The 144179-nt window shown below is 41.2% G+C and overlaps 2 protein-coding genes across 3 annotated transcripts; one reads left to right on the plus strand and one right to left on the minus strand.

Annotated features, from left to right (window-relative positions):
* The first annotated feature begins 23935 nt into the window (after positions 1–23935).
* On the plus strand, positions 23936–51417 carry mns1 (meiosis-specific nuclear structural 1). Its single transcript, XM_078530338.1, has 10 exons — positions 23936–24089; positions 28374–28595; positions 35060–35187; positions 39787–39889; positions 40635–40864; positions 41915–42131; positions 42232–42339; positions 44837–45094; positions 46173–46298; positions 51158–51417. The coding sequence occupies exons 1-10, from the start codon at positions 24087–24089 to the stop codon at positions 51263–51265; spliced, it is 1503 nt and encodes a 500-aa protein (XP_078386464.1). The 5' UTR covers positions 23936–24086; the 3' UTR covers positions 51266–51417.
* A 2464-nt stretch (positions 51418–53881) lies between these two features.
* On the minus strand, positions 53882–103341 carry tex9 (testis expressed 9). 2 transcript variants are annotated; one of them, XM_078530339.1, is made up of 12 exons: positions 103266–103341; positions 101770–101870; positions 101086–101149; positions 99271–99347; positions 94649–94697; positions 86579–86643; positions 81375–81550; positions 71574–71656; positions 64451–64624; positions 59023–59157; positions 54307–54441; positions 53882–54124 (listed from the first exon to the last, which is right to left on the minus strand). In XM_078530339.1, the coding sequence occupies exons 1-12, from the start codon at positions 103290–103292 to the stop codon at positions 54050–54052; spliced, it is 1161 nt and encodes a 386-aa protein (XP_078386465.1). In that variant the 5' UTR covers positions 103293–103341; the 3' UTR covers positions 53882–54049. The 2 variants fall into 2 exon arrangements, with proteins under 2 accessions (XP_078386465.1, XP_078386466.1); XM_078530340.1 differs by lacking the exons at positions 81375–81550; positions 86579–86643; positions 94649–94697; ... (2 more) ...; positions 101770–101870; positions 103266–103341 and adding an exon at positions 74465–74653.
* Between the last annotated feature and the right edge of the window lie 40838 nt (positions 103342–144179).

Raw genomic sequence — 144179 nt, forward strand, 5'->3', positions numbered from 1 at the left:
CCACTACCATCTAGAAGGACAAGGGCAGCAGATAGACGGGATCACCACCATCTGGAAGTTCGCCTCCAAGCCACTCACCGTCCTGACTTGGAAACATATCACTGTTCCTTCATGGTCGCTGGGTCAAAATCCTGGAACTCCCTTCCTAACATCACTGTGGGTGTGCCTACACCACATGGACTGCAGTGGTTCAAGAAGACAGCCCACCAATTCCTTCTCAAGGGCAACTAGGGATGGGCAGTAAATGCTGGCCCAGCCCGAGAAGCCCTTATCCTGTGAATGATTCATTTATAAAAATACTAATCCAAACAGGAATGGTAATTTGAAAAGCCTGATGGCAGAATGATCACTTCATATTGGCTGGAGGTATTAGGCAGTCTCTTCTCAAGTTGAGTAGTTTACAGCTGTATAAAACATATATGAGCTTTCAGTACTTTTATTTAATGTTAAGATATTTTTAGGTCTTGGAAATTAGCACTAGTCCACAGACCAGGCTGAATGTTAAACTATGGATTGGTGATTTTGGGAATGTGACAGAACCCACCATTCGTAACAGCAGGGGAACTCTCCAACTCTCACATAAAGCTTCAGATCATCACATCAGCAGGAGCTGTGACTAAAGTTGGGAAGGGGAGTTACCATTTAAGTAATAGTGTGGGTATCTTACTTTCAGCTGTTACTTTCGACTGTTGGCCTGTTCTACTTCACTAGCACTGTGTACTTTGATATATTTAAATAGTAGTGACCTTCTCGCCCCACCATACACCCAACTTAAAGGGCTCCTCAACTTTTCCTCTGTTTTCTTTGAAAGTCCTGGAATCCCATACATGAAATTCTGAGCAATAGATTACAAGGCCGAAATTGGTCAGAACAGTGTTTGGCCTCAGTTTGGATTATCTGATTGAACTTGATTCATTGTTGAATATTCTGCAGTATGTTACACTAATCACATAACAGTCCGTATGTATATTGTAGAATAGGTTAACACAGACACCAAAACAGATAGAGGAATTTCGGAAAAATTCACCAAGTATTCACACTCCAGTGATTGCAGGGCCAATATGTTTCATTAAAAAGAATAGAAACAATTCAATATTGGAAAATAATTCCTTCTTATCAGAGATTCTAGTTATCATACTTGTGCATGGATAATTTGTTTCGTGAATCAGTATTAATTTCTACACTTTTTATTGACTACTCCATCCTGCTTAAAACCCCATGTGTTACTGAAACAGCATAAAGCTTGGTATGGTGTCATAATAATGAAGGAAAAACACCAAATTGCATCTGGAAATACTGGACTTTAAGAATAAGAACTGAGTTTTTAAAAATGCACACAAGCCACTGGCTGGAATGCTGCAGGGCGACTCCCTAAGAGGTAATGAAACCCCACCCTGTTGCCAGACAAGGTACTTCTAAAGACATCCAGAAACTAATTGCTCCCTCCGGTAGAGACAATGAAATATAATGGGAGATAAGCATCACCTCATCAAGAAATTCTGGGGGCAATACTCAGACAGATTTGTAAATTTGCATATATATATATATTCGCTTACTTCAAGCTAAATTCTTATTTTTAACCTGTATGACTGTATATGCATGTGTTTTATCCTTTCTTGCCTTTAGTAGTTAATAAAATTACTCTTACCTTTAACTCAAGAAAGTCTGATCAAATTGGCTCCTTCAACGCCAAAATGATTGGGTCTGGGAAAAAGGTATCTGCAAAAGGGATCCCTTTTTAGATTAAATCTTGTTGCGGCCAAAAGAAGGGGGCGTGCTGAATAAAGACAGGGAGCCAGTTCATCCCTCCTCACCCGGAGGATAACAGTTTGGGGATGTCCCAGCAAGACGGTGACAAATTGAGGCATCTCATCTGGATCAACAACTTTGGGGAACCTTACCTGGGGGTGGGTCGTAACAGTGGGATTCCACAGAGGAGCTACAATATTCATTTTCTATAAACTATCTGAACCAGTGATGTAGTTATGAAACGAGATTTAAGTTTAATTTATAAAGGCCTTTAATAACAATTTAATTCTTACTATTTTGTTGCCTCCCTTTTAGCAACTGTGCCACCTACAGCTCCTAACCAGAGGCACTGAATGTTTTACTGTGTCTCTGTGGAAATGCTAATGCTGCTCCTGGATTGGTTATTTGGAAATTCTGAAGCAAAGCAGGGTGCCTCCCGCCCTCTGAAATTTTATCTTTCCTTTCATTTCTTTCAAGCACCATTTAACATCCTAATTCAATCTGCAGGGGAAATGGGACCAAATGTTGGCAGAAGTGAAGTCTGAATCTGTACATACACTGCTTGTCGGAGCATGGTAGAAGGACCACCACTCTGATTCCATCTTGCATCTGGGAGTGTCTCTTGTTACACAAAATAAAAAAAAGCCAATTTTATATTTAACTGTTTTCAATATACCGCTTCCATAATATACCTGTTGTCTTATCTAACAACATTTCCCCTGTGGTTACATTATTAAACTGAGATCTCCTGTGGTTTTATGTCTTGGACAATATTTATCCCTCAACCAACGACAGACTATTCAGTCATTTAACTCATTACTTTTTGTGGGACCTTGCTTTGTGCAAATTGGCTACCAGATTTTCCAACATTACAACAGTAACTACATTTCAAGAGTACTTAATTGACAGTGAAACACATTGGGATGTTTTGAAATCCTGAAAGGCACTATATAAAGTCAAATTCTTCATTCTGTTTAAATGTTCTGTGTGCAGTGGTTTAGATGTGCTTAGACCAGGAATTCGCAGGTTAATTAATTTTCATACTGTATTACCTGCTTTCAGCAAAGCTAGTGTGGAGACATTAAAATTAGTTTCAGTGTCTCCAGCACTTGGGAGGAGAAAAATCAGCCAGTTCTGGTGTTTGCTCTGAAGACTAGTCAGCATTGTACTGACAGTTTAGCTTCCAAGTGTGGGTGGTCCTGACTAGTACCTGGTGACCATTAAGGACCAATGCATGACTGAACATTGGATAGGGAAAGGATGAGGCTGGACTGCATTACTCTCTCCTACCGACACTGCTGGGCAAAAGGCCTCCTTGAGTTTGATTCTAGTGGCCTACTGCTGCCAGTGGAGCTGAACATCTATCATGAGACCACCTTCTGAGAGGAGAAAAGGGAGAAAATTGTGGGTATTATTCTATGTGGAATTGTGGGAAGGATTCCAGTTACATTGTACCTGAAAATTCTGCAGGGTTCGTAGAAGGGAATTTGTGCTTGATAATCGTATCTTTAATTACACGCTCAGAGCAACTCAAAGAAAATAACTTCACCCTAGCTAGTTTATATTGCTGAACATACACCATTTCCTCTGTCAGACATATACCATAACACAGAAAGCTCATGTTCCAACTGGGAGCAGTCACGCGTGAAATATAAAGTGTTATCATACCTCCGACTGATCTTTAGGGTAAATAACAGAACAAGGTTAAAATAAAATCTATTAAAATACTCTCTTTCTGAATGACAAAAAAATAAATATTGATAGGCTTGCAGTGACAATCGACCCTTTCTTGGGTCAGTTATCTGCCTATCACTCATTCATTTGTTCATGCCATCTAGCTGCACAACAGAGCAGCCCAGTGTTATAACTTATTGATTCCTTGTCTGTGGAAAGGGACACAAAAACAACACTGAGCATTTACAAAACAATCATGAAGATGTTTAACAAGTATTTTGGTTCAACTCTAACAATCGGGTTTAGCACAATTTTTCGCGCACATTGAGAGGCTAAGATCTGACCTTTGGTATACATCATCTTCATATGCAGCAGAATTTAGGAAGAATTAAAATTACTCCACAATGCCTTTATTATTACTAACATAAATTTATTCAGATTAAGTTTCCTCTGAGAACTCTGTATTTCTCCAATTCTGGCCACTTCTGACCATCCAATTTTAATTGCCCCACCATTGGCAGCTATGCCTTCAGCTGCACATATCCTATAGCTCTGGTATTCCCTACTAAACCTCTCTACCTCCCTCTCCACCATTTAAGATACTCCTTAAAACCTATCTTTTTGACCAAGCTTTTGACCGCCTCTCCTAACTTTTTATGTGGCTTGATCTTATATTTTGTCTGATAACAATTTTGTGGGGTATCTTGGGAAGTGTTACTATGTTAATGGTGCAATAAAAATACAAGTTGCTGTGGTATTAATTCATATTTCTGCATACTGGGTTGTCCCTCTATGAACATTAATAGTTTTGCAGACAGGAAACTAGTCAGCATTCGACTTTGCCTTCAATGTCAGTTTTGCCTGTGAATCAGAAGGTTGTGGATTCAAGTCTCACTACAGAGTCTTTTGCACAAAATCTAGGCTGATGGTGCAATACTAAGGGAATGCTGCATTGTCAGAGGTGCTGCCTTTTGGATGAACTGTTAAACCAAGGCCCAGCCTGACCTCTCAGGTACATGTGAAAGGTCCCATGGCACTATTCTGATGAGGGGAGTTCTCCTGATGTCATGGTCAATGTCCTTAGGTAGTGAAAGGCACAACAGAAATGCAAGCTTTCTTTTTTTATTCTATACTGCAAGAAACTTGTAGTTTAGGAATATCTTTCCATTCTGCAGATCAGAAAATATTTATGCACAGTGGCCACAATCATTATGTTAATCATAAATCAAATAAATGTGGTGTAACGTGATACATCTGATCCTTCACACATTTTTATACATTATATATGTTTATGTATTTTTGGTGCATAAATCACAAACATTTTATCATCGTAAGAGGCCTTGGAGGTTTCTAAAGCTTGCACACTCTATAAATTACCTTACAATAGCAACCTATACTATTTGTAATTTGTTCATTTGATGCAGGACTGTCTGCAGTTTCTTTTTTATGTGTTCTACATATGCCATTGCAGGTTCCCAACAGCTGGGTGCTTTGCACCTGCATGTGTAAGTACATACATAAACAGAAAGAAATTAAATCTTATGCAGAGCAGTAGAAAAGCCAACCAGCCGTGAACCACAGGGGAACAGTATGACAAGTGCTTAGCTGTAAACAAGCTTTAAAGGGATTTAATTCTTTTGACAAGTGCCAGTGGTGGCATCTCACTTGGAGTCAGCATATGCAGAGATTGGAGTACAGGAATCACAGAGGAGTGTGTTTTCAAGGCTCCCAGTGAATCAATTTCAGCATTTCCCAAAATAACCAAACATGTGAGTGATATAATTACCCTCTTTTTCAAGATTTCTGACCCTGAATTCTAATGGTGCTGACACAAACGTTTTAAGCACAAGAATGATATGATGGATGTGGAAGTCATATTGTAGGATGAAAATTACACAGTCAAATACAGTTAAAATCGAACATAACTAGTCATGGGGATATAACGTTACAATCTCAAGTGGAGATTGAGAAAAAATGTCATTTAATACTGAAACTTTTTTTTCCACAAAGGCTTAGAGATTTTTTGGAGCATAGAGTGAAGGATATTATACTGCAAGATTTTAAATCTTTATATCAACAAATATTGGAGGAGTTAATCTTAATTAATCAGAACACTAATGCAGTAGCAAGCAGAAATAAATTGATGGGTCCTGGCCCCTCTCTATGAAGAGATTTGCCTTTACTTCTATTAAGACTGAAAGGAAGCAGAAACTAATCAAATTGGACACGCAATCATCAGAAGAAAAACTCATTAACTCTGAAACAATATTAGAGGAATTTAAATCTCACTCCATTAATTTTAATGCTTTGTGAAGCATTTGCCTTCTCTGCATCTTGTAACAGTAACCTGTGAGATTTGTCAAAATCTTTCCTTCACTCTTTCCCAAATGGACATTTAATGCTGACAGCTGGTGAAATTCTCAAGGTGCAGCTTCACATCCAAACAGCCTTCATTTCTCAGACACCTGTGATGCATTTCCTCCTCTTTTACCTACTGTTCCCTGGGCTTGTTTCAAAATGATTTGCATGTCTGTCTGTAAAAGGAACTGACCAGTAACTGCCGCTCAAGCTGTGTACAGTAGTCTGTTATCTTGTGAGTCCTCTAATGGGCACAAACATCAACAAAGTCTTTAACCATGGCCAACTATTACTTGTCTCTTCCATATGAGTGCTGCAAACACTATCAGCTATGCACCTAGAATCTCAATGTTGTCAGTTTCTTCTACTTGAATAACAAATAATGCATAACACAAATGGTTAAGAAATTATTTTTTTACTCTAATATTTGTCTTAATACTGAAGCCTTGTAATGAAGATCTTGGTATAAATGGAAGGCTTCCAGAATCTAAAATTTTGAGAAATGGGCACCGTCCCTAAATTAACATTATCTAGAAAATTAGAATGAGGGTTGCTCCAAACTCCTCTCTCGCTAATGAACTGCCCGCAAAATGATGTAGTGGAATCAGATTCAGAAATCTTCAAAGCTGTTACAGCAGAGCCAAAAAACATAAGCGCAGATTTTGCTCTCAGCAGCATTTCACTGTTTGCCTCACTGACAATTGCTCACAGAGTGTGCACAGGCTTGTTGTCGGAGAATTCCCTTAATCAATGCCTGTTTAACTGCAACATCCTCTACAGGGAATCTGTGGTATCTGTGAGCAGAGCAATAAACAGCGAGGTTCTTCAACCAATCAGACTGAAGAATCCTCACTGAGCCATGTAGAGTCCAAACCTGGGAGTATAAAGCAGGAAATATAATTAGATTTAAAAGTGATGTACAGAAAGCAAAATAAAGAACAAGAAATACAAGTACAAGGGAGAGAGATAAAGGAGACACAGAAACTATTATTTTAAAAATCTACAATAATTAATTTTCTTCTGAATAAATGAGGCTCCACACTTGTAAAATATATTTGTTCAGAGCCAGGGAGATTATTCAGCAGTAATTCTCACTTATTATCCTGTTAAAAACTACTTAATCCTGAATGCAACATTCCTAACATTTTCAACCATTTTTAATGACCATTTTCAAACAGAGTTTGAGGGCAGGTTCATATTGTTGCAGTAATTTTGATGCTAAGTCTAACAGTCTACCCTATTGGGGTTCAGGATATATCTGACAGTGATTTATGTGTTCAACTGCACATGTACTGATACCAGAAATTACTATCCAATTTATGCTATTGCAACAAAATTCAAACCATAATCATCAGGCATTCCTGGATATGGAGAAAGGACCAATTCACATACATACTAGGTACGAGTATTTTATCGAACCTGACTTGATCCTGTGAACACGTAGCCATAGCAACGTCATGTCTACATCTCATCAAATTAACATCAGTTAAGGATTAATACCAAATCTATTTCGTTGCAATTTTGGTTTAAATAGATGTTCAATCACATTCCCTTTCCTAATACTGAGGCACTGCAGGCCTTGGACCAGCAAACTGAGCTTTCTCATGCAGGACACTCTCAAACAATTTTATTTTTCTTCCAGCTGCATCTTCCTAAAGCACTGAATCATGCTGAGTCATGAGCACCAGGTGATCTCCAATGCCTTGTTACAATGGCCATTCTCCCTGTGTGAATATAGACAGTGGATATCAGCTGGGTATTCAACTGTGGTGGCACATGGGTGGGGCGTCACAGAGATGTTGGCTTGCTCTGATGGGTTCATTCCTTTTGCTTTAATCCCATTCAGATAATCATCTTCATTTCCATTTTATGTTTTCTCCTTCTATCCTATTTTTGGCATATAAACCATGCCAGAAATTTTTACCCAGCGTCAGGAAGAGCAAGTACTGCAAAAAATTACACGTCCATGGCTCATAACCTTGAAAGTATGGATTTTTTTCATCAACTTGATTCAATTGAAATGGAACAGACTTTTCTCTAGTGCACTGCTCTTTCACATCCTCACTGTGAAAACTTCTTCTATTATGAGTAATTTTCTGGTTACAATATATTTCACTGTTGCATCTTAAAAAATGTATTTTCATGCATTGTCCCCTTTTCTCACTTCCTATATGAAAGCACTGACCCATGCCTGTAACCCTCCAGCACATCAACCAGCTGGCCAGCCTTTAAGTGTAAGCCTGCTGAGTGGATGTCAGTAAGGGTATTCAGCTAAAAGAGGCATCATAATCAAACCTCATCTTGTCCAAATACACTCAAGTTTTAAACTGTGGGCACATAGAAGCCAGTAATAAACCTGTCTATTCTCTTCCTGTCCCCTGCACAGAGGCACTGTAGCCAACTGCAGTCCTCTATCTTTACATGGTTGAAATTAACTGGTGGATCTGGGATGTTCCGTTTACAGTGAGAATTGAGACGGTCCCCTTACCCACTGAATCAACAGGGTACTCCTTAAAGATTATGCTTATGTTTGACATGCAGAATTGAAAATAATGATAACGCAATGCCTGCTTGGTCTCACTCTGTAATTGCCTTTTTTGTAGCCAGTTGAAATTCATTGTTCCCAGGTTTCGGTACAAATGATGGGATTAACCAAGATGCTCCTGCCCAAAATGGTTATTCTTTTTATCTGAGATCCTGAAAGATTCCGTAAGCTATGAAACACAAACTTCTGAATACATTAACTTTACTTTTGTCGATTCTGTCCCTCAAGAATTAGCAATCGTTATGAATTATTCTTGAAAGGATAATTCCATCACTGAACTGACTAATGTATTTGTTTAGCAACTCATTGGGAGAAAGGCAATGGACCTGACACAGAGGACTGGATTTTCATGGAGTCGGAGAGATGCTGTGGAGGTGTGAAAACGGCGGCAGAGACCAGATTCTGGGATTATCACTGGTGTGGGATAAGGATACAGGCTGCTGGGGGTTGTGAGTCCACGCCTTGCACTCCCAATCTCGCCAGCTCCACAGTGGTATTGGCATTTCCTAGTCCTCTGCAATTTTCATAGCGTGTGGCCAGCTTTGAAAGGATTTGTAGCTCATGGCACCTCAGAGGTGTTGTGAACCATACTCTGCATGAGGGAACCTTTTGAAAGGTAAATTCAAAAGACCTTATCAACGCCCCCCCCCCCCCCCATGCCAAGCCATGCCCCTCCACCCCCACTCCACATGACCCCTTATACCCTTCATGCCATGCCCCTCCACTCAGCCCTCATGGTCTCTCATACCCTCCATGCCGAGCTATGCCCCTCCACCCACCTCCATGGCCTGTCATACACTCCGTACCAAGCTATGGCACTTCCAAGCACATTCACCCACCATACATTCTGCATAGAACCAAAGAACTCTATAGCAACAATTTGGTGTGTTAAAAAAGCTTTTTAAAAAAGTCATTCATTCTTGCTTTCCATTTTCTTAGAAATATCACTCTCACGATGGCTCAATAAAAATGTCAATCATCCAGACCTTTTAAAGTATCAAAGCAGAAATTGTTAAGCACTTGAAACCTCTTTATATTGTATAAATAAACATTTTGCAATTAACTGAATAGATCAGAGAACCAGAGCTGTCAATCAAGCAATGTTTTCCCTGGGGTACAATTGTTTCATCTGAGCAATGGATGTCTGGGCTCAGCCAAGAATACATAATGAAGCTTGGCTGAGAGCCCAGACATCCATTACTCTCTTGGAATGGCTGCACATCAGGGAAAACATTGCTTGATTGACAGCTCTGGCTCTCTGATCTATTCAGTTAATTGTACACTGTTCATTTACACAAGACAAAGAGGTTTGAAGTGCTTCTGCTAGTTTCTGCTATTGATATTTTAAATGATCTGGATGATTGGCACTTTTATTGGGCTGTTGTGAAAGGATTTTTTTCAAGATAATGGAAAATTATTGATGAATGACTGTTTTATTGAAAGTTTTTTTAACACATCATCCTATTGTCACTATAGGGTTCATTGGTTCTACACAGAGTGTCTAGTGGGTGAATGTGCAAGGAAGTGCCATAGCTTAGCATAGAGTGTATGAGGGGCCATGTGGGTGGGTGAGTGGAGGGGCAGAGTTTGGCATGGAGGGTACAAGGGGCCATGGGGGTGGGTGAAGGGACACAGGTTGGCATGGGAGGTGTAAGAGGCCATGGTAGGTGGGGGGCATGACGTGGCATGGATGAAGCATGGGGAGTGTGTGTGGGGGTGAGGGGGTGTAAGGAGTGATGGCTAGAGGCCCCTACTGTTTTTATTGTAACTAGGACACAGTCCCAGATCACCAAGGCGGGCCTTTTAAACGGACCACCTTGGCAACTAGAAGCCTCCGCAGTCTTTCTGTGGGAGCAGGCCTGACTCCTGTTAGCATCTGTCCCCTGGAATGAAAATTCCATCTTTGCTAGCACTTTCTCCTGAGGTGGGCTAGCCGGGTCATGAAATTTCCCAACTCCTGCTACCCACCTCGAAGGTGAAAACCTATCCCAGAATGTCTTTAGACTCTTTATTAACCTGGTGGGGCATGCCAAAGTTTAGTTTACATTTATGAAGTGCAATATTAACGGTAAATGGTGTTAAATACCAGTCACACTGCCCTTTGTCCTTCCTGAAATCTGGTTCAGCCACTGGATCATATCTGGAGGTTGTGGAGCTGGCATGTCAGCCGTCCTATGTGCACCACCTTGTGGTAAATTATACAAAGGAACTGCAATTGAGACTCACATATTTTTATGTGATCTGTCTCCTCCTGTTCAGGGCTGAAGGAAATTACATACAAAGAACATGTAAGGAGGCAAGAGTAAAACCAGCCCTTTTTTGACCGTTGTCTGTGGTTTAAATTCCTTCATAAAGTGGGACTCTGCCCAGGAACCACCTTGTTTAATAACAGTCAAGCAGGAGGAGTTTAGAGTCTGCAAGAGGTTTGCTTGGTAATAAAATGGAAAAATGAACCAAAGCAGTTAATTTGCACTTGCTGAAAAATGAATTATGCAATCTCGTGGTATTAATCTGGTTATGGAGACCATTTTGTTATAAAGAAGTTCATAAATCAGAAGAGCAGCAGGTTTATTTATTTCCCCCAAGGACTATGCAGAAATGTAGCCAATCACTGAAGAACGATAGCTAAATGCATTCATAAAGCAGAGACAGGCATCAGCTGCTCAGCCTGGCTCCAATTTTCTAGAGGAAGGTGAAGTAAAAACTTGTCAGCCCACTATGCAACCTCTTAATCTCACTGTTTATTCCAGGCTTCATTAAAATCAATCTCTACTGGTTGGGCTGTCACTCAGGCCGTGCTCAGTGTCCTGCTGTCTACTTTCCCCTGAGAGCATCCTTCATTCTGATAAATGGTCTGTTACTTGCACTGAGGCTGAGAGGAGAATGGTCTTACATCTGAGGAGATGGAAGGAGACAGCTTCCCTCAACAGTCCCTGAGTAGAATACAATAACAGTTTGTGAAAAAGACCTGTCAGGCAGAAAATAAGTTTGGTAGCAACAGGAAAATGAAATAATTGAGTCTTGTACTGCAGGACTAACGGTACAGTGAAGCGGAGCGAGAAGCAGGATGGCAAGTTCACTGGCTGGGTGCCAAGTTTGGTCTCATTAGCACGGGCCAACCAAAAGCAAAAGTCCAAGAGATTTGCCTCATTTACAGTTAAATAATAAATTAACTGAAACTCTAAAACTGAAGTTGTCATTCCCAGGGAGTTGCACACTACAATTTAAAAAGAGAACTTGATTCTATTTTAAGAATTATCCTTTTCAATATATCATTCCCAAACAAAAATGAATCCTTTCCTTCATCTCATGAACCTTGACTGTGCACAGCTGGATCTGCTCAGTTTATCCAATCTGTACCAAAAAGACTAAAATCTCAAAGAATGGCAGAGAAGTAGGATCAGAAAACACAGGTTTAAATGAGTGAAATGCTCATTTAAAATAGATATCAGGGAGAACTTGGTTACTTGGAAGTTTGTACTGGAGTGCTGCTATGGGCTGCATTAGAGTGCTTCAGTTGGAGTTTGGTGAGAGAGGGATTTTTAAGGGTTAATTTCTATCTAAAGTCTAATCTTTCTTTAATTTAGCAACTAACTAAAAGTTGATCTTTAGGTTGTGAGAAGGTGAGTTTTAGTCCAACTTTAAAACAGGGGTTATACAGGCTCTGCCTGCAGCTGCAGCTCGTAAATTAGTTAACTGGCTTAAATAGGTTTTCAGAAGTTAGATTCAAACAGCATAAAAGTAAGCATATGGCGCTGTTTTTGTCTGCACTGGGGTGCTGCTTTGGGCTGCATTAGAGTGCTTCAATTGGAGTTTGGTGAGAGAGGAATTTTGGTGAAGAGGGAAGGAGGTGATCCTTTCATTTTCTACCTCTTCTCAGTAAGAAGAGCGGCTGCCTTGGTAAGTAGGGCCTGGTAAGTATTTCCTCTGGCCTCAACATTCTCAAAACTAGAAGGAGCAAAAGTAAAGGAAGTAATTTAAGGATAAGTCATGGCAGGGCAGCTCAGCCAAGTGGTATGTTCCTCCTGTGCGATGTGGGAAGTCAGGGACACTTCCAGTGTCCAGGGCGACCATGAGTGCAGGAAATGTCTCCAGCTGCAGCTGTCTGTGTTTTAGAGCTGGAGCTGCGCCTGGAGTCACTGTGGAGCATCCGCAAAGATGCGTTATTTGTAAATACCACGTATAGTGAGGTAGTCACACTGTAGGTAAACAGTGCACAGGCAGAAAGGAATGGGTGACCGCCAGACAGAGTAAAAGCTCCATGCAGTTAGTGCAGGAGTCCCCTGGGTCCATCTCCCTCTTCAACAAATTTTCCATTTTGGATACTGCTGGGTGAGATGGTTTCTCAGGGAAATGTGGCAAGGGCCAAGTCTGTGGCACCACAAGTGGCTCAGCTGCATGGGGCATGGGGATGGGGGGAAGAGTGGGAGAACAATAATGATAAGAGATTCTATTGTAAGGGAAACAGAGAGACGTGATACCAGGATGGTATGTTGCCTCCCTGGTGCCAAGGTCAAGGATGTCACTGAATGGCTGCAGGACATTCTAAAGGGGGAGGATGAACAGCCAGGGGTTGTGGTCCATATCGGTACTGACAACATAGGTAAAAAGAGGGATGAGGTCCTGAAAGCAGAATATAGGGAGCTCGGACATAAATTAAAAAGCAGGACCTCAAAGGTAGTAATCTCAGGATTACTCCCAGTTCCACATGCTAGTGAGGTCAGGAATAGGCGAACCGACCAGAAGAATCTGTAGCTGGAGAGATGGTGTAGGAGGGAGGGATTTAGATTCCTGAGGCATTGGGACTGATTCTGGGGAAGATGGGGCCTGTACAAGCTGGACGGGTTGCACCCCAGCAGGACTGGGTCCAATACCTTCGCAGGGATATTCACTAGTACTGTATGGGAGGGTTTAAACTAGATTAACAGGGGAATGGGAACCTGAGTGGGAAGACACTCTCCTGAGAGAGGGAAATAAAGATAGGAATGAAAGACAGAAAAGTAGAAAGTAAAAGTGGAAGGCAGGGGAAACAAGGGATAGCAGCATATAGGGCCATACTACAAAAAAATGTGTAAAAATTTTTAAAAGACCAGTCTAAAGGCACTGTATCTGACTGCATGGAGCATTCGCAATAAGGTAGATGAATTAACAGTGCAAATAGATGTAAACGGGTACGATATGATTGCGATTATGGAGACATGGCTGCAGGGTGACCAAGGCTGAGAACTGAGTATCCAAGGGTACTCGATATTTAGGACAGATGTGCAAAAAGGAAAAGGAGGTGGCATGACGTTGTTAGTTGAGGATGAAATCAGTGCGATAGTGAGAGAAGATATTGGCTTAGAAAATCTAGATGTAGAATCAGTCTGGGTGGAGCTAAGAAGCAACAAGGGGCAGAAAACACTGGTGGGAGTTGTCTATAGGCCTCCAAACAGTAGTGATAAGGTGGGGAACGGCATTAAACAGGAAATTAGAGATGCATGTAATAAGGATGCTACAGTAATCATGGAAGACTTTAATTTACATATAGACTGGGCAAACCAAATTAGTAATAATACTGTGGCAGATGAATTCCTGGACTGTGTACGAGATGGTTTTTTGGGCCAGTATGTTGAGGAACCGACTAGGGAACAGGCTATCCTTGATTTGGTATTGTGCAATGAGAAGGGTTTAATTCATAATCTTGTTATGCGGGGTCCTTTAGGGAACAGTGACCATAACATGATAGAATTCTCCATTAGGATGGAAAGTGAAGTAGTCTGATCTGAAACTAGGATCCTAAATCTTAACAAAGGAAACTACGAAGGTATGAGGCATGAGTTACCTAAGATAGGTTGGGGAACTTCATTAAAAGACATGATGGTGGATAGACAAAAAAAGAGGTTAGTGTGTAAAATTAAATCACATGGGATTGGGGGTAATATATTGGCATGGGTTGAGAATTGGTTAGCAGACAATAAACAGGCAGGAGAAGTAAATGGGTCTTTTTCGGAGTGGCAGGCAGTGACTAGTGGGGTACCACAGGGATCAGTGCTTGGGCCCCAGCTATTCACAATATGTATCAATTATTTGGATGAGGGAGCCAAATGTATTATTTCCAAATTTGCTGACAACATGAAACTTGGTGGGAGTTTGAGCCATGAGGAGGGCGCTAAGAGGCTTCAAGGCGATTTAGACAGATACTTGGCAGATGCAGTATAATGTTAATAAGTGTGAAGTTATCTGCTTCACTAGGAAAAACAGAATGGCAGAGTATTATTTAAATGGCGATAGATTGGGAAATGTTGATGTACAAAGGGGCCTGGGTGTACTTGTATACCAATCACTGAAAGCAAGCATGCAGGTGCAGCAAGCAGTTAAGGTAAATGGTATGTTGGCCTTCATTGTGAGAGGACTTGAATTCAGGAGCAAGGATGTCTTACTGCAGCTGTACTCGGCCTTGGTGAGACCACATCTGGAGTATTTTGTGCAGTTTTGGTCTCCTTACCTAAGAAAGGATATACTTGCATAGACGGAGTGCAGCGAGGGTTCACCAGACTGATTCCTGGGATGGCAGGATTGTCGTATGAGGAGAGGTTGGACTGACTAGACCTGTATTCACTGGAGTTTAGAAGAATGAGAGGAGATAAAATTCTGACAGGGATGAACAGACTGGATGCAGGAATGATATTTCCTCTGGCTGGGGGGGTCTAGAACAAGGGGTCACAGTCTCAGGATATGGGGTAGACCATTTAGGACTGAGATGAGGAGAAACGTCTTCACTCAGAGGATTGTGAACTTATGGAATTCTTTATCACATAAGGCTATGGAGGCCAAGTCACCGAAAATATTTAAGAGGGAAATAAACAGATTTCTGGACTCTCAAAGCGTCAAGGGATATGGGGAGAGCACGGGAGTATGACATTGAGATAGAGGATCAGCCTATGATTGTATTGAATGGCGGAGCAAGCTTGAAGGGCTGAATGACTTACTTCTGCTCCTATTTTCTGTGTTTCCACTTGAACAGTAATAATGGCATAGGTCATTGACCTGAAACGTCAACTCTGTTCTTTCTCCACAGATGCTGCCAGACCTGCTGAGTATTTTCATCAGTTTCTGTTTTTATTTCAGACTTCCAGCATCCACAGTATTTTGCTCTTGAGCCTGTCCCTCTAAAATCTTGTTGGCTGTCACTTGCAAAATTGTTTTCACAAAGGTACTCCTTAAATTTGTTTCTAATCAATTTTATAATTTTGTCAGTCACTTATGTAAAATTGGGTTTTTTATCATCTTTTTTGAAAGATGTTGGATTTGTTTCAATGCAGTCAGATCTCAGTGTTCATTGGCTCCCACAGGGTGACTGCCAGCATTTTATTGATTTAGTTCTTATTTTCAGAAAAATCCTCAGAGTATCTTGAGATATATCTTCCTAAGTATCTGTAATTTCAGTGCTGGCTGATTTTCAAACCATTAGCCACAGTTATGATGATTTTTGTCATTAGTCTGCCAGGCTGCTTGATGATACACACCATAGCAATAATGCATTACCCTTCAGGAGGAAAATACGAACATGGGTCATCTTTATCTGCTGTGAGCACAGCTCCCCTTGAGCGAATGTGGAGTGCTATTCACATTAAAACCTTAGAGTTTCCAGTTTGCTTGCTGGAGCAGAAGTAGGATATAGGGAACGGGGAACTGGTAAAATGTCATCAGTTTTCATTGTGGAACATTTATGGGGAACACTTCAGCTTTAATTAAGTTAAATAAGAATCTCCAAATTCTGTAGATTGTGAATGCAGCATTTTTTATCCTAGCTGCTTCGAGTGATTGTAATTCCTTCCTGAATATTGTGCATCATTGTTTCATTGTTAGAACAGCACACAATTCCATAATGACATAAAAGTACTTAAGGATCAGTCCGGATTTAATAATGGTCTGTTTTTTGGCATATTGAACAATACCTAGAGCATTTCATAATTCTGTCCCTACTTGAAGGACAATGCAACAATCTTTAGCTTCCACTAATTGTTTAGTATCCGACTAATGCTTATTTTTTGTTTCCACTTGTGTGTTAATCAGCAAAAAACCCATCTTCAGCAACAAAAGGCAAAATTTTTGTACTGGAATGCATTAGGATGCATCCATTTATATTTTCAGTACAGATATAAGCCTGATTACAGTTTTTTTAAATGTTTATATATAAATAGGAAAAGCATATTATAAACTACATAGAATAAAGGTGGGACATTTTACAGCAACTTTCAAATTTTCCTCCAACAGATATTGGGCTGTAAGTAATTTTGACATAGTGGAACCTAGTTTAAACTGGCAAAGCATTTCCTAAAAGAAAAATGTTCCAAGAACTCACGTCTCTGAATCAAAATTTGTCATGTGACAACTGACTGCACAGTTATTTCTACTTTGTGTGATGACATATTACAAGTATATGCTTTACTTTGTATAAACATAGCAGTTTAGCACACAAAATACTTTGAATAAAAGTAAACAAGACCAGGAAGAACGGCACAGACATAATGGGCTGAATGGCCACTTTCTGTGCTGTGACCATTCTATGATTCTATGAAACTGTATACAAACTACAAAACTCCATTATATGTTGCCCCAAGATCTTAACCTAGAAAAGTATATTGGCTCAGATTTTGTGGTAATGGTTTCGGCATGGCTGTCAGTTCTCCGCAATATTATGGAGCAAAATGTACAGTAACTTCTGGCGTCTGTACATGCACAGCAAAAAGCAGAAGTCTGGAAGTTGCTATCCAATTTATCCTGCTCCCCTACAAGCTTTGCTACACTGGTACCTCGCTGATATACTGGGCATTGAAATACATGTAGGGCATGGAGTTGCTGTAAGTACACACTCACTAAACATGCCAGAAAAAGTTAGGACATGCAGGTTCACATGTAAGTAAATACTTAATGGCATGTTAAATCTTAATTATGCCAAACAACCTCAATGGCACTGAAAATTAACTTTTACAACTGCAGAGTCTCATTTCTTCAGATTTTAATTATTGTTGGAGATTTCAAAAAATAACTAATCTCTTTCCCTCTTAATCCTATCCATCTACCCCTCTCTTTGTTTCATTTTCTGTACATGATTTTATATTGAATTATTTATTCTAACTTACACTTCCTGATTTAGACTGTCTCACTGAAGGTTCTTCAATCTGTTTGATTGAGGAGACACACTGATACTTGCCTTAAATCCTCTGTAGAGGGCACTGTGGTGGATTGGAAACCCAGTGACAGTAAGTTGCCACTCCAAAGCCCATGAAAAGTCTGCTGGCAGCTGTAAGGATAATGAATGTTGAGTACCATTTATTTGCTGCTGACCATGATTTTCTTTGGCCCCTTCCTGGCAAAATAGTATAATTGTATAGTTAGGCATCCAGCCAACAATGATGGGATGCAGAGAGACAGTTCTGTGGTGAATGAATGACCATCCAAATCCTAGTGGTCAAGAAGGTGCCTGGCATGTACTTAGCACCTTCCTACATGTTTAAGGTTAGGAATTAAGTGACTGAAGGGATCAAGCATGGATCCCACCATATCATGGTACTGCACTTTGGAACTCCAATTTGCTTTGCAATTATGCAGGAAGAATATATGTTCTTATGCTGATAATGCAACTGTGGGATCCCATGTAGTATAGTTCCAAGATGCCATAATGATGATTGGAAGCCTGAAACTGCCTAGATTCATTTCAATTTTTTATGTAGAATTAACCCTATATCATAAAAGACATTAAAGAAAAACTATGATATAGTACTATTAGGTGAAAAAAAAATCATTTGACACTCCAACCTTGTTACTGTTACCAAAAGATCATTTTTAATGGTATAAGGTTGTGAACATACATACGAACAATCAAGTTAGGAACAGTAGGAGGTCACTCTGCCCTTTAAGTCTGTTCTGCCATTCTATAAGATTGTGGCTGATCTGACTGTAACCTCACACTTACCCCCGATAACCTTTCACCCCCTTATTCATCAAGAATCTATCTACCTTTGCCTTGAAAGCATTCAAAGACTCTGCTTCCACTGCCTTTTGAGGAAGGGAACTCCAAAGACTTGATACCCTCCGAGAGAAAAAAATTCTTCTCACCTCTGTCTTAAATGAGTGACCCCTTATTTTTAAACAGTGACCCCTCTTCTAGATTCTCCCACAAGAGGAAACATCCTCTCCACATGCACCCTGTCAAGACCCCTCAGGATCTTCTATGTTTCAATCAAGTCGCCCCCTTACTCTTCTAAATTCCAAGCCTAGTCTGTCCAATCTTTCCTCCTAAGACAACCCGACCAATCCAGGTATTAGTTTAGTAATTCTTTGAACTGCTTCCAAGGAATTACATCCTTCCTTAAATGAGGAGACCAAACTATACACAGTACTCCATATGTGGTATCACCAGTGTCCTGTACAACTGAAATATAACCTCCCTACTTTTGTATTCAATTCCCCTTGCAATAAACAATAACATTCTATTAGCTTTCTGAATTACTTGCTGTACCTGCATAATAACCTTTTGTGATTCATACACTAGGACACCCAGATCCCTCTGAATATCGGGGCTCTGCAATCTCTCATCATTTAGATAATATGCTTTTTTATTCTTCCTGCCAAAATGGACAATTTTACATTTTCCCACATTATATTCCATTTGCCAGACCTTTGCCCATTTGCTTAAACTACCTATGTCCTCTTGTAGCCTCCTTATATCCTCTTCACAACTTACTTTCCTACCTATCTTTATATCATCAACAAACTTAGCAACCATTCCTTCTGCCTCTTCATCCAAGTCATCTATATAAATTGTAAAAAGTTGAGGGCCCAGCACTGATCCCTGTGGCACACCACTCATTACATCCCACAAATCAGAAAAGGACCCATTTATGGCATCCCCCTGTTTTCTGTTAGCTAGCCAATCTTCTATCCATGCCAATATGCTACCCCCTGCACCATGAGCTTTTATGTTCTACAATAACCTTTGATGTGGTGCCTAATCAAATGCCTTCTGGAAATCTAAGTACAGTACATCCATTGGTTCCCCTTAATCCACAACGCATGTGACTCCTTCAAAGAACATGATTTCACTTTCACAAAACCATGTTGACTCTGCCTGATTGCCTTGAATTCTTCCAAGTGCTCTGCCATAACATCTTTTAATAATAGCTTCCAACATTTTCCCTATGACAGATGTTAAGCAACATGGCCTGTAGTTTCCTGCTTTCTGTCTCCTTCCCTTTTTGAATAAAGGAGTTACATTTGCTATTTTCGAATCTAATGGCACCTTCCCCGAATCCAGGGAATTTTGGAAAATTAAAACCAATGCATCAACTATCTCACTAGCCATTTTTTTTTAAGACCCTAGGATGAAATCCATCAGGATCTATGGATCTGTCAGCCCGCAGCTCCAACAATTTTCTCAGTACCACTTCCCTGGTGATTGTAATTTTCCTGAGTTCCTTCCTTCCAATTCCTGATTAACAGCTATTTCTAGGATGTTACTTGTAATCTTGTTACTTGTAGTGAATCTTGGAGTATTGCACAAAGTGTTTTATGAAACTCTAACATAAGCCACTGTCCATTTCACAAGTTACAATTCAGCACTATGGGCATAAACTAATAAGATTAATTGACTTTACTTTAATTTGTTGAGTGTTGTTTTGTGATAATAATGCTCCTTTAAGCATCAATTAGTTTAAATCAAAAGAATGATGTAGTGTGATCATTCATTCGCAAGAAACATTAAGACGTATTAGCATAACTGTGCCCCTTGGGACTCGATGTAACAGAAGTGAAAAATTGCCATTATTAATGTTAAAAAAGCAAAGTTTATTGTAATAACCCAACTTATTCTGCAAGCTTCATTGTACACTGGTCTCTTTTACTATCTCGAAAACAATGTGACTAACTGTAATTGCTTTGTGAGCATCACATGTTCTCTACATTGCGCACAGATATTTAAACAATACAGAAGAGAGATCAACCCACATTGCTTATCACTTTGTATATACTTAAACCAATAGTGTGTCACTGAGTCTCTTGGAGACTCAAAAGTAAATCTTTCTCAGATTATTATATGTAGATAATTCATCACTTCAATAGAATATATTTGCAGGTCCCAAAAGATGTAATAATACAAAAAATTAAGTAAATAAAATTAATGAATGTTATACAAGCATTAATGACGATTCATTTCCCAAATCCTCAAAGCATCAATTGAATTGGGGAGAGAGAGATAGATTGGAAAAAGAAACTGAAAGGTAAGAGTTGTTGAAGGCAAAATAAATTTTTGACATGAAAGAGAAAATCAAGATTCTTGAAAGCAGTGTTAAGAATGGAAGAGTTCCACTGACGCTAGATGACACAGTATTGATAGGAACGTTAATAGATGAAAAAAGACTAAGGATGAAGTCAGCAAGGGTAAACATGGCAGCTCTCAATTAAACTGAGAGCCCATGAAGAAACTGTACCTTTTAAGAATTGAAAGCAAAAAAATTTAATTATTAATTGAGAAAGGTCTGGTGGTTGTAAGCACTAAGGGTGTAGAATCTGAAGGAACTATTAGAAATTAATATATTGAAATTGAGCTGAAAATATTAGAGCTCAAAAATGGTGTGAAACAACTGATGCCAGGAAGTTTTACTGGAGTATTATGATTAAAATAAGAGCAAAACAACTGCTGTATCAGTAAGTTTAACTATTATTTAGCCTTCTTCCGTGGTGTTATTAAACTGTAAATTGGTTGATATACTCAAATTAATTCTGTACTTCTATGCTTCCAGCAAGGAAGCCTCATTCAGAGTGTTCCATTTCCTCCAGAAATGGAGCAACAATTCTGTGATCTGCACTCACAGGTTGTCATGAGCACAGATCCTATACCCGAATTACTTATGGACATATTGAAATTATAAGTAAGACATGTGTTTTTTTAAAAAGGACATGCAAACAAAAGCTGGCTGAGACTGTAAGGTAACCACTTACTGGAAAATTCCTATGTGGATTACTTGACCAACTAGTTCACAGAGAATGGAATGTCGCGCCTAAAAGGTCTGACACAGCCTACTTCAGACGGAGGCACTTCAAAGGAATGCAAACTGAACTGAACTGTAATCTCCTGTGGTTGCGGAGATAATGGAAAATGATTATCATCTCAGCTGAAACCACCCCCTGTCGAGTTATATCCCAGTTTGTGAACATGAACTGAGTTGAAAAGAAAACAGATCCGGGAGAAAGACATGTTTGTTTTTTTCCCTTCTAGGAATATACAAGGAAAGGGGTTTAAAAATGCCAACTGCAACCCTTGTTCTGTGTGCTAGGCTGGTGTTCTGTTCTGGTGTGTGTGTGCTGTGAAGGTCACAGCTGAAGAACACCAACTGGGCATCTCTGCGCTTGCAGGTAAAAAAAAACTCTCTCTGATTGCTAGAAGCAAGTCACAAGTCAGTAAAGCCACAGTCGAAAAGAAAACAGGACAATTCATTTCAGCTAACCTGCAGAATCAAGAATCTCCAACCCAATTGCTCAACTGCCAAAGTCAACGCGACCGGAATCACCCCAACTTAACAGCCGCAACGTTTCACCATGTGCTCCTCACAGACAAGCCAAAGGACTGATTCATATCTCTTTTATAACTTTTACTTTTGGACTCAATTTCTAATCTGTGTGTATGTGTGTTGCGTTTTTATTATTTTCCCTTGGGTTTAGTAACTAATAAACTCACTCTTTCTTTGACTCAAGACAGCCTGGTTAAATTGGCTCCTTTTAAAACAGAAATACATTTGGACTGCAAAAAGGTATCCACGAGGGAAGGGATCCTTCTTAAATTGAACTTATTGCAACCAACCAAGGGGGTTGAATTTAGAAAGGGAGCCAGTTCATTCCTCCTTACCGGGGTGCATAACAATTTGGGGTACCTCGCCCGGGATCATAACAAATTGGGGGACCTCGCCCAGGAACCAGTCGTAACACGATGAACAGGAGGGTTATGTCATGAAATGCATAAAGCTTTAAAAATGAAATTATATGCCTTTAAGGCCACAAAGTTTTCCCAGGCTATCAGACATGTCACAGTTGCCTCTGAATCACAAGACACGAGGTTCAAGTCCCATTCCAAGACTTGAGCACAAAAAGCAAGGTTGACGTTCCAGGGTAGTACTGAGGTCTGTCAGAGGTGCTGTCTTTCAGATGAGATGTTAATCTGAGGTCCTATCTGCTTCTTGTGGTGGCTGTAAAAGATCCCATGGCACTATTTTGAAGAAGACCAGAATTATCCCTGGTGTCCCTGCCAACATTTATCCCTCAATCAACATCAGAAAAACAGATGAGCTGGTCATAATCACAGTTCTGTTTGTAGGAGTTTGTTGTGCATTGGCTGCTGCATTTCCTACATGAATGAATACACATCAAAAATACTTCATTAGCTGTAAAGTGCTATGAGATGTCTGGTGGTCATAAAAAGTGCTACATAAATGCAAACCTTTCTCTTTTTGTGAAACTAGAAGTCCTGCCTGACTGCTCAAATGGACGTTGGAGATTCCATGAAGAGTAAGAGGGTTTCTCACCAAAGTTCTCTCTATGGTTATCCCCATCATCACCGTAGGTGATTAATGGTCAATTATCTCACTGCAGTTCTGGGGCCTTGTTCTTTCTAAACTGCTTGCTGCTTGGGCTACAAAACATATACTTCAAAGAAAGTAATACATAGTTGGAGGATGTGTTGGGTGTGTGTGTATATGCTGTAAAGGTAAGTCCTCTCCTTTAAACTTATTCTGCTTTACATTTACATGGGTTGCGCTAGCTAAACCAGGCATGACCTGCCGAGACGGTAGTCCTGATAATGAAAACTTATAAATGGAAATAATTTAAAGATGAGTCTTGAAGATTTCAAGTGATGGGGCTGTGACTATTTGCTTTGGCAGCGTGTTCCATTGTGAGATTATCCTTGGGAAGAAAGATTGTTGATCCACAGTCTTGGAAACAAATAGTCTTTATATTTTCTGTGTGAATGGCTACGTCGTGTTTTCTCATTGCCAGAGGGCACCAGATACTTGTTTCTGTCAATTCCCACCAGCCCGTTCCATATTTTACATAGAACATGGTCGGTCTATTTTTCTCCCTCCTTTACTGTAGTGATTCCCATTCCAAATCTTTGATCAAGGATGTGACACTGGTGTATTTCCCATGCTGATTTGTGCAGCACGTCTTTGGATCACTTCAATATCTCTCGTCGTATTGAGATCTCACACACAACGTGCATATCCCCCAGGATTAGACAAGCAAATGTTTGGGAAACTTATATTTTCGGCGTAATACCAAAATTCCTCCTCAGACATCCAAGAAGCCTGTTTGGATGTTAATTCAATGTGGAACCCCCATTGAAGATTGTTTTAAGATGACCCCCACCCCCCCCCCCCCAAGGCAAGGTTGTGCATCAGTATCTGTAAGGGAACGTGCGTTTTACTGAAATTTACCCATTTCAATGATACAATGTTATTTTGCTTTAAATTGCTTAGACTTTTGCCACCAAACTGATTATTGAGACTCACCAAAAGGCGTTGCGAAGGAAAACCTAACGACAGGCCATGTGGGTCTTAGCCAATCGGAGCGGCTGTTATTGAGCGGTGGGAAAAGGCGCCGGGCGGCGTTTCTAGGGCAACGGTCGTTGCTGGGCCGGGGGCGGGGGGGTGTGAAAATCGATCGGCTGTTTGTAGCTGTGGAAATTATAATTTATAAAACACAGTTCATATTATTGAAGTAAAAGATGGTAAGTGTTTTGGCGGGGGCGGGGGTAGAGAGAGAGAGAGAGAGAGGTGTGTCTCCCGAATGTGTCTGCTCTCAGTTCATGGTTGTTGGCTGGAGTCACTTTCTAGAGTATAGCCCCATAATGATTTCAAAATTTGGCTTATTAAACTTCGTGCTTTAACCCTTTGTGGGTATACTTTAAACATCTGCTCCGCCAGTCAGCCAATGCTGTCCGGGGCCACTCTGCAGAGTGAGAAGGTTTGGGTTGTTGCACCACAATCTTGACCCAACCAAACGTCAGTTGTATCCCCCTCTCCGCAGATGCTGTCAGACCTGCTGAGTTTTCCCAGGTATTTTTGTTTTTGTTCTAGATCTCCAGCATCTGCAGTATTTTGCTTTTATCTCTTCTGAATAGCTGTGAGGCCTAGGAATCCTGAGACTAATTGAAACACTTGCCCCAACCCCCTAGTCAAACCAGGGATTGAACCAGGGTCCTGTAAAGTTCAACTGCTCATTGGGTAATTGCACTTCAGTCCCACGCTCCTGATCTACGGACACCCGGTGCGGAAGGGGGTCGGGAAGGAGGAGGACCTCCTTGTGAACCTGCTCCTGGGCCTGGCCAGGTTGGCCATTTACAGGTCCAGGCAGTGGGCGATCGAGGGGGGAGTCCCACCCAATTGTTTGTCCCTCTTCCGCGGCTACGTTCGCGGCCGGGTGTCCCTGGAGAGGGAGCATGCGGTGTCTGCCGGCACCATCGAGGCCTTCCGTGCCCGGTGGGCACTGCGGGGACTGGGGTGGTTTGTTGACCCCTTTAATCACATTTTGGTTTGATGTTTGTAAGGTTCCTTTAAAGTTTTTCCTTGATTTTACAGCTGACCTGACTTAGGGGCTGTGCTTGATTTATCCCTTGTTTTTGTTAATTTAGTTAATTGTTTTGACTCGAAAAGAGTTACTCATTGGGTAAGCCTACATTTATCGAGGGGAGCAAGTGTTGAGGAATACTTGCGCCGCATCACAGTTAAATGCTGAGGGTGTACCCTGTTCTCAAAGTCATTTTTTTTTGTGTATGTATGTGTATTCGCCTTGACGTTTAATTTTTTAAAAGGGATGCTGTGAAGGAAAGATACATTTTAGGAGGGGTGACCAACAGGCTGATCACAGAGGTGGGTTTTAAGTAGGAGCAGATGCGAGGGTTTTGCGAAAAAATTCCAGAATGTAGCCTTGGGATGTATAAAATGTCAAAGTCAAGAACAAAGTTTGGAGGCAAGGGAGAGTTTAGAGATTGGGAGGGGTGAGAAAATGGAGGGATTTCAACCTGAGGATGAAAATATTAAATTTGAGATGTTTGTAGAGTGTCAGTCAATGTAGGTCAGTGATGTCTTGGTGACACAGGGCTGTCCAGTACCACCCTTTTCATTTCAATTGTAATCTCAATTCAGATGCTTTAGCAATTTACAACCCAAGTGCTTTGTTATCAAGTGATCTCTGTCCTGGAACCCTATAATAGGCACAAATAATTAATTTTGAACCATCAGCTTGAACTAACGAGATAGATTCAACTGTTGTTGATGCATTAACATCATCTCATTTTAAGGTATTTAAGTTTTCTTTAACAAATAGATTGTGGGCAAGTGAGATAGGATATAGGCAGCAGAGTTTTGGTTGAAATGAAGGTTGGGAGACCAGCCTGGAGAATGTTGGAATAGATCTGGAGGCGATAAAGGCATGGATGAAGATTTCAGCAGCAAATGGGACACGTGGATCCAATCACAATTTATACAAAAGGCAGGATTTTTCAGTTGGCATGCAGGCATAGGCCCGACACGCCGCCGCGCAATGACATCAGGCGTGCGTCTTGACGTCATTGCGCAGTCCCACGATATTTCGTTTGGCGGGTGCATTACGGAGTTGGCTGCGCGCCTGCCTAATGTAAAATGTCTATTAAGGCCAATAACAAGGCAATTATTGTAATTGTTAACACTGCCTGTCCAACCTTAAGGCCCAAGCGGGCCACGAGCCTCATCCCACGAGCGGGATGAGGTTTCCTAAAGCTTTTATTAAATAAATTTTTAAAATTCATAAATATAAAAACATGTCACATGAGAGGACATGTTTAAATAATTTAAAAAACTTTTTATTTAATAATTTTAATATCGATTCAATCTCCCTGAGGCAGCTCTGTGCCTCAGGGAGATTGAAGTGGTCTTTTGCGCTGGCCCCGACTCTCCCTCCTCCCCCCCACCCGCACATGTAGCGCCGAGCGCTACGGCTTGCATATTATGCTGGGCGGGCCTTAATTGGCTCGCCTGCATAAAATGGCGGCACCGTGACCACTCCCGCTGAGCCCGCCCGCCATATGAAAAATTCTACCCAAAGATCTTCCTTTAAGCTGTCCAATCAGATATCATGATTTCAAGCTCAATCACCCCACTATGTGAAGCTTTCCACATTGCAGTAGCAATGTAAGTAGATTTCTCTTCACTTGCCTCACTCTTTTTCCCTGCAAACATCAGGAGGTTTAATATGTGCTGGCACACAGGAAGCCACTCAAGCTCTGTTGGTCTCAATGTCCGAGAAATAATCTTCATGGCCTCCCACTGGTAGATATTTACTATGTGTGGTGGCTCCTGAGCCAGGTTAAGTAGCAGTACTCTGCTGTTAGGTAGACTAGGATGAGTGAAGCATTGTGTAGTGTGTTGGCTCTGCTGCCCTAGCAGTTTCCATTTGAGAATCATCTCATCTTGACCTGGGCTCCGGCGTTCTGGAGGTGTTGTCGATAGGTCAGTGAACATCAAGAGTGATGCCAAGATATTTTGGCATTGAGTCATTGGTGAGTGGTCAGTCACAGAACTGGACATGAAGTTTTTCTATGTTCCTTGATAGGAAGTTCTTCCCATCTTCCTCAAAGAACACGAATGGCTGACAGCTAATGAAGCACTCCTATTCACACAGAATCTCGAAAAAAAAACCATGCACTCATCTGAAATCCCATGTTCCCTACCGGGACACATTCCACATCCAGCAAACTAACAACAGTCCCACCTCTCGATGGCACACTTTATGGTTGACTGCAGACATCAACTGCAACCTGGTAACTGACCCGCATGGTAAAGTTCCAGGTTTCAACCTTCCACAGAAAATCTGAACAACCCTCAGTTGCTTGAGGACGGGTCAAGGAAGATGTGGCCATTTGCTCCCCAAGTAGAACGTGAGGAACAGCTCAAATCGTGACTGTGGCCATCCAAGTTAGACCATCATCCATATACAGTCAGACCATCATCCATATACTGAACCTTTGCCCTGGGAAATCCATTTCTGGTGCCATTTCAACCATTTGCATTGCATCAGCTAAAGTCATTGAATGGATTGTTAACATTGACATTGAACTATAACTGCTCCCCCAGCCATACAAATTAAAAAGAACCCTCACTCTTGGTGAAAGTTTCACATCGATGACTCCTTATCACTGATTTCCCCAACCAGTGGCAGGGTTTTGGGTCGGGACCTTGAAGCTGGGGTCAAATAGGAGTCGCCATCATGCACTGTGTGGGAAACAGGAGTACAAAGGGCATTCCCTGCAAACACATGGTGCAGCACCGTCCTTAACTTTAGCTATCAAACCACTTGGCTGCGGATTAAGCTTACTTCAAAGATTTCCTTTCCTTAAATTTTTAATCGCTCCTTAATCTGCTGCTTCAGCTTTGGCAAAGACTGCAAATAGACAAGATTTTTTTTGAGGCTTTGTAATACGTCTGGGGTATTTGTCCCCTAATTTTGAAACTTTATTTGGTCCATTTATGTTTCACTTCATGTGATTTTTCCATCGCCATCACTGATGTACTTCATGGATTCATGCAAGTCTGTTCTTTGACCTGTGATTGATTATGGAAATGGCCAAATTTCAGAAAATTATGTGCTTTTAGCACTTTTCCATTCTGGTGGGATTTGCACCAGTTCTTAGCTATTAAGAACCAGCCTATAGACAAAATAACAGGTCCAAGTGACTTGTAGGCTATTTCAACTTGAGCAATGTCTGCTTGGGGAAATCCAGAATTGTTTTTTTCTTATTTCTGCATGCAGCCAGGCTGATGTGGTTACAAAAGCATCTTTATGTCAAGAACTTTATATCCTGTTGTAAACAATTACATTCTCATTAGTTGGGAGAACTGTCGGCAGGTACCGTTCAAATTAATTTTGAAATCTGAAGTTTAGATGTCTCACAGGCTGCATTTTGGAAGAGGAAATTATTTTTGCTAAACGTGTGCCAATGTTTCAAAATGTCCACTTTCTTCTTTATTATCAACAGGCTACTTATTGTCCAACTAAATTAGTGAAAAAGCAACAGATACTAACGGCAGTAGATGAAGTAGACGAGGACACAGTGTTTGCAGATTTTCTTAAAAAATTGGAAAAGGAAAAGGCTATACTTGCCGGAATGAGATCTGACGAATTGGCACCAAGGAAACGCTTTCAAAGGATGTTACGGGATATGGAACACGAAAAATTGATGGAAGAAGCAATTATGAAGGTAAATTAATTACTAGAGTTCTTAGTTAAGTATTTCATTATGTATTGGTTATTGTTTAATTGGTTTTGATTTGTAGGGCCTGCATGCATTATCTCAAGTGGGATTTACTGATGTTTCCTAAGTTCTATGAATGTGGAATATTTCACTTTTTAAGTGAAATTCAGACACTTATCATTGTTGTTCTGGCTTTAACGTAGCGTTCAACTTCCTGACAGAAATGTGACTAGTACATTTAAATGCACTTTATTTAGTAACTTGCACTTCCCAAATGTACGTAAGCAAAAGGAATACTGAGGCCGAGAAGGATGAGATTAAGAAGGAGACTGAGATGGCTCTTGCTGTTTTAAGAGGTGGAGAGTAAAGAGATTTCAGAAATGAGTTTCAGACAGTGGGACCAAGCTTTGCCACCAAAGGGGCAAAAGGAGGGGGATGCATAGGAATAAAAGGAACAGGATGTTCTGGAGGGCATATTGTCGTGGAGGCTAGTTCAGAAATAGGTGGGTCAAGGCTATGGAGGGATTTATAAAAGCAACAAATGTGTCAGAGGACAGAGCCAGTGTAGGTCATCAAGAATGGGCCTGATGGGTAGGTGAGACTTGGTGCAGGACATGATACATGCGGCCACATTTTTTGAAATCTGGACTTCATAGATGATAGTGAATGGGAGGCTGAAATAAGTGGTTCTGGTGATGGATGAGCTCAGTTAGTGGTCAAACATGGGACAAATATTGCGTATCATTGCTTGCTGTAGATCCATCAATTTGATGCTGGAGCTTCTACTTCAGCCAGCAATGAGCAGCACCAGCTTGATGGCTGAAGTATTAAATTCTAGGACTTGAGGAAAATGTTTATTGTTGTTCACAAGAAATTACAATACATCAAGATTAAACACTTCCCTTGTCTCCATGTCTTAAAGCTATCCTCGTGTCCAAGGCCCAACCGTCTTCAGCTGATGAATGAAGATTCATATGGACTCGAAACGTTAACTGTATTCCTCTCTGCAGATGTTGTCAGACCTGCTGAGTTTTCCCAGCTATTTTTATTTTTGTTTCAGATTTCTGGCATCCGTGGTATTTTATGCTTTCATCTTCAGCTGCTTCATCAATGACTTTGCCTCCATCATAAGATTAGAAGTGGGGATGTCGCTGATGATTGCAGTATTCACTATTATTCACATCTCCTCGGATACTGAAGCAGTCCATGCCCATATGCAGCAAGATCTGGACAACATTCAGGCTTGGGCTGATGAGTGGCAAAGTAAATACATGCCACACAAGTGCCAGGCAATCACCATCTCTAACAAAACAGAATCTAACCATCGCCCCTTGACATTTGATAGCATTACCATCGCTGAATCCCCACCAGCAACATCCTGGGAATTATCATTGACCCAGAAACTTAACTGGACTAGTCATATAAATATTGTGGCTGTAAGAACAGGTCAAAGGCTGGGAATTCTGAGGCGAGTAACTCGCCTCCTGACTCCCCAAAGCCTGTCCACAAGGCATTAGTCATGAGTGTAATTGAATACTGTCCACTTGCCTGAATAAATGCAACTCCAACAACACTCAAGAAGCTTGATACAATCCAGGAGAAAGCAATCTGCTTGATTGGCACTCCATCCACCAGTGACGTACCCCTCCACCACTGACGCACAGCGGCAGCTGTGTGTACCGTCTACAATATGCACTGCAGCAACTTGCCCAAGGTCCCTTCATCAACACCTTCAAAACCCACAACCTCTATCACTGAGCAGGACAAAGGCAGCAGATGCATGGGAACACCATCACCTGCAATATGCCCTCCAAGCCCCACACATCATCTTGACTTGGAACTATATCGCCATTCCTTTCACAGTCACTGGGTCAAAATCCTGGAACTCTCTTCCTAACAGCACTGTGGGTATATCTATAACAGATGAACTGCCATGGTTCAAAAAGGTAACTCACCACCATTTTCAAGGGTAATTAGGGATGGACAACAAATGCTGATCTTGTATGCTGGCCTCACATCCCATGAAAGAATTTTTTAAAAAATTGACACAGATATTCACCTCTGGGTACAGGAAATAAGTTTCTTCAAAAGGCAGAGTCAGATTTTCTTTCACTGGACATTATTGGGGAAAATTTCCACTTGGGTTCTTGCAATCTCCTCCTATAACCTAGATGATGGATTGGCACGCCTCCTGGAGTAGCATGTCAACAGTTGTTTTTTATACATTTATGCTGTTCTGTTGATCTGCCAAAATTATGGTGGGAGATGGGGGAAACCAGCATAGAAAATCCTGTTGTGTTCTTTTTTAGAAGTAATAGTGAATGATTTCACTTCTAATTTGAATCCATTTTCTTCTAGGTTTATCATTGTTTTGAGTTCATTTGAGTTTCTGGCCTTCAGGAATTTTATTATTCAGTTGGTCATCATTTAAGGTAGTTGGTTTACTTACTCATTGTAGAGAGACTCCAACAGCACCTGGAATTTCAACATATTTTTCCAAAAATATACTTTATTCATATAATGTAATGTCAACTTTGAATGATCATGTAAAGTGTAAAAACAACTCAGTTTCTTCCAATACTAAAACAGAATTACCTGGAAAAACTTAGCAGGTCTGGCAGCATCGGCAGAGAAGAAAAGAGTTGACGTTTCGAGTCCTCATGACCCTTCAACAGAACTGAGTAATATTAGGAGAGGGGTACCCTCCTCCCCTTTCCTAATATTACTCAGTTCTGTTGAAAGGTCATGAGGACTCGAAACGTCAACTCTTTTCTTCTTCGCCGATGCTGCCAGACCTGCTGAGTTTTTCCAGGTAATTCTGTTTTTGTTTTGGATTTCCAGCATCCGCAGTAGTTTTTTTTGTTTCTTCTAATATGTTTATTGTAAAGGCAAAATACTGCGGATGCTGGAAATCTGAAATGAAAACAAAAAATGCTGGTAAAACTCAGCAGGTCTGACAGCATCTGTGGAGAGAGAGAGAGACAGAGATAACGTTTCGAGTCCGCATGACTCTTCTTCAGATCAAAAGGGAGGTAGAGATGTGGTGAAATATATACTGATTAAGGGGGGGTGGAACCGGTGAAGCTGGATAGAAGGCCAGCGATAGGTGGAGGCAAAGGACAGATGGCAAAAGATGTCATAAACAAAAGGTCGAAGAGTTGTTGATGGTGGTGGTACTGGCTAAATGAGGTGCTAATGGTGACATTAAGAAAGCAAAATGTGATAATGGCCAGACCAGGGTAAGCACCCTGGAAAATGACAGATGGCCCTTGTGGGGATGGGGTCGGGGGAGGGGACAGTGGTGGGAGGAAAGATCAAAAATAGGATTAAAGTTGGGGATAAAACAATGAATGAAAATGGAAATTAATTTTAAAAATGGTAATGAAAATAAGTGGATAAAAAATTAATAAAAATGAATATGGAAAAAGAGGGGATGAAAAAGGGGGTTGGGGATGGAGGAGAGAGTTCATGGTCTGGAAGTTGTTGAACTCAATGTTAAGTCTGGAAAGCTGTAAAATGCCTAATCGGAAGATGAGCTGCTGTTTCCCCCGGTTTGCGTTGAGCTTCACTGGAACATTGCAGCAGGCCAAGGACGGACATATGGGCATAAGACCAGGATGGTGTGTTGAAATGGCAAGCGACAGGAAGGTCTGGGTCATGCTTGCGGACAGACCGAAGGTGTTCTGCAAAGCGGTCACCCAGTCTGCATTTGGTCTCTCCAATGTAGAGGAGACTGCATTGGGAGCAGTGATTGCAGTAGACCAAACTGAGGGAAGTGCAAGTGAAACGCTGCTTCATTGTTTGGACCCTTGGACAGTGAGGAGGGGGGAAGTAAAGGGGCAGGTGTTGCACCTTCTGCGATTGCATGGGAAGGTGCCATGGGAGGGAGTTGAGGTGTTGGGGGTGATGGAGGAGTGGACCAGGGTGTCCTGGAGGGAACGGTTCCTACGGACTGCTGACAGGGGGGGTGAAGGGAAGATGTATTTGGTGGTGGCATCATGCTGGAGTTTGCGGAAATGGCAGAGGATGATCCTTTGAATGAGGAGGCTGGTGGGGTGAAAAGTGAGGACAAGGGGGGCCCTATCATGGTTCTGGGAGGGAGAGGAAGGTGTGAGGGAAGAAGGTGTGAGGGCAGAAGTGCGGGAGATGGATCGGACACGGTTGAGGGCCCTGTCAACCACCGTGGGTGGGAAACCTCGGCTAAGGAAGACACGTGAGAAGCACTATTTTGCAAAATGGCATCATCAGAACAGATGTGACGGAGGCGAAGGAACTGAGAGAATGGGATGGAGTCCTTACAGGAGTCAGGGTGTGAGGAGTTGTAGTCGAGGTAGCTGTGGGAGTTGGTGGGCTTGTAATGAATATTGGTGGACAGTCTATCACCAGAAATTGAGATAGAGAGGTCAAGGAAGGAAAGGGAAGAGTCGGAGATGGACCATGTGAAAGTGATGGGGGGTGGAAATTGGAAGCAAAATTTCCAACTTTTGCTTTCTTAATGTCACCATTAGCACCTCATTTAGCCAGTACCACCACCATTAACAACACTTTGACCTTTTGTTTATGACATCCTTTGCCATCTCTTCTTTTCCTCCACCTATCACTGGCCTTCTATCCAGCTTCACCGGTTCCACCTCCCTTAATCAGTATATATTTCACCACATCTCTACCTCCCTTTAGGTCTGAAAAAGAGTCATATGGACTTGAAATGTTATCTCTGTCTCTCTCCACAGATGCTGTCAGACCTGCTGAGTTTTTCCTGTATGTTTATTACTTCATTTACAATTACAGTCAATATTTACAGTGCTCTTTACATTTCAAACATATAGCCCAAGAGGTATTTCACAGTTTTCAGCCCCTCAGCGTACGATGGCAGTTATGCCTTTGACAATGGTCTTTCCCCGTTGCAGCTTTGTGGCAGCTGCCCCAAGCTTTAGTGTGTCCCTCAGTACATAGTCCTGGACTTTGCAATTGCTAGACTACAACACTTGGCAGTGGAAAACTCTTTGCACTGGAAGACTGACTGGTTTCGGGCAGACCAAAAAGCATCCTTCACCAAGCTGATGGTCCTCTCGCCGCAGTTGATGTTTATCTTGGTGTGCATCCCTGAGAACAACCCACAGAGCACTGAATTCTGTGCCAAGAGTTGCTTGGGATGAACCTTGAAGTAAAACCATTGCATGGTGGTGGACAATTAAACCATGAACTGGAGAAGGAGGCTCCACAAATATTCCCATCCTCAATGATGGGGGAGCCCAGCATATCAGTGTAAAAGACAAAGCTGAGATAGTTGCAACCACCTTCAGTCAGAAGTGCTGAGTGGATGATCCATCTTGGCCTCCTCCGGGGGTTCCCAGCATCACAGATGAATTTGATACACTCCACGTAATATCAAGAAACAACTGAAGGCACCAGATACTGCAAAAGGTTATGAGGCTATGTGGTTCTTCAAAGTTCATAAAGGAGATTGATTTTATGGTGCTCAGATGAAGAGAGAGCACCTGAGAGGTTTGGTTATGAACTTGACAATATCCTCTGAAATGGTTGTCACAACTTTTTAAGGTGTGGTTGCTAGAAAGGGCTCCTAAGATGGAGAAGCTGACGTAGCTACAACATTAGTTACCTTTGTAAAAAGGAAAAACTAATTTGTTTCATTTGCCATTTTGTAACTTATTGGTTGAATATTGAATCATTGCACTTCCACATAACTTTGAATTATCAAGGCTGGTATGAAAAATTCCCAGCAGCCTGTGAAGAGATAGGAAACTACTTTTGTGACTGTGTCTCCATTGTATTGATGGGTTACTTTACATCAAATATGCTGCTTCTTTCTCATACTCCTACAGTGATTTGCTAAACTCTCAGCATAGGGTGAGAGGAGGCTTGTGTGGAGCATAAACATTGGATCTAATGGCTGAACAGCCTGTTTCTGTGCTGTAAATAATTTATAATACTGGAAGGCAAAGGCTACATAACCTTGACGTTTTTAAAAAGCCAGTTGAAAAAAATATATAATGAAACCTTCAATATCCTCATAATGCTGGATTTTAGAAATCGGCAGATAATTGAAAATACCCAAATGTTGGTCATACAACAATCCCTAGGCATGGGAAAGAAGATAATTACAATATAAATAATACTAATTTGAATTTAGTTTTGAGGTTGATTTATTTCAGATATGTGGAGATTGATGCTATGCAATAAGGTGTTACCTGGCTCAAGGCTTTTTGCTGAGAAAATTCTAGCAAATAACTAGGAAGATGAATAATTGGAATGCTGATTAAAGGCTTCACTATATAAATGTTTCAATTTAACTTGTTAACATTCAATAAAGTAAAATGTAGTTCAAGTGCATACATGTATAAAATTAAATTGCATTGGTCATTAGGAATGTTCTTTTGAAGAGCCTATTTACATTGGTTAACATATGTGATTCCCATGCTTTATTGTGCTGGACTATTTCTCTGTAATAGGCAGAAAAAAGAAAATTACTGAAGGCAAAACAGCTAGAACAAGAGGAGAGAATTGCCAAGGAACTGGAAAGAATAAAATATGAACAACTAAAAGATGAAAAAATGAGACAGCAAGTCAGAGAAAACAGGTAAGATAAAGAAACATGTCAAATTTATATATATATTGCCTCATCACATTCTAGAAATACATCACAGCTAATTAATTATCTTTTGAAGGGTAGCTCATTGTAATGAAGACTGAGGTAATCCGAAAGGAGGGAAGGATTTTTTTTTTAAAAAATGAATGACCAGAAACATTTTGCAATTAATGATGTTGAAAAGAGATTGAGGCTCCAGTTTTTCTTTCCCAGATGATCCATGATCACAAATTGAGCAAACTAGGTTATAGATTGATGAATAAATATTAAATGTCAATTTTCTGACATCGATGGTTTCTCTCCCCACAGAGGCTGCCTGACCTTCTGAGTATTTCCATCATTTTCTGGTTTCATTTCAGATTTCCAGCATCTGCAGTATTTTGTTGTTAACAAACATTAACAGCAAAACTACTGTTGCCATTTTACAGCTTTATTTCTTCTACTACCACCTGCTTTGTGTTGCACCATCATCCCTTTTATCATTTAATCACTCCTGTTATCCACCCTTCTACTATCCAACCTACTTCAGACCTCTATTCTTTCCTCCTGACTTCTTTCTTTCTCTCTCATCCTCCTTTCTTTGCATCTATACTTGCTTAAAAACTGCTACAAAGTATTTATAGCATATGGGGGGAGGCGATGGGCATAGTGGTATTGTCGCTGGATTAGTGTAATGCTCTGGGGACCCAGGTTCGAATCCCGCCACAGCATAAAAATCTGGAATTAAAAGTCTGATGATGACCAATGTCGATTGTTGTAAAAAAACCCATCTGGTTCACCAATGTCCTTTTAGGGAAGGAAATCTGTCATCCTTACTTGGTCTGGTCTGCACGTGACTCCAATGTGGTTGAATCTTAAATGTCCTCTGAAATGGCCAAGCAATCCACTCAGTTGTATCAAACCGATGCTACAACAGTATCAAACTGTTGCTACAAAGTCACAAAAAGGAAAAATCGGGCAGACCACCTGGCATCGACCTAAGCATTGGAAACAACAACGGCAATCTCAGCTCTGTCGACCCTGAAAAGTCCTCTTTACTAACATCTGGGGGCTAGTGACAAAATTGGGAGAGCTGTCTCACAGACTAGTCATCCTCATGGAATCATATCTTACAGATAATGTCCCAGGCACCACCATCACCTGGGTATGTCCTGTCTCACCGGCAGGAGAGACAGCAGAGCTGGCGGCACAATAGTATAGAGTCAGGAGGGAATTGCCCTGGGAGTGTTCAACATCGACTCCAGACCCCATGAAGTCTCATGGCATCAGGTCAAACATGGGCTAGGAAACCTGCTGATTACCACGTACCGCCCTCCCTCAGCTGGTGAGTCAGTGCTTCTCCATGTTGAACACCATTTGGAGGAAGCACTGAGGGTGGCAAGGCCGCAGAATGTACTCTGGGTGGGGGACTACAATGTCCATCACCAAGAGTGACTCAGTAGCACCACTACTGACTGAACCTAAATGATATAGCTGCTAGACTGGGTCTGCGGCAGGTGATGAGGGAACCAACAAGAGGGGAAAAACAGACTTGACCTCATCCTCACCAGCCTGCCTGCCACAGATGCAGTGGTTGTAAATGATATACAGTATCGGTAGGATTGACCACCGCACAGTCATTGTGGAGACGAAGTTCCGCCTTCACATTAAGGATACCCTCCACCCTCCATACATTGAGGATAGCACTACCAATGTGTTAAATGGGATAGATTTCAAACAACCTAGCAACTCAAGGCTGGGCATCCATGAGGTGCTGTGGGCCATCAGCAGCAGCAGAATTGTATGCAACCACAATCTCATGACCCGGCATATCCCCCACTCTACCATTACCATCAAGCCAAGGGATCAACCCTGGTTCAATGAAGAGTGCAGGAGGGCATGCCAGGAGCAGCACCAGGCATACCTAAAAATGAGGTGTCAACCTGGTGAAGCTATAACACAGGAATACTTGCATGCCAAACAGCGTAGTGTACAATTAAACAACTCGCTGGAGGAGGAGGCTCCACAAATATCCCCATCCTCAATGATGGAGGAGCCTAGCACATCAGTGCAAAATATAAGGCTGAAGCATTTGCTACAATCTTCAGCCAGAAGTGCTGAGTGGATGATCCAGCTCAGCCTCCTCTGGAACCAGTCTTCAGCCAATTCGATTCACTCCATGTGATATCAAGAAATGGCTGAAGACACTGGATACTGCAAAGGCCCTAACAATATTCCGGCAATAGTACTGAAGACTTGTGCTCCAGAACTTGCCACACCCCTAGCCAAGCTGTTCCAGTATAGCTACAACACTGGTATCTACCTGGCTATGTGGAAAATTTCCCAGGCATGTCCTGTACACACAAAGCAGGAAAAATCCAACCTGGCCACTTACCACCCCATCAGTCTACTCTCCATCAGTAAAGTAATGGAAGGGGTCATCAAAAGTGTTATCAAGCGGCACTTGCTTAGCAATAACCTGCTCGCTGACACCCAGTTTGGGGTCCGCCAGGACCACTCAGCTCCTGACCTCATTACAGCCTTGGTTCAAACATGGACAAAAGAGCTGAACTCCCAAGGTGAGGTGAGAGTGACTGCCCTTGACATCAAGGCCGCATTTCACAGAATGTGGCATCAAGGAGCCCTAGCAGAACTGGGGTGGAAAAATCTCTGCTGGTTGGAGTCATGCCTAGTACAAAGGAAGATGGCTGTGGTTGTTGGAGGTCAGTCGTCTCAGCTCCAGGACATCGCTGCAGGATTTCCTCAGGATAGTGTCCTTAGCCCAACCATCTTCAGCTGCTTCATCAATGACCTTCCTTCCATTATAAGGTCAAAAGTGGGGATGTTTGCTGATGATTGCACCATGTTCAGCACCATTTGCGACTCCTCAGATACTGAAGCAGTCCATGTCCAAATGCAGCAAGACCTGGACAATATTCGGGCTTGGGTTGCAAGTGGCAAGTAACATTCGTGCCACACACTTGTCAGGCATTGACCATCTCCAACAAGAGAGAATCCAACCATCACCCCTTGATGTTCAGTGGCATCACCATCACTGAATCCCCCACGATCAACACCCTGGGGGTAACCATTGACCAGAAACTGAACTGGACTAGCCAGATAAATATTGTGGCTACAAGAGCAGGTCAGAGGCTAGGAATCGTGCGACAAGTAACTCACCTCCTGACTCCCCAAAGCCTGTCCACCATCTACAAGGCACAAGTCAGGAATGTGATGGAATACTCCCCACTTGCCTGGATGAGTGCAGCTCCCACAACACTCAAGAAGCTTGACACCATCCAGGACAAAGCAGCCCACTTGATTGGCACTAAATCCACAAACATTCACTCCTTCCACTACCGACACACAGTAGCGGCAGTGTGTACCATCTAAAAGGTGCACTGCAGGAATTCACCAAGACGCCTTCGACAGCACCTTCCAAACCCATGACCACTACCACCTAGTAGGACAAGGACAGCAGATAGATGGGAACGCCATCACCTGGAAGTTCCCCTCCAAGTCAATCACCATCCTGACTTGGAAATATATTGCCATTCCTTCTCTGTCACTGGGTCAAAATCCTGGAACTCCCTTAACAGCACTGTGGGTGTACCTACACCACATGGACTGCAGCGGTTCAAAGAAGGCAGTTCAACACCACCTTCTCAAGGGCAACTATGGATGGCAATAAATGCTGGCCCAGCCAGCGAAGCCCACATCCCGTGAATTAATTTTTAAAAATACACCTAGGTTAGTTCCTCATTTATCAAACTCCTTTCTTTCTATCTTTTTTGATCTCTTCCCATGTAATTAATATGTACCATGTTAGTTTCCCAGGTGAGTTTATCGTGTGTACCCTTTGTTGGCCCTATCCCAATTCTGATTTTATACTTTTGTAATTTCTGTTTGTGGAATACTTTGCTTTTTTATGTTCCTTGGTAATTTAGTGTGCATTTTCTTTTTGACTTTTTTGTATTCCTTTTGTCATGCATTCTAATGAAAGGTAATTGACTTGAAACATCATCACGGTTTCTCTCAATAGATGTTGCCAGTCCTGAGAATTTCCATCATTTTCTGTTTTTATTTCAGATTTCCAGCATCTGTGGTATTTTGCTTTTCAAAAAGTGGTAGTTTAATCATTTGGCAGTGTAATTTTACATCATTGTACCAAAATCCTGTGAGGTTGCTTCATCCTCTACATGCAAACAAGTGTTGCTGTATTCGACCCCAACCCCAGCCCTCCAAAAAGCAACAAATTTCTTCTACAACACCTAGCTTATTAGATCCAGTAATTATGATTACTCCCAATTTTCGGGATGTATTTGCTGCTGATATTCTGTTCCTCTTGTATAGCATTGGGTCATTGTATATACACCACCTTAACTCTACAGTCTGTAACTTCTCTCCCTTTTCCAGAGTATTCATTGTGGAGACTTGTTGGCCATGACCTATGTTGGTTTATATTGCTGTATGGGACCAAAACATTTTTTGTGAAAGACCAAGAAAATTCAGCTCATTGTACCATTTGTTATTATGCTACTTGGTCTACTTTTTCATGTGATTATTGATTATGTTGTTAGTTATTCTTGTGTTTCTGCATATCTAAATTAGTCTTGAGCTTCGTGAGTTGGAAGCCAAGTTGAAGGCTGCTTATGTGAACAGAGAAAGAGCTGCCCAGATAGCTGAAAAAGAAGCAAATCGTTTAGAGAAGATTGTAAGTACTGTGCTTAAAAGATGTGTGACTCAAAAATTGAGTAATAAAAACAGCTCAGAAAGGAGGTACCACATTTATAAGGTTTTGTGTTACAAGGTCAAAAATCACACTTTTGTTTCCCTTATAGACTGATTCCAGTTTAAGCATACATATTATGTTGCATGCTTTTATTTAGTCTTTCATTCTGCTGACAGGTCCAGAGAATTATTCTTGGTCAGCTGCTAGATATTTTTAAAAAAGGTTTTGTGTCACACATTGTGAAACAAAGTCAATATAAATCCTATACATTTTTAAAATAAATGCTAATTCTTAAATAATTCTACTCATCCTGACCTTTTTTTCCACCCTAATATCTTTTTACTTTAGCCTTCCTTGTCATTTATTTCTAACTAATGCTTCCCACTTCCAAACTACTTCAGGTTTAGAATATTTACCAGTTTTTTTCTGTCTTTCTATATCCACATTAGCCAGTGATTTGGTTGAAAACTGGTTCCAAAGGCAAAGTGAGACTAGAAACCTGTAAATTGTCATGCTTTGATTAAGTGCATGGGTACGATTCAAGTAAAACTGTTATTTTCTTTTTTGCAAAATATGTTTCTGTAATGCTTAAAATTTTGGATTATGCACAATCTATATTATAAGAAAAATAAGGCTTGATATTTTTCAAGAACTATATGCTCTTATATGGGGGTTGGGAAAAACTGTAGCCTCTGGAATAATAGACATGGTTATCTTTTTAAACTAGAAACGAGAGGCTGAGATTGCTAAATTGATGAAGAAAGAACATGAGAAAGCTACAGCGGGGGAGATTAAGGAGGAACAAAAACGTCATGAACAAGCCGTAAAATATCAGAAGGAGCTGGGGCAGCAACTTGATCAAAATGAGCAAAAGAGACAGGAAGCATATGATGAATTCCTAAAAGATAAACTAAGGATTGATGAAATTGTAAGGAAGATCTATGATGAAGATCAGAGGTAAACTTCCTTTGAATTAATTAGTATTTTTGAATTTTATCCAAAAGAAATGTTTTATTAAAACGAGGATGTATTTTTATGTTGGACAAATCTTTTTCCCATTTTGAATGTAATTTCCTATGAGTCTTTATTCATATAAAGCCTGTGGCACTGTTAAATTACCTCTGGATGTCACTTGTTTTTAAAGAGTGCAATAAATGCATTTAGTGGGAGCAACTGGATATGATTGCCCTTGGACAGGGTTATGAATTAATGTCAACACTTAGACATTTCTTTCCAACATCATCTCCCAAATATATTTATAGTGAGCTTCTCACTGACCAATGCATCATCTGTGCTAAGTAGCTGATATCAGTTTGGGCAGCAGTTGAATTGCCCCAGTTAAACTCAGCAATTATTAGCTAAGAAGGTGGAAAATATCACCCAAAGGTGCTGCCCCTGATTGTTATCCAAAGACTTGAAAATGTGTGTGTAGTCATTGGGTGAGAACAAGTTCAGGCTTGGCACATGAAGAATAGCTGAGTGGTTAGATTGGCTAGTACCTTCAGGGAAGAGAGAGAAAAGTGATTTGGGGAAGAAAGTATCCTTATGAATTACATTTTTACAATGTGTAATGAATAGTGTAAATCTCACAACCTCTCCCACCCCCTTTATTGACTTAGACTCTGGGAAAAGCATAAGATTCCTAAACTCATGCTTACCAAGTGAACAGTCATTTGGAATGTTATGGCACAGTAGTTGGTCAACAGAAAGCCAAGTCACAGTCCCCCTACCCCACCCCCAACACTGGCACTTTTTCAAAAGTAATTAAAAGATCAAAACAATCCCAACACAAAAAGGTACCTGGCAAGGTAGCTGATCACATTTTATCTCTTTACAAACAAATAAAAAGCTCAGGATTTTTCAAATCTATGCTGCAGTAATGACAGTGTTCTGAACTTTTAATAAATTAACATTTGTACTCCTTAATTCTTGCTTGTGATATTGGAAATATACCCCTTGAAAATATTATTCACTATCACCACTGTTGTTTTAACTCTTGCTACATAGGGACAGAGAATTGAAGATGGAGAAGATGAAGGAAACTCAGAGATACATTGAGGAGTTCCAGAAGCAACGAGCTGAATGGAAGCAGATGGAACGTGAAAAAATGGAAGCAGAGAACAGAAAAGTTATGGAATTTGCTAATGCGCAGCAAAGCAGAGAAGATGACCGGATGGCCAAAGTTCGAGAACGAGACGAACAGAAAAATACGTTGTACAAAAAGGTAGCATAAATTTGCTTAATCTATCATTACATGCACATTATAATACTCTAACTCTTAAAATCCAATTTCTAACAAATAATTGGCTTGTTTTTCACTATAGCTTGCTGAGGAAATTGAAAAGAAACGGCATGATCGTGAAGAGCTGGAGAATATCCGACAAGAACTGTATCTTGAAAAAGCAGAAGAGGCTCGCAGACAGCAAGAAATAGTTAGTATCAAAAAGACTTCTCATCGTCGGCTTGTTTTTAAATTAAAAGTTAACTTGTTCCTGGCAGTACATATATTGAAAAAGTGCATTGAAAACATGCAATTATTATTTTGAATTAAAAAATAGGTATCAAACTGAGCCTGATACATTTGTATCTAACTTTTGCTATCCTTGATATTTTCATCTCTGGGTAAGTAATTGTTTTGTTGAACTCATTTCAACTTGGTCAAGCTAAGAGTTTGAAAATATATTGATATATTGAAAATATATATATTTTTTTAGAAGCCCAATACTTGGATCTAAATACCATGTGTAATTTATTGGAAAACTGTGCGAAATCAGATAATCGTTGTCATAAATGTCCATTATTTAGCATAAGCAAGGATTCGGTTGGCATTACAAATGGAGTGAAGAGATTTCCTATTTTTTTAAAAAACTCTCCATTCTATAATATATGAATATTAATTGTAGTGTGAAGAATGCAAGCTGTCAATGGTGAAGGAATGGCACTTGCCATTCACCTCGCTGACACTTGCCCATAGATTCCACAGGCTTCTCAGCATGGAATTCTTCTAATCCAGTGTCATTTCCAATACAGATTCCTTTGTCGGGGATCTATGGCGGCTATGATCAGGGCATGAAATAGTAAAGCTCTTCAATCAGTTGGATTGAAGAATCCTCCTTGAGACACACTGTCTAAAGCAGAAAATAAATGTTTAATTTAAATAATGTATAGAAAATAAAATATAGATGGGATTAAGGGAAAGGGAGAAGAGGCAGATAGGAAAAAATTAAATCTCCAGCATGAATTATCTTCTGAGGGAATGAGTCTCCACACTTGTAAAAATAATTTTTCAGAGGCAGAGGTTATCCAGCAGATATGATCACTTGTCACTGTTTAAAAACTTACTCCTCAATGCACCAGCCCTACTTTTAAAGCCATTTTTATTGTGGAACTAGTGCGCAAGAACAGCAAATTCATGTTGTTGCAGTCAGTTTAATGCCAAGTCTATCAGCAAGGGCACAGTACACCCTGTGGAGGAGTAGGATATCTCTGACAACAATTTCTAGATTTCTAACATTACAGTGCTAATAGCTTTACCCATTGTAATTCTGCAAAAATCTGCATCAATGTTGTGTTACAAAACTATCATATTTTTCATAATAGTACCGTGGGATATTGTAAGGTAGATTTATGGTTGTGAGTGTGGATGGTTCTGTCTGTGTGACTGATTTAATTGAATTAGAGTCAGATAGACTGCACGGTTGAAATTATCAGAAGAGTCAGGTGTTAAAAGGGTTTTTGAAATGCTTATGAGTGAGCTAGAGTTTGAGTCAGTAGATAAAGTGTGAATGAAATTTGCATTTTAAGATAAGTGGGGAGTTGTTTTATTTTCAAAGGGATGTTAGGATGTTTACAACTAACAAGGTAAATAGGGCAAGGTTATTCTGTTTATTTTTCCCAAAAGGAAAAAGGGCCATATTGACAACATGAAAGATTTTTATCATATGGGAAAAGTAATTTTCCAAAGACATGTAGAACAGTGGGATTTTACACATTAAAGAGAAAGAAACATATATAAAGAAGGATGGAAGGCTATGTGGGGGTGGCAGTGTAACATCTTGAAGGGTACACCATGTAAAGCAGCCTTAGGGAAAAGCCTCTAGCCACTTTTGCAGAAGTCTACTGTATCCAGTAACTAAAGGTGTGTTAAAAAGCCTTTGGAATTCCACTGTTGAGTGAGTGCTGTGGTAACCTTGCTAGATTGCGTATTTAAATTTAAAATCTATTTTTGACTGTTGCCTTAAAGGGGGTGTATAGTTGGGAGTCAGGTTAATTAGGAATTTTGGGATCTGTTATTGTATTAAGTAAATGTAATCTTATGTATGTGTTTGATTTCCTTTCTTTTGTTAATAAAAGTTTTAATTTAATTTTTAAAACCACTAAAGGAGTTAGTGGACTCACTACTTCTGAATTCAGTGCACAAATCTTCTCGTAATAAATACAAATTGCAAAACTGTTGTGATAGCGTAGCCAATTTCCCTTGCAGATATGGTCCGCCTGGCACAAATCACCTGCCACATCATAACAGTTGCCCTCAGTTACTACACTCCTGCAATATAACTAATCTAAATATGAATTTTCAGGTCGTACTAAATCTAAAAATTGCTTCTTACACATGCAAGACTGTAAATCAACCAATAATGCAGTAATTTCATGGACATCAGCAAGCTTGAGTACTTGTGTGTGCATGATGTTTTCCTTAACTGTACCACAATAGAAGATTTCATAGTTGTACTCTGGTTTTTCATCTGAAGTAATGGCTTACGAAAACAACTGATAAAATTACAAGCAATCCTCTCCACCATGGAGAGGTGAGCTTCTAGTTGGAAACTGTATTCCCAACTACATATTATTGTTTCACCTTACTATACAGTTAAATTATATTCTAAGATAATGTAAAGAAGCTTCACATTTTAACATTTACTTTTACAGGCAGACATGGAAAAGCAAATTCATCAGCGTCTCGAAATGCAACAGACCTACCAAGAGCAAATGGCTTTCAAACAGAAGCGTATGCAGGTGGAGAAAGAGGAGGAGGATGAGTTACGAAGGAAGATGATGGCTAAACTTGCAGAGGATGACCGTATTGAACAGATGAATGAACAGAAAAGACGTATGAAACAGCTTGAGCATAGGAAGGCTGTGGAGAAAATCATTGAAGATCGACGCCAACAATTTGAAGCAAACCAAGTACGTAATGTGCATTATTTAAAATACCTTTTTCCCAATGCCATTAATATGTTATAGAATCATAGATTGGTTACAACACAGAAAGAGAAAGAGGCCATACGTTGTGCCTGTGGCAGCTTTCTGTCAGAGCTACTCGGTTAGTCTGACTCCCTTGCCTTTCCCAGTAGTTATGCAAATTTTTTCACTTAACTGACTTTTGAAAATCACATTTGAATCTAGTTCCACCACACTCTCTGGCAGTGCATTGCAGATCCTAAACAATCGCTTTGTTTAAAAAAAATCAAGTGTTTCCTCTTGTCATCTTTGGTTCATTTGCCATTCACTTTAAATTGGTGTCTTCTGATTCTTGAGCTTTCTGCCACCAAAGGAACAGATAGTTTCTCCAATCCGAGGTTATTCTCATTAAAGAAGAGAAAGTTGAGAGGAGATAAGATGGAGGTGCTAGTTTCTCCAATCTATCTGCATAATTGAAGTCTCTCATCCCCAGAACCCTCTCCAATGTCTTAAAATCCTTCCTAAAGTGTGGTGCCCAGAGTTGGACACCAAATGCCAGTGAGGCTGAACCAGTGTTTTATGAAGTTCACCATAAGTTTAGTGGTTTGGTATTCCATGCCTAGGATCCTGTATGCCTTATTCTCTGCATTCTTAACTTGCCTTTGCACCTTCAACGATTTGCGCACATCTACTCCCTCTGTTCCTGCACCCTCTTTATTTTATATTGCCTCTCCTCTTTTCCCCCGCCCAAAAAGTATCACATTATTTGTTACTTAATAGCTCTTTGTTCAGGGATTCTATTTGATTTCTTATAGCAAAGTTACTACTTCATTATTAGAAACATAGTCTGCACATATTTGAAGTGTAAAGGAACCTATTGGTGTGTACAAAAAGTGCATGTTTTTGTATCTCACTTTATACTAGAGACTACATTTCAGTATTTTTCATTTTAAAAAATGTAACTTGTGACTAAGTTCAGTCAAGGCCCTAGTGCATCCTGCTTCATGCACAGAAGGCCAGGAATTTGTGTGTTTCCATATATGGCTTCCAATGCATTTTGATTAATAAGCTTAATATTATTTAGCAACGGGAACTTGAAAGACAACGTGAAGAAGAGAGGAAGAAGGCAGCTCTTCAAACCATAATTGAGGAAGAAAGGCAGAAACTTCTCAAAGAGCATGCCAGCAAACTACTAGGCTACCTTCCAAAGGTATGTGTAGTGAGAAGTTTTACCGGTTTAGAAGCTGAATTATAGAATTTTAGGGTTTTGGTATTTATTACGTAGATGTTATGACCCAGCAGATGGTAAAACTGAGTTATTTAAAAATCCCAGAGGGAAACTTTAAACAACTATCATAACCTATATTTTTAAGTGGTATGTTTGAGATGCAACTCTAAATTCAGGAATCAGACTACCAGTTCTTGAGAGGTTTTATACCAAAATACATGAGACATTTATTAATTTACACAAGTTAAATATATACACATGGCTACAAATTACTACTATCATAACTTTTAACAAATTCCCAAATTAATCTCCATTAATGCAACAGCAACCCATTGACTGAACCAGACACCAGGCAAAGCATTTTCACTGTAAGAATTCAAAATGAGGTTCCTCTCACTTTGGTTCCTGTGGAGACAGTTGTAAGCTTACAGCTGCTTTGATCTTACATTGCCTCTGCCCTGCATACACGAAAACTGCTATCGGTTATACCCAGCACATCTCATTGAATGTAGATTCTCATTGTATCACCAGCCTCTTTGAGCTCCACCTCTTCTAACAATAAAACCCCTTTCATAGTACCAATTTTATTAGTAGTATAAACATATTGCTTGGTCTCTGCTAGCTAGGTGCCAGATTTCACCCCACATCTTGAATGCGCTATTCAAGAAATGCAAATGCACTCTACCTCTCTTCCATCTCAAAACTAGTACACATCAAATCAAAGCACCCAGATGAGCTGGCTTTAATCCAATTAAGACACACCCACAGACTAAACCTATATTTTAAAAGAAAAGTATTTTCCAATAATATTATATACATTAACAGCTTCATGATAGTAGAGAAGGAAATAGCAGAAGAGCAGCTGTGAAGCTTCATGTATCACTTCACTTGGCTGTGGAATACTCTCCCAGACATTGAACACCTGGAATTCCCGTCACTATGAATGAGATGAAGTACAACTGTAAGCACTAGCGTTGTTGGAACATATGCAAGTTACGAGAAGTCTGAGCCTTTCTGTCTTCGAACAACCAGGGTTAAATTTTGTTATCAATATCTCCAACTACACCCAAGTGTTGTGTTACCCAGTTATCATTTTTCTACCAAATGCACTAATTGTGCAGTCAATAACAACAACTTGTATTTATGTGGTGCCTTTTAATGCAATTGAACCTTCAAAAGAGCTCCATTGAAGCATTATAAAACAATATGTGGCACTAAACTACATGAGATATTAGGGCAGATGTTCAAAAATCTGATCAAATAGGCAAGTTTTAAGCAGTATCTTAAAGGAGGAAAGTCAGGTAGAGAGAGACGAAGAGATGGAAGAGTATTACAGAGCTTAGGGCTCAGGCAGCTAAAGGCACAGCTATCAATGGTAGAGTGATTGAAATTGGGAATGCGCAAAAAGTCTGAATTACAGAAGAGCAGATATCTCTTGAGGGTTGTGGGGCTGAAGGAGGATATAGAGTTGGGGATGGACAAGAGCCATGAAGAGATTAAAAACAAGGATGAGAAGTTTTAATATTGAGGCATTGCTTAAATGGGAACCACCATAGGTTAGTGGTCATAGGGGTGATGGGTGAATGGGACTTGGTGCAAATAAGAACACAGGCAGCAGAATTTTGGATACCTCAAGTTTATGTGGGGGTAGAATAAGAGAGGCAGACCAGTGAGAGTTGGAGTAGTCAAGTCTAGAGGCAACAAATGCAGAGATGAGGGTTTCAGCAGCAAATGAGTTGAGGCAGAGCAGAGTTTGACAACATTAGACAGGTGGAAATAGGAATTCTTGACGAGAGCAAGGATATGTGGTCGGAAGTGCTTGAGGGGGTCAAATACGAAACCAAGGTTGCAAATAGTCTGGCTCAGCCTTAAGGGAGATGGATGGAGTAGGCAGGCAGTTAAGGATAGAGTTTGTGGCGGAGACTGAAGACAATGTGTTTGGTCTTCCCAGTATTTAGAGGAAATTTCTGTTCATTCAATACTGGATGTTGGTTAAAAAGTCTTAAAATTGGACACCATGGATGGGTTGAGAGAGGTGGAGCTGGATGTTGTCAGCATACATGTGGAAACTGATGTGTTTTTGGATGGTATCACTACGGAGAAACATATAGATGAGAAATAGGAAGGCACCAAGGATTGATCCATGAGAGACAGCTGAGATCACGATGTGCAAGTGGGATAGATTCGATAGATAAGAATGGAACCAGGTGAGTGCAGTCCCATCCAGCTAGATGACAGTGGAGAAACAATGGAGGAGGATAGTATAGTCAACTGTGTCAAAGGCATGTGAAACATTAGGCAGGTAATTTATATTGAGTCCTTTCTATTGATTTCTTTATTTTTATTGAATTGGATTTGTTTGCAAACAATATGAATTATTTCCTGCCCCTTTTCTGCATGTTGATTTTAAATAACTCTAAGTTTCCCCTTTTTTCAAAAGCTCTACTGGGATAAAAGAATTGAAGCAAATTAATATGTTTATTGATACTTGTGCACAATCAACTCAAGATCAACATTGGCTTCAAAACACTTTTATTTGTTTATGGGATGTGATTATCAGTGGTCAGGCCAGCATCTATTACCTATAACTAATTGACCCTGAGAAGGTGTGGTGAACCACCTTCTTGAACCACTGCTGTTCATGTGATGTAGATACACCACAGTGCTATTGTGAGGGAGTTCCCAGATTTTAACTCAGCAACAGTGAAGGAATGACGATATATTTGCAAGTCAGGATGGTGTGTCACTTGGAAAATCTGCAGGTGGTGATGTTCTCATATACCTGCTGCCCTGTTTTTCTAGGCAGTAAGGGTTGCGGGTTTGGAAGGTGCTATTGAAGGAGCCTTGGCCAGTTGCTGCAGTGTCTCTTGTACATGGGTCACATTGCTGCTATGGTAGGTCGATGGTGAAAATAGTGAATGTTTTAAAGTAGTGGATGGGCTGCCAATCAAGCGGGCTGATTTGTCCTGGGTTGTGTCAAGCTTCTTGAGCACTGTTGAAGCTGCACTCGTCCAAGCAAATGGAGAGTATTCCATCACACTTCTGACTTGTGCCTTGTAGGTGGTGGACAGGCTTTGCAGTTAGGAGGTGAGTTACTCTCCACAAAACACCCAACACCTGGCATGCTCTTGTAGCTACAGGATGTTGATGGTTGGGGGTTTTGGTTATGGTAATGCCATTGAATGTCAAGAGGAAATAGTTAGATTCTCTGTTGTTAGAGATGGCTATTATCTGGCATTTGTCTGGTGAGGTTAACATTTGAGCTACATGTTTCCAGAGTACTCCATATGTGCAGAGTGATGTCTATCACTTTGGGGATGGAGGGGGAAATTGAGACTGCGCTTCATGGGGGCAAAAGCATAGCTGCAGAGAAGGGTCTTGAGGTTTTCAAATGTAGGCAAGAGATGGAAAGACGTAGATGCTGAAAACGGGAGTTCCAAAGGTCAGGACCGCTGTTTGTGTAGTAGAGGAAGCAGGGAAGTAGTAGTTTAGTGTTGAACTGGAGTGTGTGCACAGTGATATAAGGAGGGTGAGTCTGTCGAGGAGTTTGAAGGGCGAGAATCTTAGTCAGGTCGTAACCTACTGGATCATTTTTATTTTATGAATGGTAGAAGTGGGAGGCCAGAAAGAAAAGGGTTGAAAAAATCCAGCTGCAAGAGGACAAAATTGTGGATTATGGTTTTGGCAGCAGAATAAGGGCTGAATGCAGACGTTATAGACATGGAAGAAAAAAAATTGGTGAGAAAGTCAAACTCATGGTTGAGCAATATACCACTATTCTACAGCTCTTAGGCAGGTTAGCATGGAAATAGACTTGAGACCAGAGACATAAAGGCATTTGCAGGAATTTAAATGCTTTGGATTTAACGACTTTAAACTGGAGAAAATTTGACTCATCTAGGTTGTCATGTTCGATAAGCAGTTGAGACAGTAGCAACAGCTGAGGGAGTCAAAGGAGGAGGTAGTGAGGTAAGCCTGGGTGTCATCAGCCGATCCCAAACTTGTGGGTAATATTACCAAGCTAAATGATGAAGATCCATGGGGTATATCAGAGCTGACCCTGGGATAAGAAAGGGAAATGTAACCGAGAGGAGTAGAAGCAGGACAACCATGCCATGGAGCTGGACAGTGCAGGAAGTATGTTAGAAAATGTTGGAATAGTTGACTGTCAAAGCAGTGGAGAGTTGAAGAAGAATGGCAATGTGCAACAGTCACAGTCAAAGATATTGATGGTGACTTTCAGTAGGTGGGGAGCATGTCTGATTTGACAGCTTTGAACAAGGAGAAATGAGAGATGGGAGTATGGTTGTTAGACCAGTAGAGTGCAACAGGCTAATAGTCTAGCTTCGGTGAGAGTTATGCCTTGATGTCCAATTGGCCCATAATTAAATTTGAGAGATTAAATAATAATTGTTTCAGTTCATTGTAAGCATTTTAAAATAAAAGATGATTGTCTTGTTTAATATGGAGCTACAGCTTAAGCCAATGGTGTGTCCATTGAGGTCCTGCATGTTTTTAATGAATTCATGAGTCCACGTGTGAGACGTCCACGCCTCTGACTACATGTGTTCAAACTTAACAAAGTTTCTGAGCTTAACAATCAGCTAGGGACTGTCGCATATGGAAGACTCGAGGGCTCCTAGAATATAGATTCCTTTACTCTACAGGGACAGGGAGTTAACTTTAAAAGAAATAATATGCCAAAAAAACAATGAATGAATGATTGACACTAATTTTACTTCAGTTTAATTATTCTCAGTTTATTGTATGAACATAGCTACGGTTATGATTGCATTTTTTGATGATTAAGCTAATTATTTTCTCATATGTATCTTTGAAAGGGGGTATTTAGAGATGAACAGGAACTTGAACTGTTTGATGATGACTTCAGAGAAAATTTCAAGAAAGGAAGCGCCAATCTGTCTTCAGATGAAGGCTGGGATTGTTAGACCTGTACCCATCATGTTTGGCATTTAAAGCATGGCTGCAGTAGCCAGCACAGTTACTTCATTTATATTGATTTCTATTTTTAATTGTGGAGTTGAAAATGTAACTGATGTGAATGTTAATGACATTATATAAATAAATAATATAAATCACTATGAAGTTGTTCATCTTTATGGAGAAGATCTGTCTTTTAGACCAGTGGAATGTAGATTAATGAATTTTGCCACTTCAGTTAGCAGATCAGCAATATCTTGAATCTATAAAATTTTCAATTTAACAAACATTTTACAAAACTGTATAGTGTTATATTAATACTTATTTTTGTTTCTCTGGCAAATTGGTACTTTACTGCATGCTATGGGGGGAAAAGAATTGAATGACTGGGTTAACGAAGGAACAATTAATGGAGGATCAATAGATTGGGTAAATGATAGATTACCTACCATGTGGGTCCTCCAATTTCAATGATTTGTATCCTCTGCATATTTTGGGAGTAAAGCCTTGCTTAATTGGTTTCACGTGTCTACTAGACATGTGGAAATATTGAAGTTGCAGAATAGTACTGCCTTATGTGGTCCCCTAGTCCCACATCACACACAGGCCAAATGCGTTCAGTTGCAACAGTTAATTTTGATTTGGAGGAAACAAACTAATTTTTACCCACAAAACCCTATCCGCCTCTAAGGCCTGTGTGGATGGAGAGGTAGGATCTTAGTATGTGACAGATCCATACTATTCAAGGAATAATAGAAATTGCACAAGGTAGTTGAGCTATATTAAGCATCCTCCACCCACTTTACCAAAGGAGTACAATTTAGAAACAGGGGCAGTAATACAAGCTGCTTGGAAAGATCTTCCCAAAATGCGATCAATGAATTTATAAGAATTACTCTATGGGACTGATAATACAGAACCAATGTGTGCTCTGGTACTGTTGTCCAGTCAGCGTTGAGTGCACCTGTGCATAAATGTGCTGAATTTGTCCAATAACTCAAGCTCTTTCAAATATGTCCCTGGTGCACTAAGCGCTATGCTCATGATTTATAATGGCTGGCTTACTTCAAAGCAGCCTTCCCCTTGCATTGCTGCGCCAGAGATAGACTTGATATTTTTCTCATGCTACTTGAAGTTCCCTAGTGTGTCTCTTTCTCTCTGTTCTACAATCAGCAGTTTGTACAAGAAATATTTAGCTGTGCCTGAAAATCTGACAGGAAGATAATCCATAATGTGTTTATGAACAAGCTACACTAGTAAATCAATTTAATTCCTATGTCGAAAACATCAATGTGCTCTAAAGTAACAAATACAAAACTGGATCTATCATGGTAAGTGAATTCTAGTCCGAATACTACTTTCTCTCTCATTTCATTTAAATGTTTGCCTCTAAATCTTTTTCCAGAATGGGAGGGTAAGAAACTAGAATTGTTAGTTTGAAACAGACTTCCTAAACTTCAACTGTACTTTAAAATGATTAACAAGCACCATCAGCATGAACAATAGCACTTAACAGTAGTTGCCTCTGAAAACTGAGGGGCATAGGCTACATTCATCCAGTCCTTTCTCAAGTGTGCGGTAATGGTCATCATTGTGGAGAGAAGAAAATCAAGGCAGATTTTGATAAGAGACATCTAACTGAGCTGGCCCTTTCAACAAGGCTTTCTTGCAGATTAATGTTCAGAAGTATAGTCTCCCAAGCAAAATTCACAGTTAAACTTGAGGTTTTGCTGTGACCAGATAATTGGCTGAGAGCGTATCAACTAATACTGACCTTGAGACAATTCCCTTCTAATTTCAAATAGACTGGTTGAGGGCAACTTGTTAGCTGATACAGGAATGACAAACCTAGAGTAGCTTCAAATGGCCAAATTTATGAAAAGAATTCCTTCCAGCAGTGGCAATTACTTCATGCCAGTCCATAAAGTCTACGCCAATACTGTTAACTGATGCCACATTTGTCCCTCTTAAGTATGACAATGTAGGTGTATATATACCAACAAATGTATTTTAGGCAGGAGAGAGGGTTGCACACAACAATCAAGTACTAGTCATACTGAAGTCCTGGACATAATTGTTAGCTGGAAAAAATGGCATGGAGATAATATCACCTGATCACTGGGTCAACTAAGTTCCACAGACCTTTCCCCAAGTGTTTATTGTGCTTGTTTGTAAAGTGAAGATGACTGAGATTATACTGATACATCTTAGTGCTAGATACCCTACTCAAGTTTTCTTAATATTTTGTGGCTGACCCTATTGGCAGTTGTTGCTGCACATGCTTTAAAAGCAGGAAAATGGTTTCAAGACCATAATTGAATTAGGCATGGAGAAATACCAACACTATTGGGCTCTTAAGGAAAATGTATTGAATGAAAATTAAAACAAATCAAAATCAGTCAACAAAATGACTTTGCGTAGCAGAATTTCTGCTATGTAAAGTCATTTTTACTAGGTAGTTTCAAGATGTGGGCCATGCTAGAAGCTGATTATGAAAACAAATGTAGCATCTCAGGAGTTAGGGTCTGTGGCTTAAATGGAAGGAGAAAACACAATCATTCGGTTAAAAACCAACAACCACCCCACAATTAATTGACTACCAGTAGAATGAACTAAATAACAGAAAAGGTTGCAAACAATTTTATCTTTATTCCTTTAAAATATTTTTTAAATTGGTAGGAGTAGGATGGATGTAAATACTGAACTCAAAGAAAAAGATCCATACGGAATTGCAACAAATGTTATGTTTTACAACATTGAGTTGGTATTTAACTCCTAAATTTCTATTCTGGTTAGTTTCCCCATTCCAATGCTTTAATAAATTCCTCTTCAGTGAAGGACAGCATTTTAGCAGCTTCCATGTGCATCTAAAAAAAAAGAAACAAGTTTGTAAACTTCTACTGCAATTATACATACTGATTCAATCACTGAGTTATTTTGGGTGCCATTTAAAAAAAAAAATCTCAGTTTTTAACCTTGTTTGTAACAACAACCATGATTTAAAAAATACTTCTACTGATGGTAAATTCTCATTTTTGTCCCATCTTACCTTTTGCCTTTTAAGGATGTCTATTAGCTTCATCTGCTTCTTAAAGCCAGTCATGAGCTCCATTTTCTGCTTTTCTAACTTTTTGTTTTCAGTCTTCAGCTGTTCAATCGTTAGTTTCTCTTGATTAGTTAAGTCCTGGTGATAAATAATTAGCATGTTTACAAACGTACTTGTTTGTATTGCACTAGATTAATTTTTTGGCCACCTTCTGTTGAGCACTATTTTGATAGGCAGGCACAGAGTGTCTTTAGGCAGCCACTAAATCCACAGCTGCTGGGAGAGCATGGTTGCAGGACTACCCAAGTCAATGTCGCGTCAGATGTTAGAAAGAATAGTTTAACAAAAGATTGATACCAAAACACAGCAGCTCACATAGCTGATAAGTAGAAATAGCAGGTTATGACAAAGGGCGTGCAGGAGCAAAAATAAACATGGGCTGCTAAGGTGTGAAGATATGGGATGAAGCATGACCAAACAGGCAACAAAAAAATAGAAAATAAATAAAGTTAATATCGCAAGCTGCACTGACTTAACATAAGTGGTCTTTTCTTGTTTTACTTATTAACTCCCTCCTGCATGATGGTTTGAGAAGGGTTTCTCACCAACTAGATCTGATTTTCCCCATATACCAAGTCACAAATGTAATAAGCTCCTGATATGAAATTATCAATAAAACACACGGCTAATGCACCCTATACATGATTGGTCAATTTTGATGTACAAATAAGTACAGTGCACATTTAAATGGAGTTGTTTCCAGTTATGACATCTGCACAGGATGGACGATACCATCCCAATCTCTGAAAATTTAAACATAGATTTTAACACTTGACAAAAACAATTGCTAGGTGTGTAAAAAATTTATGCAGATTATTAATCAGGATCAAACTTTTAAAGGAAAAATATTTTGTGGAATTAACAAGTTTTTATGTACAGCAGTGCTAAACTTTAAAGGATTCTGGAACTGGGAAATCACAGAGTTTGTTAGGATTCTTTATTTGAATTGCAAAGCAATGGTAATGATGACTGTCCATCTTTGATTCTTACGATTTAAGAAGGAACAACAATCAGGCTTCAAGGTCATCGCTTTTGTTTGTCTGGATCAGTGGTTCTCAAACTGTTTTGATTGAAGAACTCCTTTTCAAATGGATTGGTAGTCACGGATCTCCATCTAAATTATAATGCTACATAATAACCTTAAAAGTGCTGCATGTAAAATGTATTTTGATGTTTTGAGAAAACAGACATTTCCTTACTGATATCAGTAAGATGGGTGTGGCTGCATCTTGCTGAAGCATCTGTGCTTGGCAACAGCCAGCGCCCAGGGAGAGTAGGACACAGAGAAACACGAGGGGAGTTGGGGAAGTGCATGAGCATTGGGGAAGCACACCAAGATAGGAGCACTGAGAAAGCAGGAGCCCAGAGGACCTGGAACATGGAGAGTGCACCACAGGAGCAGGGAGAGAACAGAACATACCTCCAGCTTCCACACACACATTTACTCATGACAACGCTGCCCTGGGCAGTCACCCACATTGTCCATCTGTGGACCAGCCCTGCATTGTGGACTCCCTGGAAGGTCTCTGTGGATCCCAGTTTGAGAACCACTTGTTTAGATGGGTAAAGGGAAATCACGTTGGCAGAACACAAAGTGGCAGGTTTGGTAAGTAACCCCAAAAAATGGGAAACTACTCAAACCCTGTCAATAGTAATATGAAACTGGCTGTTGGTGGAACCTAAGTACATTCTTAGGGGATGGTAGTGCCTTTCCTATCTTTTTCTTCCTGATCTCCAGAATTAGGGACCATTTGCTATTGAGAAAAGTATGTAGAGGAGAGTATTGTGTAACTCAGATCCTTGAGCTATGAAATACCAATAACTTAAACGTTTAATATGAATAACCAAATATAAATAATCATTTGGTAGTATAGAACTTGAGTATTGCTGAAAAAAGACATTTTGTTGAAACTTTTCATCTTGCACTCATCAGGACAATCGCAAGAATACTAATGTCAGGGGAAGCAATGACTTTATACGATATGAGAAGAGAATGCTGATTGGTTGGCAAGTGGATTCTGGTAGAGGCATTGCTATGGAGAATGCACCAGTTAATGGTGCATTCTCCATGGCAACGCCTCTACCAATCAGCACTTTCTTCTCATGCAGTATAAAGTTGTTGCTTCCCCTGACATAGGTCAAGACAATCACAAGAATACCAAATTGCCCTTGAGAAGGCGGTGGTGTGCCGCCTTCTTGAACCACTGCAGTCCATGTGTTGTCGGAAAACCCACAGTGCTGTTAGGGAGGGAGTTCCAGGATTTTGACCCAGCAAGGGATGGAGATATAGTTCTAAATCAGCATGGTGTGAGACTTGCAGGTGGTGGAGTTCCTATGCATTTACTGACCTTGTCCTTCTAGGTGGTGGAGGTCGTGGGTTTTGGAAGGTGCTGCAGTGCATTTTGTGGATTGTTCACACTGCTGCTACTGTGTGTCGGTAGTGGAGGGAGTGAATGTTTATTGTGGTGGATGGGGTGCCAATCAAATGGGCTGGTTTATCCTGGATGGTGTTGAGCTTCTTGAGTTTTGTTGGAGCTGCACTCATCCAGGCAAGTGGAGAGTATTCCATCACACTCCTGACTTGTGCCTTTTAGATGCTGGACAGGCTTTGGGGAGTCAGGAAGTGAATTACTGCCCTCGGAATTCCCAGCCTCTGACCTGCTCTTGTAGCCACAGTATTTATACGGCTGGTCCTGTTCCGTTTCTGGTCAATGGTTAGTCCCAGGATGTTGATAGCCGGGGTTCAGTGATAGTAATGCCATTGAATGTCAAGGGGCGTTGTTTAGATTCTCTCTTGCTGGAGATAGTCATTGCCTGGCACTTGTGTGGCACGAACACTACTTGCCACCGTCAGCCCAAGCCTGGATATTGTCCAGGTCTTGCTGCATTTGGTCGTGGACTGCTTCAGTATCTGAGAAGTCGCGAATGATGCTGAACATTGCGCAATCATTTGTGAACATCCCCATTTTGGACCTTATGATGGAGGAAAGCTCATTGATAAAACAGCTGAAGGTGGTTGGGCCTAGGACACTACCCTCAGGAACTCCTGCGGTGATGTCCCGGGACTGAGATGATTGACCTCCAACAACCACAACCATCTTCCTTTGTGCAAGGTATGACTCCAACCAGTGGAGAGTTTTCCCCCTGATTCCCACTGACTCTAGTTTTGCTAGGGCTCTTAGATGCCACACTCAGTCAAATAAGGTCTAGATGTCAAGGACAGTTACCCTCACCTCACCTCTTATGTTCAGCTCTTTTGTCCATGTTTGTCGAGAGTAGACTCATGGGGTGGTAGTTGGCTGAGTTCCTGATTTTTGTGGACAGGACATACCTGGGTGGTTTTCCATATTGCTGGGTAGATGCCAGTGTTGTAGCTGTACTGGAACAACTTGGCTAGGAACGTGGCAAGTTCTGAAGTCTTCAGTACTATCGCCGAAATATTGTCAGGGCCCATAGCCTTTGGCGCATCCAGTCCCTTCAGTCGTTCTTGATATTACGTGGAGTGAATCTAATTGGCTGAAGACTGGCAATCGTGATGCTGGGATCTTCAGGAGGTGGCCGAGATGGATCATTCACTCGACACTGCTAGTTGAAAATTGTTGAAAATGCATGGAGAGATACCGACAAGACAGACCCCACCATAGGTGCCAACACAATGGTTTACTGTTGGGATGAAGTTGTCCTGGGAGTCCTCAACATCAACTCTGGAGCCCATGAAGTCTCATGGCAAAGAAGCCTACTGTTAGTTACCACCTACCACCTCTCATCAGCTGATAAATCAGTATTCCTGCATGCTGACCAGCACATGGAGGAAGCACTGAGGGTGGCAAGGGTGCAGAATGTACTCTGGGGGTGGGGGTGGAGTTTAATGTCCATCATCAAGAGTGGCTTGATAGCACCACTACTGACTGAAATGGTCGCGTCCTAAAGGACTCTAGCTGCTAGACTGGGTGTTTGGCAGGTGGTGAAGGAACAAACGAGAGGGAAAAACCTACTTGACCTTGTCCTCACCAATCACATTGCTGAGGGCCTGAAGTCATGTGTAGGCCAAACCAAGTAAGGACATTAGTGAACCAGATGGGTTTTTTACGACAATCGACAATGGTTTCGTAGTCACCATTAGACCAGCTTTTAATTCCAGATTTATTAATTGAATTTAAATTCCACCAGCTGCTGTGGTGGGATTTTAACCTATGTTCCCAGAGCATTAGTCTGGGCCTCTGGATTACTAGTCCAGTGACATTACTACTACCCCACCTCCGACTCCCTACCTTCAGTGCCACCATAATGATGTGCAAACAGTTTTAGACATCTGCAGAACTCTGTCCAACTATTAGCCTGTGCTTCCAACTACCAAGTCAAAATTCAAACCATTAAATAATTTGCTATTAATCTCTTTCAAGCCTTACAAGTGGAACTTTACCAATTGTTTCAGTATTGTATGTATTTTTCCAAAATGCACAGTGCTAATTGAAAAATTAAGTTTCATAATAAGTAGAATAATAATGGGGAGTTGCACACGAAGGGTGCTTTGATTGGAAACAGAACTACAACAGTGTAGAGATACTTCTCCAACCTGCACTGACTTCGGGCACAGCTCTTCACCAGCAGCATGGTATTGATAATTTTACTTTATCTTATGTTTATCTTCATGTTTACCTTATTATTCTGCTTCAATTTATTTAGCTCTGTCTTGTATTTTTCAGCCTCTTCTAATGCCCTGTTCAGACGAACCTCTGTGGCACTGTGGTTTGTAGCAGCTTGCTTTTGGGCTCTTTTCTGGCTGTCCAATTCCTAAGATAGCAATTATATGGTGAGGAAAAGTCATAGAATATGCACTTTTAAGATGTTAAAATATACAAAAATAGTTAGTTGTCCTAGACTCTGCTTTTACACAAAGTGCTCATGTTCTGAACATTAATATATCTCAAAAAATATCACTGGTCCTATTTGCTGTCTCATTTTTATGCTAAACAATAGCAGGCAGAAAAGCAGACATGGTAGAAATGTTGATTTTAGCAACTTACTGCCAAACTGCACTTTTTGATATGGGTTTAAACAGTGGTAAACATATTCAGAGATTAGAAATACCGATTAAGCAAGCTTTTTAAGTGTGGATCAATCAGGCATCATTTTTCAACATTATGAAACCTACTTCCATGAGAGCCAGGCTTTACTACTGACAATCTCATTGTTGATTGTTTAATGTTTATTAGAAGGAAAATATATGTATACTAAATTGGTTGTGAAACATTTTGAGATTGTGAAAGATGTTCAACAAAAGTAACCTTCTTTCTTTCCTTACTGCATATCTAAAAACCTATTTGAATTATACCACATTTCTACAGCCTTCTCAATTACATCCAAATAACTCATACATCTACAACACTTTTGTCTGAAAAATATGATATGCATGACCATTAGCTCCTTAATAAGCTCATGGAAATAGCAAATAATTTATTTTGCTTTTCCATACGTGAATGCCATCTCCATTTTGTCTTCGGTAGGCATTGCTTAAAAAGTATTAAATACACAAAAAATCCAAACTACTATCTCTTGTTATTAATATTTATAATCACTTAATAATGAATCTGCTATATTTTGCTCAGTGTCAGACAATGTACTATATCATCTTAATTTAATTACTCAGTTCTGCTGTATTTGTCTTTGTTTGTTTCCTTCTGATTGCCATTTACTTTCTTTTGCCCAGTCTCTCTCTTCCGCCTTACTCTTTTATTTCCTCCCAGATGGGTGTGGTGTGATTGCATCTTTCAGTGGAATGTATAGGAAAAACGTCTGCTGTATCCAATAGTAGCTGCCTTTTCATCCCATGTCCTTGCCACTCTTGTTTCTTGCACATCATCTTACTGCTATTGCGTTCCCATCCCATTTTTTTCTGCTACATTTCTTTGGCAGCAGATAGTTTCCTGTTCAGTGTTATTTGATGTCTGTGTTGCTGCTTAAAGGTAGGTTATTTAACGCAATATCCCACCACATTAGCTGTCTACTTTCTAAATCTTTCCAGTAATGGATCATGCTTTTCAAAAGCACTCTGCTATTGGTAAACCTGGTCAATACTTAGTGTGCTCCTTGCTTGTTTTTTTATAATACTCTATATATATCTCTATAATACTCTATATATCTGAAAGTTTAATTTCACTGATGTGTGGTCGTTTATATTTGTTTACCCCTCATTTCCTATTGTATTGCCACTAGTATAATTTGTCATATTAGCACAGGTCAATGGTTCATTTCCTTCAGTATTCTGAATAAGGTTGAATTATTTCAATGAGAATCTGATTAGCTGGCTGAATTTAGTACTGGCGCTAAATTAAAACAGCAAATCTGAAAATTAGGTCATTGGTCATTATTTGCAGAGCCATCTAAAGTGCCTTACACCTAACAGTTTGAAGAGATGAGATGAAGGGTAATACAGACGGAAATAATACATGCTACGTATTAATGTATAGCAACATCATTTAGAAATCATTAAATGTATTTTCTTAATTAATTTTCTAATTTTGTGACCAAGCAGTTAATTACAGACCTTTTGCTAAAAGCAATATAGTTGCATATTTAATAGAACCATTTTCCCCAAGCATTAACTGGTCACCTTTATTTAAAAGCAAACTGTTCATCTCACAATCTCTTCAGTAAAGTAATACATTTGGTTTAAAATTAGGAATTCTTACATTTCAATCATTAATACTCATCAGCAGATAAAAGTTTATACTTAAATGGACATTGATTATTATATGCTGAATTTGGAATCACAAGATTTAATGGTTAATAATTTCTGAATACCTTGATTCTGAATGCTGTTGTGCTTGATTATATTTTGTTTTTTTTTGTATAATTTACTCATACAAATTTAAATATACATCAACTAATGCGCAGGTATAGTGGTTATGTTGCTAGAATCTAACAAGCCCGATTAATAATCCAGAAAATACAAGTTCATATCCAAGCATGGCACTTTGTGAATTTAAATTCAATTTAGTAATCTAGTAACAATAAAAGTGACCATTAAACTGTTGGATTTTAGTAAAAAAAAAACTGCTTCACTCATGTCCTTTAGGGAAGGTATATCTGCTATCCTAGACAGTAAGGACTATATGGAACATCAGTCCCACACCGACGAGGGTGAACCTTAACTGCCCTCTGAAGTGAGCAGCAAGCCACTCACTACCAAACTGCTATTGAAGAAAGCAGCCCACCACCACCCTCGCAGGGCAACGAGGGAGGGGCAATAATGACAGCCTACTTCCCAAGAATAAATTTTAAAGATTTGGTGAATTGTATGGATATTGTTTCAAATTTGAAAGGAATAAAATATTTCCAGTTGTTATATGTATAAGTAGTATCCGCACTATCTTTTCTGAAATCTGGTTAAAAACACAGGAAAACATAAATATAAAGTGAACTGTACCTTTCTGGCCATCAGATGGCAGCAACAAGTAATCTCTGATTTGATGACTTACACATGACTGCTGAAGACTAGTTTAGTAACTTCACATAACAATTAATCTATGACAAATCATGGTATCGTTTTTAAGCATTTATTTTTCTTATAGATAAAGTAATGGTGCAACATCTGTAAAATGATTTAACCCCAATGGCTTGGCGAGTAAAAACACTGCTTGGTGCCATACTTAACCCTGAACAGCTGATGGTCCCAGGTTTGATTCCTGGTTCGTGCTTAGTTAGCTGATCTCCACTGGGGCAACAGATGGGGAGCCATCATTGGCCTCAGGGCTGGAAATTGAGAAATCTGCCAGGGTTTCTGTTCTTGACTGTTACCGCATGACCCAATAGAAAGTTCAAGTTTTCACACTGGCTAAGAACAAGATCAGGATCGACTGTGACTGCCCTTCATGGTCAAACAACCTGGGTTTATAAATGAAGAAAAGCCACTTGGACAAACCTGCTGACATTTATGCTTCTAAAAATTAAAAACCAGCTGTGATAGGCTCCTTTAGGAGAGAAGGGGAGAAAACTGGGAAAAATTCTATGAGGAAAGGTGATACTGCAAATTCTATATGTATAGATAACATTACAACTGGAGATATTTTTCTTTTCAAATTTCAAACAATAACAACACATAATCAAAGCTTATAATGAACATAAATGCATCATGAAGCACTTTAACTAATTACCTATCTTGGTCCATAGCCTCAACCATTTCCACAGAAAATTGCTCTCCAAAGATACAATTTTGCTTACATTTTTCAAACACTAAAATATGTTAATTCTACTTTAATGAAGCATCCACAGGCATCAAGGTTCCAATTTTAAAATATTTGGTCGTCTCCAAGTTCATACAAGAGACACTAAACACATTCCACAGTAGAATAATCACATTTGCATAAGTGTTTTATCTTTCCACACCCAAACATATGCACATACCTACCAAACTATCTCAAATATTAATATTGTAAGAATATTTAATATAAATGTGACTATATACACTTTGTGTGTGTAACCAACAGCATTATCAGATTTTTAAATTGAATATCCTTTTAAAAAGAAAATTGCAATTCTCTTTAATTCATAAGGGGGTCTGATTTGCTCATAGTGAGTTGGAGGATTGTTGCGAGGGAGGATGCTGAGGTGGAGTGTACATTTCCTACTGAAAGGGTTTGGAAAGAATTTGCGAGGTGTTTAGAGATGATTAATTAAGTCATTTTTGACTGTCTCCTAGACAATAAAACTGTACCTGTCCTAGTTGTACCAAGAAAGACTGTTTTTCTGTAAGCAATGATGAAATTCAGGCCCAACATCAGTTTCATGAACAGATTTTTGTAGGATATGCTACTGAGATGTTTCATTTGTAGTATTCCATTCTCATATTTTTCTTTAAATACTTCTCTTCAAATATGGAAGACTTTAGAGAATGTAATAAACAAATATGTACACTTTAATGGTAGTATAAGAAATGTCATATAAAACATGAAAATATAGCATTTATAATCAGACAGTTTTACTTCAGACTAGTGTCAACTGTATCACTTTGATTTTGAAAAAATATTATCTCAAGTTATGTCTTTCATTTGAAAGAACGAGCTTTGCACCTATGATTTTTATACATCTCTCTATTGCTAGTCCATACAAACCATATATTCCCGATTGCTTGAATGGTTCAGGTGAAATCTAGTCAGACTTCCAGAACAGTTTGCTGCAGAATTTTATTTTTATTTTTGGATTATTTTGCACAAGGCACATTCATTTCTAGGGGCATTTTGTTTTGATTAGTGATCATTTTCCCACCAAGAGTCAATGTAATGAAAATGATTTATCTTTGTCTCAGCTTTGATTTGGTGACTCTTTAAAATTTGGTCTTTATAGTTGCGAAGCAGAATCTTGTACCCGGTTTTCTCCCAATACAATTTTGCAAAGTTTGCAATTATAAACCAGAGTTTTCCACTTCTGCACTCAGCAGCCCAAGAATTCTTCCCATTAACTTTAATGATGGAAAATCATGGGCTAGGAAGCACTGAAATAGAAAACTCTTGCTACTATGACCCTAGTAACACAATTTTCAAATATTCAGATCTCATGATTGGTTCAGTTTGCATTTAACTGACAGCTCCTTTCGGAAGGAAAGGTTATGGTATCCAAGATCCTGCAAGTTCTGGTAACTTTTTACTGTGATATAAATGGATAATTCTGTTCATATACGTAGTTGGCAGTTAGAAAATCTCATGAGAAATAGACTAAGAATCTCACAAAAGCGACCAGGAAACTGAGAAAAAAAACAATTTGAAAGACACGAGAAACTGTAATAACGGTGTGCCATTTTAATTTCTCTAATCAACCATGTGCTTAATGCATCTGTTGTAGAAAGCAAGTAACAACCAAGCACTTGCAAACAATCTTGCAGATAGATGGTTACTCACGGCCAGTTATGAGCAATTTGGAGGCCTAGTATCAGGTCACCTGCTTGTCCTTCCAGTTATAGTTGGTATTGACTAAGTGATATTCAAAAGCGGTGAACTTATCCTCAATTTAACAAAATACTTAAATAGAATGCTGCAGTTAAACTGGAACAGGTATGAATTTACTCAGATCACTATAAGGTAAAATATACCTTTTGCAAAGAGGTCACTCGTTGTTGCAATCCATCGCTCTTCCTGTGTGCCTCATCTGCCAGGCTTCTATACTTCTCAATCTGTGTCTGCTGGATGCTGGTTGTTTTCTGTAACTTGTTACGTTCTTCCTCTATCTCTTTTACTCGATTGCTCAAAGAGTTATTTTCATCATCCTATTATTTAATGAAACAATGAGATTATGAAAAATAATCTTACAAATAGTTTTGTATAAAATTAAATCTTTTCAATGGAAATGGTCACTCAACTTCACAGAATCAACATTAAGTTTCATAATGCAAAGTGAACTGAAATCCATCACCAATTAAATAATTTTAAATTAAGAAAAGGTAATGGGAATGCAGTAAACTTTCAGATGATGTCTCATATATGTACTATATATATAAAAAAAAACTTGATACAGCAATTAAGGCACAATATTAAAGTGAATCTAGTTCCATAGGTAAAGAAGTGGGTCAGGAACATAAAGCAAAGAGTAGAGTAAATGAATTAATGATACCTGGATAGTGGTCAACCTCTTTAATTTGCCATTTATATAAATGGCATAGGCACAGGAGGAATGACGTTGAAGTTTGCTAGTGATATCAAATTGGGAGTACAGTGAACAGAGGGGAAGAATGTGGGAGATTACAGCAGGGCATTGATGAGTTTGTGGAGTGACCAGATAAGTGTCAGGTGCACTTTAATGCAGAGAAACAACAAAGGAGGAGGATTTGTGAAATGTTACAATTCTTAAAGTTGGGAAACAGATAGCTGAGGTGCAGGTACATCTGTAAAAGTAGTGCAGGTAGAATAGGCCATTTAAGAAAAACAAGGAACTGGTGTTCAATTTATACAACACACCGGTACGCAGTTGGAGTATTACATGTAGTTCTCAGCATCCTGTTAAAGATGGATATTATGCACTAGAAAGCATATGGAGAAGATTCATTGAAATTGTATAAAGAGAGTTTATATTTATGAAGGAAATGCATGAAAAATTGGGATTTTTTCATTCAAAAGTGAAGGTTAATGGAGACTTCAAATAAGTTTCAACTACTGAAAGGTTTTGAGAGCAAAAAGTAAAAATATGTATCTCATGTTTGTGAACACTGAGCTTAAACTAAGGATAATAACTGGAAGAACAAAGAGGGACATTAGAAAATAAATTCACGCAGCCTTAGGACATGGCATGTTGTGCAATAAGTAGCTATTGAGACCAACATTGTGTCATCATTTAAATCTGAATTGTATGCATGTTTGAAAAAGAAAAATATAAGATATATAGAATGGGCAAAGAACTAACATTACAGTTGTGATGAGTTCCAGCTAAAGAGCCAACTCTGGCACAGGTGTATTAAAGCAAAAGGCTCCCTTCCATCTGCACTTTCTATCATGCTCCAACCCCCACCAAAATGTAGGAATCTCTAATGATGAACCATTCAAGGAGTTTCTTTTATTGTTGGCTAAGTGGCCTAATCTAAGTTTTTAAACTTAAATTATTGTAAGGTTCATCTTGACAAATTGTCCATATTGATGGAAGGATGCGCAGGGGATTCAAAAATTAAAGGGGATAATTGAGACAGAAAAAAAAAAAATTTAGGCATGACAATTCCATAGAAAGGGTAATAGATCTGTGGAATAAACGAACATGGAAAATCACCGAAGCCAAGTTGATTTAAAAGGCAACTCAATGCATTTCTACAGAAGTGAAGGTTACACTCATATGGAAATAGTGATATTGTTGGAAAAAGTAGCAAAACATTGAGAACCTTATGTCATAGCATGGCCATACCATACTCCATTTTCCAGATAGTAACACTATCTCACAGAATCACAGATTTGTTACAGCGCAGAATGAGGCCATTCAGCCCCTCATGTCTGCAGCGGCTCTCCAAATGAGCATTTCACCTAGTGCCATTCTCCTGTCTTCTCCCTATGACCCTGCAGATTGTTTCTTTTTAAGTAATCATCTAAGTTCCTCTTGAATGCCTCAATTGAACCTGCTTCCACCACACTCCAAGGGCAGAATTTTCCCCCCGTCGGGTGGGGGGGGGGGACGCTTAGGAGCGGGCGTGTGGAGGCGTGCCTCCGATCAGCGCCCCGAGTCGGGGCCGCGCCGCCATTTTACATGGGCGGGCCAATTAAGGCCCGCCCAGCATGATGTCCGCAAGGAAGCGCTATGCGCTCCCTATGCGGGTGGGGGGGGATTCCCTGAGCCAAGAGTGTGCTTTTTCACACATGCGCACGGAAGAGCGCATTCATCTCCCTAAGGCTAAGTGCTGCCTCAGGGAGATCGGCTCCTGTGTGAAAAGATGTTAAAAACAGAACAAATAAATTCCCCTGACATGTCCCCTCATGTGACACTGTCACATGAATTGGGACATGTCCATCACTTTCATTGACACTTTTATTAAAAATGTTAAAACCTACATGAAACCTCATCCTGCCCATGGATGAGGTTTCATGCTTTTTCTGAAGACCGCCAGGGTTTTGGCCTGTCCGCCAACCTTAAGGTTGGACGGGCAGGTCCATTAATCACTTTAACTACTTTGTCAATGGCCTCAATTGGCCATTGACAGGTCGGCAGGCGCACAGCTGATTCTACTGAGCCCCCGGCGACCTGAAAATTGAAATGAGGCGGGGTGGCGTCAGGAGTTCCGCCCTATGTCATCCCGCGTCATCTTACGGCTGCGCCCCCTGCTCGCCAACCGGGAAGTCCTGGCCTAGGACAGTATATGCCAGACTCTAACAACTCAATGTGAAAATTCTCATATCGCTTTTGCTTCTTTTGCATATTATTTTAATCCTTTGCCCTCTTGTTCTCGATCCTTTTATAGTTTCCCCCTGTCCACTCTGTCCAGGCCCTTCATGATTTTGAATACTTCTATCAAATCTCCTCTCAGCCCTCTCCTCTCCAAGGATCCAAGGAAAAATGTGTCCCAACTTCAGCAATCTATTTTCATAACTGAAGGTTTTCATCCCTGGAATCATTCTCGCAAACCTCTTCTGCACTGTTTCCAATGCCTTTGCGTCCCTCCAAAAATGCAGCGGCCAGCTGAGGTCCAATTAGTGTTCGTACAAGTTCAACATAACGTCCTTAGTCTTGTACTCTGTGCCCCTATTAATAAAGCCTAGGATACTGTATGCTTTATTAACTGTTCTCTCAACCTATCCTGCCATTTTTAATGATTTATGTACATATACACTCAGGTCCCTCTGCTCCTGCACCCCCTAAAGAGTAGTACCCTTTGTTTTATACTGTCTGTCCATGTTCTTCCTACCAAAATGTATCACCTCACACTTGTCCGTGTTGAACTTCATCTGCCACCTATCCACCCATTCCACCAACCTGTCTGTGTCCTTTTGGAGTCCTACACACCTCCTCACAATTTACAATGCTTGCAAGTTTTGTACTGTCCGCAAAGTTTGAAATTGTTTCCTGTACATCTAGATCATTAATATATATCAGGAAAAGCGAGGGTCTCAATAACAACCGCTGGGGAGCTCCACTGCAAACCTTCCTCCAACCCAAGAAACATCCATTCACCATTATTCTCTACTTCCTGTCACTCAGCCAATTTTATATCCATGTTTCTATCTTAACCCAAGGTCTCATTAACTACTTTACTATGCTTTCCAAATGATTACACTTGCTTACAGGTACATTGAACCTGGAATATTTGTAGTGAGTATCTAGCTGCCAATACCATGTATCAGTTAAGAAGCAACAACAACCACAGATTGTTGTATCTTCCGCTTGATGTCTAACGTTTAACCATCTCCTGGTAATTGAGAAATTATGTACTGCTCTTACTCATCCTGGCTTAGACCCTCACCAGTCCACCGTGCATCTTCTTCTCTCCTTCCCAAACCAACAACTCCAAGTTGCTTGTTGAGTTCCTTACCCAAGGGCAGTATCCATTCTGCAACATTTTCCTTACTTTTTGCTCATGCCCAGGCTAAGGTTTAGGTTTAACTCAAGTTAACCCTTAGGACAAAGAAGGCTGAGTGGTGACTTGATTGAGGTGTACAAAATTATGAGGGGAATAGATAGAGTGGACAGGATAAAATTGTTTCCCTTGATGGAGAATTCTAGAACCAGGGGACATTGATTCAAGATAAGTGGTAGAAGGTGTAAGGGGGACATGAGGAAGAACTTTTTTACGCAGAGGGTAGTGGGTGTCTGGAATTCGCTGCCCAAGTTGGTGGTAGAGGCAGAAACTTTAAACTCTTTTAAAAAGTATCTGGATCTGCACCTAAAGTGCTGTAAGCTGCAGGGCTTTGGGTCGGGTGCAGGAAGGTGGGGTTAGAAAGGGCACCTGGGTGTCCTCGGGCTCGAATGGACAAGATGGGCCAAATGGCCTCCTTCTGTGCTGTAAATTTTCTATGGTTCTAATATTAGTGTACACAAAAATGACTGGAGAAATATTGCTAAATATCAGATATGTTGGGTGTACCTAATTCTTGCAAGAATCACAAGATACATCCTACGTTGGAAATGTAGGCTGGAATTTTCCAGCCCCTCACACCGGCGGAATCTTCCGGTCTTGCCAATGTGAACGGAGATTTCAATGGCTTGTCGGCCCCACTGTGGGGGGACCTGCCACAAGAGGAGTGGGGGCTGGAAAATTCTGGCTGTAGTTTCTTTTAAAAGTATGAGTGATATGACTGGGTCCACTTGAGAATGTTGACATTATGATGATCAAGTAACATGGGGAGGACAGCAATGATATTGGTCATGGCAGAGAGAGATAGAATGTTTAGTTATTTATATTGATAAACAGACTTGGCAACTTTTGCAAAATGAATCTAAGAAAGAACATCAAGCACTGTGCGGGGAAAGGATGTCTTGGGCAAGAGAAACTGGCCCATGCAAACAAACACTGACTGTTAAAAATAAAAAAGTCAGCTGGGGCAAATGTGTAAAGAATTAGCCCTGATCCAGATAATATCTAACATATGTGGAATATTTTCCATATTCGCAGATGTTTTATATCAATGTATTTACAGTGACCTGTGTTGCTAAGATCAAAATGGCAACCTCAGAAAAACTTTAATTTCAGGTTTTTATTTGTAATTTAAAGATCATTTTTACAAGAGATTGTTTAAAATCTATTGATAAGTCAGGTGTAACATTATAAAACTGTTTCTATTTACAACTATCTTCAGCATATATCTTACTCTGGCATTCACCCAGCACAACCCATTTTAATTGGTTGTACATTCAAGGGTAACAAATGTTCTTGCTTAATTATTAACCCATAAAAGAACTTTTAACTACCCAAGCTTATTTCTTATGAGGAGAGATTGTGTCTAAGGAGGTTTTTATAATAAATACACTCTAGTATGTAGTGTCACAGGTACTCTCACAAACTGAGAACTTATTTTCCATATTTGTAAGCTTAAGTCCCATTAAAATATTTGTGGAATAACAATGTTGACCACATATGAGGGTGATAAAATTGTTTTATTTACTGTTGATAATTAAATATATATTTTCTAAAGAATGGAAAAATAATGTGGTCCTCAAGGGGCTGAGGTTAAGCCAAGAAAGGATACATTTTTTAGTAACTGGGTGCCATTATTTATAGGTAAGAATTCCACTGGCTCAGCAACCTCTGGCCATGATTGTGTCCAACTATTCAAATTTTTTAGTATCTTAGGCAAAATAACCTAAAATGAAATGGAAAGTTATGCATGCTATAGCTTTAAAAGAGAAGAACACCTCAGGAAAACTATAGCAGATATTTTATACTATTAAGAACTTAAATGAAGTTTTGCAAGACTGTAACATCAGTCTCTACAGACTCTCGTCGTTAGATTTCTCATCTAGGTAAAACATACTTAGCTTACATATCGTCAGCTGACTTCCAGTTGTGTAAGTGGGGATCAGAATTTCTTCCACTTCTGGCCCTGAGCAACTCCAAGTCTCACTACCATCAGTTGGCATTCAATCTACCTACTTTTTAGAATTTCCAAACTACATTGAGCCAAACACCTTCTCAAGAGTGGCGCTGTTGGCTGATGTTGCAAACATCCTAGCATCTGATGAAGGAGCAAAATTCCTACATCCCGTGGACAGAAAAGATCACAGAGCATTATTCAAAGAAGAGCTGGGGCATTCTCTTGCTCTCCTGGCCCGTATTTATGCTTCTATAACCATCACTAAAAAACAAATTATTTGATCATTAATTTTACTGTTTGTTTAACCTATTTGTGCGCAAGTTGGCTGCTGCCATATTTCCCTACATGACATCAGTGTTTAAGTTTGAAAAGTACTTTATTGGATGCGAAGCACTTTGGGGCAACTCAAGGTCACGAAAGATGCTGTATAAATGCAATATTTGCATAGGTCTGGAAGCAGGTTGTTGCTCATCCAAAATAGGTTTGTGGCTAGTAACAATTGTAGCAAAAAAATGGCGTGGAGAGAGGGAAGTGTTACATATCTTATCTAAAACGCACAAAAAACAGCAGTAACAGGTCCTTTTAAGCAAAATAAACCACCTCAATTGTGTCCATCATAATTTATGCTCAACCTTCTCTGCTACTCAATGTTTTATTTTGTGCACACCATCATTGATGTAGGTGCCCTGAGAGGAAAGTAACAATCCAAATTCAGTATTCTGTTTATCATGATTATCTTCAGTGTTAGCTGAAAAGGATTTATACCTGAAAACTTTAAGCTTTTATATCAGAGATCATTTCTGAAAGGCATCGCCACAGACAGGGCTATGATATCAGTGCCATTTCTACAACTTGCCTACCTCACTGGCAAGGCTCCAAACCAGAACCTCACTGCACAAAATTACCAATAGTTTTCAGAAATGTTTATATATAGTTCAACAGTCTTGTGAATCTTTTACCCTCTATTTACTGAATTGTGGGATATATCTTCCTATTTCACCCCTTCCCTCCTATTTTTTAAATCACAAAATAAGTTGTTTATTCTTAAATAGCAGCTCACAATTACTTAATATCACCTATTCAGCGTATACTTAATACTCGACAGTGATATTATTAGTATTTGATTATGACATTTAGCAAATATTTTCCATTTGGATAACATCCAAACAGCTGATGGTAAATATTTCTGATACTCTGAAATTACATTTCAAACCTCACCTTCTTGTTGTATTCATGAGCTAGTCTATCCAGTTCCTCCTGCATTACTCGTAGTTTTGCTTTCAGAAATCGTATCTGGGCCTCTGTGAATTCAGATTAAGGAATACATTTTCATATCTTTTTCTGTAATTAATTTAATTAAACAGAATTCAAAAAAAACCCAAAGCTTTCAAAGCAAGATATCCTTTATAGCACACCGACTATTAACGCTACTTTAAAGGGTTACCTTTCAAAAGAAATATCAGATTATCAACTATCAAGTCCACAAATTAGAATAGTAAGTGGATTTTTCCTTCATTCAGTTAGATGTGTATGAGCTTTGCAACTAGAAAAGTGAGATATCCATACATATTGCCCTTCTCCACCTCTAATGCATCAATTCTGTTGTTATTCTCCCACCATCAGCTATCTACCATACATGCAAAAATATTTCAACAGATTTTGAGAAACAAACACATTAGCACTAAAGAAGGTGCAAATGATGTCAGAACTGAAAGGTCATGAACTATTGAACAGCTGGGCCTCTACTTTCTTGAAAATCGAAGACTGAGGGGTGACGAAATTAAGGTCTTCAAGATTATCAAATGGTTTGATAGGTAGATGTCGAGAAGATCTTTCCACTTCTGGGTGAGACCAGAACTAGAAGCCATAAATATAAAATGATCACCACTAAATCCAAAAGGAAATTCAAAATAAACTTCTATATCCAAAGAGTGGTTAGAATGTGCAACTAGTTCCCAGAGGGCATAGTTGAGGGACCATTACTGAGTGGGGAACCTGATTCCGCAATTTGCATGCTTTGTGATTGCTCTTTCACAGAGCAAACAGCCTGCCTCCAGATTCCCTGCCAAAAAGAAAGAGGGTGGGATGATGCACCAACTACAGCAATAAAGGATCCCTCTTTATTTAAAGGGTCCCTGGCAGTGGATCAAAATGACAGCCTGTTCCCCAACTTTCCCAGCCAGTTTGCTCCCACACTCGTCTTCAATGGTCTGGGAAAATTCTGCTCCGTGTCTCTGATTTGCCATGTAGCAAGTTCTTCAGTTCAGTCATGATAGAAGAGGAATAAGGATGAGTGGTTGGGATCCCAATGTAAAGTCTAATAGGTAGTCTAACTACAAGTTGTTACTAATAGCTGCCCTAGAAGCAGGATGTGAAAGCCTCCCTAAGATCCACATCTCATTTAAATCAAAGGAAGGAATATCTTAATTCCCCTTGAGCAGAACCACCCACTTTACAAAATAAGCCTGCAGATACCTCAGAACACTTTCCAACATTGATATTTCAAAGTAACCGAGGCATTCCAGAGGTGATGGGGTTTTATATGTGGCAAAGGATGGAACAAATATTGCAGTTAGAAATGCAGACCTACAAGCACCATTTCATCAAAAAAAAAGGGGGGGGGGGTGGGGGAGAGCATTTTCCAGCTCAACCCAGGTATCAGCAGAGCTCCTCTGAACAAAGATGAACCCAAAATTCCACAGACATAGAATATACAAGAAAACAGGAAGGGCTAGAATAGACATACTCACAAAAGACCATTTTCCAGTGATATGAGTCTTCCAGCATAGTTTGCTAGGTAAATGCAGCACGTGGTGTATCAATGAACCAAACAAAAATCATAATGGGCAAAGTTTCTGCTTTGGGCACACTTGGTGATTCTGGCCATTTTGAAAAGTAATTTTTTCCCCCAAGTTTCCACCCAAACTCCAGATGATTTTGGGATAGAATAGTGAGTTACTTTGTTTTTTTTTTGAACTTTCAAAATGTACCTAATGGTGTCCTTGCACCTAAATTAATTCCAGCTTAATTTTTGCGGTCTCCTTGAAGGCCTGGGAACCAGTGCAATTAGCAGAAATTTCCAATGGTGATTAATTTATCCTACGGCCTAACCATTTTTGCAGCTTACTTCTTGCATGATGTTTTTAAACCTCATGCAAAACTTTGGAGAAACCCAAGTTGTGCCGAATGTCATTTGCGCTTAAAATTCAACTATCTCTTGCATTGTGCCACAAAATCCAGCACGTTTGAGCAAAAACTCCAGGCCTACCTCATCTCTTAAAGACCCTGGCTTTCACTCCTGTATGGTTTCTTCTATGGGATGTGAGCATCACAGACAAGGCCAGCATTTACTGCCCATCCCTATTTGCTCTTGAGAAATTAGTGGTGAGCCACCTTTTGATCTGCTGAGCCCATGTGGGTGTAGGTACACCCACAGTGCTGTTAGGAAGGGGGTTCCAGGATTTTAACTCAGCGACTGTGAACAAATGGTGATACAGTTCCAAGACAGGAATGGTGTGTGACTTGGGGGGGGCCTTACAGGTGGTGGCACCTACAGGTGGTGGACTTCCCATGCATCGGCTGCTCTTGTTCTTCTAGGTGGTAGAGGTCTCAAGTTTGGAAGGTGCTGTTGAAGGAGCTTTGGTGAGTTGCTGCATTAATATATATCAAGTAAAGCAGTGTTTTTATCGTCAATTAAATTCCTCATGGTTTAATCAGCAATGGACATGTCACTCATGCATTCGCTTTGAATATTTACATCTTAGTGTTTTAAATTTTATGTAGATGGTGCAGACTGCAGCAACAGTGTGGCGGTGGTTGAGGAAGTGAACGTTTAAAGTGATGGATGGGTGCCGATCAAGTGGGCTGCTTTATCCTGGCTGGTGTCAAGCATGTTGAGAGCTGTTTGGAGCTGCACACATCAAGACAAGTAGGGAGTATTCCATCACACTCCTGACTCATGAATGGTGGTTTTGTAGATGGTGGGCAGTCTTTGAGAAGTCAGGAGGTAAGTTACTTGCTGCAGCATTACCAGCTTCTGACCTGCTTTTGTAGCAACAGTATTTGTATGAAATATGCCTAATTCACAGGTATGCATGGCTGTTCAGTACCTTGTGAGGGGCAAATCTTCAACTGTGCACCTAGACAGTCACGTCCTCACCCTTTTCCAGAAAAGATTACTGAATACCAATCAGGAAATGGGAATCTTTGGTGTTTGTTCTTTCTCTAATCCAGGATAATGAAGCCAATTACTGCCTTGACTAGATCATTACAAAACAAATATAAAGACAGTGTTGTACACGTAAAATTGAAAACACAACATATAAAAAGTTTAAACAAATGCATGAATGACATGTGCATTGCTGATTAAGCCATTATGAATTTAATTGACAATAAAAACACTGCTTTTCTTGATATATATATATATATATATATATAGACTTTGACGATTGTACAGCGCATAATTTCAAAATTTATAGATGATACCAAACTTGGAAGTATCCTGAATCGTGAGCAGGAGACTGATAGACTTCAAGAGGACATAGACAGGCTGGTGCAATGGGCTGAGGCGTGGCAGATAAAATTTAACGCAGGTAAGTAGGAAGTAATACATTTTGGTCAGAAGAATGAGGAGAGGGAAAATAAAATAAAGGTACAATTCTAAAGGGGCACAGGGACAGACAGACCTGAGGTTATCTGTGTACAAATCAATGAAGATGGCTGGGCAGATTGAGAAAGTGCTGATAAAAATATGCAGGATCTTGACCTTAGAAGCATAGAGTACATAAGCAAAGAAACTATTACGAACCTTTATAAATCACTGGTTTGGCCGCAACTGGAATATTGTATCCAATTATGAGCACGATTTATGAAGGATGTGAAGGCTCAAGAGGGTTCAGATTTACAAGAATGGTTCCAGAGACTTAATTTATGAGAATAGATTGGAAAAGCTGGGGTGGTTCTCCTTAAAGAGAAGGTTGGGCACAGATTTCATTGAGGTGTTCAAAATCACAAGGGGGTCTGGAGAGAGTAGATAGAGAGTAACTGTTCCTATTGGCAGAAGAGTCAAGAATCAGTGGACACATATAAAATGATTGGCAAAAAAACGAAAGGCGACATGAGGAAAAAGGTTTTTACAGTGCAAGGTGTTGTGATCTGGAATGCACTTTCTGAAAGGGTGATGGAGGAAGTTTCAATTAGGGCTTTCAAAAAAGAACTGAATAAGCAACTGAAGGGAAAAAAAATGCAGAGCTTCAGGGAAAGAGCAGGATAGTGGGACTAGCTAAACTGTTCTTGCAAGTAGCTGCCACCAATTTGATGGGCCAAAAGCCCTCCCTCTGTGCTGTAGCCATTCTATGATAAAAGGTCATTCTTTCCCACACATTTCAATGAGTATTTTAAATGTTTTTTTAAACCATTGAAAAAGTTTGTTCATTGCATTTGATCTTCATGTCATTTCATTCTAATTTCAAAATGTTGTTACTCCAACGTACAAAGTATTGCTGTTGTAATGTTTCTCGGTTGTTTATATACTTCCCTCCCTTGTTTATTTGAGAGTTACATTATAGGAATTTGTTGTACATTATTTTAATTTTAAAACTGTCAGCAGGTAGATTTCAGTCGACTCACATATGCAAGTTGGTTGTCCAAATATGTTAATTCTGTATCACTGATAGAGACTGCATCTGAATCCATTCCCATTGAAACAGAATACTCACAATGTTGACTCTGAAACATTAAAGCTGCTGCCTGTCTCCTCATCCTCAAGTGGTCAAACTGCCCCCCAACTAAGGTTTCAAGTGGTAGCAAAAGTCTGGTTTTCACATGCATATGTTTGGAACCAGAACTGATGTTTCCATACAAACAAATGTCTTGCTGTAACATGAACCTCAGATTATGCACAGATTGCAGCTTTTGTTCAAGCATTGTGTGCAGCCTGCAAGGATATACCAGCTGGCAGTACATCAAACAAAGAGCAGTAAATCTGGGTCTGATGTTACAGATAGAAGATGACACTAATAATCCACCAGCCTTATCCAAAGCTATTTGGTTCCACAACTACACATATTGCACCTCCTGCAAGACAGCCAAGGTTTTGATCTCCTTCTCATCTTGCAGGACAAGCCATCGCCCACATGAATTGTTATGATAAATCAGAAAGGAAATTAACAAGTGAGCACATGGTGGAATGCAAAATCTTTCCGCCTCTGCATTTTTGGCTATAGGTTATTTTTCCATAACACTAGTCTGGAACAAAGATTCCTGGTTTATACTGGTCTCTTTTTCCACTGTTTATAGATTTATTATAACCTTTATCATAATCAAAAGAGATTCATAATGAAATAATTTTAGTAATATTCTTACAAACCAATCAAGTTTTATGTGACTATGAAAGATAGTTTAAAATAATTTGAGTCAATTTAGTTAAGCAGTTTGAATTAATCTATCACTACAAATATGCCATCTTAGAACTGGTTTGTGTCTACATTTCTTTATAGAAATGTTGACCATGAGAATTCAACCTTTTGCTTACCAGGTAACTGAAGTGAAATAAGAGTTTTAATGATAACTGACAGTAGCTTCAATTCTAATAATGAACCAGCCATTTCCGATATCTTATCTGGTGAAAGCCTAACAATTCAGCCACATAGAATTTCATGACTCCATCATCCCCTTCATCACTTATGCTTTGCTGGAGAGCTAACTGTTACGCTGCAGCTCACAGGCTCAATGGTAATGAAACTCGAGGACCAATATCACGTGCACCTCAGACCACATCATTCAGGCACAGTGATCCCTCTCATTTTTGGGTGCACCAGAATTTCTAGGCCTAAGTGTCTGAGCTATTGACATTAGGAAAGTTCCTGGACTGTGTTGAGTTGGCTGGTCTCAACAAGGCAACAGTGGGGAACTGGGAACTGAACTCAGTATTCTTGAGACAAAAACAGAAAATGCTGTAATAACTCAGGATCTGTGGAGAGAGAAACAGAGTTGACATTTCGAGTCTGTATGACTTCTTCAGGGTGAAGAGAAGCAGAAATGTGATGAAATTTATACTGTTTGGGGTGGGGGTAGGGGGTGGCCGGCGGGAGGGGTGTGGATTGTTGGAGCAGGTGAAGCTGGATAGAAGGTGGGGACAAAGGAGAGATTGACAAAGATGTCATGAACATAAGTTCAAAGGGATGTTAATGGTAACCGTAAGGGCTAAAAAATAGACGTTGATAGTGGCAAAGGTAAGAAAGCAGAAAATGATAACAGCAGAAGGGTAAGCATTCTGAAAAGAACAGCATGAACAAGTAATAGATGGCCCTTGTGGGGGTGGGTGGGGGGAGGGCGGTGGTGGGGGAAAAAAGGATCCAAAATGGGATGAAAAGGGGGGATAAAAAAAGGGATACAGCAATGAATAGATGAATAAAAATAAATTACAAATAGTTTAAAATATAAAAATAAGTGGATAAAAAAGTTAAAATGAATTTTGTAAAAAGGGATAAAAAAAAAGGGGGTGGAAGGTAGAGGAGAGAGTTCATGATCTGAAGTTGTTGAACTCAATGTTAAGTCCGGAAGGCTGTAAAGTGCCTAACTGGAAGATGAGGTGCTGTTCCTCCAGTTTGCGTTGGGCTTCACTGGAACGTTGCAGCAGGCTAAGGACAGATGTGTGGGCATGAGAGCAGGATGGTATTGAAATGGCAAGCAACAGAAAGGTCTGGGTCATGCCGTGGGAAGGACATGACGTGTTGGGGGTGATGGAGGAATGGATCAGGTTGTCCCAGAGGGAACGGTCCCTACGGAATGCTGACAAGGGGTTGAGGGGAAGATGTGTTTGGTGATGGCATTATGCTGAAGTTAGCAGAAATGGCAGAGGATGATCCTTTGAATGCGGAGGCTGGTGGGGTGATAAGTGAGGACAAGGGGGACCCTTACCCTCTTCATCGTCCAAGGGCCCAAGCGCAGCTTTCAGATGAAGCAGTGCTTCACTTGCACCTCCTTCAATTTGGTCTACTGCGTTCACTGTACCCAATGTGGTCTCCTCTACATTGGAGACACCAAACACAGACTGGGTGACCACTTTGCAGAACACCTTCGGTCTGTCCGCAAGCATGACCTGGACCTTCCTGTCGCTTGCCATTTCAACACACCATTCTGCTCTCAGGCCCACATGTCCGCCCTTGGCCTGTTGCAATGATCCAGTGAAGCCCAACGCAAACTGGAGGAACAGCACCTCATCTTCCGATTAGGCACTTTACAGCCTTCTGGACTTAACACTAAGTTCAACAACTTCAGTCCATGAACTCTCTCCTCTTATCTTTACCCCCTTTTTTAATCCCTTTTTTCAAAATTCATTATTTTTTATCCACTTATTTTTTAAATTTTAAAAATTTTTTTATTCTTTTATTCATTGCTTATCCCTTTTTTATCCCCCAACTTTTTATCCCATTTTCAATCCTTTTTTCCCCACCACCACCCCACCCCCACAAGGGCCATCTATTACTTGATCATGTTGTACTCTTCAGAGATCTTACCCTTGTTCTGCTATAATCCCATTCTGCTTTCTTACCTTTGCCACTATCAGCATCTTTTTTAACCCTTACCATTACCACTGACACTCCCTTTGTCCTTTTGTTCATGACATCTTTGTCAATCTCTCCTTTTCCACCACCTATTGCTGGCCTTCTATCCAGCTTCACCTGCTCCACCTCCCACCTTAAACAGTATAAATTTAATCACATTTCTACTTCCCTTTAGCTCTGAAGAAGAGTCATACAGACTCAAAACATCAACACTGTTGCTCCCTCCAAAAAAGCTGTCAGGCTTGCAGAGCTTTTCCAGTATTTTCTGCTTTTGTTTCAGATTTCCAGCATCCGCAGTATTTTGCCTTTATCTCAGTATTCATTTGTTTTTATTCATTCAGGGGATGTGGGCTTCGTTGGCTGGGCCAGCATTTATTGCCTATCCCTAGTTGCCTCTGAGGTGGTGGTGGTGAGCTGCCATCTTTAACTGCTGCAATCCATATGGTGTAGGTACACCCACAGTGCTGTTAGGAAGGGAGTTCCAGGTTTTTGACCCAGCGACAGTGAAGGAACGACGATATATTTCCAAGTCAAGATGATGAGTGACTGGGAGGGAAACTTCCAGGTGGTGGTGTTCCCATCTATCTGCTGCCCTTGTCCTTCTAGATGGTAGGTTTGGAAGGTGCTGTCGAAGGAGCCTTGGTGAATTCCTGCAGTGCATCTTGTAGATGGTACACACTGTTACTACTGTGCGTCAGTGGTGGAGGGAGTGAATCTTTGTGTATGTGGTGCCAATCAAACGGGCTGCTTTATCCGGGATGGTGTCAAGCTTCTTGAGTGTTGTGGGAGCTGCACTCATCCAGGCAAGTGGGGCGTATTCCATCACATCCTGACTTGTTCCTTGTAGATGGTGGACAGGCTTTGGGGAGTCAGGTGGTGAGTTACTCGTCGCACAATTCCTAGCCTCTGACCTGCTCTCGTAACCACAGTATTTATATGGCTACTGGAGTACATTCTGTGCCCTTGCCACCCTCCGTGCTTCCTCCATAGTGGTGTTCAACATGGAGGAGCACTGATTCATCAGTTGAAGGAGAGTGGTAGGTGGTAATCAGAAGGAGGTTTCCTTGCCCATGTTTGACCTGATGCCATGAGACTTCATGGGGTCCACAGTCGTTGCTGGGGAGACCCAGGGCAACTTCCTCCCGACTGTATATTACTGTGCCACCATCTCTGCTGGGTCTGTCCTGCCAGTGGGACAGGACATACCCAGGGATGGTGATGGTGGTGTCTGGGACATTATCTGTAAGGTATGATTCCGTGAGGATGACCATGTCAGGCTGTTGCTTGACTCGGCTGTGAGACATTCCTGAGTTTGGTTGGGGTAAAATAAACAAATTGTAAGGACATCCGCAGAGGGCAGGATCAAGCTTGGCTGTGATGGTCACATAGCACACCAACACTCAGGTGAAATATTAGAGGGTAGGCAATGCTTGTGGAGTCATAAATAAGTCAATGCCATTATGAGAGGAGGAAGAAGAGACAAAGAATGGAAGAGGAATTTGGCAGAAAAAGGGAAAAAATAACCAATTCAGTGCTCCTGTTCTAAAATCTTGAACAATTATTAAAACTCTGTTTTAGGTGTTCCAATTATTTAACATGCACTTGCTTTAGGAAAAATAACTATTTTACTGATCTTCAGTGGCTTACTGCAAAGAACAAGCAGGCTATCATCTACATTTGCTCCAGTGCTTGTAAGAACATGGTTATTTTAATACTTTCTGTTGCCTCACATGTTCCTTTTCTTGTTATATATGTGAACAGTTGCAATGATGCTGTGGACCCTAAAATGCTTTTCTGAAATAACCTACTAGTGATGAACATTATAATGACGGTTTGATTTTTGTTTGGACAAGCTTGCATATGAAAGGCTTCTGCACTGGCTGGTGACTTGAAACTTCTTTTTATAACCATTTTGGTAAATGGCCTGTTTTCATAGTAAGGTTACGGAAGCGAGGGTTAGAATAAAATGAAGTTTTAGAATTGACCGCATTGAACACCAGAACAGCCTCATAGCTGCTGTATATTTCTAAACTATTTAATTTGCAATATCTGTTTTCCCAAGCTGCCCAATAAGGAGCTGCAAAACAAAAACAATCTCTCGTTCTTTCTCACTTCAGATTAATGTTGGTGATGTTCAATTATAAAATTAATTAGCCCAAATCTTCAATCATTTAATTGAACCTGATTGAATGTAGAAATAAAGCTTCTGTGGTTTCTTAAATCCATGAAATGTGACCCAATTTCTATGACATTATCTGAAACCCGAAACTTAGAATGCAAATCTGGTGGTGCAATTTTATCATAATTCATCCACTCAGTTTTAGTAACTACTTGAAGTGTTTTTGATAAGTTTACTCTACTGAAAGTTGTTTTTTTTTAAAGAATAATGAAGCTTTTTGACAACTGAATTGCCTAATGCAGAGAAATAGCAACGCAATGCATTCAAACTCACCTGTGCCCATTTCATTGCCTATGCTGGGCATTACCTCATTTTCCACATCTGCAGGAGAGCCATCCTCCAGTTGACCTTCAATTTTACTAATTGTCTTTTCAAGGGAGAAATTTGAAAAGTCCTCTGGAACTGCAACATCATCAGCTACATGTAATTCAATAGTTTTGTGTTTAGCACTAAAAATTAAAAGAATGAAATGTTTTAGTATTTAATTTTCTATCTCCAGTTCAGAATATGATTTTGCTCTTCTGGAATTAACATATTTAACACTGGGGAGGAGGAACCCTTTACTTGTTGACATGCTGGGAGCGGTGGGCCATAGGGAACATTAGAAGACTAGGGGCTGAATCTTCCGGTCGGTGTGGGCAGGGATGGGCTCGACACGCCAATGCGTAAAATGACGCACGATGACGTCGGGCATGCATCCTGACGTCATCGTGTGTCATCTCGATATTTCATTCAGCAGGCGCGCGCCAAAGGTGGCTGCACGCCCCCCCAAATTGTCAACAGCCTACTAAGGCCATGAAGGAAGTAATTAAAATAGTTCAGAACGCTGCCATCCAACCTTAAGGTTGGCGGGCAGGCGAAAAGCCCAAGTAGCCGTCACATTTTTCAGGAAACCTCATCCACGGGCGGGATGAGGTTTCCTGAAGCTTTTATAAAACAAATACACAAATTTTCCCATCTTTACAAACATGTCCCAACTTGTGATACAGTCACCTGAGGGTACATGTTCGAATAGATTTTTAAATCTATTCTTTATTAATACTCATAATGATTCAATCTCCCTGAGGCAGTTATGTGCCTCAGGGAGGTTACTGCGCTCCTTTGCGCACATGTGCGAAAGACTGCAGGCCTCGGTTCTCCCTCCTGCACCCACAGGAAGCGCTAAGTGCTACCGGCTGCATGTTACACTGGGCAGGCCTTAATTGGCTGGCCTGCCTAAAATGTTGGCGCACAGCCGATCACGGGTGGCAATCGGCTCCCCGCCCACCCCCACCAGCCATAGGAAAAATCCCAAGCCTAGGAATAGGAGCAGCAGCAGACCATTTGGGCCCTCGAGCCTGCTCCATCATTCAGTAAGATCATAGCTGATCTGACTGAGGCCTTAACTCCATTTTCCTGTGTGTCTCTCATAACCGTTGGCTCCTTTGTAGGTCAAAAATCTGTCTAACTCAGCCTTGAGGGGGCGACACAGAAAACCTGAAAGTCAGGAACTCCACAATATGCAATTTCTGGCTGAAAGTCAGCCTCATTGACTTGGCTTCCAGTCTGGCCTGGAGCACTTCAGAGAAGGTTGTTGGACCAAATAAGTCCCATCCACAACCCTGCAAGGTCCAATCCCCGATCTTGGGAGGGAGGGGATTGATCACCTGATGATAAAGGAACTGCGGGGCTGGAAGGAAACCCTGCTTCTCCGAGCCCACATAGAGTGCTGTGAAGGCACTTGCTTTCTCTCAAGGCTGTCCTCGCCTTGTTAGCTGTAAAATCCAGCCAACCACATAGTTAAACTGCAAAGCAGGTTAAATCTGAAGCTTTCAGTCTCATTAGCACATTTAAAATGCCAACCTATATCCTGGAGCCTGCTTAGCTGCCCACCCCTTGTCCCGCCTCAGTAAAACCCAGAAGTCAGTGTGTTGCAGCCGCTTTCCTGATGCACTCGAAGTTTTTTCTCATTTAATCCCAACCCTCACACAATCCTACCCACTCACCCATGTTAAAATTCCCACTACGTCTCTCCAAAATATAAATGGTTAAGGAAAAATCAAGTACAATGGGTTGAAGGGCCGAAGGGCTTTTTTCTGTGCTGTAGACCTCTATGACTCTATACAAGAGCAGTGAAGAAATATTCATCTGGGTAAAATGTTAAACGTTTAGCAAATATTGCACCATAGAACTTAGTGGCTTAATTACTATAATTATGTACAATAGAATAAGTATAAAACATATACAAATCTCAGTCTAAGAATATAATCCATAATCCAGTTGTATACAGTGTTTTAGCATCAAATTGTAACATATCCAGTTTGAATTTATGGAGTGAAATCAAATGAAAATCAGAAGTATTTTCACTTATTTCAAAAATTCATAATCTCAGTAAAACATTTGGCTTTTCGGACATGTGAATGTGCTTTTGACAAATTAACCTAATTGTCATTTGATTCACCAAATGCCATTTCGGCTTCCCAAATTCGATCTACCCTTTTCCAAGAAAGGCTGACTTTACAAGATCAAAAATAGCTGAAAAAACTCAGCAGGTTTGACAGCATCTGCGGAGAGGAATACAGTTAACATTTCGAGTCCATATGACTCTTCATCAGAAGTATGGTTCTGTTGAAGAGTCATATGGACTCGAAATGTTAACTGTATTCCTCTCCGCAGATGCTGTCAGACCTGCTGAGTTTTTCCAGCTATTTTTGTATTTGTTTCAGATTTCCAGCATCCGCAGTATTTTGCTTTTATTTTGACTTTACAAGATGTCTGTTAAGGGCTGTGGGACAACCGCCAACAAAATAGTATTTGGGCTGGAGACCAGCCATAAATTGCTATAAATGGAAAATGCACACAGCAATCCAGAGTTTAGTGTAATGACTATGCTGTTATAGTATGCATTAAACTGTTAAGCCTTCGTATAGGTCAACAGTAATTAAACTATGGTCCATGGACTATAAGTAGCTCACGTCTTTTCTATTAGCCTGCAAAGCCATGGTAGTGTCCCTAGTTTTACAATCTCTTGCAACCCTCTGTCCATTCATTATCCTGTTTTAGCCAAAGTTTCCCTCCTATTAAATACTCAGCAGTCTGAAGAGATTGTTTGAAATATCACTAAGTAAATTTAAAGAAAAATCTGTTGTCCACATATGCATTGAATTATTTTTATGCCGCTGGCATCAGGTGTTTGAATCTAGCAGGATTGAACTGGTTCTCTTTGCTGTTTCTCATTGATGGATTTAAGATTTATCCACCAATGAAGGAGCAGCAGTGTGGGATCAGACCTTTCTAAATTATCAGCTGCACTAAAGTGAACCAAGCAAAGCCAGGGACGTGTAAAAAACTGTACAGTGCAAGAACATGCCCTAAGGTTTCCCAGGTTGCTAACTAAAAAGTAAGAGATGCTAAGTTAATCTTTAATTGTTGTTTGGCAAAATCTTGCATTGGACTCATGATTCTTAGCAATTCCTCAAATTACTGTACCTATCACGTAGGCAGTGCTCTTACCTGACCAGAGCTGTACAAAAGTGTCCCAATGAAAGCCACATATGTAATTTTACTCCTCCCTGATTGGACATTGCTTAGCATCTCCCCCAGCAACTAGATGAGACTGGGAATTCACAGGAATTGGTAATCAATTCCATGCCCCATTACTGTGCAGTTTCTGTAAGTGATCCAATATGTCACAGTACCCTTAATGTGACTTTTTTTGAGAAGAACTATTGTGCAATTATTTTCAATGTTAAAGTGGCTAAATGAGCATGCTACTTGTATCTAAATTGTTACACAAGTTAAACACATTTTTACTTTTATCTCTAGATTAAAATTGTCACAAAGTTCCAATCTTACTGCTCTCCTCACAAAAATGTTTTACATTTTATAGCACATAAATGATCTAACAATGCATCTATTTATACTGAAACTTTACTGAAAGAAGTGTAAAGAATTAGTACCGTAATCACAATAGCACACACATTGTAAAGCAAAAATCTATCAAGCAGAAAAAGTAGTTATTTATAAAATGCTGAATTTTAACTTAAACAGTCATATTTAAGAACATATCCAAAAGTACTGTACAATTGGACTGCACAGGAGGGCATAGAAATGAATAAATATCAAATTTAATTTTTGCCTTCACTCTGATGATACATTTCTAACTTAACCTATTTTACTTGCTTAAATGCAAAACACTTAAAGTATTCACCTCCAAGCCCAGTGCACTAATGTACCAGCATACTCCATCACAGCGAGGTAGGATGTAGATTTGAACTAACAATTTCATCCTTGGTGAATTCCTGCTCTCAGTCAGGTTAACAGCAGAGAAAAAGTCAGATTGAAAATGGGTCTGCTGTTTTTACATATTTCTTAGTGAATGGTTTTTTTTATATATATATATAATTGATTAAATGGTTTCGGCAAACATCTGCTCTAGGTATGGCCATATATGGATGCATCTAAAGAAGCGAATAAATGTAACAAACTGGAGAATAAATAGCACAAAAGCAAAGGATCATTGTAGGAACACAATTAGGAAATCATATCAGTGTATACTAGTCAAGATTACCTACTGGCATGATAATCTATATCAATATGACAATCTATTATGTGTCAAAATAATTCAAAAAATAAGGAACAGTCAGCAAAATCCCCAAGACATTATGGAAGACATCGCTATCACACATTTTATGGCTCCTATACTGTCAACCCTTCTATAACAAAACTACAGTAAGGTGAGGACCATGTTCTATATTTCTGAAAAGGTTAATCGGGGATGAGAAACTTGAGTTATGAAGATAGATTGGAGAGGTTGGGACTGTTCTCCTTGGTGAGAAGGATAAGAGGAGATTTGATAGCGGTATTCAAAATCATGAGGGACTGGATAGAGTAGATAGGGAGGAACTTTTCCCGCTTGTCAAGGGATCAAGAACGAGAGAGCACAGATTTAAAGTGACTTGCAAAAGAGCAAACGTGTTATGAGAAAAAAAAATTCACACAGCAAGTGGTTTGAGTCTGGAATGCACTGACTGGAAGTATGGTGCAGACAGGTTCATTCAAGGCATTCAAGAGAGCAACAGATGATTATTTGAATAGAAACAATGTGTATGGGGAAAAAGCAGGAGAATGGCACTAAGTCATGATGCTCTTTTGGAGAGCTGGTGCAAACACGATGGGCAGAATGGCCTCCTTCTGCACCGTAACAATTCTGTGATTCTGTGAAAAAAAATAAAAAATTGTCTTTTGAATCATAGCCTTTAATCCCCACAACTTTCAGCCACTTCTTCCCTTTCCATCCTGCACTTCTGTTCAATGCAGGTAGCACAGAACAGTCCATAAGTGAAATAAAAATATATTTTTAGTATCATTGCAGTACAAAATGTGCTTAACACATGTTAATATTAATATGCAGTGCACAAATTATAATTTGTTTACTGGGTTTTACAAATACTGAATAGTAAATTAGATTTATGGTATTGAGATAGTGAAAACTTTACCTTGTCAATTTCTTTCCCTTATTTGCTGAATTTGGTCTGCTTCGCTGTGTGTTTTTCAATCCAGCCTTATTTTTGTTCCAAAGCACACAAAGTAAAAAACGACAATTAGTCTCATCAAACGGTTGACCGTTTCTTATTTTTTTGGGTTATTTTGACACATAATAGATTGTCATATTGATATAGATTATCATGCCAGTAGGTAAACAGTTGGTACATTACAAGTTTCTTCTTTTTTTTGGCTATTTTATTTGCTTGTGAGATGTGAGTGTCACTCAGCATTTGTTGCCTATTCCTATTTGGCTTCGAGATGGTGATGGTGAACCACATTCTTGAACTGCTGCATTAACTCACTCACTCACTTTTCCAGAACCGCTTCATCCAATTTGGGGTCCGACAGGCAATGGGCGCTAGGCAGAGTACACCCAGGATGGGACGCCAGTCCATCACAGGGAACACGTTCACACGCACACACACAGACACACACATTGGGCGACAATTTACCATAGCCAATCCACCCGTCTTTGGACAGTGGGAGGAAACCGGTGCACTTGGCAGAAACCCACACAGACACAGGGAGAACTTCACACAGACAGACACCCGAGGTCAGGATTGAACCCAAGTCCTTGGAGTTGTGCGACAGCAGCATTAACCGCTGCGCCACCGTGCCACCCCCAACACATTTACATCCTTCCTTAAATAAGGAGACTAATACTGCACACAGTACTCCAGATGTAGTCTCACCAATGTTCTGTATAACTGAAGCATAATTCCCTACATTTGTATTAAATTCCCTTCACAACAAATGAGAACATTCTATTAGCTTTCCTAATTACTTGCTGTACCTGCATTCTAACTTTTTATACTTATGCACTAGGACATCCCTCTGCATCTCAGAGCTCTGCAATCTCTCACCATTTAGATAATATGCTTTTTTATTCTTCCTGCCAAAATGGACAATTTCACATTTTCTCACATTATACTCCATTTGCCAGATCTTTGCCCACTCAATTAACCTATCTATAACCATTTGTAGTCTCTTTATATCCTTTTCATAACTTACTTTCCTACCTATCTTTGTGTCATCAACAAATTTAACAACCATACCTTCGGTCCCTTGATCCAAGTCATTTATATAAATTGTAAAAATTTGAGGCCCCAGCACTAATCCCTGTGGCACACCACTCGCTACATCTCGCCAACCAGAAAATAACCCTTTAGCGCCTACCCGCTACTTTTTTTTTCTCTTCCCCCACGGTCCCTCATTTAATGGCATCTACCCTCCCCAACCTTGCCTCAGAGCCCCCCCCCTTCCCCTCTGCTTGCAATCCGCCTTTATTCACCTTTGGTCTGGAGTCCCACAATGATTCTGGACCTCTGGTGGGGGCATTGCTGCCAGCTGCCACTGCTGACTGGCCTCTGCTTGGTCAGCAGCTTTTTAAAAAACTCTTTCATTGGATGTGGACATTGCTGGCAAGGCCAGCATTTGTTGCCCATCCCTAATTACCTTTGAATTGAGTGGCTTGCTAGGCCATTTCAGAGGACAGCTAAGACTCAACCACATTGCTGTGGGTCTGGAGTCACGTTTGGCCAGAGCAGATAAGGATGGCAGATTTCTTTCCCTATAGGACAATAGTGAAGTCAATGGGCTTTTACAACAATCAATGATAGTTTCATGGTCACGATTACTGAGAGTTGCTTTCAATTACAGATTTTTTTAAAATCAAAAACAAATTAAATTTCACAAGCTGCTGTGGTGGTATTTGAACACGTGTCCCCAGAGCATTAGCTTGAGCCTCTGGATTACTGGTTCAGTGACATTGAAACTACGCCACCAGCTTCCTGCTCTCAGCAAGTGGGATTCAATCGTGGGGAAGGCACAATGGTGGTCAGTTAAGTGCCTAAAGGACACTTGATTCCATCAGGCCTCCCCCAAGGAACTGGCGAGAGATCCAAGGCTGTTCTCTAACCAGAATCCCGGCCAATGGTTCTAATATGGAATGTGTAAGTTTAGTGATTCTCTTTTTCTCCCCATGTGTTTTATATTTATATAAATTTTATTTTAACAGGGTGTACTGGGTTGCATGAAGAACCAATGTGGCCTTTTAAAAGGCTGGAAGAAAAGACTGATTTGATCTTTTTTAAGGTGGTTTCCTTTACTTATGTATTGTGCTTTAGTGAATGTTAAAGAAGGGTAGTGAAAAAACAAAAATTCAAACCTCAATCACCCCCAACGTGTTCCCTCCCCACAGCACCTTTCTGTGCAAACGCAAGAGATGTAACACCTGCCCTTTTACATCCCCTCTGCTCACCATTTCACCATCCAAGGCTCCAAACATTCCTTGCTGGTGAAGCAGCAATTTACGCGTACTTCTTTCAATTTAGTCTTCTGTATTCACTGCTCACAATATGGTTTCCTCTATACTGGGGAGCCCAAAACAGATGGAGGATCGCTTTGCAGAACACTTCCATTCAGTCCGCAAACATAACAATGAGCTTCTGATGGCCTGTCATTTTAAATCTCCACCTTGCTCTCCAGCTGACAGCTCTGTCCTTGGCTTGCTGCACTGTTCCAGTGAAGCTCAACGTAAGCCTGAGAAACAGCACCTCATCTTTTCATCAGGCACTTTTTACAACCTTCTGGACTCAACATTGAGTTCAACAATTTCAAGCTGTAAACTCTGTAACTTCATCTGTTTCCTTTTCTTTGCATGTTTCGGTTTTCTCTTAATTTTGCTTTCAAACAGCAGCACACCTGCTCTAAGCACATCTTTTGTTTCTTCACGTTCTTTCCTGCCCCTTCAACATTCCCTTTGGCCTTGTAGGACTAACTCTTCTGTCACTCAATCTCAACTGTCTTCCACCCTATCACAGACCTTCCTCCTGTCCTTGTCCCACTCAGCCCTTGCTCAAAACCTTTTACATTTCTAACTTTTCCTAGTTCTTAAGAAAGGTCATCAACCTAAAACATTAATTCTGTTTCTCCTTCCACAGATGCTGCTTGACTGACTGTGCATGTCCAGTATTTTCTATTTTTATTTCAGATTTGAAATAAATCAAGTCTACTTTGCACCTGATGAAATTCAATTAAAAACTCACTCTATGGATGAAAGCCAGATACAAAAATGTTAATTAAAAAGATACTTACAATTCTACATTTAATTACATTGGAGTTCGTGATAAACATTTGTAATTGAATAAATTTAGATATACAATTGGACATGTATTTACAATAAGTAGATATTTTAATTCATTAGATATATTTATATCCAACCTATATTTTATGTAATGTAATATACTTAGGTTTTATATATAACTTCATGTAACACACATTTTATGTATCTTTTATTCTGTGTTTCTTTATTACACCTACTGTATTTGTCTTGCATAGTGTCATACCAGAGAGAAGGTACCTTTATTTATATAACTGCAATGTGCAAATACCCAATCTTTATTTTTGTAACATCACAGGGTATCCATTAGTATTTAAGCAGAGCTATAGAAAGCAGGTTGGGGTAGGAGTTTTAAATGCTTGTCTCTGTAATCTATTCATGGAGAAATTTGAGCATCATATACATTGAGATAGGATTATCTGCTGATTTTGGAGCCTCTAGCATGATTGCCTATTATTACTACAAATATTGTTCTCAGGTTCGTGACCATCATTCACTCATTGGATAAATTATGGAGTTGTTTTTTCACATGGGTACACAAAAATATTGTAATGTTTAAATTACAGCAGAGTGAGTGCTAAACATTACTGATCCTCTAGAATGATTAATAGCAGTTTCACATGGAATTTGTTTCATTCATTCTTGTAATGTGCGTGTCACTGGCAAGGCCAGCATTTATTGCCCATTCCTAATTGCCCTTGAGGTGAGCTGCCTTCTTGAACCGCTGCAGTCCAAATAATGTTGGTACATCCACAATGCTTTCTGTAGCGGTTTGATACATCTGAGCAGCTTGCTAAGCCATTTCAGACAGCAGTTAAGAGTGAAGTACATTGCTGTGGATCTGGAGTCTCATGAGAGCCAGAATGGGTAAGGATGGCAGATTTCCTCTCCTGAAGGACGTTAGCTAAGTAGATTGGCTTTTTATAACAATCCAGTAGTTTCATGATCATTTTTGAGACCAGCATTTTATTCCAGATTTATTAATTGAATTTAACTTCCCCCAGCTACCATGGTGGGATTTGAACACATGTCTCTAAAACATTAGTCCTGGCCTCTGTATTACTAGTACATAACATAACCACTATGCTACCATCCCCAAGAATATGCACAATTATAGAAGTGTTTTTTTTAACAAACACAGACTGCTGTATTCTTTTGTGGACTCGTAATTTGTGTCAGAAAATAGGTGAATGCTAATCATTAGTACACAACCTATCTCATTGTAGTAGTTTTACAACTGCACTTGCAGCAGTCCACATACTTTAGTTTTGCTTTCAATATTTTAACAGCTCTAAATGCTGATTTGCATTAAGAAATGATTAATGGTAAAACCACAGATACCATGATTTTCCCCAGCAACTCCATGAGTGATGGTGTATTGGACCATACAAATGAGGAAGGCACCACGTTATAATCCCAGTCTGCATTGAATTAGTCATTATCAGGAAGGGTAACAGTGAGAGTGTTACAATTAGTAGCACTCAGTCAGAAGGTTGTGGGTTCAAGTCCCATTCCAGAAACGCGAGAACAAAATCTAGGCCAGCACTGACATAGGTGCTGTTTTTCAGATTAGATACTAAACCTGTCCGCCCTCTCAGGTGGACATAAAAGATCACGATTTTGAAGAAGAGTAGGAGAGTCCTTGTCAATATTTATCCATCAACCAACATCACTAAAACAGATTACCTGGTCATTATCTCATCGCTGTTTGTGGGACCTTGCTGTTATTCCAAAATTACAACAGTGACTACACTTCAAAAATACTGCATTGGCTGTAAGGATGTTGAGTTCATGAAAGGTGCTATATAAATGCAAGTCTTTCTTTGTTCATACCTTTGGGCTAGAAAAGGCTAAAACAGTAACTAAAAGTTCCCTCCGGGACACCCTGGTCCACTCCCCCATCACTCCCTACACCTCAACCCCCTCCCACGGCACCTTCCCATGCAACAGCAAAAGGTGCAACACCTGCCCCTTCACTTCCCCTCTCCTCACCATCCAAAGGCACAAACACTCCTTTCAAGTGAAGCAGCACTTCACTTGCACTTCCCTCAATTTAGTCTACTGCATTTGCTGCTCCCAATGCGGTTTCCTCTACATTGGAGAGACCAAACGCAGACTGGGTGACCGCTTTGCGGAACACCTTCGGTCTGTCCGCAAGCATGACCCAGACCTCCCCGTTGTTTGCCATTTCAACACTCCACCCTGCTCTCATGCCCACACGTCCATCCTTGGCCTGCTGCAATGTTCCAGTGAAGCTCAATGCAAACTGGAGGAACAGCTCCTCATCTTCCGACTAGGTACTTTATAGCCTTCCGGATTGAATATTGAATTCAACAACTTTAGGTCATGAACTCTCTCCTCCATCCTCATCCCCTTTCCGATCCCCCTTTTCCCAATAATTTATATACATTTTTCTTTTCCCACCTATTTCCATTATTTTTAAACGTATTTCCATCCATTGTTTTATCTCTACCTTTTAGCCTATTTTGATCCCCCCCCCACCCCACCCCCACTAGGGCCTCTGCCCCTTGCTCGTCCTGCTTTCTACCTTTAATGTCACCATTAGCACATTTCTTAGCTAATATCACCACCGTCAACACCACTTTGTCCTTTTGTCTATGACATTTTTTGGCAATCTCCACCTATCACTGGCCCTCTATCCAGCTCTCCCTGTCCCATCCCCCCTTAAACCACCTTATATTTCCCCTCTTTTCTATTTTTCCTTAGTTCTGATGAAGAGTCATTCGGACTCGAAACGTTAACTGTATCCCTCTCCGCAGATGCTGTCAGACCTGCTGAGTTTTTCCAGGTATTTTTGTTTTTGTTCTAGATTTCCAGCATCCGCAGTATTTCGCTTTTAACTAAAATTCTGTGTTGGCTACTAACACCTGCTGAGAAGTATGAACCTACATTAGGTTAAAAACAGTACTGGATTGACATGAACACATTAAGCACCAGAAGGCTTCTATGGACTTGTGCCCAGCTTAAGTCGCAATCTTCAGGAAAGCAATGAACAAACAAGTTTCTATTTATATAGGACTTTATCACATCACTCAGGACCTGTCAAGGTGATTTACATATAATGAACCACATTTGAACTGGGGAAAAGGTAAGAAAAAGTAAAAGAACCTTAATTCTGTAAAGTCACAATATTACAAATTTATTCAATTAACTAAATTATCATTTTAGGCTCTTTTCAGTAAGCCTCTTGTAAAATAGTTAATTAATGATCGTTGTACACAATCAGTTTTGTTCACAAGATAGCATTAAAACAATAAGAATTTCAATTTTGGGATGCCGGTATTTCTAAAATTTGGGGCAATTCAGGCTCAGCAAAATACTTAAATCTGAGATTTTAATGTTCTGTGTATTTGCACTGTTTTTTCAAAATGAAAAATGAAAATGGAATAATCAGATGAGTGGAGCAGTTTGCATGCTCGGCTCTACAAGCATTCACATTTCTGCTATAAATAGAGCAATTGAAACAGGCGCTCACTAGCATGCTTGCACAGCTTTTTTTTTACTTCCTATTTTTGTAAATTATTTTTCTCCTGCTTTGGTCGGTCAACAGTTTTTTTTCTCTCGCCACATCAGTGTCTCCCTGGAAAACCTGGCTGAAATTAGAAGCTATCCACTTAGAAAACTTGCATTTATATCATACTTTTAAGGCCAAAGCCCTTTGCCCAAGTGGGAAGAAAATGGATGCCAACCCAAAGGAGGAGAGATTAGGAAAGGTGACCAAAAACTTGATTAAGGTGATAGGTTTTAAGGAAAGTTTTAAATGAAGTCATGGAGGTGGATGGGGGGAAATCGTTTAGAGGGAAACAGCAGGCTCAAGATAACAAAGCCAACAATGGAACAAAGGGGCACCAGACGTCAGGGTCAGAGGAACAGAGGTTGTAAAATGGGAGGTGGGTATGGAGGGGCAAGGCCATGAAGAAATTTAAAGAGAAGGACAAAAATTATAAACTTGAGGTATTGTTATCAGTTTACACATTTCAAAAGCACTGTACCAATGCAGTTCCAAACCATACTATGTTACACAACCAGATTCTTTTGTATAGACATATTTGGGAGCCAAATTATTTGACTCAAAATGATGATTAATTGAGCTGCAGAAGATTCTAGTTCTGACCAGTTGCTTTATGTTTCCAGAGCCTAGCACATTGATAAGTAGTATCAATGGACAGGCTACCAAACACACAGTGATTATGGAACTGTTGTCATCCTTTGAAACTCTTTCGAGTTATCAACAGTCACAGATTGCAACTCTTTCGAGTACAATCACAGTTCTTGGTTTCCGGGAGTGGGACATGAACCCACAACCCTCTGATTCAAAGGCGAGGGTGCTATGAACTGAGCCACAGCTGAAAGGGAACTTGATATCTTCCTGGGTGAACAGGGCATCTCCAGCTATGGAAGGTTAAGTTGTTATTTAGCTGGGATGATGATTAGCAATGGGCTACTATAGTCTCCTTAAGCCTTGCTTAATTGTCTTAGGAGGTTAGGAAGTATTTCAGAGATGTTCCTAAATTAAAGACAATTGTGCCTCTTTCAGGAGACTGCATGGTTAAGGAGTGAGTAAATGGTGTATATGGTTGTACAATATCTGAATGGGCTGGGCTTATTGGACCTGATGGTCTTTTCCTGTCCTTTTCTTATATCAGTGTGTAAAGGAGAGCCACAAGTGAAGGAAAATTTTTTAAAAACAGTTTGTGTCAAATTTTAACACACATTTTAAGTTTTCCAGATCTTTAATAACTCACACATTTAAATGATTCTTATCAATATTAACTTTAAAATTTTATCTAAGCCAGCTCTCAGGTTAAATTACATTTGTTTCCAGGCCTAATAAGTATGATGTGCAATATCTGAAAAAGCTTAGCAGATATGTCAATACCTTTGTTACTTTATTTTCAAAAGATGCTCCATCAGAAGAAACAAATTCTCTGGAAAAAAGAATAGTGTATTAATACATATTTTTATTCTGATTAATGTTCTCTATTATTGTTAAATATATAGGGAAATTATCTCATTCAAACACAAAGCAACCATAAGTGGTGACTCATTCTCTTAGATGTTATCCTGCACAGGAGGAATGATACTAAATACAAGTTGGCATATTAGTTGTAGTCAATATACATTACTGTATTCAATTACGCAACAATCTGATATCTCAAGCACTTCACTCTCAACTTTAAGATCACTGTTTATTTTTGAGTTCATGCTTCTGCATCACTCAAATTAGTTTTCCTAGGGTTGGATGAGTTTAGTTAGGTCAGAATTGGACTCATGAGTTGCACATCATGTGGCAGTTAAGCCCGATATCTCAGGAGATAGAAAAAAAACATACCACCATCTGGTTTCTGCATTCAGATGTCACCTCCTATTAGCTGAACATAAAACAGCACTGTAACAGTGGTCATGCTGAACTCTTAAGCCATACAATCTAATCTAAAGGCTGATCTGTGGTGATGAGCAGTGTTCAAATACAGAAAATGGGAGAACGGATATATTAGAAGAGAAATTGATAGAAATTCTATGGAACACAACTTTATTTGAGGGTTGGGATGCTAAGTTTTTGAAGTGTTTTCTTCCTTTTCCTTTTCTGGATCTCCTACACATCAAATCAGTATCCTCAGCTGTGTCATGGAGGCAGGGCGATGGCATGCTCCAATGTTTTCAACAGTATTGCTTTGAAATCAGTCACAATAAGGTGTACGACAGCGGATGTGAAAAGTCTCTGTAATTTCTTTCTCTCATTATGGATAAGCACTGAGCCTTTACCAGACGAGAAACACAGAAGGGCACTGCTGAGATCAGTAACCCAACGTGTAGAGAATTATAAACACAAAAGTCTTTATACTGTAAACTGTGTAATTTATGGTACCATGATGCTTTTTCTAAGCAGAAGATGATCTCACGTGGTTACTTGTTTATAGGTTCATGGAAATTAGGCTAAACTTTATAATTTAAGGGCAATAAATAGGTCACATTGTTGTTCTATTAGTTCCTCCCACACAGGCAGCAAAAAAAAAACATACCATTGTTGTCAGACAATATTAAAGCTCAATGAGCTAACATAAATCGGTAATAAAAGCAGAAAATCCTGAAAATGCTCAGCCATCCTGACAGCATGGGCTGGATATAATGCAGCTTGTCATGGTGGGGAACATGGTGGCTGGGTCCACTAAATCACGGGAGATATCCCGTTTCAATCTCTCGGCAGTGGCAAAACCTCCCCCGATTAAGTCGGAGGGCAGAAGGGGCTGACATGGGATTTCCGACTGCTGATGGTGGGATATCAAGTTGGCTCATTAATGATGGCACACCTCTGATTGGCCAGCAGTGTCTGTGGGTGGAACTTTCACCGCTGGGGCCCTGAATCGCAGGGAAGGCCCAATGGTGGTCACTTAAGTGCATGAAGGTCACTTGATTTCGTGGGAACTCCCCCACGCAACTGAGGGGGTATTCCTGCCAGTTCTCCAACCAGTCAGTGAGACCCTCACCGGCCTGACAAAGTCCCGACCCATATATGGAGAGAGAAACAGAATTAACATTTCAGATAGATGAACTTTCACCAAAACCTCTTTTTGTTTTTGTAACATAATCCAGTTCCTGGTGGAAAAATAAACGTAAGACTTTTTATAAATTGAAAAAATTCTAATTCATCACCTGCCAATACTTGACAAAATCCCTATATTATTCAGAATTAAAAATAGTTTGTGTCTATATAATTAGTGACATGTAGTTGGAGAAATTTGGTGCAAGAAATTTGCATATAAAAAAAGTATGCTGATGTAAGATAAGAAAGTGTCACCCAGACAGTGTAATAAAACCGCAAGTGAGACATATTGTTTTTACAGCACTAGGTGAGTCAGAGATGAAGGAGGAAAGCTTGTAAAGGGGAGTAAGGAAATGGCAGAAATACTACATTTTGCGTCAGTTATCAGAGAGAGTGGAAATTGAGACTATTGCTATACATGAGGTGGGCGTAGAACAGTTAGTGGAGGCTATTGCTCACAGAGATGGCATGAGAGAAATGACTCAAATCTAAAGGTAGACAAATCACCAAGACTTGAATGTGTACAACCTGGATCTTGAGAGAAACTGGGGAAGAAAAAGTTCTGAAGAGCCATATTCGATTTGAAACTTGTTTCTCTCTCCACAGGTGCTGCCAGACTGCTGAGTTTCTCCAGCACTTTATTTAAGAAATAGCACAGCCTCTAACTATAAGTGCTGAATTTTACTAGGCCTTTGGGAACAGCTCAGAGGCAGGAAGGCTGGCAAAATGCCATGAGAAGGCATGGATGGTGGGCTCAGAGCCCATTTGAGCTACTTCCTATCTCTGCTAGCATTTTACCAGCAGTAGGAGGGTCCCTCTGCCATATGGGAAACTGCCAAGTAAACCCTGGCACCTTTCCCTTTAGCCCACAAAGATAATCCAGACAGCAATGACTGCCCCTGTGGCATTGGCACCACCTGTACCTAACGATCCCCACCCCAACCAATACCAGAGCCTTAATTGATTAGTCCCGGCAATCCCACTTCCTTGGTTTGACAACCCAAGTCCATCTATATGTGCCCTTCCTCCAGGTGCAGCCCCAACAGTGGCCACTGCGCCTCGTGAGGCTGCTGAGCTGCCAACCCTCTAATTGGGCTGACGGCTCCAGGAGGAGGGCCACCATTTTTAATAGGATGGCAGGCCCAGCAACAGCCACTTAATTGGCTACCACCTGTAAAATGCAGCCCTGGGTTCTGCCATCCACTGAAACAGGGTCATGACTCCCACTTATGGCCCCGATAGCGTGCCCTCCACTGCCTTGGTAAAATCCCAGCCTAAGTTTCTCAAATTCTGTCAAAGGAAAACTACGCCACAGAAGGTTAGAGTAGCAAACACGACCCACCTCTTCAAAAAGAGGTGGCAGGGATGATCTAGGAAATTGAAGGAAAATATTGGTTAATTACCAAGCACTTGGAGAATCATGAGCAATTAGCACAAATTTCTAAATGGCAGACCATGCATTCAAGAATTCTTTGAAGTAATTCAGAGGATTGTTAACATAAATGCATTGGATATGGTTCATATGGATTTTCAAAAATCATTTGATAAAGTACCACAAAAGAGAAGTATGCCAAATATAATGGCCCATAAAATTAAGGGAAATGTGACCACATGAATAAGGAGATATATGGAGGTTAGAAAGTCAAGAAAATCAAGTTTCCTAGCTTCGGGTAGTGTGTTATTCCACAGGGGATCATGCTGAAGTTGCTCTTATTTACTATAAAGATAAATAATGTGGAATTAAGAATTGAAGTAATAATATTGAAATTTGCTGATGACACAAAATTGGGAGCACAGCTCATTGTGACAAAGAGTGTGAAACATTACAGAAGGACATAAAAAGATGAGTAGGATGGGCAGTCAGCTGGCAATATAGAAAATGTAAAGTAATACAGTTTAAAGTAAGAGTAACCATCAAAATACATTTAAATGGTAAGATTTTGAATGGAGTTGAGTAGCAAAGGGATCTTGTTATGCAGATACACAGGTCATTGAAAATTGTAAGCTGAATCCTTGGTTTTGTATTGAGAGGCAAAAAATTTAAAATGCAAAAGGAGAATGCTGAACATGTAACGGCCCAAGTTAAGTTGCAAGTGGATATCATGTACAGTTTTTGCTGTGACATTAAGGAAGAGATTTAAAAGCAATAGAAAAGATGCGGCATTGGCTCACTAGAATGGCACTGGGGATAAAGGGCTATATTTATGAAGAAAGATTTGAGATACTAGAATGTTCCAGATTTGATCGCTGGTTTATGGTGAGTTAATTGATCTCAGCTAAATTGGGGAGGAAATAGTTTACTTAGCTTCAATATCCCTGGTTAAGAAAGAGAAAACCATTGTCATAGTTTCCATATTACCCAAGGACTCCTGCTAGAAATACATGTATGGATGTTGGAAACATTCTGGTTCTGCTGTGATGACGCATGGTCATATAAACTAGTTACATTCAGTGTTCAGGTTGACAGAGTAATAAAGACTATTTTGCAAGGTATCAGATGGTTGCTAACACCTGTATCAGTCACATCCATAGGGGTAAAGGAAGAAAACTAAAAGGGGCTGGGGTGTGCTTTTTAAATGTTTCTGTGGAGTGTAACTGATCCATATAGATCAGAAAAATCCCAGGTCAGAGTTAGTTGATGTTAGCCAGAGCATCGTGGAGACACTAAAAATGGTCCAAATGGCACCAAAAAGCACAAGTTGTGAATAATTTGGCTACCTTACTCAGAGCAAGTAGGATTGTTTATATAAGAAATGGGAGAAAATATCATAACAGTTTGGCTGGGAGTTGGGTACACTTGAGGTTGGGGTTATGCACGTTTATGGACATTTGCATTATAAGAGTTTGATACTGTCACTTGGAGTGATAAAAGTTCACATGAAGATAAGAAAACATTTAAAGTACATTATTCCTGCATAGGTAATCCTTTAACTTTGTTCAATGTGTAATTATCTTACCTCATTTTCTCATCATCCACAATGGCAATTGTTCCAATATGTGATACTGATTGAGATAGCATTTCCTCTTGTCCCTTCTAGACACATAACCAAATAACTCTTCTTAACAGTTTAATATGTAAGAGAATGTGAAGATAGCAAAATGGATTACCACAAAAATCTTATTTTAAACTTGGATGTTAAAAAAGCAAGGAAAAAAAATGGATAAACAAAATTCAAGCAATATGAACCCAGTACAAATACACTTTATTTAAAAGTGGAAGGAAAACATAGAAAGAATACTTTTTGTTCAAAATACCATGTTAATAGCAAAAAAAAAGTCTCTTTTTTTCCCCAAAATAAAAACATTGCCAATATGGGGGCCATTGAAAAGGGAGGTTTTGAACATAATGTACTCCTCCTGGGCTCTCCTTCCCTGTCAAACCACAGCTAACCAAAACAATAAAAAAAATCCAATAAAGATAAAGGGGTTAAAGGATTTTCTTCTCAGGATCAGCATTATTATAATCTGTTATTAAGATATTCAGGTTTTTGTAACTGACACAAATTTCAGGAATAGGGTCATTTAAGACCTCCAGGTTTCAGCTGTGATTTTCTGATTGCCAGAAACAGAGTAGGACAGTGGTCAGCAATGAGAAAAACACACCACAGCTGAAATAACACTGCTGTAAAAATCTGAATAGCTCCCAGTATTTTGCCAATCCTTTTGCTAAGCCAATCAATAGGCAGCTCACAACTGTATGTGTGATTACTTGCTCTCACTTCCAAAGACCAAAGCCCTGATACTTATGGGGAGCTGGGATGGGAGAGGGTTAGATAGGCAAATGGGAGGGAGGGTCAGCCAATCAGAAGTTTTGCTGGAGGGAACCAGGGGGCACTGCTGCTCCTGGCTCACAAGGAATGCTATAGAAAGCACTCACCTCCTTGGTCTGATTGTTGCCAGCTGAATTTAGCTGCCAGGTATCTAGCACCCGAGAAATCCAACTAGTAGTGCTAAATTTAAATCAGGATCCCAACCGCAATGTGGCACCTAATTTAAGTATAATGAACAGTCCTGCCTCTAAAAATGGTGGCAGGCACACATCTGGCAGACTGGAAATGCGTCATGCAATTTTACACTTTTTTTTATCCTCCCCCAACCATAGCTGCGGGGTTTGAAATTCCATTTCCGCCCTACACCACCCCACCAACTCTCTTGTCTTACGTTGACATCAACCGAAAAACTGTGAAAATCAGTAATTCAGTGCATAAGGACTTAGCGGATCAAATCCACTTCCTGTTACTCCATGGAACAGTGTTTTGGAGCAACATGTCTTAATGTGGGTAATATTTGGAAGCTATATCTAATGCAGTCATGAACTATTAATTCATTATTTCGCAATTCCTCTATATTGGGCAGCTCAATGCAATAATAATGCTAAAGCAATTCCTAGGACCTGGGGAGTTGTCCCAGTATCCAGGCCAATATTTATCCCTCAATTAACATCATAAAAGACAGATTATCTGTCTGTTATCAAATTGCTGTTTGAGAGAGTTTGCTGGGGGCAAATTAGCTGCCACTTTTCCTACATTACAACAGTGACTACACTTCAAAAGCAATTCGTTGGCTGTAAAGCTTATTTAGACATCCAATGGTTATTAAAGGTGCTATATAAATGCAAGTCTTTTTCTTTATTTAATTGGGGTTATGATTTTTAATCTCAATTTAAATTTGTACTTGGATAAATGTGGGGAAGACGAAAAAAGGTAAGGAATATTTCCCAAGAAAATAGCACCACAATTCAAAATAGTCTCCTACTCATTAGCTAAACTTACCATAACTTCTTCAGCTTGGCGGACCAGTTCGGCTGTTTTTGCTTCCAGTTCTGCATTTAATCTCCTAATTAAATAGCAAGTTTTTTTTTTAAGAAATGGAATTCAGTTTTCACACAACATTTATATTGACTGCACATCCACAATGACAAAACTTAAAATTATAAATTATGTTGGCTTTAATTGCAAGGGGATTGGAATTTAAGAATAAAGAAATCTTGCTACAATTGAATGGAGCTTTGGTGAGACCACACCTGGAGTACTGCATGCAGTTTTGGTCTCCATATTTAAGGAAAGATATATTTGCCTTGGTGGCAATATAGCAAAGGCTCACTAGATTGTGGTCCCTGGGATGAGAAGGTTGGCCTATGAAGAGAGGCTGAATAAATTGGGTCTATACTCTCTCGACTTTAGAAGGATGCGAGGTGATCAGATTGAAACATACAAGATTCTGAAAGGGCTTGACAGGGTAGACACTTATCCATTGCTGAATATATTCAAAGCTGAGATAGACAGATTCTTGATGACTTGGGGAATCGAGGTATATGGGGAGCGGGCTGGAAAGTAGAGTTAAAGCTGAAGGTCAGCTATGATCATGTGGAAAGGCGGAGCAGGATGGCATACTCCTGCTCCTATTTCTTAAGTTCTTATGTGCAATATATAGCTTAATGTAGAAACTTTTCATACTTGTATTCTTCCTCTTTAGCCAGTAAATCTCCTGCAAGAGCTTTTCTTGTCAAAGCTGTTGATGGAAGAGAGGCAGATTTAACAGGCAGGGCTTTCTTTGCCTAGATTTAAAAACAATCCAAAAATATTGTAAGAAAATCATTTTTATAGATATAATAGAACTTTTCTTATTATGAACAGCAAAAGAGTAGCTTGATTAAACACAAATACATTTAGTTGCTTCTTCTAAACTTGAAAGTCTAGAACTAAAATATAATTACTTCTTTTAGAAAATAAATTATTAGGTGGCACAGTGTAAGGTGTAATTCATAGTCTATAATAACAAATTATAGAATGGATTTGCAAAATCCATCCTGCCTACATCCATGTAGTGTTTATGCCAATTATGCCAAAGATACTTCTTCTTATAGAAACTAGGTGCAGGAGTAGGCCATTCAGCCTTTCGAGCCTGCTCCGCCATTCATTATGATCATGACTGATCATCCAACTCAATAGCCTGCTCCTGCTTTCTCCCCATACCCTTGATCCCTCTCACCCCAAGAGCTATATCTAACTCCTTCTTGAAAACATACAATGTTTTGGTCTCAACTACTTTCTGTGGTAAAGAATTCCACAGGCTCACCACTCTCTGGGTGAAGAAACTGAGTTCTGTTGAAGGGTCATGAGGACTCGAAACCTCAACTGTACTCTTCTCCACCGATGCTGCCAGACCTGCTGAGTTTTTCCAGGTATTTCTGTTTTTGTTTTGGATTTCCAGCATCTGCAGTTTTTTGTTTTTATGGACTGAGGATGTGTTGCGCTATGGTCTTCCTCCTGAGGCATTAAACCAAGGCCCCCCTCTCTGCGCACTCAGGTGGAAGCCGTTTCAGATGGTACTATTTCGAGGAAGAGAATTCTTTTCAGTGCCAATATTTATCTTAAGACCAAGATCACTAAAACAGGCTATCTGGTCATTATCACCTTGCTGTCTGCAAATTACCTGCTGCATTTCCAACATTACAGCAGTGACTGTAATTCAACATTACTCCATTGGTTGTGAAACATTTTGGGACGTCCTGAGGGAAAAGGCATGATATAAAAATGCAAATCTCTCTTCTATGAAGTTATGGTTCAACAGATGAAATACTTTTGACATATATTCAAATAAACACATAATGATGCAACAATTGTGGCATAATTACTGCAGTCTCATCAAGGAGAAAATCTATAGATTGTCAGGTAACTCTAAATATTTTCTGGTGCCCGACAGCCTGGGCCCAGTTTCTTGTTTTGTTGGATTAAACTCGGCCGCAGCAGCTACTTGTGTTTAATGATAAATCAATCTGATTTCTGCCAACGTGCACCAAAGCCTGGTCCATGGTCAGACACAGGTCACTGCAGGTTGGTGTTGAAGCCAAGTCCCGGAACACAAGGCTTTTAGATCCGGGCTGGGAGCTCGCGCTGGGCTGAAGCCCGGCGTCTGCCAGCCGACACGCACACACCCCACCCCGCCTCACCAGGCCCTGCGGCCGCCACTTCTCCATCGCGCGTCCCTTTCCCCAGGTTTCCAAGGCGACGGGAACCTATCGGGAAACCTCGCGAGGATTGCAGCCGGAGGAGGGGGCGGGGCTTGAGCTGTCCCTCCCTCTCCACCCCCAACAATCCATAGACTCCCAGAGACTGACGGCCTGTCCCCCCCCCCACACCCCCAACAATCCATAGACTCCCAGAGACTGACGGCCTGTCCCTCCCCCCCACCACAACAATCCATAGACTCCCAGAGACTGATGGCCTGTCCCCCCCCCAAAAAAATCCATAGACTCCTAGAGACTGACGGCCTGTCCCTCCCCCGCCAACAACAATCCATAGACTCCCAGAGACTGACGGCCTGTCCCTCCCCCACAACAATCCATAGACTCCCAGAGACTGACGGCCTGTCCCTCCCCCGCCAACAACAATCCATAGACTCCCAGAGACTGACGGCCTGTCCCTCCCCCCACAACAATCCATAGACTCCCAGAAACTGACGGCCTGTCCCCCCCCACAACAATCCATAGACTCCCAGAGACTGACGGCCTGTTCCCCCCCCCCCACCACAACAATCCATAGACTCCCAGAGACTGACGGCCTGTCCCCCCCCACAACAATCCATAGACTCCCAGAGACTGACGGCCTGTCCCTCCCCCCCCCACAACAATCCATAGACTCCCAGAGACTGACGGCCTGTCCCCCCCCCCACAACAATCCATAGACTCCCAGAGACTGATGGCCTGCCCCCCCCCCCCACAACAATCCATAGACTCCCAGAGACTGACGGCCTGTCCCTCCCCCCCCCACAACAATCCATAGACTCCCAGAGACTGACGGCCTGTCCCTCCCCTCCCCACAACAATCCATAGACTCCCAGAGACTGACGGCCTGTCCCCCCTCCCACCACAACAATCCATAGACTCCCAGAGACTGACGGCCTGTCCCCCGCCCCACCACAACAATCCATAGACTCCCAGAGGCTGACGGCCTGTCCCCACCCCCCCCACAACAATCCATAGACTCCCAGAGACTGACGGCCTGTCCCTCCCCCCCCCACAACAATCCATAGACTCCCAGAGACTGACAGCCTGTCCCTCCCCCCCCCCACAACAATCCATAGACTCCAATAGACTGACGGCCTGTCCATCTCTCCAACAGCTTATAAATTGAAAGCCCATAGACTGACAGTCTGTGTCTCCCTCTGACAACTCATAGGCTTTTTCTTATTCATTCACGGGATGTGGGCTTTGCCAGCTGGGCCAGCATTTATTTGCCCATCCATAGTTGCCCTTGAGAAGGTGGTGGTGAGCTGCCTTCTTGAACCGCTGCAGGCCATGTGGTGTAGTTGCACCCACAGTGCTGTTAGGAAAGGAGTTCCAGCATTTTGACCCGGCGACGGTGAAGGAAAGGCGATATATTTCCAAGTCAGAATGGTGAGTGACTTGGAGTGAACCTTCCGGGCGGTGATGTTCCCATCCATCTGTTGCCCTTGTCCTTCTAGATGCTAGTGGTCGTGGGTTTGGAAGGTGCTGTCGAAGGAGCCTTGGTGAATTCATGCAGTGCATCTTGTAGATTATACACACTGCTGCTACTGTACGTCGGTGGTGGAGGGAGGGAATGTTTGTGAAAGGGGTGCCAATCAAGAGGGCTGCTTTGTCCTGGGCGGTGTCAAGCTTCTTGAGTGTTGTGGGAGCTGCACTCATCCAGGCAAGCGGGGTGTATTCCATCACACTCCTGACTTGTGCCTTGTAGATGGTGGACAGGCTTTGGGGAGTCAGGAGGTGAGTTACACGTCACACGATTCCTAGTCTCTGACCTGCTCTTGGAGCCACAGTATTTATATGGCTAGTCCAGTTCAGTTTCTGGTCAATGGTAACCCCGAGAATGTTGATAGTGGGGGATTCAACGATGGTTATGCCACTGAACATCAAGGGGTGATGGTTCGATTCTCTCTTCTTGGGATGGTCATTGCCTGACACTTGTGTGGCTCGAATGTTACTTGCCACTTGTCAGCCCAAGCCTGATAATGATAATGTCCAGGTCTTGCTGCATTTGGACATGGACTGCTTCAGTAACTGAGGTGTCGCAAATAGTGCTGAACATTGTGCAATCATCAACGAGCATCCCCACTTCTAACGTTATGATGGAATGAAGGTCATTGATGAAGCAGCTGAAGATGGTTGGGCCAAGGACACTACCCTGAGGAACTCCTGCAGTGATGTCCTGGAGCTGAGATGACTGACTTCCAACAACAACCACAACCATCTTCCTTTGTGCTCAGTATGACTCCAGCCAGTGGAGAGTTTTCCTCCTGATTCCCATTGACTCCATTTTTGCTACACTCTGCCAAATGCTGCCTTGATGTCAAGGGCAGTCACTCTCACCTCACCTCAGGAGTTCAGCTCTTTTGTCCATGTTTGAACCAAGACTGTAATGAGGTCAGGAGCTGAGTAGCCCTGGCGAAACCCAAACTGGGTATGAGTGAGCAGGTTATTGCAAAGTAAGTGCTGCTTGATAGCACTATTAATGACCCCTTTCCATTACTTTACTGATGATGGAGAGTAGACTGATGGGGCTGTAATTGACCGCGTTGGATTTGTCCTGCTTTTAGTATATAGGACATACCTGGGCAATTTTCCACATAGCCAGGTGGTTGCCAATGTTGTAGCTGTACTGGGACAGCTTGGCTAGGGGTGCGGCAAGCTCTGGAGCACAAGTCTTCAGTACTATTGCCAGAATATTGTCAGGGCCCATAGCCTTTGCAGTATCCAGTGCCTTCAGCTGTTTCTTGATATCATGTGGAGTGAATCGAATTGGCTGAGGGCTGGCATCTGTGATGCTGGGGTCGTCCAGAGGAGGCTGAGCTGGATCAACTGCTTGGCACTTCTGGCTGAAGATTGTAGCAAATGCTTCAGCCTTATCTTTTGCACTGATGTGCTGGGTTCTTCCATCATTGAGGATGGGGATATTTGTAGATCCTCTTCCTCCAGTGAGTTGCTTAATTGTCCCCCACCATTCATGACAGGACGTGGCAGATCTGCAGAGCTTAGATCTGATCCATTGGTTGTGGGATCGCTTAGCTCTGTCTATCACTTGCTGCGTATGCTGTTTGGCACGCAAGTAGTCCTGTGTTATAGCTTCAAAAGGTTGACACTTCATTTTTAGGTATGCCTGGTGCTGCTCCTGGCATGCCCTCCTGCACTTTTCATTGAACTAGGGTTGATCCCCTGGCTTGATGGTAATGGTAGAGTGGGAGATATGCTGAGCCATGAGGTTACAGATTGTGTTTGAGTACAATTCTGCTGCTGCAGAAGGCCCACAAAGCCTCACAGATGCCCAGTCTTGAGTTGCTAGATCTGCTCGAAATCTATCCCATTTAGCACGGTGGTAGTGCCACACAACACAATGGAGGGTATCCTCAATGTGAAGGCGGGATTTTGTCTCCACAACGACTATGCGGTGGTCACTCCTATCGATACTGTCATGGACAGATGCATCTGCGGCAGGCAGATTGGTGAGGATGAGGTCAAGTTCTTTTTTCCCTCCTGTTGGTTCCCTCATCACTTGCTGCAGACCCAGTCTAGCAGCTATGTCATTTAGGGCTCGGCCAGCTCGATCAGTAGTGGTGCTACCTAGCCACTCTTGGTGATGAACATTAAAGTCCCCCACCCAGAGTACATCCTGTGCCCTTGCCACCCTCAGTGTTTACTCCAAGTGGTGTTCAACATGGAGGAGCACTGATTCATCAGTTGAGGGAGGGCGGTATTTGGTAATTAGCAGGAAGTTTCCTTGCCCATGTTTGACCTGATGCCATGAGACTTCATGGGGTCTGGAGTCGATGTTGAGGACTCCCAAGGCAACTCCCTCCTGACTATATACTACTGTGCGGCCACCTCGATAGGGTCCGCCTGCCAGTGGGACAGGACATACCAGGGATGGTGATGATGGTGCCTAGGACATGATCTATAAGATATGATTCCGTGAGGATGACTATGTCAGACTGTTGCTTGACTAGTCTGTGAGACAGCTCTCCCAATTTTGGCACTAGCCCCCAGATGTTAGTAAGGAGGACTTTGCAGGGTTGACAGAGCTGAGATTGTCGTTGTTGTTTCCGGTGCCTAGGTTGATACCGGGTTTCATTCCTTTTTTGTGACTTTGTAGCGGTTTGTTACTAGGCCATTTCAGAGGGCATTTAAGAGTCAACCACATTGCTGTGGGGTCACATGTAGATCAAACCAGGTAAAGACAACAGATTTCCTTCCCTGAAGGACATTAGTGAATGCTAGAGAGATTTTTTTTACAAAAATGGTTTCGTGGTCAATATTCGACTTTAATTCCAGATTTTTATTGAATTCAAATTCCACCATCTGCCATGGTAGGATTCAAATCTGGGTCCCCACAGCATTATCCTGGGTCTCTGGATTACTAGTCCAGCAACAATACCACTACGCCATCGCCTCTCCATCTGTCCATCGCTCCAAGAACTCATAGACTTAAGAGCCCATAAGCAGACAGTCTGTTCCTCCCAACAACAATCCCTAGACTGAGACCTATAGACTGAGATCCCATAAACGGACAGTCCTTCCCTCCCTCCCTTCAACAACCCATAGAATGACAGTGTCACCAGCTGGAAAACTAACAAAACTGTCCCTCCGATCCTCTTTAAAAGGGCACAACTAATGAAGAACATAATCACATTAAACATAAATAATAATGTTATTACTATTATCCACTCCAGATTCTGTGGTGTCCACCAGACGCTGGCTGTGTACTTACTGATGGAGATTACTGTTTTGAATGTCACAGGTTTAATGCCCATTACTGTCTGCTCTTCAGGACTTGCCCATCAGTTGTGTTGATTTTTCTGCAAGCCAAACTTGCTCAGAGAGGGAAGGATGATGACGAATTGGGCTTAATGAGGGGTGGAAGGTAGAATTTTGGATGACCCAAAGTTTATGGAGGGTGGAAGCAGAAAGGAGGATTTAGAGAATTCAAGCCTTGAAGTGATTTTTAAAAATTAATTCCTGGGATACCTGCTTGATTAGCAAGCCCAGCATTTATTGCCTGTGAGACAACTGAATGGCCTGCTAGGCCAATTCAGAGGGCAATTAAGGGTTAATCATATTTCTGTGGGCCTGGAGCCACATGTAGGCCAGATCGGGTTAGGATGGCAGGTTACCTTCCCTAACGTGAACCAGATGGGTTTTTACAACAGTCCAGTGGCTTAAGTCTCACCATTACTGAAAGCAGCTTTTTATTCCAGATTTATATGAATTTAAACTTGAACTCATGTCCCTGGATCATTAGTCCAGGTCTCTGGATCACTGGCCCAGTAACATAACAAAAGTGCTACTGTGGCATTGGGATAAGGGAGGGTAGAAAGGGTTAAAAACAAAAATAAAAACAAAAAAACTGCGGATGCTGGAAATCCAAAACAAAAAATAAAAAATACCTGGAAAAACTCAGCAGGTCTGGCAGCATCGGTGGAGAAGAGTACAGTTGACGTTTCGAGTCCTCATGACCCTTCAACAGAACTAAGTAAAATAGGAGGGGTGAAATATACGCTGGTTTAAGGGGTGGGGGGGTGGGGGGGCCCTTAACTTAGTTCTGTTGAAGGGTCATGAGGACTCGAAACGTCAACTGTACTCTTCTCCACCGATGCTGCTAGAAAGGGTAATGTTTCAATGGTGGAAATAAGCAGCCTCTGTGATAGATAAGATGTAGGGATTGAAGGTCAACTTTGGATTGAACAAAACACTGAGGTTCCATGCACAGTCTGGTTTAGTATGAGCAAGCAACCAGGGAGACTGATTCTGCAAATGGCACGGATGTGTTGTTTTGTCAGGACCCAAAAACATTGGCTTAGATCTTCCATGCTCTGTATAAATTGGCTGCTGTATTTGCCAACATGACAAAAATTATTACATTTCAAAAAGTAATTAATTGGCTGCGAAATATTTTGGGATATCTTGAGGTTTTGAAAGGTGTTATATAACTACAGATTCTTTCTTTCTTCCCGTGTGAACATTTGTTATTAAAGAAAGCACAGTTGATCCTGACTGTGTTCTCACTTGACATCCACATACACAATTTTCCACTGGATAGTAATATGGAGAAGGAACTCAAATTGTATTTTTCTCTCTGGGATCTTGAGCCTGATTGGTGTGTCCTAATCACTGTATGACTTAAAATAAGTTAACTCAGCAGATTTGATTGAATTCAGTGAGACTGTGTGATGTGGGCTTTTCCCAACACTTTTGTCTTATTGCTCATAACAAGAGGGCATTTCTATCAGCAAAAATCTCCTATAATCTGAAACCTTCGTTTTTATTTTTGCTAACAACGGGTTATTGTTCCCAGGTTTAATAATTAATCCCTAATCACAGTATGTTTTTCATTGGAGCTCATGTGGGATGATCACAATGTTGTTCTGTCTCTTCTGAATTGCAGAATAAAACATCCCTTAGACCAATGCATAAAGGCTAAACAATTGGTCAGATTTATTTACAGATCAAATAATACATTGACCAAATGATACAGCAAAACAGTGAACTATAAAAACTATGAAATTAGAATCAGCCCACCACAGGCTAAACCACTTTTTAGAATGTATTTCTTAAAGTTTGCTAAGATACAGGCTTAATTATCCCTTAGTGGACCTTCCAGATGTGATGTAGGAACTTATTACCACAGGGAATAGTTGTGGTAAATAGCATAGACCTATTCAGGTTGAAGTTAGTTAGGTACATGAGGCAGAAAAGAATTAAGGGATATCTTGATGGAGTTAGATGAAGAAGGATGAGAGAAGGCTGGTGGGGAGCATAATTTCTGGCCTGGACCCATTGGCCCAAATAGCCTGTTTCTCTGCTGTAAATACTTTGTAATGCTTTATAATATTTTGTACCTGTATTTGAAGATAGCAAACCCTCAGTTCATCTCTGGGGTTTGGATTTCCTATCTGAGCTAATGACAATTAGAGAATTTCTCAGTACAGCCCCTACCGCCAATCAAGCCAAAATGTGTAACCTGAATTCTTTATTATTTTTCAGTTAGATCATACATAACCCCATTTTCTTACTGAGTAAAAACAATGACCTTTATAACCTCTTTCCAAAGATTAAAATGTCGCCAGAATGTGTCCAACTTGGTAAGCCGGACTCACAGCAGAGGCAGGGGTTGCAGAGGCCTTGGGTGGAGTTGCAGATAGGGAGGGAGGTTATTGGGATTGGGAGTTAGGACTTAAAAATAAGTAAATCGCACTTTACCTGCCCAAAGTAGCTCACTGAATATTGTTTAAGCAACATCTTTGTGATCAATACCTCTGGTAATGTAATAAATGCTGTATATTGTAGGGTATTGGATACCGTTAAGTAGGTCTTAATGAAGTCTTTAAAGTCTTAAGTAGGTTAACTGTATGTATTTATTGACGACAAGAACTATGGCCTGAATTTTTCGATGGCATGACTTTTTCCAATGAGCATTAATTGGCTGCAGGTGGGACTTCTGTCCCTCATTCGGGAGGAAGACCTGCATTAGAGAGCTGCCGGCCAATCCGATTGGCCAGCAGCTCTCCAGTCCCTCAGCAAGAGGAAGGTCAAGAAGACATCAGAGACTAAGTCCAGGAACTGGACGCCCAGGTAAATGGAAGGGCTCCCAGGGCAGGGAGGATAGCAAAGGCCTGTGGGGGTGCGAGGGGAGCAATCAGGGTCTTGGGGGAGAGACTGGGGGTGGTGGGGAGGAAGGTCCAGAGGTTCAATCTTCCCGCCAGCCTAAAAATTGAGGCTGGAGGTTGAGGCTGTCCTGGTTGTTGCTTGCTCTCTTGTCTATCCTCCACTGGAGGCATCGTGTTAACTATCTGAGTGGTTGGCTCGTCTAACCAATGAGAGCTTTCCGGCACCTGTAATGAAAATGACAAACCTGCTCTGTAAAGAGAGGAAACAGTTCTGAGCTGAAGTCCCAATCAGGATAGTCTTTCTTGTTGGAGCTCTCAGGAACTTGCAGTTCTGTATAATTTATGACTGTGGTTGACTTGACAACTTTTGCCATTTTGTGGAGAATCAGGGCTACATGGGATCTCTGCACAAGAGAGAAAAAGACTTGTTATGGATGATGTACTTCAGCTTGAAGATTTGTTTACCTTAGGTGTTCCAGAATCATGCTTGTGACCAGGAGTCAGATTCCTCGGGCCCATAGGGTTGTGTGTCTGTTGTTCGAAGCCAGAGGTCTCTCAGCCACAGTTCCTTGTCTGGCAGGACCATAACACTGGCTTCCAATGTCCAATTTAAAGTTTGTGAAATGGCAACTAATGAATTGTCTGCATCTGGGGGAGGGCGTGGGGTAGTGGTATTGTCACTGGGCTAGTAATCTAGAGTCCCAGGGTAATGCTACAGGAACCCAATTCGAATCCCATCATGGCAGATGGTGGAATATGAATTCAATAAAAATATCTGGAATTAATGATGACCATCAAACCATTATCAATTGTTGTAAAAACCTGCCTAATTCATTAATTCCCTTTTGGAAAGGAAATCTGCCGTTCTTACCTGGTCTGGCCTTCATGTGACTCAAGATCCACAGCAATGTGGTTGACTCTCAAAAGCCCTCTGAAATGGCCTAGCAAGCCGCTAGAAAGTCAAAAAGGAACAAAACCAGACAGACCACCCAGCATCGACCAAGGAACTGGAAACGACGATGGCAAACTCAGCCCTGTCAACCCTGCAAAGTCCTCCTTACCGACTAACATCTGGCAGCTTGTGCCAAAATTGGGAGAGCTGTCTCATAGGCTAGTCAATCGTCAGCCTGACATAGTCATCCTCACGAAATCATACCTTACAGATCATGTCCGGACACCACCATCACTATCCCTGGGTATGTCCAGTCCCACTGGCAGGACAGACCCAGCCGAGGTGGCAGCACAGTGGTATGCAGTTGGAAGGGAGTTGCCCTGGGAGTCCTCAACATCAACTCTGGACCCTATGAAGCTTCAAGGCACCAGGTCAAACATGGGCAAGGATACCTCCTGCTGATTACCACATACCGCCCTCCTTCAGCTGATGAATCAGTACTCTTCCATGTTGAATACCACTTGGAGGAAGCACTGAGGGTGGCAAGGGTGCAGACTTCAATGTCCATTACCAAGAGTGGCTCGATAGCACCACTACAGACCAAGCTGGCCGAGACCTAAAGGACATAGCTGCTGGACTGGGTCAGCAGCAGGTGGTGAGGGAAGCAACAAGAGGGAAAAACATACTTGACCTCATCCTGACCAATCTGCCTGTCATAGAAGAACCTACCCATGACAGTATCGGTGGGAGTGACCACTGCACAGTCCTTGTGGAGACAAAGTCCTATCTTCATATTGAGGATACCCACCATCGTGTTGTGTGGCAATATCAAATGCTAAATGGGATAGATTTCGAACAGGTCCAGTGACTCAAAACTGGGAAACCATGAGGTGCTGTGGGTCATCAGCAGCAGCAGACCTGTACTCAACCACAATCTGTATACTCAAGGCCCAGCATAACCCCTACTCTACCATTATCACCAAGCCAGGGGATCAACCCTGGTTCAATGCAGAGTGCAGAAGGGTATGCCAAGAACAGCACCAGGCATACCTAAAAATGAGGTGTCAACCTGGTGAAGCTACAACACAAGACTACTTGTGTGCCAAATAGCATAAGCAGCAAGCGATAGACAGAGCTAAGCAATTCCACAAATAACAGATCAGATCCAAGCTCTGCAGCCCTGTCACATCCAGTCGTGAATGGTGGTGGACAATTAAACAACTCACTGGAGGAGGAGGCTCCACAAATATCCCCATCCTCAATGGGGGGGCCCAGCACATCAGCGCAAAAGATAAGCCCGAAGCATTTTCAACAATCTTCAGCCAGAAGTACTGAGTGGATAATCCATCTCGGCCTCCTCTGGAGGTTCCCAGCATCATAGATACCAGTCTTCAGCCAATTCGATTCACTCCACATGATTTGAAGGAACGGCTGAAGGCACTGGATACTGCAAAGTCTCTGGGTCCTAACAATATTCCAGCAATAGTACTGAGGACTTGTGCTCCAGAACTTACCACGCCACTAGCCAAGCTATTCTAGTACAGCCTGCAACACTGGCATCTACCCGTGTGAAAAATTGCCCAGGTATAAACTGTCCACAAAAAGCAGGACAAATCCAACCCAGCCACAATCACCGCCCCATCAGCCTACTCTCGATCATCAGTAAAGTGATGGAAGGGGTCATCAACACTTCTATCAAGTGGCATTGGCTTAGCAATAACCTGCTCACTGACATTCAGTTTGAGTTCTGCCAGGGTGACTTGGCTCTTGACCTCATTACAGCCTTGATTCAAACATGGACAAAAGAGCTGATCTCCAGAAATGAGGTGAGAGTGGCTGCCTTTGACATCAAGACAGCATTTGACCGAGTGTGGCATCAAGGAACCCTAGCAAAACTGGAGTCAATGGGAATGAGGGGGGAAAACTCTCCACTGGTTGGAATCATACCGAGCACAAAGAAAGATAGTTGCGGTTGTTGGAGGTCAATCATCTCAGTTCCAGGACATCACTGCAGGAGTTCCTCAGGGGAATGTCCTCGGCCCAACCATCTTCAGCTGCTTCATCTATTATAAGGTCAGAAGTGGGGATGTTCAATGATAATTGCACAATGTTTAGCACTGCTCGCAATTCCTCAGACACTGAAGTAGTCCATGTCCAAATGCAGCAAGACCTGGACAATATCCAGGCTTGGGCCTATCAGTGGCAAGTAACATTTGCACCACACATGTGTCAGCTAATGACCAACTTTAACAAGACAGAAGCCAACTATCTCCCCTTGACATTCAATTACATCACCTTCGCTGAAGCCCTGCTATCAACATCCTGGGGGCTATCCTTGACCAGAAAATGAACTGGACTAGCCATATAAATATTGTGGCTACATGAACAAGTCAGAGGCTAGGAGTCCTGCAGTGAGTAACTCACCTCCTGACTCCCCAAAGCCTGTCCACCATTTACAAGGCACAAGTCAGGAGTGTGATGGAATACTCTCCACTTGCCTGGATGAGTGCAGCTCCAACAACACTCAAGAAGCTTGACACCATCCAGAACAAAGCAGCCTGCTTGATTTGGACCCCGTCCACACATGTTCACTCCCTCCACCACCGACGCACAGTGGCAGCAGTGTGTACCATCTACAAGATGCACTGCAGGAACTTACCAAGGCTCCTTAGGCAGCTCCTTCCAAACCCATGACCGCTACCATCTAGAAGGACAAGGGCAGCAGACAAATGGGTTCACCACCACCTGGAAGTTCCCCTCCAAGCCACTCACCATCCTGAGTTGGAAATATATCACCGTTCCTTCACCATCGCTGGGTCAAAATCCTGGAACTCCCTTCCTAACAGCACTGTGGGTGTACCTGCACCACATGGACTGCAGTGGTTCAAGATGGCAGCTCACCACCACTTTCTCAAGGGCAAATAGGAATGGGTAATAAATGCTGGCCGAGCCAGCGACGCCCACATCCCATGCATGAATACAAAAATAATTCCAATACGAAAATCCAGGATCTTTGACATCACCCAAGAAGCATGGATGTGCATTCTCTTGTTGTGCAGTCTTGACCTCATGAATCATCTTTAGCTGTTCTGTGCATGTAGATGTTTTGTCCTTGCACAGTTTGCCGAAGTGTCCAATTCTTTTACATTGAAAGCTTTGGACTGAAATTGCAGGACATTGATCTTCCCGATGGGGGCGCTTTGCTTCATAGCCCTGGCATGGTCGCTTTACTGGTCAGAGTGTCCCTGTTTCTGTGCTGTTTAACTAGCTGGACTTCCTGGGGTTCCTTTGTATCATGGTTTAGTTTGCCCTCTTAAAATGACCCGTGCTGCACACAGAGTTCAGACTGACTAACAATCTGGACCGCTTTCTCAAGAGATAGATCTTGTTTCACTTGCAGCATGTCTGAGAGTGCATCGTTCACTACTCCTACAACTATTCTATCCCTGATAAGTTCAGATTTTAGATTTCGATTTTCGCAGCCTTCTGTCATCCTGTACAGATCATTAAAGAATGAGTCGACAGGTTCCCTTGGCTGCTGGCCACCCTTATTAAATTTAGCCCTTTCAAGGATTTTGTTACTTACTCAGTTAAAATAAACACCAAGTGATTTTAGTACTTCTTCAAATTTAGCAGATGATTCATTGATCCCTTGTCTAGCAATAAAGTCGTCCGCTATCAGGTCTACCAAATAAAGCAGTGTGTTAACTTGTTGATCCAGACCTGAAGCAATCACGTTTCTAAGAAATCTTTTTCTCCAAAATCCCCAATTATGTGATTCATCTGGGCCTTGGATAAGTCCAAATTGATCTGCAAGAGTGGATTTCTGATCCATGGTTAAAAAATGTTAAAGTGTAGGTTCAGCTTTAAGTTGCTGAAATTCAAGATGTGCTGCCATTCATTTGAGGACAAAGGGTTGACCTGCATTTTCTGGCTTTTGCGGACTCCCACCTGCAGTGGTGCTTGCGCTCAGCCTTGAGAAACTTTTAAATAATGGTTGCTTGGATTGACTAGCTGCACACTTCTCTGTTTCAGCACTATGCTTTAGGGTCACAAAAGTGTCGAATCCTGGCCTTTGCTGGTCTTTAAAGCTGAATCTTTACTTGCAATTCTTCCGAATTAATTAACAAAATATTTTTTGCTTTCTCGGAGTGAGCTCGGACGCTACTTGTTCATGAGCTGACTCAGGAATCTGGCTTTTCCAACGGAGTTTTTAAATGGCAATTTCTGACCATTGAATTAGATAAAGGTTTCTCAGGACCCTGGAATTTAAAATTTTTGCTCACCCATGCTAGGTCTGCTGATTCTGCACTCTGGGAATTGAAATTGGACTTCCAAGAGATCCCATGGAATCTTTTGCTGCAGTGAGGAATTTTAAACCTCTGCCTTCAGCTTCAAGTCTTTCTTTGGAGCATTTGCCTGGCGATTTTCCTCTATGCGTCTGCTTCTCAAGCTTTTCTTCAGGTCAGAATGCTTCTTCGAATTTTTCTTAAATCTTGCAGGATTTTAGTTTTTCTCTGAAATTTGTATGAGATTTTGGGTTCTGCCATTCACTGCCACCATGTTGTAGGGTGTTGGATATTGTTTGGTAGGTTGTATGAAGTCTTCGTAATCTTAAGTTGGTTAACTGTATGTATTTATTGGTTACAGGAACCAATGGTGTAGTAGCAAATTTTGAGGTGCAGGAGCCGTAAGAAAATGTGTTGCCATATCATTTCTAAATCTGCTACTGCATTGTTCTCTTATGTATTAAACACTTGAGTCCCCAAAAATCAGTAAACAATGCTTTTTAAGTGAAAAATATTAATGCCAGTAGGCAGCAGGCATTTTATTTTGATCTGTGCGGTATTTTGAATCATTAGTCTTTAGAGTAGCTATAATTTCATTATACAACATTTTACAGGTCAAGTATTTGTTATCCAAAATCTTTGGGGCCGATCACATTTCAGATTACAGATAATTTCGGTTTTCAGATATGGCATATAGGGCTAGGTCAATTTACATTACAATTGCCTAAGCCCAAGGCTAGCTATAGTCTAAAATCAATAAAATGGCTAGAAAAGTAAGATGTATCACTGAATAATAAATGCAGTGTACCTGTAATAAGTTGCAACATATGGCACCATCTGCAATTCTGCTTGTAGGAGAGGATTCAGACTTCAGAAAATCCGTGTAATCTGCTGGGAGACATTCTTGAAGAATTCTTCCGGTGGAGTAAACAGTAAAAACATTGTTCTTCGCCAAGAATTTGGCAGGGGGACATGCTTAACAATTGTCCAGGTGCAACATGCTTTTACAGTTTTCTTCAAGTCCAGCTACCTGACAATGCGCACGTGCCTCTGGTACAAAGCGGTTGTGAAACCAATCAGAAAACATGTCCCTGGTTACTCATGCTCTCTTACTGGCATAATAGTGAACAGGTAATGCCTGAATACCCTTGAAGCTCCTGGGGCATTTTCTGTTCCCGATTACAGCCAATTTACATTTGTGTGTGCCTGTCGCATTGGCATAACCAAGGACAGTCAACCTATCCTTAGCATCCTTAACACACGTTGGTGCACTCTCCTCAGCAGTTGCTGGCACTTTTCTAGGGGTGGGTCGCCAGAACTGTACTTTTTTCAGGCAAAAGGTTTTCATCTCAAACTAGCATAGCAAACTCATCAATAGATTTAACAGCGCGTCATGGTTTGTAGAGGCTTTATCACCATAAACTTTCAAAAACTTGATACCATGATGCTTCTTGAATTTCTGCAACCAACGCTTCACAATAAGTTCCACCATGGCCCCGGTTTCACACTTGTGCCAGAGGGAGAGGCTGGTCTTGTCCTTGAGTCCTCTGCCGATCGGTGACATCACAGCCAAGTTATGACATATGGTGTTGGATCCCAACGCGTCAAGATGGGGGGGGGTCTGTGTAGTCTGAAAAACATGAGTGCAATTAAGTTCATTTGATTGAATCTCGCTCACAGTGCTGCTTGGAATTACTTGTGTGCAGTTTAGTAATGTCGTAAATCCTGGGGAATGTGTTGTCCAGATTTCTCCACATAATCTCTGAATGTATTAATTACAGAAGTAGATGTCAATTTAAACCGCTTACAGAGAGAAGCTATGCCGATTCTCCATAACCTCATGGCAATGCAGGCAGCCAATAGTCTTTGCCAAGAACGCGCAATTGGTTGATCAGAGATGCATAACTGGATTGGGCTGCAGAGGCTGTATGAGAGCCTTTCAATGGTTGTGAACTTTCAATTTTCTAAATTACTATCGAGACTGGTAAGAAACTGCTGATAGTTAATGCTGATAATCTTACTGTTGCTCCCTAACGAGACCATTCCAAACTTTCCCTGTGTGACTGCAGCTTTAACCTCAAGGGCAGGATTTTGCCCTTGGCGGGGGTGCTGGGCAGGGGCGGTCAGGCAGCCAACCACTGCCCGCGATCAGCTCCACTCCACAATTTTACGTGGGCGGGCCAATTAAGGCCTGCCCTGCGTGGATCGCGAGTGGCAGTGCTGAGCACTGCCTGTACAGGCGGGGGGAGGAGGGAGAGCCAGGCCTAGTGCGCAGTTTGCACATGTGCACATAAGAGCACTTTGATCTCCTTGAGGCACGGAGCTGCCTCAGGGAGATTGAAGCGCTTTTTAAAAAAATTAATAAAGACAGTAAAAATTTAATAAAACATGTCCCCTCATGTCACTTGGTCACATGAGATGGGGCATATTTTTAATTTCAAAATAAAGTTTTTATTTAATATTTATCTGCTTTAGGAAACCTCCCACTTGTAGATGAGGTTTCCTAAAAAATGTAAAGGCCACTTGGCCTTTTCGCCTGCCCGCCAACCGTAAGGTTGGATGGGCAGCATAAATTTGAATCTAATTAGCTTGTTAATGGCCTTAATAGGCCTTTTTAATTATCGGTGGGTGCGCAGCCAACTCTGGCGAATGCGTGATGATGTCGGGACACACGCCCGACGTCAGCACGTGTCATTTTACACTCGGGCGTGTTGGGCACGCACCTGCACACTGAGAGTAAAATCCCGCCCCAAGAGTTTTTGTGTCAGGTCGTTCCTTCAGTCCACACCAAAAAGCGTAAGATGTGGAGGATCAGTTTGTTTGCATACACACCGTTGCAGTGCATTTCTGCAAACATTCTGAGAGTGTGCCGAGTTCATGTAATGTATCATACATCAGAGCTAAATCCAAGAGAAACTGTTTCAAGGAAATTCTCTTTAACAGATCCTCATAGGGTTTCCTGTCAGATGCAGACCTTGTTTCATCTTTCATTGCCTGTTCAAAATGATCACATAATACTTCATAGTTGCACCATACAGCCGACACTGTTTAAAATGAACTTGCTACCCGTCTGGTGCTAAAATGCAGCCTATTTTGGAAATTTGCTGCTGTAATTCAGTTGCCCATGATTGAGAGGTTGTCTATTGTATGCAGAGTATAATTTAGCCAAAAAGGAACAGAAATGGTTCACTCCACTAACTTCTATCATCGAATCTCCCCCCGCCCCCGCTGCCAGTTCTAATCTATGGTTCAGAAAATGCCAAATAATAATATCTGGGTATTGCTCCATAAGTCTGTGAGCTACACCTGATTTGGTGCCCAGCATAACACTCGCTCTATCACTAGCAAACGCAACAAGACGCTGCTTCAGGTCGGAGTCATCAAAACCATGTTTTGCGAGATATTCAAGAAGATATTTAGGTGTTGTATTAGTTTTTTGATCTGGAAGTTCAATCAGATCTAAAAACATGAAGTGTGGATCTTCCTTCTTGTCACTTTCACATTTCAAGTCAACAACTAGAGCAGTTTTGTTACTTAGGCTTGTAGATTCATCAATAAGAATCAAAATTTTACCCTTGATTACTTTGATATGCTGGCAAATTTTCTTTATCATCTGGGTAGCTACGTGGTCAATAATTTCTGCAACACTGTAGTAGGAAGGCAACCCAATTGCTATGTCAGCACCATTTGCACTTTGAAGTTCCAGCAAACCAAAGTGGTAAGAGTAAGGTCTATTGTTTTGAGCCAGGTAGTATGCAGAGTGGAAAACTGCACAAGTTGCCTTTGGATAAGATGCATTGAGGTTGTCACAAATTTTTCCAAGAGTGTCTTCCTCTGCTTTTTCAGCGACTTGTTGCGCAGTGATGTTAGCTTTCAACAGTTTGTGTTCTACAATTTTTTTTCTGAGAGATTTTAAGCTTGCACTCCGGCTGGATGTCACTTTGTACAAACAACATTCATTCGTAAGGCTCAATGTCTTGGATGTGAAATGTGATAAGCTATTAATATTTGCCCACACTTTACACCCAAGTTTTTCATCCTTATAGTCTAACCGAGGATATATCTCTTTTTTCCTCTTCCACATTTCCTCTGTCCACACATCTGCTCAGGGATACCGAGCTGCCACTACATCAAGCTCAGTTTCAGATTCACACTGTGTGCTCAATTTTGACTCTGACTCTGTGGCAGCTATAGCACTGGAGCTCTCCTGTCCATCGTCACTCATCATCAGTGTGACAGTACTTGAATATTCTTTACTTTCTTCATTTTCTCTTTCATGGTCATCAGGCGGTTTTGAAGGTTTGTTTAGTTTTTCCCCAAATTATGTGTATAGCAGGTTCTGGGCATGGAGATTTTAGAAATTGTCCTGTTTCCTGTGGGCAGCGGTCAGCAGTTCTGACGGAGGCTTTTCTCTCTTCAGGCTGGCAGTGAGTACTGAGTAGGCCAGTGGATCTTAGGCTGTTTTATTTTATAAGCTGCTAGCCTATCACTTTGCAATGCGGCGGTGCAGGAAACGGAAAGTAATTTGGACATGTTATTCAGTCTCACCTTCTATAATTACTCTGCATCTGCCTGCACGCTCAAACTTCACCTTCCAAGCACACTTTCAGACCTTCGACCATCTGGCAGAATACCATTGCTCCAAATGCTCGCAGCAAGGAGTCACCAACCTTCAGCTGCCTCCTCAGATCTTCATAGCTTCTTTCAAGTCCGCTTTGCTTCAAGTCTGTTCCTTTTGCGGCTCTTTCTTTCACTTTGAGCCTTCTTTAACTTTAAATTTACTTGAAGTTCTGGGACTTTTTCTCTTGTCCCCCTTTCTGTGTGGGCCACCTCCTCCATAATGGTGCTCCTCCTCAGGCCACCTGACCTGTAGTTTTGCGCCATTTGACCAGGGGGTTGAACCCTTTAAGGCATTTTCCTCTATGCATGCGTGCAGGGCCGTTCTCCAGCTAAAGGAACCCTGGAAGATAAACTGTGCGTGTGCCGGCCAGTTCCCAGCCGGCACATGTGCAAACGATCTCAGAAAGGCTGTATCCTGCTGGGAACTGTAGTTCCACGGCAGCAGCAACAAGTTCCACCAGCTCAGCAGCTGCTTGGGGGGAGTCTGGAGACCTGGGGGTGTTTGAGGATTGGGCGGGGTGGGGTGGGGTGGGGTCCTGGGATGTTTTGGGGGGGAAATGGGAGTGGGGGCTTCAGGCTCTGTCGCGGGGCTGTTCGTGGGGATTTGTGGCTGCCTGGGGTTGCTGACGGGAGATGCCGGAGCACTGCTCCGATACGGTCCAGCAGCACTACACCACTGACAAGAACCATGTACATATATACAATAAAGCTAGGAGGTGTCTCCATTCTTGCTTGTGCACACAGCTCTGCACAACACTAGACTAATCCCTAGGTGCAAGCCATGTGTTCTCTTACATCACCCTGTGGGCGGTACTGTACTCAGTCTCAAGTTAACCCAATATGTGCCAGACCCTTATACTACAGTTGTACAGTGTAATGTACACGATATAAGTGACTGCCTGAGATCTATGGGAATGGTGAGATAGACGAGGACTCCATTTATTCACTTCAAATATTTTTTGAAATCAAAACAAGTTTTTAATTTTGGTACGATTTACGTGATAATGTGAATCATTGAAAAGAACGTTGATGAGCAGCCGTCATTAGCCAAAGTTCTGTGTACCTGTTAAGGCCTTGGTTAGGCACAATTCAGCTTACATCTAGAAGAAAGTCCTGTTCAATCAACCAGATCTGGTTCACATAGACAACTCACAGCCTATCCTTCCCTTTGAAATTTGTATGTTTGTAGCATAATTGAAGAGAGTGAATGCATGCAAACCAGCACAAAGGCATTATTAATGAACAATAATTGTCAGTTGCTTCACACTTTGTTTTACTTATTTTATTCAAATATACTGTTGTTGATGCAAGGCCATAGAGAACAGCTAGCTTTATTGTAGTCTGCTAAGATTTTAATCTTATACATATGTTGGCTGAGTGACAGGAAATGGAGAGTAGTGGTGAATGGCTGCTTTTGGGAGCTGAAGCATATAGTGAGGTTCCCCGGAGTCAGTATTAGGATCACTGTTTTTCTTGATCTATATTAATGACCTAGACTTGTGTGTGCAGGGCACAATTTCAAAATTTGTAGATAACAGTAATCTTGGAAGTACTGTGAGCTGTGCAGAGGATAGTGATAGACTTCAAGAGACATAGACAGGTTGGTGGAATAGGTGGACACGTGGCAGACGAAATTTAATGCAGAGAAATGTGAAGTGATACATTTTAGGAGGAAGAACTAGGAGAAGAAACATAAAATAAAGGATATAATTCTAAAGGTTGTGCAAGAGCAGCGGTATATGTATCCAAATCATTGAGGGTGGCAGGGCAGGTTGAGAATTGGCTAAAAAGGCATACAGGATTATCAGCTTTATAAGTGGAGATATATGAAAACATGGAAGCAACAGCAAGCGTTTATAAAAACACTAGTTTGGTCTCAACTGGAACATTGGGCTGAATCTACGTGCCACGGTGGGCATGTTTCCCACGGGGGAGGCACATAAAGTAGGGTGGATGCCCATCCCAACACCTTCCTACCTACCCCTGAGCTCACTCCCATAATTAGGGGGGGGGGTTTCGGGTGATGGGTGTTGGTGGTGGGCGGGCGCCGAAATCGGCAGTCCGTCTGTCATATTTAAATAAATAATTAAGGGTCAATTAGGTTTGCTATCAAGCCAATTGACCCTGATAATATGTTGTCCATGCTGGGTGTTGCTCTTCAGGGGCTGTCCTTCACTGATCGTGGGTGCCCACCGCCCTCCCCCGCCTTAGATTAGATTTACATTATGTCACAATATGTTTGTGTCATAAATGTAAAGCAAATGCCTATTTGTTCTAAAACATATTGTGTATACATTTGCCCTTTGTTTCCTGATAAGTACATCCAAACTTAACCAGGGCATTTACCTTCACCCACGATAAACAAAATATGATTGCATTTTGCTTTAAAATTTTACCCATTTAAAACTGAACTAAATTCCTGTGAAATTTTTGAGGAGAACCTTATTTAAATGAGTATTTTTTCAATGGGAAATAAAAATTAATAAAATTACTCATGGATGCTAGAATGTACATGATAAAAATTATTCCATACTGTAGCTTAAAAACGATTATTGTTTCTGTGACTATATCATTCCCTCCAGTGCTCAGACAAAAATCATGTCATTGCAGTGAATGAAAAGGCAACCATTGTCTTGCTTAAGGCCTAGAACTGGTCTGAAACCCAAGAAGCAGTGCGGAGGTTGGGCAAGCTGACATTTGGGAAGAAACATAATGCGGCAATAGCTCACAGTCTTTTATTTTCCCTCAAATAAATTAAACCACCAAGCAACATGTTTTGCCTTAATTCTGATTACAGTGTCTCTAAGAATGTGGGAGTTTTCTGCATGCTAATAGGCCATGAACTGAGCTGGGGGGATGGGACTTCTTGGAAAGATCATTATAAGTATGAAAACATTACTTCAATGTTTAAATATCATTTTGGGAAACACTTTTTTTGGCCATAGAGATTTAAAAGGGAAAACCTAGGTAAAGTAAGTCCAAGGGTGCACTAGAGGGTTACATTTGGATTCTCTTCAACCTTCAATTTGCAATCTTCCCTCGAGTGGTTTCCCAATGGCAGCAGCGCTTTTAAATGCTCTGACAGCAATACCCATCAAATTACAGGAGGGGGGCACTAAAATTAGGTGCTGAATTTCCTTGGCACTTATTGGCAGACCCTTTCTTTAACGTCAGTGGACATCTGCCCAAACAGCCACAAACTCTACAGGGGAGTGGGATATGCTATATCCTAGCATTGTGCCAATGTTTCCAGCATTGCCTTGTAGAGGTGGAGCTTCTACCAGCCCTAAAAGCGCATCTACATAAACAGGTCAGGGCTAGGGGCAGGGACTTCCCAGGTCAGGAAATTCAGTGCCCTGTCCTGCAGGCAGGACACAAGGTAGTGTTGGCTGAGGTTTGTCGTCTCTCACCAGATGTACTTTCCTGACACCTGGCTGAAGTTGGCTGCCTGGACTCTGGAAGGTGAAAGGAAATTTAGAAGGTATCATTGCAAGCTGCCCTCTGACAAAATAGGTCACGTTACCCTCTCCGAGGGGACTCGGCAACTACCCCTCAACACTGCCTGCTATACTTTTATCAGTATTTCAGGTATCTTCAGCAGGATGTGTGTAAACATTAGGATTACACGCTGGTCAAATTGCTTTACCCTAGTTAAAAGCAAAATACTGCGGATGCTGAGAATCTGAAAGAAAAACAGAAAGTGCTGGAAAAGCTCAGCAGGTCTGACAGTATCTGTGGAGAAAAGAACAGAGCTGACGTTTTGAGTCCGTATCATACATATCAAGATAAAAACAAAAAGCTAAAAGCTACTGCGGATGCTGGAAATCCAAAACAAAAACAGAATTACCTGGAAAAACTCAGCAAGTCTGGCAGCATCGGCGGAGAAGAAATCAGTTAACGTTTCGAGCCTTCATGGCCCTTCGGCAGAACTGGAGCATAGTTAGAAGAAAGGAGAAATATAAATTGGTTTAAGGTGGGTGCGGGGGGGGAAGAGACACATTGAGGGTGTGGTGTGATGATTGTGGAGATGAGCAGATAATCAAAAGATGTCACAGACAAAAGGGTCAAAGAGGTGTTGAAGGTGGTGGTCTTTGTCTGAGAAAAGTGCTAATTAAGAATGGAAGACAGGATATTCAAAGTACAGCTCTAGTGGGGGTGGGGTGGAAAGACTAGAGGTTTTAGTTTTAGATTTAAAAATAATGGAAATAGGTGGGGAAAGAAGAATCTATATAAATTATTGAAAAAAAAGCGGGGGGGGGGGGGGGGGGGGGGAAGAAACGGGGTGGGGATGGGGGGAGGGGGAGTTTAAGATCTAAAGTTGTTGAATTCAATATTCAGCCCAGAGGGCTGTAAAGTGCCTAGTCGGAAGATGAGGTGCTGTTCCTCCAGTTTGCATTGGGCTTCATTGGAACAATGCAGCAAGCCAAGGACAGACATGTTGGCAAGAGAACAGGGTGGAGTGTTAAAATGGCAAGCGACAGGGAGGTTTGGGTCTTTCTTGCGGACAGACCGCAGGTGTTCCGCAAAACGGTCGCCCAGTTTGCGTTTGGTCTCTCCAGTGTAGAGGAGACCGCATTGGGAGCAACGAATGCAGTAGACTAAGTTAGGGGAAATGCAAGTGAAATGCTGCTTCACTTGAAAGGAGTGTTTGGGCCCTTGGACGGTGAGGAGAGAGGAAGTGAAGGGGCAGGTGTTGCATCTTCTGCGTGGGCATGGGGAGGTGCCATAAGTGGGGGTTGAGGAGTAGGGGGTGATGGAGGAGTGGACCAGGGTGTCCCAGAGGGAACGATCCCTACGGAATGCCGTCAAGGGGGGTGAAGGGAAGATGTGTTTGGTGGTGGCATCATGCTGGAGTTGGCGGAAATGGCGGAGGATGATCCTTTGAATGCGGAGGCTGGTGGGGTGATAAGTGAGGACAAGGGGGACCCTATCATGTTTCTGGGAAGGAGGAGAAGGCGTGAGGGAGGATGCGCGGGATATGGGCCGGACACGGTTGAGGGCCCTGTCAACGACCGTGGATGGAAAACCTCGGTTAAGGAAGAAGGAGGACATGTCAGAGGAGCTGTTTTTGAAGGTAGCGTCATCAGAACAGATGCGACGGAGGCGAAGGAACTGAGAGAATGGGATGGAGTCTTTACAGGAAGCGGGGTGTGAGGAGCTGTAGTCGAGGTAGCTGTGGGAGTCGGTAGGCTTGTAATGGATATTGGTGGACAGTCTATCATCAGAAATTGAGACAGAGAGGTCAAGGAAGGGAAGAGAAGTGTCAGAGATGGACCATGTGAAGATGATGGAGGGGTGGAGATTGGAAGCAAAATTAATAAATTTTTCCAGGTCCCGACGAGAGCATGAAGCAGCACCGAAATAATCATCGATGTACCGGAGAAAGAGTTGTGGGAGGGGGCCGGAGTAGGACTGGAACAAGGAATGTTCCACATACCCCATAAAGATACAGGCATAGCTGGGGCCCATGCGGGTACCCATACATATCAAGTCCGTTTTCTCTCCACAGATGCTGTCAGACCTGCTGAGTTTTTACAGCATTTTCTGTTTTTCTTCCTGCTTTACCCTATTGTTCTGTTGAATGAAGTGACCCTAAAAGGATTTCATATGCAAATTCTGTGATTGGCTTAAGAAACATTTTTTTTTCATGTGAACTCAAAGCATAGAGAACTGGAGGTGAATTCATGCCCATCACTACGTGCAGTGCACTATAGTCCATTAATGCTGTGAGACTTTGCCATTCTGTCCATAAATACCATTAAAATTAAAAAGAAATGAAAGCATTTGCATTTACATAGGCCAGTACACCTTTAACAATAAGTTACCAACAGCCACAATCAGCTTCTTAACTGATGTTAATTAACAAATAATCAACTACTTTCATGAAATTTGCTTGTGTCTCACATGTTTTCAATTTGATTTTGAATGCCAGTTCAGATTGTCCACACTGAAGAAAGCCAGATCAGATAACTGACCAGACTAAAAAATCTGAACCAATGGAAAATTTGCTGGCCTATTCTTTCTTTTGAAGATTATCTTGATATGTAGAACAACATTGCAGCACAGATATGAGAAACATTTCAGATTTCTCCAACCTCTGTAAAAAGCACATCTATATGAGTCTTAACGCCGTCATTTCTGTAAGTAGTTCTTTTTCTCTAAAACCAAAATAACTTAGCAGAATAGCTGGTTAAAAAAAACCAGAGAGAAATAACTAGAATTTAATGATTCATAATTAACATATGCTAATGGATCTCCGATGGCAATCCAACTAGAGAGTTAAGAACGTTGAAATCTTTAGCAGAAGTGGGTTTAGAGGGCGGGGGATAATTAAACCATTGTCTATAGATATAATTTACTCCCCATTTTAAAGTCTGACATTCTGTCTTTATTTTTAAATGATACTTTTATTTGATATAATTTCTTATTGCTAAATAACAATTTGGGAAGGAGTTAAATAGAGTTAGCTGGATCCTCGGAGAGTCTTTGTACCACAGGATGAGGATTCAGGAGATGCAAACTGGTGGGAGGGCTAATTGCAGCTTGACAGGTAGTTTCGATTACAAATGTGAGCATAGAAATTCATAACAGAAAAAGTTGACAGAAAACTGGGTCCTCCCATCATGAATCAATGTTAACAACCTTTACAGTTTTGGTGGAGCTGTAATGCACACCCTGAGCTCAAACCTGTGTTCCACCTTGGAGGGACAGCCAACCTGGACAGACTGATGTAGCAAATGGATGAGCCATTTGGAGGCCACAAGGGAGTGGAAGTGCTGGGCCCAAGTCCGTGGGGTAGGCTGTGGGAATGCAGGAATGGTCCATGTTACCATCTCTCCAGCTGCCAATTCCTTTTGTTTCCACACCACCTCCTCAACCAATACAGTCAATCCAATTCCCTTAGTTTCCTGCCAGATGGATTAGGTTAAAATTGCTCCCAGAGAGGTGCAGAAAACAAAAGAAGTGTATAGTAGCAATAAAGAGAAAAAGAAATGAGCAGAATACGAACACATCAACAGAAAGAGGGACACAGAAAGAATCATAAAATGGGAAAGAAACGGAGAAATAATTATAGAAAGAGTTGGATTTATATAGCACCCTGTCATCTTGAAATGCCTCAAAGAGCTTCACGCAAAATATATTACTTTTGAAGTGCAATACTGTTATTTGGGCAAATGCCATGCTGCATTAACAATGTTCCACAAATAGTTGTATGATGAATTACCAGTTAGTTATTTTTGATAGTATTGCCTAAGGGAGGAAAGTTCATCAAAACAATGGCAGACCTCCCTTCTCTTTTTCAAGTGTTCCCACAGGATCTTAAACATTCATTTGAACAACTGGAGCAGACAGACAGAACCTCAATTTAATGTCTCATCTGAAGGGCCCTCCACTCTGGTGACATTCGCCAGTACAAGTTACGGTATAGGAAAACCGACATGTCAGCCAGCGCCAGTATTTTCTCCTCCGCCCACCTCTGTTCCCACCCCTGTCGGGACTTAAAATTCTTTCCTACAGTGCAGTACTGAGGAAATGCTGCATTGTTGCAGATTTTGACTAGGGTGCATGGGCTGCACACTGCGTCTAGGGCAGACAAGGTGGACAGAGGCGGATACACAGCAAGGGGCCAATCATGGCTGGTCCATGGAATTAGGTGGGCTCGATGAAAGGGAGAATGGCACAGAGGGAACTTGGTCATTGGCACACAGGGTGCCATCGGATCAGCGCAAGTTACAAGGTGAGTGGTTAGTAAGTGTTTGGGCTGCACAGGGTGTTGTCATCCTGCTGGCATCATAGGGGCGTAAAAGGAGGTTTCCAAACACAATTGGGAGGCCACATGAGCAGAAGGAAGACAGCAGCTGTCACTGTGAGTGAGGCTCTCATATTTCAGGTATAATGGCGATGAGGAACAACATCCTCCACAGGAAGGATAGAGTCGCAGGCGTCAGGAGCACAGAGCAGAGGAACAAAGGGCAGGAAGGCAATGGAAGTCATATCCTAAGCATTGGATCTACTGCCAAAGACAGAGCTACCTTAAGATGTCCAGGAACCAAGTGCTGGAGGAGACTGCAACACTCCAAGTGCATAGTCACCAAGATATGTGCTCTCGTGAAAGACCTTACACCTCACAGCATTGCTTGCCATGCCCTGCCAGTAGCCTTCAAAGTCAAAGTCACTCTGGCTTTGAACTTCTTTCCCTCTGGCTCCTTCCAAGAATCAGCTGTACACCTTGGTGGCATCTCACAAACAGCTGTACAATATTGAATCTCGCAGGTTACTGATGCTCTATTTGCAAGAGCTGGACCGTTCATACGATTCCAAACAAATGATGCCTTGCAGGCACAGAGAGAGCTGGGTTTCATTTCTATAGCCGGACTCCGTCAGACCCAGGGCATCTTCAATTGTGATTGTACCCATGTGACCATCGAGGCACCGACTGAGCACTCAATGGGATGCATCAACAGGAAGGGCTTCCAGTCCTTCAATGTTCAACTAGTCTGTGAGCACAACAAGGACTTCCTGTCTGCATGCGCTCCTTTTCCTGACAGCTGCCATGATTCCAGGCTGCTGCAGTTCTTCACTCCACCACCCAAACTTCATGGAAGGATTTTAGGGGCTAAAGGGACAAGCCCTTAAAGAGATGGCTAATCACCCCTCCACAAGAACCTGAGAAAGAGGCATCCTGCAGTATATTCCTACAAGGGTCTCAATCATGGTGGTGGTCTGCTGCACTCTCAATAACATGGCCCTCCAGAAAGGTGTGGACCTTGGAGAGGGTGAAGCACTAGACATAGCTCTTGGAGGAAAAAGGGGGCAAGAAATGGAAGGCGGGGAAAGAGAGGAGGAGGAGGAAGATGAACACAGAGGTGCCCCAGGTACACAGAGGGTGGCTGGGCTCGAAGGTCTCGTTAGAATGCAATCAATGTCAGTGATCATCTGATCCAGGCATGTTTCAGCTGAGCCCCTCTGACCCAGGACGATGATGTGGTCTGCAACTCACTTTGATTTGCCTGTGGGAAAACTTCCATTGAAGATGCAGCCTGGAACAGCTCAACTCTTATTGTCAATGAAGGAAGCACATTTTCCCAGAGGTCTCAAAGTTCACAGGCCCTTGCTCCCCAACACCACATTTCTCCTCTTTTCCTGTACTGCCATTAAGAAAGGAGGCCCACATGTCTGGCTTCATGGGTAGAATTTTGAGTCTCCCTGCCAGGTGGGGGGGTTTACAGGTGGCAGGGCCCAAAAGTTCGCCAGGTGGCACTCTCGCTTCCCTCTGATTTGCCTTCATGCCCTACCCCCGGCCTGCCTGCAATTTTACGATGGGTGGGCGAGGCCTGGGGGAGGCCCAGCTGACCTCACACCAAATGAGGCCTATAGTGGCCAATTATTGGTCGTTTAAGGGCCGCTTCCACCTGCCCTCAATTTTGGGAGTGAGAGAAGCCCAGCAGGTCACCTTTTGGGCGGGATGGAGGGGCGCCTCCCTCAAAGGCCCCCTTTCCACATCTGGCAAACCCACCCCACCCCACCCAAGCTCTTTCGCCATGGGTGCTCCCCCACCAGGCCTCTCAATCAGGACCCCAAAACCTCTCTCCCCATCGCCCCCCACTGCCGGCCTTACCTCTCCTCCCAGCCACCATGACACACCCACATTTACCCGGTCCTGGACTCCAGGGGCAGAATTTTCCGCTCGTTGGGCAGGCACATGCCCAACCCAAACAAATGTATAATGACGCGCAATGATGTTGGGCGAGGGTCCCGACATCATCGTGCACTTGCGCGATATTTCGGTCAGCGGGGAAGCGTGGGTGTCAGCAGTGCGCCTGCGAACAATTAACAAGCCTATTAAGGCCATTAAAGATGTAATTAAATTAAACTTTTTGCTGCCTGTCCAGCCTTACGGTTGGTGGACAGGCGAAAAGGCCAAGTGGCCTTTGGATCTTTTGCGAAACCTTATCATCAAAAAAAATTAAGCATGTTTCAAACTAATTTCTAACATGTCCCTGCTCATGTGACAGTCACATAAGGGGACATGTTATTAATATTTTAAAAATCTTTCTTTTTTATTTTCAAAAATCTTCATCTCTCTGGGGCATCCCTGTGCCTCAGGGAGCTTTTCCTGTGCGCACTCGCACGACCTTCCGCACTTGCCCTCCTCCCCACCCCACACAGGCAGTGATGAGTGCTGCAGCACGCATTTCATGCTGGGCGGGCCTTAACTGGCCCGCCATCGTGAAACCGCGGTCGGCTTCCCGGCTGCTCCCGCTCTGGCGTGCTGGCCTCCATTCTAGGCCACTTCTACACAGTGCTCTCACCATGGCATTGAATGTGGTGGAGGCAGTCTGCTTACTTCTTTTGGCTGAGGTACATATGTTGGTTGTCCGTGAAGTGGGGATGCCTGTGGGGGCATTTTCAGGGGCTGCTGCACCCGCAACATTACAGGGGCAGCCTCCATCACTGGGCTCTGCTGCACAGATGCTCCTTCAGTAAGAGGGGCCAAGGAGGCCAATGATGATGATGGCACCCTGTGAAGGTGTCACCCTCAACCTCTCGGTGATAGCCTCAGTGCTTGGCTGGTGTTCTGGATGGCTGGCAGAGGGCACTAGTTGGGGCACAAGTAGTATCCTTCCAAACACCCCTGGCCCACCGGCACCACTGACTGGTCCAGGCCACACTGTGTATCATGCATCCTGTGAATGCCAATGTGCTGTTCCTGCATGTGCTCCAAATGCTGCTGCATATGACTGTCCATGAGGTCGGCCACTATCTGAATGGAAGACCTCGTGTGCTTAAAGCCCTGAGCCATGTTTGTGCACATGAGCTGGATGGACTCCTCATTCTCAGCCCATGACTGCACACTGGTTCAGGGAACTCCAACAAGTGACATCACACCTGTTGCTGCTGATCTAAGTAGAGCCCCATTTCCTGTGACTCCCGAAGCTCTGCATCTTTGCCTAGCTGAGCAGGGATGTGGCTGTCTTCCATCCTCTGAATAGGACGTTACACAGCTGCCCCAGCCTCTGTCACCTCCGCTTGTACACCAGGGATGTGCTCCTCACCCAGTGCCACTGTATCACCACTGAAGTGAGTGTATGTGCACTGGTGGAGGGTGCAATTGTAAGGTGTGACAGTGCTTAATCCAAGCTCTGCTCCAGCAGTGCTTGGTTTGATGATGGTGCATGAGTTGGTCTTAGTGCCTTGTTGTCAGTATCTGTGGGAGACACAAGAAGAGATCATGAAAAGTAACCGTGAGGAGTGGAAGCCTCTGCAGTGCTGAGCAATCCCAATATAGCTAAGTCTTTGACATTTTGTCTGCCAGGTTGGAGTATACACATTCCAGTTTCTATTTACCCTCTCCACAGGGATGCCCAGCTTGCCTTCCCTGACTTGCCCTTAGTCAGTGGCCCTGACAATGTCCATGGCTCACTCTTCCATGGTGGTGATAAGGATTGGGTAGGGAACACCTCCTCCTGCCAGAGTCTCTCACAGGCTTTGCAAGCCCATTTCTCCTGTAAGGATGAAAAAGAGAGAGTGAGGAACTGCTAGCCTCCACAGCCAATGGCAATGGTTCATATACATAAGAAGCTGCATGTCTCATTACTGGCAGGTCCTCAACAGCACTGTGGCTCTGAGCCTTGCTGAGGGGTCAGTACCCTGAACACATATTCCTCCCATGTTCAGGAGCAGCACGTACCTTCAGGCTCCTCTCCTGCTTCTGATTATTCCACCAGATGATTCAGTGAAACAGCAGCCACAGTAACCGCTGTCATTGTGGATTGAAATCGGGCCCGCTGTCTGTATTCCCGTCCCTGCAGCTGCTAATTGTCTGTCAAGCTGCACTCTAGCCAATTAACTATTTCATTGTGCGGTAGGTGTCTAGACAGGGGTTTTGGGGGTTGCCCGTTCTCCCAAAGTATGTTGTTCGGGTCTGTAGTTTCTTAAAACCATTACTCTTTACTTACAGCAAGTATTTACACATTTGGACCTCTACACGAGATCTCTTACTTCTCAGGTCATGTGTGGCCTCACACATGATCCTCTCTGAAGTCAGGGTTTTACCCAATCTTCGATAGCCATGCTGTAACCAAATCTCCCTCCTGTACAACACCATCATGTATGCTTCTGATGTTAACCCCCTTAATCCACAGTGACTGCTTCCTTCCTCCCCATCAGGGAGTGGGTTCGGGACCCAGCAACAGTCCCAACACCCATTTCCTGCCCCCAGAAGGAAAATCTTGCCCATAGTGTCACCCTAGATTAAACATTGAAGGAAGAGAAGGAAATCATTATTTCCGGCTATAAACAATGCTACAGGAGCATTGTTGAAAAATATATCTTTTTCCATTACTAGTGTCAGTGATATAATTTGAAAATTAACTGATTTCATAAATGTGAAAACATTTGTATAAATGACACATTTTAAATGATATTAAACAATTTACAAAGTGTTGCCACTCAACCTTCAGTGCATTAGTGAATTTATTCATTAATTTAATGGAGGAATAAACAGACATCTGCCATTGTGCTACAGGGCATCTTGAGGGATTTAAGTGAATCACAACTGCAATAGTCTTGAACACTCCTATATATTCATTTAGAGATTATCCACAATTTGGTTCTTAACCATATCCTAAGGGTATGCTGCCTGAATTCAAAGAGTCCATGATGTGACGATACTTATGAGTGTTATAAATAGAACAAAATCAGCACAACCTCGCGCTAAGGTTTCACTATGGGATGATATCTTGCCACCTCTCACACATGATCTTCTCTGGAGTCAAGGTTTTACCCAAGCTTTAATAGCCATGCTCTAACCAAGTCTCCTTCCTGTACAACTGTAGCTAAAGACCCAGAGAGATAAGCACCATTGTCCCGGTGCTCTCCATTTTGGTTCAGGAACATGCGGTTGGGCCTTGGAGGGCTACACAATCGGAACTTAAACTGAAGTGACACTGGGATTTACTTTATTGGCTGGTCACAGCTTTTATTTACCGTAATCTGTTTTTGTAAAGTTTCATAGCAGACAAGTCATTTTCATAGTTGTTTCAGTTCCTAAAATACAATGCTTACTGATTTATTCTGTACAGGCAACTGGTTAAAGCAACAGAAATAAGGGGAGACAATTGCCTAGTTATAAGACAAAATTGATTATGTTTTTGTTTAATATATTTTTGCTGATTTAACAGGGCAAGAAAGCCATTGGCCCAAATTTTGCTGGAATGTGGCATTTTGCTCCATTAGGTAACTTTTCCTTCACTCTTTAGCTCGAAGCATTTTGCCCTACAAGTTGCTGGAGGTGTAAGCTGACAACAATGTGGTGACGGCAATGGGGCATCCAGGACCTTGGTGAACAATGGAACCAGCAATCTATCTCCTTAACCAATGAGGTTTAAAGATTGAGAAAGCAACAGTGGAACAACGGAGAACAAAATAGAGTTAATTATAGTCAAATCAGGTACAAAACGAGAGGGAAAGATCCAAGAGAATGAGAAAAAAAGAGACAGAAAGGAAAAGCAATTTAAAAATTAATACATTTTAAGTTTTAAGTGTCAAAAATCTCTGGGAATAATTTACTACCTATAGGAATGAGACATCACAGACTCAGTTGTTCCCTTTCTGGGTCAGAGAGGTTGAGTATCATTGCAGGAACATAAATCTCATCATTAAAAGGTACTTATGCTGTTGGGATCTAGCCTTAATTTTCTGCAGTGAATTTATTTGGCAATTAATGTTCAAATGCATCAATTTCTTGAAAATCACAAAATTGAGTGTGAGCTGCTATTTTTGTGTGGCTAATGGTGGAGCAGTGCAAATTGTTCAGTAACTTATGGTGACTTGCAATTCACACGGTATCACTTCCTTGCCACAAGTTGCTGGGCAACTTATACATTAATAATGGCAAGTGCTATTAATTTCACTATTACTTTGGCAGCAAAATCTGGGCCAATATATTTATATTGTCTAGCATCAATTTTACTTAGAAGTGGATATAAACAACAATAACTTAATTTATTTTACTTCAGTAAAACGAAAGAGAAATGTTTTTCCATGAGAGTTAAACCTTATCATAAGTCTTAACTCGTTCTGATTAAAATCTTATCAAATAGCAAATTGAATTACATCCTAATCTCAGTGATACTCAGTGAACCTTATGTCCTAAAACACAGCTAAAAGCCCAAATGCAAAGTTATATCAACCCCATGATAAATAGTGTCCACAATAACCCACCCTCAACATTTAACCATTTTTTGACAACAGTGATATATATATATTTGACATAATCTCTGTTCGTACCATGTGACTATATGAAAATAATTAGTAAGCTAGTTAATTACATTACCTTTCAAAATAAGCTGTACTAATTATATAAATTCTCCTTATTTTAAGTGGATACCTTTTTTTAAGGTGATTTCCACATCATGAACCGCTTCTTTGAGCTCCAGGATGGTAGAAACCTTTACTCTTTCAAATGAGACATTGAACCGAGGAACCATCTGTCTTCTCAGGTAAATGTAAAAGATCCCATGGCACTACTTCAAAGAGCAGGGAGTTCTCCTGGTATCTTGGCCAATGCTTATCCCTCAACCAATATCACTAAAAACAGATTATCTGTCATCATCATGTCGCTGTTATTGGAACCTTGCTTTGTGCAGATTGGATGCCATTTTTCCTATATGCAAACAGTGTTTACACTTCAAACATGCTTTAATGGCTGTAAAGTGGTTTGGGATGCCCTGAAGTCATGAAAGGTTTTACCTAAATGCAAGTCTTTCTATATTCCTCGTTACAGCCAATGACGTGTAGGAGAATATTCCAAAGCGACTTGGCCATTACAGCTCAAGTTGTCTATCAACTTTCGTTATTCACCTTCATAGTGAATTGTAAGCTCCGTGAACTCGACTGAGTCTCTGATGAACTGAACCTCACAACTTCACATTGTTAACAAGAGTAACATACGTCAGGGCTAACAACACTCTTCATTTGAAATATTTGCACTGGATATCATAAAGTCTGCCCATCATACACATCTGGTCTCTCAAATGAGCAGAAAAGCACCACATTTTCAGGAAGTTATTTCAGCCCAAAACGATACAATTTCTTAACAAGCATTAATATATATAGAAGCAAGGTGAATACAGCAGAACAAAATACTTATTAAAGTTACAGCAACAACAATGTTCCAAAGCCTTGGAGTCCTTTCAGAATCCTTCAACTGAGTTTTTGAATTTCTATGTGATGCACATCTCTACCTGATCTGTTTCGTTGCCATTATGTGGAGTGAATTTTAGATTATGGGGCATGAGGGTGGAGCAAAGCCTTCCTAATTTCATTCAAGCAAGCTTTCAACACTCAAGATGAAAGGATACCATATACATTTGAAGAGTTCCTTTGAAGAATCCCCCCTGCCATTCTTTGTCAAGAGCCACCTAAAAAATTATATGTAGCAACCCCCATCACTGTCTGAAAAGTTGTTTACTAGGCTACATATCAAATAACTCTTTTGGAAATTTTGTAAGGCCTTAATGGAGTTGATAATCACAGACAACAAGCTCTGCTTTGTCTCACAGAAGCAAACCTGCACACATAGAGCAGGATTTCACAGTCAGCAGTGATGCAACAGTGCTTGCTGTTGACCTCAAAAAAAGTTGCCCACAAAGATCTTGCAATCGCTGTATGGTGAATTTCCCTTATCCTGATGTCAGATTCAATCTGGTGCTGAGTCAAGGTGTCCAGCAGCAGTGATGTTATCAAGGAGATTAAGCAGCCAATCACATTGAAATATTCTCAGAGAGAGCAAATCAGGAAATAAAACTCACTGAATTCTCCTTCAATTTTAAATTTTACAGATAGCAAAATAAATGATTGTGTCATACAAATGGGATTAAAGTAGATGCTAAAATAAAGCTCAATTTTCTCCTTCTCAATTGAAAATGCTACCTTCTGCAACGGCGCTTCTGAAATGTCTTCCTTTTTCCTCAATTAAGGATCGCACCTTCACTGTGGTTCACGAGGCCCACAACTGTGTCCGACCTCACCCTTCCCCTTCCTCCCAGAACCATGAAAGGGTTCCTCTTGTCCTCACTTTCCACCCCTCCAACCTCTATATTTAAAGGATCATCCTCCACCATTTTCACCAGCATGATGCCACCACCAAACACATCTTCCCCTCCCCTCCCCTGTCAGCATTCCTGTAGCACCGTTCCCTCCGAGGCACCCTGGTCCACTCCTCTATCACCCCCAGTACCTCACCCGCTTCCCACGGCATCTTTCCATGCAATTGTCATGCACCTGCCCCTTTACCTCCTTTCTCCTCACTATCCAAGGCCCCAAACACTCCTTCCAGGTGAAGCAGTGATCTACTTGTATTTCTTTCAATTTAGTCCACTGTATTCACTGCTCACAGTGCAGTTTCCTGTACATGGGGGAAACGTAGACTGGGTGACCACTGTGTGAAACACCTCCGCTCAGTCCACAAGTCTGACACAGGCCTTCCTGTCATTGTGCCATTTCAATTCACCATCCTGTTCTCGTGCTCACATTTCAGTCCTTGGCCTGTTGCGGTGTTCTAGTGAAGCCCAACGGAAGCTGGAGAAACAACACCTTATCTTCTGATTAGGCACTTTACAGTCTTCTGGACTCCACATTGAGTTTAACATCTTCAGACTATAAACTCTGTCCTCCATTTTGATTCTTTTTTTGCCAAGTTCCAGTCTATATCTTGTTTTTGATCTCAGATTGAGCTGTCCTTTATTCTGCTATTAACACCTACGATGGACCTATGCTTAGTTTCTTCACTATAACCATTACCACTCCCTTTGCCTTTTGTTCAATGGCATCTTTGATATTTAATCTCCGCCACCCTCGAACCCATCCCTGACCTCTTCTTTTGTTCCAACCCATTTTTTCAACAGCATTAGACCCATCACCTTTCTACCTCTCTTCAGTTCTGAAGAAGAGTCATATTGGACTTGAAACGTTGACTCTATTTCTCTCTCCACAGATACTGCCAGACCTGGTGAGTTTTTTCAGCACCTTCTGTTTTTGTTTCAGATCTGCAGCATCCACTGGTTTTGCTTTTATTTTAGTTTTCTTTATTTTAAAAATATGTGTTTTTTTTAATAAGGAATGAATTTGTAATTCAACAAATATAAAATTGCTGTTTCAAACCAATGAGGTTGTTAGGCAGTAATTATGAATTTAGCATGCCATTAAAAACCCAGTTACATCTCAATCCACGAGGTGTAACTTTTTCAAGGGATTTTACAGGGAGACTAATTGCATAACAGTAGATGCTCTCATCAGTTCAGTGATTTCTGCTTGATTGCATTCTGGAGGACCTCAACAGCGCACCTTCTGAAAAAGTGGAGAATCACAACTTCTGGATTTCAGATTTCCAGCACCTGCAGTAATTTGCTTTTAACTTTTGGATTTCCACTGTCAAACTTCCCCTGACAGTTTTGTCATCTTTACTACCGCAAAGTCAGGGCCAAAGTTATTTCATAAAGCTGAGGTACCCCAGAGAACCTATTCTGATTAGACTGTGTTTACAGACAGTAGCATTAACAGAGACAGGTTAAATTTTGTCAGACTACTCACTACCTCTAGCAAATATTGTGCATTGCTTAAGCTTAAACTCCAGGGCAAAAGAATTCATTTCACACTGCGGCAGCAGAGTTCCATTTTAAACATGCAATACTTATTCATTCTTGAAATTTCAACATAATGGGAATGCCAAAAGGAGAAAGCCCACATAGGCCGTCATATTTGGACATATTCAGCTCTGAAGAACAGTCATATGGAACTCGAAATGTTTTACTCTGTTTCTCTCTCCATAGGTGCTGTCAGAACTGCTGAGTTTTTCCAGCATTTTCTGTTTTTACGACACATTTGGAGCCTTGAAAGTAGAAAAGGAAAATTCAAAGACGCACTGAAAATAAAATGGAGAACGTCAAGAAAAATTGAGATTTAGCGTGGTTGGAGGCTAGAACTGAAGAGAGATCGTGCATCAAAGTACAATTTGTTTCCTTGTGTTCCTTGTAGATGAAAACTGTATTCACATCTTTGAAGCATCAATATGTGCTATTACGTACTGTTTACTGCAGTTGTGGAAAATATTAATACCCTTTGGTCAAACTAGTTTTTTCCTTTAGTTCTTGTATGGTTGTGAAATTAATTATATTCTGATAATCTGCTCTGATAATCCAGGCAAATAAATAAAGGCTTCCTGAGTATAATTACTTGTGTGATAACCCAATTTATTTCGACATGGTTAAATGTTAGAAAGCCCTGCTGGGTCTCCTGTGTTTGCAAACATGTAACATCTAAAAGTGCCTCAGACAATATGAAGTCCACTGCAGTTGGTTAGATATGCAGAATAATGAAGTATCTGACGGAGAGTTTTTAGGTCTATTGTTGCTGCCTGCACCTGAGTCAGGGAATGATGCATGGTGTGGGTTATCTAATGAAGAATAGAAAATAAACAAATAAAAGTTGAGGGTGTAAAAACTGAATCTCCATGTATCTGTTTTATGGATGTAAAATAGGTGCAATGAGGGCCAATTTTTGGTACCAACGTCCTGCATCCGCAATATGCTGACAGCGTAAAACAGGTGTTAGGCTCCATACACATGGAAATGAGGTGCATAGTGCCTGTTATAGGCTTACTCTGGGGGGAAAAATTGGAGTCTGTACTTCTCCATAGGATGCACTGTAGAGATTCCCATAGACTGCAATCTCCCTTGTAATTGTGATTTGGCAATAACTTCCATTTCTATCCTGTTAGTCTCACTGTGAAAGCCCTAAAAAAAAAATCTTGTTGAATGAGGTGTAACTGGGTACGAACAACGTACTAGCTTCATAATTACTGCTCAATACGCACACTGGCGCTGAAAAGTGGATTTTATAATTGTGAATGACAAAATTTCTCCACAATGATAAAAAACATAAATAAGTATTGGCTATGTATCTGAAGTGTTTTAACCTACAGAACTATGGACCAAAAGCTGGAAACTGGGATAGGGTTGGACTGCTCTTTTTCAGCTGGCACACAATGGACTAAATGGCCGCCTTCTGATGAAGAGTCATACGGACTCGAAACGTTAACTGTATTCCTCTCCGCAGATGCTGTCAGACCTGCTGAGTTTTTCCAGCTATTTTTGGTTTTGTTTCAAATGGCCTTCTTCTGTGTTGTAAATTTATGACATGTTAAGTGCTGTTAACTTCCTCATTTACTGTTTTTGAATACGTCAGTGTGATTGGTTGCCTACCTGCTTGCTGACAACACTGCTGCTGCTGCTGATCCATCTCCTTAACTTGATTTTCCTGCCACAGAGATCGCTAGATCTTTGTGGCCATCTATTTGAGGTCAATGGTGAGCAAAATCCAGGCCGATGCCTCCCAGAAATGATGTATTCTTGACTGGAAGTTTATAAATGACAAAACTGATACATTTCAGAAATATTATAAAGTTATTCTGGAATCAATTCCTGAGGGGGGTGAAACCATCAATTGTAGTTGTTTAAACAATTGGCTAAGTAAACAAAGTCCCCTCTAGGCCCAGTGAAAAAGGATCTGTTCATGAATATTTGCTTTTTTTCAAATCTGAGAAAGTGCCAAACCTATGCAAATCATTGGTTAAACCAGATTTAGAAAGTTGCATTCAGGTTGCATGCCTTACTTTAGGAAGGATATCGAGGCCTTGAAGAAAGTGGAAGTCACTAAGGCAATGATAAGAATGAAAGGCCTAAGTTATGAGGAGACACTAAAGAAAATCTGATCCTTTATTAGAATGGAGAAGTTAAAATGAGATTTGATAGGAGTATTCAAAATTATGACAGGTTTTGATGGAGTAAATTAGGGAAACGCTTTCTTCTGGTCGGTAACAAGAGGCCAGAAATTCAAATCATGATGAAAATGATGAATGGAGACTTTCAGGGAAATCTTTTTATAAAGAAGTTTCTGAGGACGTGGGATGTCCAACCCAAAACAGTGGTGGAAACAGAATTTATACTAGCTTTTTAAAGGGAGGCACATAATTATTCTAAAAAAAAACGTTTAATAAAACATGAGAAATGGGATGAAGTGGATAAAGGTTTGAAAGAGCTGGCAGAGGCATAGTGGGATCGATGGTATGCTTCAGTGTTGCAAAATTCAATAATTCTAATTCCTATTTGTAGGTCTGAAATCATTCAGATGACCTGTTGACCATCCTCAGAAATAAGCTGATGGCACCACGTTGAGGGAAGATGATGCAAGAAATGACAGGGATATTGGTTTGATTTGTTATATAGTAGTCAAGTTATGGTCAGCTAACAAGAGATAGGAGTAAAACCTTTATTTCAAACTGGTTTCTCCAATTGTCCTGATAATCATGGATGGATCATGCATCTTGCATAGATCCAAGCATCTGTCTCAATTATTAACCAATGATAGGGAGAAATATTCAAAGGATATCTATGTAGTTGGTAAGCCATCACCAGCCCCCATTACCAAATGACCAAAGATGCTTTGACAAACTGTATAGTTCCAGCAAAACCTTCCAGTAATTAGAACAAAACAGCTCTGCAATACAAATTAAAGAATAAGTTGACTTTGCCTCAAATGACAATGACTATAGAGTGGGCCATATGACATCATCAGATGATTAATCAATATGATCCATAAGATGCAGAACAAATTATTAACCTTAAGTTTATTCTGATAAATTGTCTCAAACCATAACAGGGTAAGGATATTCCCAGCTGATTGTCTATCAAGGGATGTTCTGATGTGGAGCCAAGAAAACACAGACCTGAAGAATGTGATTCCAAAATCCCTTCTGGGGATATTAGGATTCCTTTTGAGGCTATTGATTCATGGAAGGAGGATCAAACTCCAAGGACAGACAAGGACAGTATTACAGGCGAAGACAGCAACATTTTTCCAAAAGATATCAACCAGACTAAGATTAATAACTAAAAATAGCGCAGTATGATGTTTTGCTACTAAATTATTTAATCTTTTTTATGTTTCAATATGTTACAATATGTTTCACAGCCTGGCTCACACAAAGATTAATATGAGGCCAAAAATCATTTACTGGCAAGGGCAAGGGATACCATATCAATCCTGCACATTATGGGGTATTATTAATACAGTTTGAAGAAATATTACCAGCAGTTCTGTTAAATCTGATTAATTAATTTCTTTGGTGATAGTGTAGTTAATCAAAGCCTTGAGTTCTGACATTTTAGGTAAATAATTCCAGTCATCCTGAGTTTGTGTTATACTAAAACACTTGTCTGTTTTTTCCTTTATTTATGGGCTGTGGGCATTGCCAGCATTTGTTGCCCAACCCTAATAGCCCTTGGACTGAGTGGCTTGCTGGACAATTTCAGGGGGCAGTTAAGAGTCAACCACATTGCTGTGGGTCTGGAATCACGGGCAGGCCAGGCCAGGTAAGGATGGCAGGTTTCCTCCTCTAAAGGACGTTAGTGAACCAGCTGGGTTTTTACAATAATCAATGATAGTTTCAGGGCCTCCATTACTGAGGCTAGCTTTCAGTTCCAAATTTTATTAATTGAATTTAAATTGCACCAGCTGCTGTGGTGGGATTTGAATCTGTGTCCCCTGGGCATTGGTCTGGGGCTTCTGAAGTACTAGACATTATCACCATGCCACCATCTCCCCTATGTGTGTGATGAGTCTAATTCTAGAAAGTTCCCAGTTCAATGTTTATATATGTGGTTGAGTACTAAAAATTCTATATAGTAGACAATAAAAAAACTACACTATATTCTCATGCCTCATTGCTTGGAAAAAATGTTCAGCATACAACATGTATTGATGATTTTGGATATCCTGCCTGTATGGTGAAGGACCAGCCCACCTGAGTGATTTAAGCAACAGAATGATTGCTTTATCCTCTATGGCATGTTCCATGGTATTTCATGTAGTGGCAAGACCCTCATATTTGTGCTTTACTGCTGTGTAGAGTGTCATCAGCAATTGCTGCAATTAGACTGATCAGCCATTCTGTCTCATAGTCATCAATTTATTCTCTTGGAATTTTCAAATAATATAAGCAACATGAACTTCTGCACAGTAAAAGCATCATGAACACTTCTTGGATAATGGGCATAAACATCCATAATCAAGTTTCTATAGATGGAAACTAGTTGAACACTTATAGAGTTGTTTCTTTTCCCCTCATGTAGGCATTACTGTTGATATTTGTATTCCCGATGACCATATGAATTCCATTTATTGTATTGTTGGAAAACCTGCTAACTTTGTTTGCTTCTCCAGTTGTTTTTTCTTTATATGTTGTCAGGGCATTTTCTCTGGGAAAGGAGATGTCACTTATTTGCTTTAAACAGATAAATAAGCTAATAAATAACGTATTTGGCAATGGAATGGCCTAGGAGTATCCTTTCGGATAGAAGCTTCATGCTACTGAGACCTTCAAGAGGAGCCAACCTGATCCTTGAAGTCTGTAAGTTTGTCCTCAGCAAATGGCACAACTCACACATGGCATCTGCAGTGAAGCAGAAGTGGTGAAGACATGTCTATTCTGAATTACCCAGATCAGAGAGAAGTGCAGTCCATAAATATTGGTTCTCAACTGTTGACAGGAATGAAGATATCACTTGAGGTGTTTAACTTGAAGATTTTGAAGCTTTATGATGTCATCCTCATTTAATTCTTGCAGGGCAGTGAAAGGGATACCCATCTTCATAGATTTTTTTTGCTGCAAATAAGAAGAAAAGGAAAAAAAATGGTAGAAATGTATAGAAATAACTGTCGTGCATTAAGTTGAATTCATAAGATAGATACCATCAAAAAGTTAAGGGTATTACAAACTCTAATAACAGTAACCTTTCTTTGAGATTATGCTAAAGCAGGGAGCTGCCATGCACCCATTATAAATGACAATGTGCAGCTGGGGCTGGAGCTTTGGGCTAGGTTATGACGTTATTGATATCCAGAGTTATACAATTTAAATGAGATTTCTGCTTTATCCTGCCAGCAAAATCTTTCCCCATGAATTTAGCGGTGCTGTGAATTAAATATCTGAGGTTGTGCCCAATTTCAAATCTGTATCAATAAAGTTTCACAGGCCCAGAACTTCCATGGAGTGGCAATCACTGTCGGATTGCCTCTCCGCTCCTTTTTACTTACCCAGGTCGGGAGCTGCACACTTCTCGCCTGACCTTCCAACCCGGGCCTGGTAAGAACTGTGCAGCGCAGCAGTTCCGGAATCCTTCCTGTTCAGGGCAGCAGACTCGGGGGGAAGGGAAGCCACGTTCCATTTTTACAGAACTAGCTGATGTAAACCAGGTAAGTTTAAAGGTCCCAGCAACTTTGAGAAGCCAGGGAGAAGGTAAGTGTATAAGGTAAGTGGGTGAGGGATAGGGTGGCCGGGTGTTCGGGGTTGGGGTGGGTGCTGGTG

This window comes from Cetorhinus maximus, chromosome 26, assembly GCF_964194155.1.
Source record: "Cetorhinus maximus chromosome 26, sCetMax3.hap1.1, whole genome shotgun sequence".
Classification (NCBI taxonomy): domain Eukaryota; kingdom Metazoa; phylum Chordata; class Chondrichthyes; order Lamniformes; family Cetorhinidae; genus Cetorhinus; species Cetorhinus maximus.

Bases quoted from the DNA above. Each gene is read 5' to 3' on its own strand.
- mns1 (XM_078530338.1), top strand. The intron at 39,890-40,634 runs GTAAGTACTGTG...TTTTTAAACTAG, and splicing joins CAAATCGTTTAGAGAAGATT to AAACGAGAGGCTGAGATTGC. The intron at 42,132-42,231 runs GTAGCATAAATT...TTTTCACTATAG, and splicing joins AAAATACGTTGTACAAAAAG to CTTGCTGAGGAAATTGAAAA.
- tex9 (XM_078530339.1), bottom strand. From the start codon at position 103,292: ATGGAGAAGTGGCGGCCGCAGGGCCTG. The intron at 101,150-101,769 runs GTATGAAAAGTT...CTATTTAATTAG, and splicing joins GCTAAAGAGGAAGAATACAA to GAGATTAAATGCAGAACTGG. The intron at 71,657-81,374 runs GTGAGTTTGAAT...CTGAATTCACAG, and splicing joins AGGCAATGAAATGGGCACAG to AGGCCCAGATACGATTTCTG.